Source organism: Coptis chinensis, chromosome 6 (genome assembly GCF_015680905.1).
Source record: "Coptis chinensis isolate HL-2020 chromosome 6, ASM1568090v1, whole genome shotgun sequence".
Taxonomy (NCBI): domain Eukaryota; kingdom Viridiplantae; phylum Streptophyta; class Magnoliopsida; order Ranunculales; family Ranunculaceae; genus Coptis; species Coptis chinensis.
This window is the reverse complement of record NC_141461.1, coordinates 92,841,464-92,985,642: the sequence shown is the minus strand read 5'-3', so window position 1 is coordinate 92,985,642 and position 144,179 is coordinate 92,841,464. Positions and strand designations below refer to the sequence as shown.

The 144,179-nt window shown below is 37.8% G+C and overlaps 6 protein-coding genes, 1 long non-coding RNA gene and 2 pseudogenes across 10 annotated transcripts in view; 5 read left to right on the top strand and 4 right to left on the bottom strand.

The window, feature by feature from the left end:
• LOC147495516 (uncharacterized) overlaps positions 1–813 on the bottom strand; it is a 1,214-nt gene extending 401 nt beyond the window's left edge. Inside the window, exons 1-2 of the long non-coding RNA XR_015197536.1 lie at positions 471–813; positions 1–125 (exon numbers count right to left, since the gene is read on the bottom strand). The exon at positions 1–125 is cut by the window's left edge and continues 401 nt beyond it. This is a non-coding gene — a long non-coding RNA (uncharacterized LOC147495516). The remainder of the gene's footprint in view (positions 126–470) is intronic.
• Positions 814–2,299: 1,486 nt separating this feature from the next.
• Positions 2,300–3,561, top strand: LOC147495515 (uncharacterized). The gene is made up of 6 exons (XM_086568391.1): positions 2,300–2,380; positions 2,499–2,549; positions 2,671–2,805; positions 2,986–3,009; positions 3,157–3,268; positions 3,431–3,561. The coding sequence occupies exons 2-6, from the start codon at positions 2,526–2,528 to the stop codon at positions 3,559–3,561; spliced, it is 426 nt and encodes a 141-aa protein (XP_086424517.1). The 5' UTR covers positions 2,300–2,380; positions 2,499–2,525.
• Positions 3,562–37,351: 33,790 nt separating this feature from the next.
• LOC147495514 (uncharacterized) lies at positions 37,352–38,139 on the top strand. The gene is made up of 2 exons (XM_086568390.1): positions 37,352–37,656; positions 37,836–38,139. The coding sequence occupies exons 1-2, from the start codon at positions 37,352–37,354 to the stop codon at positions 38,137–38,139; spliced, it is 609 nt and encodes a 202-aa protein (XP_086424516.1).
• A 196-nt stretch (positions 38,140–38,335) lies between these two features.
• Positions 38,336–43,748, bottom strand: LOC147495513 (cellulose synthase-like protein G3). The gene is made up of 6 exons (XM_086564162.1): positions 43,084–43,748; positions 42,394–42,543; positions 42,148–42,273; positions 41,370–41,816; positions 40,898–41,245; positions 38,336–38,933 (listed from the first exon to the last, which is right to left on the bottom strand). The coding sequence occupies exons 1-6, from the start codon at positions 43,684–43,686 to the stop codon at positions 38,376–38,378; spliced, it is 2,232 nt and encodes a 743-aa protein (XP_086420288.1). The 5' UTR covers positions 43,687–43,748; the 3' UTR covers positions 38,336–38,375.
• Positions 43,749–47,884: 4,136 nt separating this feature from the next.
• On the top strand, positions 47,885–117,108 carry LOC147495511 (protein SEH1-like; annotated as a pseudogene). The gene is made up of 11 exons (XR_015197535.1): positions 47,885–48,045; positions 52,601–52,712; positions 65,731–65,852; positions 69,858–69,950; positions 84,508–84,595; positions 86,416–86,426; positions 94,777–94,784; positions 95,721–95,769; positions 96,620–96,732; positions 116,532–116,658; positions 116,874–117,108. The product of XR_015197535.1 is annotated as a protein SEH1-like (transcript).
• On the bottom strand, positions 86,804–88,296 carry LOC147495512 (UDP-rhamnose/UDP-galactose transporter 6 pseudogene; annotated as a pseudogene).
• A 3,470-nt stretch (positions 117,109–120,578) lies between the features above and the next one.
• On the top strand, positions 120,579–123,189 carry LOC147495510 (NADPH HC-toxin reductase 1-like). 2 transcript variants are annotated; one of them, XM_086564155.1, is made up of 5 exons: positions 120,579–120,751; positions 120,895–121,115; positions 121,468–121,680; positions 121,919–122,301; positions 122,818–123,189. In XM_086564155.1, exons 1-5 carry the CDS (start codon positions 120,598–120,600, stop codon positions 122,954–122,956), a joined length of 1,110 nt encoding a protein of 369 aa, XP_086420281.1. In that variant the 5' UTR covers positions 120,579–120,597; the 3' UTR covers positions 122,957–123,189. The 2 variants fall into 2 exon arrangements, with proteins under 2 accessions (XP_086420281.1, XP_086420282.1); XM_086564156.1 differs by having other exon boundaries at positions 120,583–120,751; positions 120,946–121,115.
• Positions 123,190–123,558: 369 nt separating this feature from the next.
• Positions 123,559–130,016, bottom strand: LOC147495509 (nucleolar complex-associated protein 2-like). 2 transcript variants are annotated; one of them, XR_015197534.1, is made up of 12 exons: positions 129,858–130,016; positions 129,657–129,763; positions 129,492–129,572; positions 128,914–129,420; positions 127,953–128,255; positions 125,551–125,880; positions 125,235–125,441; positions 125,063–125,149; positions 124,427–124,521; positions 124,221–124,352; positions 123,749–124,118; positions 123,559–123,650 (listed from the first exon to the last, which is right to left on the bottom strand). XR_015197534.1 is itself a non-coding variant. In XM_086564153.1 (11 exons), the coding sequence occupies exons 1-11, from the start codon at positions 129,889–129,891 to the stop codon at positions 123,857–123,859; spliced, it is 2,145 nt and encodes a 714-aa protein (XP_086420279.1). In that variant the 5' UTR covers positions 129,892–130,016; the 3' UTR covers positions 123,559–123,856. The 2 variants fall into 2 exon arrangements, 1 of the variants encoding a protein (XP_086420279.1); XM_086564153.1 differs by having other exon boundaries at positions 123,559–124,118.
• A 6,694-nt stretch (positions 130,017–136,710) lies between these two features.
• LOC147495508 (RNA polymerase sigma factor sigE, chloroplastic/mitochondrial-like) overlaps positions 136,711–144,179 on the top strand; it is a 9,414-nt gene continuing 1,945 nt past the window's right edge. The window contains exons 1-2 of the mRNA XM_086564154.1: positions 136,711–136,851; positions 143,333–144,073. Of these exons, the coding sequence (XP_086420280.1) occupies positions 143,387–144,073 (687 nt within the window). The 5' untranslated portion in view covers positions 136,711–136,851; positions 143,333–143,386. The remainder of the gene's footprint in view (positions 136,852–143,332; positions 144,074–144,179) is intronic.

Here is a 144,179-nt window from a genome sequence, read left to right as displayed (position 1 = left end):
GGCTCAACTTTCCTAAAAAGTCGGTCTTGTAGACATAGAGGAGAGCTACTGAGATCACCATAAACCACACCAAGACATTGGTAAGCCAATGACAGCACTGTTGAGCAGGAAAGCTTCTTGAAACTCTGGTTCAATGCACAAAATGTTTTAGTAAACAACACAAATATAGGATAGATTAACAATGTAGAGAAGCTTCCTTGATAAAACAGGGAAGTTCAACACTCAAAATCTAATAACTCAATTTAAGCAAACCAATGACTAATTATACATTGTAACCTTGAACCTCTAACTTAGGCACCACTATGTATATGTCTATAGAAATCCCTCTAAACATTACAAACATATGATTCAAAGCTCCAAAGCTCGATAAAATGTCAAATTGACGAAGAAAAAGTAACACTACTTAGTAGTCTATAAAAAGTCTTATTATGGACTAAGAGGTAAGAAAAGAGAAATTATAAAGAATGTACATGACCAGGTTCAATATCAACTTTTGCTTTACCCACCAAGCTTTGTATGTACGATGGTTGCCACAATAACACCATCCATTGCAATACAAACACACTCCCGCTGATGCAAAATTCCATACAGAATTTACATGGAATACTCGGACTACCCTAACAACTATGTATGACTAAGATTAGAAATCAAATTGCAAAGAGACTTGATCAACCAAATTATGAATGTGTTCAAATTTGTAAGGTATAAAAGAAAGATATTATTCTGACTAAATTATTTATTATCCACTGCAGAGTGTATACAGTTCAATGTAGTTGCTTCCAAATCATGGTATCTAGTTAGTAGCCTAGATTTGCTATATCTACATAGTGTATAGAGAATATCTAGTTAGTAGCCTAGGTTGCGAATAATTCGAGAATCGAATTTTTGAAGGGCAAAACGTATAATACTTCTGAATGTTTGAAAGATTCGCAATAATTCGCGATTTTTTGTCTTGAAACGAATAATACGGATTTTGCCGAATTTTTCAAATTCGGCTAAAAAAAAAATAATAATAATAATAATTTGATTGCGTTTTTATTAATTTTTTATATACTTTATGTTCTCACTTTTACTTTAAGTTCCCCATTCTTACATTTTTAGTGATAAATTAATCCAAAAGCTTAACTTTTATATTTTTTGGGCAATATTTAAATTGTCATGTTGTGTGTGTATTTTGAAATTTGAACGGTAATTTCAATCCAAAAACAAATAAATGAAGGTACCTATGTGGACCATTCAATTGGTTTCAATGTTTTTGTAGCTAAATTGTTTAGATATATTTGTTATGTTGTAAAGAATGACAACTATTATTAAGATTTACTAACATAATATCACGAATTTTTTACTTTTGAATTTTTGCAACCAAACGTTTAAAACGCGTATTAATTAAACACCGTATAATTGCCGTATTGCGAATTTTTGACCAAATATTTGACCATACCGTTTTTTTGAATCACCGAATAATTCTCAAATTATTTCCGTACTGAATTTTTGCCGTATCCCGAATTGCTAACAAGGGTTGCAACCAATTAAGTGTGACGTGTAAATATGTAAATAAGTGATAGGAAAGAAAATGAGTAAATAAAGAAAAATAAATTGGGTGAGTCCCACATGACATTATCGAGAGAGAGGGAATAGAATTGTTTTACCTATGTAATTGAGAACCATTAGATGATGTTAATATGTCGGTCAAAACATTGAGTAAATTTTGAGTCAAAGAAACTTGAGTCCCTAGAACCGGACCGTTCAAAAATGTCTAAAGGTTTGATTGTCTGCCATAGCCGAATTTTGATCTATGGTTATTTTTCGCAATAAGGAATCTCTACTACTAGTATATCTATAATGATCGCGGCCTCTTAAATTCATCCGACACTTTTTCTGACACATAATACCCTTGATGAATAATAAAATCAGATGCCTAGCTATTTATTAATGAGGATTACTTTGTCTTTTTATGTGTTTATAAATTTTCAGTACCGATATTGTCCTTAAATAAAACAATTGTTTAACACCTTCAAATAGGGCTAATCAGTCTTTTCATGTGAGAGTATATTAGAAAACCAAATCCACGCCATTCTGAATGGTACGCTTTACAATAAATTTCATTTAATTAGTAATAATTGGGTTATTTAATAAGAGGTTAAGAAAATGAAAAGTCTAATCAGAGAATACGAACCAATTCTTTTCCATTCTCTCCCATATCTATCTTTCTCTTCTTCATATGCGCCCCTCTCTCTCTCAAATAATGGCGATTTGATTATTGAAAAAGAGTCTCTCTGTTGCCATTTGATTTTTTCAAAAGGTAAAATCTTTTTCTCCTTTTGAGCATGTAACCATTGTTTAAGAATCTCTCCAGCCTCCTAGAGATGGTGAGGCAAAGGTGACCTTTCCTAATTACATAGTTTATGTTAATCAATGTTACCTAATCAATCTTTTATGTTCCTTTTCCTTTTTGTTATTCTTTCAAAATTTTCATTTACAAATGTTCATTCTCTCAGGTTAGAAATGAAGAGAAGGCGAAAAGAATGATAGGCCCGGATGTTGACATGGTAACTTATTTTCTCTCAACCAATGAATGTGAAGGATTTTAGGTTTTCCATTTTTTTTAAAAAAAACAACAACAAAATAATTATGTGCAAAAAATGATAATTTGGTATCCTATTCTTTTAGATTGTTGGAGACATTACCAAGGAGAGTACTCTAACTCCTGAGTACTTCAAAGGAGTGAAGAAAGTTATGAATGCAGTATCTGTCATTGTTGGCCCTAAGGAAGGAGACACTCCTGATAGGCAAAAATACAGCCAAGTAGGATCTAGATCCCTAATGGGTTGATTAAATTTGTTACTTCTTGATGTGGTGAAAGTGAGTGTAGCATATTGAACTTCATTGTTTATTATTTTCTTAATCTTAAAGCTTGAATGCACATTTAGAAGTGTGTAAACGTTTTTTTAGTATATTAACATTTGGATTTCCTTGTGTTTACAGGGAATCAAGTTTTTCGAACTAGAGGTGTGTATATGACTGTCTCTATTGTGTCAAGAGTCAGATTCATTCTCTTATACAATTTTGAATTCCGGATCTTATTTTTTTATATTGGGATATGTCTATACATGTGATTATTGACTAACCTTTAATATTCCTGTGATTGTTGTGTAGATAAAAGGTGATTCACCTGAAATGGTGGAGTATATCGGGATGCAGAATGTAATTAATGCTGTGAAGAAAAATGTTAGCCTTCAAAATGGGAAGTTGCTATTTGGATTTCAAGGTACAACTTTGGTTGGCGTCAGGAAAATGTAGTTAACTTCCAACAGTTGATTGAAGGTGTCTCATATTTATGTTGATCAGAACATTTGTCAGATGGAAATTCTGTTCCTAAGGACATTTTTATTCACCTTTATGTCAGTAACATAGTGAGTTTCCACTGCAGATAATTTATCTGCAGATTTACCTTGGGGTGCTTTAGATGATGTTGTCATGGGAAGAGTTAGTGAAAGTACTTTTCAAGTTGATCCAACAGGCAGTGAGAGTGGTGGACCCACTGGGCTCTTTAAAGGTTAATACCTTTCAATTACTTCCAAGAATATATGATTAATATGTATTATCGCTCTGAGGACCTTTACGTCGTATATTGGTTAATTTTGTTTCTTAAAAACTTTGTTTTCGATATCCTTCAAAGTGTTGTCTCCAATCGCAAACAATGGTGGTTTTTACTAGCATCGTAACCAAGGTATGCCCGGGAAGTGTTTGGATTTTTTGAATGTTTTCTTAGTTGGGTCATGAAATTGTAACTTGTTGAAATTGGCGATGGTGCTCGAGTCATTTTAATGAGAAACGATGTTCACATATAAAGTGTTTCCTATCCTACTTTCTTAAAACTTGAATCTTCCATTTCAATACCTATTAATGTTTTTCACTTGTATGATTTTTCAACTTGATACAATTTAGTTGTTAAAAACGACTGAACCAAGTGTCTGTGCTTAAATTTATTTGCTCCTGTTACGTATAAAGCCCAGGATGTCCTTGCAGATGTGTATCCAAGGTTTCTCTAGGAAACTACTACCATCTTCAACTGAATTACAATTTTACAACCTAGACATAGCCAGACTTCAACAACTGGAACCCATATTACTCCTGGCTAAAGTTTAGATGGTGTATATTTACTTGCCTAAGCCAAAACCCCAGTTAAATGTTGAGAACTAGGTACCCTTTGGCTTGAGCTACCAGCCCATCATATTTTGAGTCTTATAAGTTAGACCTGGTATCACTTGGAAAACATTTTAAAGAAAGATAATGATGAGTCAACCGTGTACTGGTGCAACACACAACCTCCATTACCCGATTAATTTGTCCCTGCTACATCCCGTATTTGTTTGGATGGGTTTCCTATCCAAAGGGTTTTTCTCATTCTCACTGTCTCCTGATGATCAAAAGGCTAGACAAAGATAGAAAAAGTCCTACTTGGGAAAGAAGCTGCAAGTGTAAGCCTTTTCACTTCAAATATATTCATGCCATATTGACATGTAATGAAAGATAATGATGCTTTATGTTGCAGACCTCAGTTGACAATAGCGACTGCAATGGTGTTATGCCATCGGTTTTACTTGCGCCAGTCTCATGCTAAAAGTGATTGGCGGGTATACATCTTGCACCTTCTAGACTTGCACTTTCTTTTTAACATTATCGCATTACTTTGGATTTGTTTCCTATTTGTGCGACTGTTCTATTGCGATCTGAAGCCAAGTTATATCCGTAAAGGTGTAAACATAGTTAACTCTTTGATTGTACTCATTGTCTTTTATAACATTTTACATTGTAAATTAGCTTCCTTCGAGATCCTTGCATGATGACGAAGAGAATATGGATTTTACTTATAAAACACATATTTTGAAATATTCATTTAAATTGAAATATTTGCCTCAGTGATTATGCATGAAAACTCTGTAGCTTCGGAAACATGGGCTTATTGGGGTTATGTAGAAAGACACATTAGCCTAAATGTTACTTTTGTTACTGAAATTTTCATGGTATCACACAGATGAGTGGAAGTTCGAAAAACTTATGGCAACATGAAACACATGGATAGTAATTGACATGTACGGGATGCGGCGTTCTCCATTATTGTATTTTGGGTGAACTTCAGGGAAAGTATTTGGACTTATGTTGACATACCATAACAATTCACAAGTTGAAATGTTGAATATTGCATCCTGTATATGTTTCTAAATGAAGGTACTCCACTTGGATTGGTTTCCTAATGCCAAAACTTGAAATTTCGCTACTTAAAATCAGCACTGTAGGTTAATTGGGTGCATCGTGCACAAACCATAGGTGCTCCTAAACTTTTTGTATGTGAACCTAAAAGAAAGGAAAGATTTAGGAATAAAGTGCCTTAGTTTATACTTCTTGCTACAATGTATATCAGTATAATGTTAGTCTGTTACTACACAGGAGGTGGATATGAACCAGAGATTGCCACAGAATTCCCTAAAGAGATGTTTAAGAAACCGAGACTGAAGAATTACTCCACTAGAATGAACGAAGTCCGGGGAAAGAAGTTGTATCTGATCCACTTTTGCAAAGAGAAAGACAGATAGCAAGCCAAGCAACTCTCAAGTGAAGAGTTACTCACTTTGAACCGAACACTTCAAGGAAACAAAGTCAGATAGTCCCACTTTTGCAAAAGAGAAAGAGTTTTAATAGTCCAACCATCACCCAAGATAATCAAGCTTGGTCACGGTTTTAATCTTCAGTCTTTTGTGCTTGCCATATGATATATTTTCTTGTAGAGTTATTTCCCTTCCCTTTTATGTGCTGAATAGCTATTTTTTCATGATTTCAAAGTGAAGTTTGAGTTGTGTATATTAGATTCAGTGTTTGATTGGTTTCTGGTTGTGCATTGGCTTAGACCATGGAGGTGGAATCCATCAAAACATAGTAACTAATTGTGTAGTTGTTTTACCCTTGTAGTGGTCCTTCTACCATTCTACCAAGACATGACAAAAACCATTTTGTTTCCAACACAAGTAACCAAGATTTGAATCTTTCTCAAGTCTTAACAAAGCAAGACCAAAATTTGAATTGAATTTGTCACTTGCACACTTTTTTTGCTTCAAGCTGAGCAATGTAATCGCATATTCTGACCATTGTAGCAAGTCTAAAGTCAGCATGGCCTACATAAAAGATTGGGATGGAATTTGATCTGTATAGTTTTACTAAAAAATCACTTGGTCAAATATAACAAGCTATGCAGGCACCTTTTTGTTTTTTGTTATTAAATTAAATTAAGTAAATTGCAGCATTTTACTCATGATGTAAGTTTGGAAATTTGCAGAGCAAAAGGGAACAAGGGAATCTCAGCCAACTATGGCACAAGGACCTTCCAAGTGGAGTGATTACTTGGCAGAAGATGAAGATTATTTGTTGTTTGGAACAACTGGAAGTTTGGATGATGCTCAGGGCTCGCTCAACCATAACACGTTCGAGACCAATTTCAATGATCAAAGAGTAGAAGATGAAGTCCACCCTGACTTTCATTGATAAGTTCCCATGTTGATATGTTAGTGTTCAGTGTTGTGATCCAGGTTTATGATTTTTGTCATTACAAGTGCTTGTGTTTGTAACTTTGACCAAATTACATTCTAGAACTCTCAAAAGAACCATGGGGTAAAAAGCAGGACCTCTGGATAAATAAAACTTTGCTTACCAATTTTATGATGTAGTTTCTTGAAATTTTAATCTCTATATGGAACTTTGGCTAGAAAAAATAAATAAATAGGCACTGTGAAAGTTATAATAGTTTTGAATTTTGAAAACTTTGATGGTGAAATGGTAGATACGCAATGCTCAAAAATCAAAATCATTATTTTGACATATGTAAATACTCAAAATTCATTCTACACTTTTATTTTTCATCCACGTGCGAGCACGTGCATTTTAGCTAGTATATATAACTAGTTGGGAATAACACATTGACATCGTATTATCGTAATAAAACTATTGCTCTTGTATTAGTAGAGCGGAAGATATATTGGATTAATTCTTATAATTTTTAAGAAACCAACACCCTCTCTTCACACAAAAAAAAGATAAAAAAATAAATGAACAAATGTGATATCGCCAATATATCAATCCATTTTATCTCTGTTTTACAAGAATTTGCCATGACCATGAATGTACTGTTTCATGAATGAATGATGGGGTGTTTAACGCAAACGAAAACTGAATTTGATATATATCAGAAATATGTCTAAATTTCAATAGTCAAATATATCGGATGATATTTATATTTGGCACTTTGAATTACAAGAAAATGGAGCATGCGTCTGTAGATTTAGGATTTCAGTACAAATATGATATGAAGATGACATTAGATGACAACGTGGATTACACCAGAAAGCTTGGTGCACTTCTATAGCATATCGTGTGCTCATAGACTATGCCACTTCAGAAACACTGCTGGATTTAAATTAGAAAAGGGCAACAAGTACTTGGCACTTACAGAAAATGATATATAAAGTGATTTGATCCACAGATGATGATGTGTGTTCCATTCCGGCGATTTGGACTTAAAGTCCTTTCCGCACGAATCAAAGAATTTGGCATATTACAAAGAACAATCCGGCATATTTGTCTGCCAACAAAGAAAAACGACTACAATCAAAACTGATAACCGTACACCAAGGCCCAAAATATCAATATCGATGAATATATCGGTGTACTCAAAAACCGATATATATCAGATATATCGGAAATATTGGATATATCCATTTTTTTTTGTGACTAGTCAAAATTTTGTTTTGTATGTCAATATATCGAAAATATCGTTGATTATATCAGAAATATCGTATATTATATCGGAAATATCGATAATATATCGGTCAAAGTCAACAATATTTGGTCAAAGTCAACAATATCGGTCAAAGTCAACAATTTATATCGGATATATCGTATATATCGGTCGATATATATATCGTTATATCGGAAATTCCGATATATATCGGGAAAAAGGGTTTTATATTCAATGGATATATATCAGAAATATTGATGTCGGTGTACCAAAATACCGATATATATCGACGATATTTTGGTCCATGTCGTACACTACTAAAAAAAAAGAGTTTATAAGCACAACTAAAAAGTGAGATATTAGAGTTTTTACCTCGGTTTTCTAGTACACAGAAAACTGAGATAACATCCACCGAAATAATAGAGTTCTCTAAAACCGAGATAATAAACTACTAAATTATCTCATAAGTTTGACATCTTAGCTAAATCTACTATCTCAGTTTTCTAAATGAAACCGAAATTATATAGAAGAAAACTGAGATGAATTGTGGTTAAAACCAATTAGTATCGAAAGAATCTGAGATGTTTTCATTGAAACCGAGATAATATACACAACCTTTTATTTCATCTCTTTATTTAGCCGACATAGTTTGTAATTTTTTTATTTTTTATTTTTCAATTGTGTTTGCATTGTTCATTTTATTATGAGAAGCTGACAACCTGCATATACAAACCACTCCCCAAACAACTACATTCCCTTTCATGTTTATAAACATTAACACCAATCAACAAAAGCAAGCCAACACAAGTAAATTTCTGTGAAGAATCTAATTCCATTAAGATAACAATTGAACGAACAATGTCAAACACTAACAGAACTAATTGTTACATCAAGTCATAAAATAGTTAAGCTAAAAAGTTATTCACATATTTTCCAAAAAAGCTAATAGAAGCTCCAACATCTTCTCTTTAAAATTGGCACGCATGGAACCTATCAAGCCAAGATGAAGATATTAAATGATTAGTTTGACAATTAACATATTTCAATAATCCAAATACCAAAATAAGTTTTATTTCTCTCACTCTTTAACAACATATAATAAAGTATAACAAATATTTACTCTTTGGTAATTAAAGTATAATGGATAAACCGATTTGTAAAAATGCTCACCATAAACCGAAAGTTTATCACGCCCAAACGCCTTCCACCACTTCAAATTTAAGTACGTTTTGTTCTTGATTTTTATGCATGATCATCATTGCAAAGTTCTTGACTTGGTTACTGTGCACAAGGAGAAATCTCAAGTCTAACCTCATGCATATATGCTCTTGCTCTCATTATCCATTTCGCTGAAAAGACAGCATAGACTAATTAAACTTTGATGGTTGTGTGTTAAATAAAACTTTTCGATTAACCAATGACTAGCAAGGGAAGCTAATATTATGTATATGTACGAAAATAGAAAGTTGACCTGTTTGCCTATTTTGATAGCATCCCTTCTAGTCTTCTTTGATGCAAAAAAATCATCCGTTTCCTCCTACAAGAATAAAAAGAAGTAAAAAAATAAAGAATTCGATAAATGCAAGTCAACATGAAATATCATTATTTTTCATCAAATACTTTACCATGCATATTGCTACGGTATGTATGTAGAGAAACCTAACTTGAGAAAAAAAGTTAACCCAATTGTTACAATTAGGCAAATTAAGTCGTGGCTTATAAAATACGGTGTTCATATGCCTTTACCTCGATAGTCGCTTTTAACTTGTGTGTGTGCCTTGAGAGCTAGTCCTTAACCCATCTGTACGTGTTTAATGCACTAGAAGCAAAAACCTGCATGTCAGATGTTGGTTAATATATCACCTGATGAAAATTTTGTTTATGTAACAATGGCAATAAACTAACTAGAAATGAAGTAAATACTAAAATCAGTGTCACACCGTACCCCAATTTTTCAGACAAATGTTCAGATAAAATAGCTCGATCCGTATATTCAACAATATAATAAACCAAGAAGTGAGCGGGTTTGACTCACACGAGTCCAAACTAGAACTAAAATATAAAGCAACCTCTGAACATCGCATTTTAAAAAAAATCGATAGAGTTTTCTCTGTATTTTCAACATTTCATAAATTTAAAATCAGTCAGAACCTGAAAATCAAATAATATACTTCCATTTAATATATTAAAACCTCAGCCATAAACCTAACTACTAAAAGATATTGATTCGTAGAATCGGCTACTTAACCATCTCGACAAATGCTAGTTAAATCAAGTAGCCAATCCTCGAATAAAAAGAAAACGATTTATATACGAACAACATCCCAGATACCCTAATATATGTCTTATACAATACAAATAGAATTATGAAAACAATAAACCATTATTCAAACATAATATAACTTTCTCCAATTTCATTCTCCATGAGCCGTTAGAGAAAGTGGAAATTGTAGGTGGTAGCTCGCCAAAAACCACTTTCATCGGCACCTTGTTGAGTTCTGAAGAGCGCCAAGCTCTAATACAGTTCCTCCGAAAGCACAGAGATGTGTTTGCTTGGTCATTCGAAGAAATGCCAGGAATTGACCCCCATGTGGCATGCCACCAGCTCAATGTCTGCAGTGATGCAGTAGTAGTCAAGCAGAAACCAAGAAGGATAGGTGCTGACAGATCCAAAGTAGTAAAAGCTGAAGTTGAAAAACTAAGGGCAGCTAATTTTGTTAGGGAAATCAATTTCCCCACCTGGATTTCTAATATTGTCCAAGTAAGAAAGAAGAATGGGTCATGGAGAATCTGTATTGACTTCACAGATCTGAACCGTGCATGTCCGAAAGACAGCTACCCTCTGCCACGAATTGACAAGTTGGTGGATGCGACGGTTGGACATGAACTGTTATCCTTCACAGATGGGTCGTCATGCTATAACTAGATCCCCTTACATGAGGAGGACCACAAGCATGCCAGTTTCACAACCGAGGATGGCCTTTACTGCTATCAGGTCATGCCATTCGGATTGAAAAATGCAGGAGCCACATACCAGCGTTTGGTAAACAAGATGTTCGAAAGATTAATAGGCGACATTGTGGAGGTGTATGTGGACGATCTCCTGATCAAGAGTCTGAAACGGGGAGATCACCTCTCCCACTTGAAACGTACATTTGACGTTCTTCGAGAATATCGCATGAAGCTCAATCCTATGAAATATGCTTTCCCTGTATCCACTAACCCTGCGACAAGTTGGTGGATGCGACAGCCGGACATGAACTGTTATCCTTCACAGATGGGTCATCAGGCTACAACCAAATCCCCTTACATGAGGAGGACCACAAGCATGCTAGTTTCACAATCGAGGATGGCATGTACTGCTATCAGGTCATACCATTCGGATTGAAAAATGCAGGAACCACATACCAGCGTTTGGTAAACAATATGTTCGAAAGATTAATAGGCAACATTGTGGAGGTGTATGTGGACAATCTCTTGATCAAGAGTCTGAAATTAGGAGATCACCTCTCCCACTTGAAACGTGCATTTGACATTCTTCGAGAATATCGCATGAAGCTCAACCTTGTGAAATGTGCTTTCGTTGTATCATCAGTTACTGCGAAAGAACACCTCCTTCACATGGACGGAAGAGTGCCAAAAGGTGTTTGATCAACTCAAAACATACCTGGGGGCACTGCCAATCCTTTCAAAGCCTATTGAGGGAGAAGTCCTGGGTCTTTATCTATGTTCATCTGACTATGGTATCAGTTCTGTACTGATACGCGTGGATGAAAAGAAGGTTGAAAACCTATCTATTTCTTGAGCCGGACGCTCCTACCAGCAAAAACAAGGTACCCTAAAATCGAAAGAGTCGCCTTAGCACTTGTTTTTGCCGCAGAGAAATTACGACCGTACTTCCAGTCCCATACCATCAGAGTGATCACAAAGTACCAATTGCGATTAGTTCTAGAACGACTGAACAGGTCAGGAAGGCTAGCTAAATGGTTTGTGCAACTGTCATAATATGATATTATTTATGTCCCCAAAATCTTAGAGAAGGGTCAGGCACTAGCAGAATTCTTGGGAGATTTCCCAATGACCTACACAGGGTACGATTCAACCACCCCCAGTTTCGATGATGGCATCCTGCCTGAATCTCCAAACTCCCGTCTAGACTCATGGGAGTCGAGCTCCGGATGGCAACTATTTGTGGATGGATTAGAGGTGCAGGAGTTGGAGCTGTGTTAGTTACTCCCAACAATATGAGGCTGGAGAAATCCATCTGATTAGGTTGGAACACCTCTAACAATGAGGCAGAGTATGAGGCGACACTTGCTGGCCTCATAATGGCCCTTAACCTGGGCCTAACACACCTCACAGTTTTTAGTGACTCACAGCTGGTTGTGTTCCAAGTTGATGGAGGGTATGAGGCCAGGGATGAACGAATGGCCAAATACCTGGAACTGGTAAGGGGTCTTCAAGGAAAGTTTGAGAACATTCAGTTCTATCAGCTGCCTCGATCCGAAAATCGACATGCAGATGCTTTGGCATATGTTGCCTCAATGCTGGGCAACAGTGAGTTACGTTCCATCCCTATAGATTTCCAGGAGAAATCTAGCATTCAGATCCCAGTTACAACAGTTTGTGTTGTTCCAGCCATTACTTCAAGTTGGATGGATCCATATAAGTCCTACCTCAAAGACGGAACACTCCCTGAGGATAAGAATATAGTAAGGCGTCTGCTTGCAAAAATACAAAGATTCACCCTCATTGGAGATGAACTGTACAAGAAGTCCTTTATGGGACCTCATCTCAGATGTCTCTCCCCACACCTCGCTGAATAGGTTATGCGAGAAGTTTATGAAGGAATTTGTGGCAACCATGCTAGGGGCAGAACACTAGCTCTTAAGATCCTATGGCAAGGATACTTTTGGCCTTATATGCAAAAGGATGCACATGTTTTTTCTTGCAAATGTGAAAAATGTCAACGATATACTCCGCTAATCCATGCTCCAACTACAGAACTGCACCCATTGGCCAGTCTATGGCCATTTGCATAGTGGGGAACTGACATCATGGGACCTCTACCACCTGCTCCTGGAAATGTCCGATTCCTACTAGTTGCGATGGATTACTTCACCAAGTGGATAGAAGCAGTTCCCCTTGTCTTCATTCGAGAACATGACGTCAGAAAGTTCATTTGGAACAACATTGTCTGCAGGTTTGGCATACCCAAAGTTATCATCTCAGATAATGGGCAACAGTTCGCTAGAGGATTGGTCGCTGAACTCTGTGAGGAGTTTCACATTACCCATCTGTTCTCAACTCCAAGGTACCCACAAGGCAATGGCCAGGTTGAAGCCTCTAACAGGGTCATCTTGGATAACATGAAGCATAAATTAGACGACACAAAAGGTTTATGGGTTGAAGAACTGCCTAAGGTCCTATGGGCATACCGAACTACACCCAGACGATTAACTGGTGAATCCCCATTTTCACTAACCTACAGAACTGAAGTTGTCATACCTCCAGAGCTGGCTCCCACTCAGAAGTCTAATGTTGTGCACACTCTGGACAATGAGGAGTTGTTATGTAGAGAAATGGATCTCCTAGATGAAAAATGAGAAGGTGTCGCACTTTGCTTAGCTGCTAACCAACAAATTCTGAAGAGATCATATGACAAGAGAGTCTGGATTCGATCTTTCAGATCAGGGGATCTAGTTTTGCGCGAGATCCCAGAGCCCAACGGCAAGCTTGGGCCTAACTGGGAATGACCATACATCATCGACAAGGTTGGTCGAACTTGTTTTTATTATCTACGCACTATTGATGGGGACGTTCTTGCCAAACCATGGAATGCACAGCACCTTCGCAAGTACTATCAGTAAATTGTTATTCTATGCTTTTTTATACATTGTTCACTCCTCTCCAAGTCATCAATAAAGTGCTTCATATTGCCATCGAATTTATTCCTTGCATTAGTTCTTTATTTATGATCCACAATGGACTAAGCCTTTAGGAAATTATCTTCTCACTATCTGTTCAAGAATATTGTATGCCAATTTGCTTTAGAACCAGTGATACTGAGTATGGGAAAGTTGAACTGTACGCCAGATCCTTTCCCATTCCCACGCAGTTGGAACTGTACGCCTCTTCTTCCAAACTGCGATTATCCTCGATGGGTTAAGCCTTCAGAGAATCCGAACACACTAATCGCTCAAGAAAGCGTATGCGGTTTGACTTAGAGCAAAGAGATAGTGTTCTTGAGAACCTGAATCGTATGCCGGTTTTACCACTCTCGAAACATCAACACAGGAGTTGCTGGAAAGATCTGGGTTGGATCCAGATCCTAGCACGCAAATCATGGGCCCGACAGGCGTATGTCGGGCATGATGGCGATGAGGAAGACTCCCCCACTGATGTTCTGGTGATAACCTATTTATTTTTTTAATAAATAGAACCTATCGTTATTAAACTGCTCATGGCACCAAGTTACTTTCGCAAAAACATATGATTATCTTGCAATCGAACTCCTAATTACAGTTAACTTGAATGGCTCTCATGATATCTTGATCAGATTCTGGTCATGCCTCATTTTAATCTGTTTAGCCTACTAAGGTCACCTATTGTTGTTCCAAATGAACTTTGGGAGCATCAGGGGTAGAGCTCAATAAGGTCACATAAACATAGTAACACATGTCATATAACATAAAGTGCTTCTAATGTATACATAAACTAGAAGAACTACAAAGCTCAGTAAGTAAATATTATGCATGCATAAAATAGAAGAGCTGCAGAGCTCAATAAGTAAATTATATATGAGCTACATAGCTCAATATTATAGATCCATAGAATAATTGTTTAAAAATAATTGTTTATGTGAATTATCAACTGAAAAGCTTATGAAGTAGGGGTAAAATCAAACTTCGGTTCACCATCAGTGCTTGCTGTTGCACCATCGTCAAGAACTCATGTTTCACTCTCAAGAACAGACTGTGTGGTTAGATTAGCTGGAATGGATGAAGGCTGAACAGAACACTCACCTAAAACTGGAACTGGCAGAAAAAGAAGTTGAACGGGAGGCATGTCATCATCGGTGTCTTCTTCAGAGGATGAGGAGGCTTCAGGCATAAGTTCTTCCTAGATAGCTGAGATACTGGTGTCTAGATCAGGTAACAAGATGAAAGGGTTGGTTGCTCGCCCCTGAGCATCCAATTGAGAGACATATCCAATAGCCTCAATAGCCTCCTCAAACTTAACTTGTCTAGCAGGATCGAAGGACTCTTGAGAAACATCAAGTACACTCAGAGCAAAGTGAATGACATTTTCAGCTGACCTTTTCTTCATCTCCTTCACCACTTGAGAATAGAACTCAGAGGTCTCCGCCAAGAGGTCATTTGCCTTCTTATCAGAGCGAAGAAGTTTCTCTTTTAGAGCCATCTCATAGCCTGACATGACCTCATTTGCATGGGCAATGGATTGCCCAAGGGTCCTTATCTTGGTGTTCCTATGGTTAAGTTCCCCTTGGACTTGGTCATGTTTTACTTGCAGGGTAGTGAAGTGGGCGCGCAGTTCCAAAAACTTCACTTTCCAAGTGGTAACATCAGCATCTCCTTTTTGGGCTTTCTCCAGAGAGCTCTGAAGGTTGGAGATAGTGTCTCTCATATTCTTGAAGCCGATGATCGATTTCTTCTCTTCGCCAAGAAAGCGGGTCACTCTTTGGATCTGCAGCTCCATGATTCTCTTCTCGGCTGACCTCTTTTCGCCCAGATCAGCTCACCGATAGCCATGACATCAGTGGATGAATAGGTGGAGTCCGTAAAGAAGGGTTCTTTCATAGCCAAAAAGTTATTCACTAACTAGCGGAGGAAGAAGTCCGGCATCCTGATCAACAGGAGGAGGAAGTGTTGTGCGTCCAGAATTCATAGTATTTATCCCAAAAAGGGAAAAGTCAGGGACAAGTTGCAGTAATTCTTCATTAGACATGTTGAAATATTCAAAAAGATGGGTGGGATCAGGAACTATCACCCAAGGCATCCTCTGTTCCTTGGGGATCTTCTTGATAATATCCACCGTAGCAGCATCAGTTGCAGTTAGTTGATTCCAAGGGGAAGAGTCATCTAAGGAATAATAGCAACGATATTAAGGTGAAAGACTCTTATATCAAATTATAAAGTACCTGAGTAAGAAGACTTATTGGTTGGAGCATTGGTGTGTTTTATGGGAACAGGAATTCATTGGCTCGCCATCAGCATCGGAGGGGCGAACGTCCCACGCATCACCCAACACACGAAGGTGGTGATCAGCCCAGCCTTTGTCACTCTGTTTCCCCTAAAAAATGACGATTGGAGAATTTTTATCTCTGGTCACGAGGTAATAGTACGATTGGCCTTGAATACACCGGACCTCATAAAAGTAACCGAACACCCAACGGTTTAGAACAAATCCATGTCTCTTGGCAAGAAGGGCAGAGTACATAATAGTTCTGTAAAACAGGAGTGCTGCCTAACCAAGAGCAAGATTGAAGTGAATCAGGACACTCTATTAGCAATGGGTGGAGGGAAGAGTGAGTCCGCCCTAAAGTCGACTAATAGTGATGGCGCTACCTCCTTGTAGGCCAACTCATTAGATAACCTCCCCCACTCCAGGCCGATATCTTCAGGGATGTGAAATTTCTCGCTGATCAGTTCCAGGGAGGAAAGATCTCCAAAGTTTACAAGTGACCACTTGGGATTCATGATCGAAGAAGAGGAAAAGTTTCAAGCTTTGGTTAAACCTTAACAGGAGATCAAAAGGTTCAGTATGCAGAAAAAAGTAGTAGAAGAGATAATGAAAGTTCTCTCACCTGATCCCTTATACACAAATAAGATGAACGGTTAGGATGAGCCCAAGCGGTGCGTCTTTCCGGGATGGAACTGCCATCATTACCTTTTTCAGGAAACGGCATGTCTATTCGAGCCGTCTTTTCATAGCCTTAATTAGTTGGGTACGTCAGTAGTTCTAATAACAATTTTGGAAAAGGATTTCGCCAAAAAAAGCAATAAACTGCCGCCAAAGCGCGCGTGCTAGATGGCATGAGAGGGGGCATCTGTAGTGGGGATTTCCCGTCACTGAACAGATGACACGTGTATGTGAAATAACCTAAGACTATAGGTGTCCAGAATGAGACAAGGACCATCAGATCACTTCTGTAAATAAGTGATCTCGTGCTTAGCACGAGTGTTTAGTGGACATGTGCCAGGCACATGATTGACCGCCTTCAAGCATAACAGTTACCCCAATCGTTAGGAACTAATATAGATAGTTCCTGAACAGAAGGAAACTGAAGATGGCGATCTTTGATGATAAGGAAGGAATCGTGATGACATATCTTAGGAGTTTCCTTTTAGATATAATCTTCCCATACACGATGGGACATTATGATCAACAAGGAAACTTACCTCTCATAAGATATGGTCTAGATTCAGACTTCCATAAGAAGAGGAATCCTAATAGGAAGGCATAGTCCAAAGATGGAAGGGAACTCACAAGCGGTGAGGACAGCCCTAACCCTATGACTCTCGTTGCGCTTCCTATATAAACTATAGGGATTCGCTCTTAGAAACTGTGTAAAATAGGGTTTGATTCTCCAATAGAACAAAGGAGATACGTAGGCAGCCGTCAGACGGTTCAACCCTGAACTCACCATCATCTTATCCCTTCTCTATTCAGCAAAGGATTCCATATCACAAGGCACAGAGGAAGATCAGGGGATACTCAGAATTTCCCCTACACTGACCTTTGCGAGATGTTCTGGAAACAAATTCTATGTGATGTTCTCCGAGTTCTTCATGCCATTTGGCCATGCAGGATGTTTTATTGTTAGAACTCAGAACCTGCATGATGGGTACATCTGTTATGACCTTGATGCTGTGAGCCTAAAAGTAAGGTCAAAACTTGCGAGCAGAGTATAACAAAGATAACATTGTTTTCTCAAGTGGAGAGTAATTCTTTTCTGAATATACCAATATCTTACTGGTGAAATAGAATGGTTTTTTGATTCCGTCGTTTTTGCGAAAAGGGACCAAGCTGATGGCAAAGTCGGTAGTCGCAAGGTAAAGCCCCAATGTTTCTCCTTCATTTGGTTTGGACAGGACGGGCAGAGTTGATAGATAAGCCAAGTTGTTGAAGGCTTTGTGACATTCGTCTATCTATGTGAATGTTGCACCCTTTTTAGTATTTGCAGGAACGGTCTGCATTTTTCAGATGCACGTGAGATGAATCTGTTGAGGGCTGAAACCATGCTAGATAGCTTGTGAATTTGATGTTTGGAAGCTGGTTCTGGCATTTTGATAAGAGCCCAAAACTGTAGTTTAAACCCTTTAATAGTATTTCTATTTAGCCAATTTTGTTATTAATAATATAGGTTTAACACTAATTACGTGTTTTTGAGTATTTCAGGCTTTGGAGTTGAATAAATATAAATTCATTACTAATTAGGCGCTAAAAGGAGCTAAAGTGATTGTTATAAAAGTTTTATGAAGAAAGCCCAAGTTTCATGGAGAAAAAGCCCTTAAAAAGCCCAAGTCAAAGCTGTTAAATGAAAGTCAAACCGGATTAGAAAGCTGAAGAAAAGTTAACAGAACTTCAAAAGGCCATATCTTTGGACTCAGACCTCGGATTTGGGACCATTTTATATCAAAATGACCAGATCAGAAAGCTCTTTCCAATGGTCTAGACCTTGACTCAATAAAAGCAGTATAAGTTAGTGAAAACTCACACTACAGTAACACAATCAGAATTGGAAGTCTTGGATTCAACAAATTGGGTTTTGGACTTGATTTATGGGTCCATAACCTAGCCTAAAAGCCCATGCACGAAATTGTAAACCTAACCCTCTCCTATATAAAGAGGGTTAAGGCAAAACAAAACTTGGCTACTCCCCTCTTAGTTTAATTAAATTAGCTCTCTCTCTCTCTCTTTAGTATAACCTAATTTATGTTTTCTTTAGCCTAGCCACCATTATTTCAATCCAATTCAAGTTATTATTATGTCTTCTTTTTCTTGCTTTAGTTTAATTAATCCAATGATATTGGGTTAATCCCTCCATTTAGAGGGAGTGATTATGCAGCCTAATGAGGAATAGATTGCTTAGTAGAATTATTTAATTATGTATGTATTTCAATAAGTTTAGTTTATTGTATAACTTCTAAAATAAGCATATAGTAAATTAAACTAGGGATTATTATAATGAAGTCGAGAGACTTGGTTGTAATAATCCTACATGCTAGTAATAATGACTATAGAGATGTAGGTTATTGCTAGGGATGATAAAGGTTGAGGCTTTAGGTTGAATCATTGTGTGAAAACCTAAATATGATTTCTTTTCAATGAATAATTCGATTCTTGCATGAAACTAGTTATTAGGTGGATTGATTACTCTTCTCTATAACTTTCTCGTCCATCAAAACCCTATTTTTATTAGTTTAGTTAATTTAGATTTATTTGAATCCATAATATAATCGTAGAATAGAAATGTCTCAACATAACATTACTCTCACCATTGTTCTTTGTGTTAGATTAATTTGATTCTATTTAGTCTTGATAGATTAAGAGTGGAACGAATCCTGACTCTCTATATTGTATAATGAATTGAGAGTAGGAATATTGATTTAAGCACTTATTTATGTGATTGATTATTTGTGTTTACACATTAGATAGTTAGTCTACATAAATTTGTAGTTATCAAATGGAGTCGCTGCCATCTTAAACTCTTTCAGGACAAGAATTCAATTGGTTGAATCCAAGGGGCAATCCCCCATTCTCAACCCACCCACCCTTTTAATTTTTCTTTCTTATTTTTCTTGCATTTTTGGTATCCTCCATTTTGCCTTGTTCACTGTTTTTTTAAGCATATGGTAAAGGTATTTGAAATATTGAAGATTTTTGGCTCAAGGTTTTGATTGGTTAACCATTCAAGTTTGTTTGTATTGTATCCAAAACTATTTCACAAACTTTGCAAGGAAAAATAGATGAGTAGAAGGACTTTTAAATTTTTTAGCTATCATAATTGTTTCAGGAAAATTTGATGAGTTTTATTTGATTTTTGACCATCTAGCAACTAGAATGATTGTTTCCAGTGTGTTTCTTTTTTGCAACACTTAATTTCTGGAACAATAGCCGATAAATTTTAAATTTTTAAAAAGTTTTACAGGAACACGCATGCCCATGCCCTAGATAGCCTATTTTGGCTCTCGCTTTTGATTGGTTAACCATTCGGTTGTTTGTAACCCAAAACTATTTTACAAACATTGTTAGAAGGTCAATTGTTCAAAATTTTACAGGCTATTTATTGGACGTCTTAGCAAACCTAAGTGCATAAATTTCAAATTTTTTGGACTGCCCATGTCAAGATAAATTTCCAAGCGTGCCCAAACGCCCTTTATAGGCCAATTCCAAGCATGCCATTTATTTATTTATAGGCCAATTGGAAAGCGATCTGAATAAGCCCGATTTCACGGGTTAGTTCAAACTTTCGTTTGTTCAAGTTATTCAGATGTTTCTATCTTCTTAAATACACTTTGAGATCGCGTATACAAGACGCTATTCAAACGCGTAGTAAGGAGGCATTCAGGTACTCCTTCTTTCACTCCTCGTTTCTTCTGTCAGAGGAGTTTAATTCTAATATAATCAGGCTTGTTTTTTGTAGACATAAATACCACACACCTATCTAGAATTTCACACACTACGCATCTATGGATAAAGAACAAGAGACTCCTCTCTCTCGATTTTTATAAAGTCCTAAGCGATGGCCTAAGTCGAGTGCATCATTCTTACCCGAGACCTAGTGGGGATTTTTGAATTCCCTCTAATATATTTAACTTGTTACCGGTTTTCATGGTTTAGACCACGAGAAGCCTTACCCAAAGATATCGTTAGGATAGAACAAGTTTCACTACATTCCATCATCCTAGCGTAAGTCCGGATCAAGTTAAACTTAGGGTGCTTCCTTTCACCCCTGGCCGACAAAGGCGGCATCTTGGTTAACTGCCCAAATGCCAAACTTCGGTGGACTCATGGGCCAATCTTGTTCAATTGTTCATGGAATAGTTTTACCACCGTAAAGACGGATAAAATGCTTTAAAAGATTCATTTCTTCTTCGCCCGAATCCTCATGAATCCTTTTCAGAGGCCTAGAATCGTTTCATCGATCTTCTCATTAAATGCCCGCATCATAATCTTGCGAAAGACACGCTTTGTTCGCTTGCTTCTTCAAGGGGCTTTACATCGTCATAAGGAGGTTCTAGATATCATGGTAGGGGTAGTTTTTCTTTGTAAAGGAGCCTTGGAGGCTTATAAATTCTTAGAAGATCAATCTAAGAGGAACAACAATTGGGGAGGTCCACGACTCTTCCCACTCCTCTCTTTCTTCTCTTGAGGTTAAAGATGATCGAGCTTAAAACTCTTATCGATGCCCTCACTAAAAAGGTAGATGTTCTCTCTGTTCAACAACAACCCACTCGGTCATGAACATTAAATCTAATTTCGTTGTAATGTTTGTTTTAGTCTTGAGCATTCCGACTTCTATTGTCCTCTTGTCTATGCACAAACCACCACCACAACCATCAAACTTCAACCGGTTAACTAAACCTCGAGGACAAAGGGAACTTAAGTGACAAGAATAAAGGTTTAGTGCCCATGACCTTAACTATCAACATCAAGACATGAATGCTCAACAAGTCTTCATTCTAGTTCAACCATCTACGGAACACAAAGTAGTAGTGACCTTGTTGGAAAAACAAAATCAAATTATACAACAAAACTCCAACTTGATGAAAGATCGGATGATCAAAACTCTAAAATGATGCAACAAACGATGCAAATGATGCAATCTTTGTGCCAAAAGGTTATTGACATGTCTCCTAACCAAAATAATAACCAAACAAAGCAGTGTTTCCGGTCAGGCGATTGCCTAATCCTAAGTCGACAAACACGCTTGTGAAATAAACAATATTCATTGTAATGGTAATATAAACCAAAGGGACCTACATGCGGTTACTACCCTTCGTTCGGGGAAAGTAGTTGATAACAAAGTGACTATGCTTAAAATGCATAAATAAGCGGTTAAAATGAAATTATACCAAATATTGTCATAGAAAGGCGAAGATCCTACACGTAGAGGTTCCAATATGGACACCTAGATGGAAAATGGCTAAAAATAACATAAAAGACTAATAATACTTTTGAACCTTATGCTAAATATAGAGATAAACCACCATATCCCCGAAGAGAGACTAGTTATGTCTCAAAAAGGGCGAGAATTTTGATGAGATTAGGGAAAGTGTTTAAAAATCGACTATAAACCTACCTTTTCTAGATGGTATAAAAAGTCTACCTGGACATGCTAAGTTTCTAAAAGAGTTGTGCACCAAGAAGAGAAAAACTAACATACCCAATGAAGTCTTCTTAACTGAACAATATCCCTATTTATCTGAATATAACAGAATTGTTAAGTACAAGGGCCCTGGTCATCCTACTGTACAATGCACCTTAGGTGATACCTTCATAACAACTGCTTTATTAGACCTGGGAGCGAGTGTTAACTTACTCCCTTTTTATTTATATAAACAACTAGGTCTAACAAAACTTCAACCAACCAAAATGATTTTGCAGTTAGCCGATCGTTCTATTAAGTATCCCAAGGGTGTAGTTGAAAACATTCTCGTTAAAGTTTAGGATTTTTACTATCCAGCCGACTTTGTTATTCTCGATACAGAAGTTACTCATGATTCCATTCCAATCATCTTAGGGCGTCCTTTCTTGGCAACCGCCAATACCCAAATCAATTGTCGGGATGGCTTAATGACTCTTTCTTTTGGAAATCTTTATGTGGAAGTTAACATGTTTAGACAAAAGCAGGGACAACTAAGTTTGCCTGTAGAAGGAGAAGTGAGGTCCATTGAGAGTTTTGTACCTCACATTAGTGCGGCTGACGCTTTAGTCCCCACACTAGTAGATACCCCTCTTATGGAAGAAGACAAGGATAACAATTTCTACTCCCTAGTCGTAGATAACATCGAGGAAGATTTCCTTCGACTCTTTTGTAACCCTTCTTTGCTACCTCGCGAGTCCCCTCCTATTGACATCCACTCATCTCTTGACGCCATGATGAAAGAAGAATTTTTCACCCTCTATCCCAATGATTCTTCTTACCCACCTATTGATGAATGTCTTGCATATCTCAAGGCCTCTACGATGATATAGAACTAAGAACACTAGTTGAGCACCATTCACCCACCTCATATCCTCATGTCACTCATTCACCTTCCATCGAATGTTCCTCGCCCTTTACCTTTTCAAAGAACTATTGAATTTGTACTTTAGCTTCTTGTTTCTCCTATGCTTCATAACTTTTTAAACCCATCCCGGTGAAGAAGTAACACCCAAAGACATGCCCGACACTTTTTCATCCACATTCCTTCCTTCTCCAAAATTATCCACATCCCATCTATCTTCTCATGTTCATTCACGTTCATTCACTTGGCATCCCTTTCGTAGGAGGAAAAAGAAGAAACTATCTACTCGATTAGGTTCTAGATCCATCAGAATTCACTCCCATTCCACTAAGCCACGTCATAGAAAATCTAGGTGCTTAATTATGTTTGATGATGCATTTCGTGTTAAATATTTATGGAAAGATCCCCAATTATTTAGATATGGTAAACTTCATGTTAATATATATATATATATATATATATATATATATATATATATATATATATATATATATATATATATATATATATATATATCACATTAAGTCTAGGGAATCGACTTTAAAATACCCATATAATTTTTGTAACATACCACCTTTCGAGTATAGGCCAAACAAAAATTTTCAAACTTAAAAAGAGTTTTCCAATTTTGTTTTGGGGTGGTATTTTGGTATTTTATTTCAAAACATTTTGCCACCCTTTATCTGTCATGTTTACTCTAATTTAGTTAAAATGCGTAACAATTTAATTGTGTTTCATATTATCATATCATCTTTACAATATTTCATTCACAGTGCGCCAATTTTGCCACGTTTCTATGGTAAATTCTTTTCCTTATCTCTTTATACTTTGAGGACAAAGCGTTGATTGTTTGGGAGTGGGATATAAACATTTTTGAAAATTAGACACTTTTAGGATGTAAATTACGACTTTTTTCTTTATAAAATATTTAAAAAATCATAAATATTGTGTATACTAGGCACTTAGTGATAATGTTATTGTTCCCTTTTTCCATGATAATATTAATCTAGAAATCTCACGTAGTACTTGAATTAGGATTTAATTTTTGAAACTTAGATTAATATATATGTAATAGTCATCTTTGCATAACATCTTTCATGAACATCTTTGATTGTACTTGATAGTATTTTTCTCGATACCTAGGTTAGAGTACTTAATACATATCATGTGAGCATCTAGCCTAAAAGCCTCATAAGAGTGAAATATCTGAGTGATGACACAAGGGAGAAGTAAATTCCGAGTAGAGAAATTCACACCTATATGAAATTTATTATCCGCTAGTCGCCCTACTAAGCCTTTCATTAGCCTTTTCACAAACCAAAAATCCTTTACCCAATAAAACAAAATAAAAAAAAAATAAAATCAGCCTATCTATCTGGATAAGTCTGACAAATAGGATGAATGAAGAAAAGCGAAGAGAAAAACCTGTGTAAACAAAAATTAGTTAGTTGTTTCAGAAAATAAAAAGAAAAGAAGTTTTCATCCAAAGAAAATAAAGAAAAATAAAAAATAAAAAAAAAAAAAAAAAATAAAAACTCCAAAAAATAGAATAAAATGAGTCAAAAAAACCAAAATAAAAGGCTAAGAATGGAAAGAAAGTGTAGAAGCAAAAATCACAGGTTTTCTCTAGTTACATAATATGAAGACCCTATTTTCTCAGACTTGTCTTTTTTGAATATCCATTTCCTTCCTTCTTTAACGAACGCCTACTCCCCGTGTCACCTAATAAAGACCTCTAGCTCAATTAGGAAAAGGCTGGTGTGATAGTAAGTGGTAGATATGTTTGTCGACCTCGGCTTCCTTGGATTGTCATTGAGATTGTGAGGAAACGTGTGCGCACTGCACACTGAAGTTAACAAACTTGAGTGGAAAAATCAGAGTGTTATGTGTTTTGACACATTCCTTGTGAGAACCTACTTAGGCACGCTACCCAAAAATTTCAAAAATGGACATGTCATTGCATTTCATATCATAGTTCATTGTATAGTTGTTTATCTTAAGAGGATTTGATTATTATGCATGTATTAGTTTAAGTTTTAGAATGATCATCCTTGTTTAAATACTAGTAAGATGTATAGATTCTGAGATAAAATTAGAGAACAATTACTATTATTTCTTAGTCGTTGTAGTATAAATGAAGTTTGTGAGTACTTTCTCTAGAAAACTCTCACGAGGCTATAACTCGTCCACTAGAGAATTCTTAGTGGTTTAAGGTCTTATTGCATATGGTCAATGCAGTCGCACTCAGCGAAACGAGACTAGTTAAAAATATATTTTTGGCCACTTATTTTAATTTCACATATTTGCTTGAGGACAAGCAAAATACTGTTTGGGGGTGGTTTGATAAGAGCCCAAAACTGTAGTTTAAATCCTTTAATAATATTTCTATTTAGTCAATTATGTTATTAATAATATAGGTTTAGCACTAATTACGTGCTTTTGAGTATTTCAGGCTTTAGAGTTGAATAAATGTAAATTTGTTACTAATTAGGTGCTAAAAAGAGCTAAAGTGATTGCTATGAAAGTTCTATGAAGAAAGCCGCAGTTTCATGGAGAAAAAGCCCTTAAAAAGCCCAAGTCAAAGCTGTTAAGTGAAAGTCAAACCTAATTAGAAAGCTGAAGAAAAGTCAACAAAACTTCAAAAGGCCATATCTTTGGACTCATACATCATATTTGGGCCCATTTTATATCAAAATAACCGACTCAGAAAGCTCTTTCCAATGGTTCATACCTTGACTCGATTAGAGTAGTATAAGTTAATGAAAAATCGCACTACAGTAATACGACCAGAATTAGAAGTCTTGGATTCAACAAATTGGGTTTTGGACTTGATTTATGGGTCCATAACCTAGCCTAAAAGCCCATGCACGAAATTATAAACCTAATCCTCTCATATATAAAGAGGGTTAAGGCAAAACAAAACTTGGCTACTCCCCTCTTAGTTTAATTAAATTAGCTCTCTCTCTCTCTCTTTAATATAACCTAATTTATGTTTTTTTTAGCCTAGCCACCATTACTTCAATCTAATTCAAGTTATTATTATCTCTTCTTTTTCTTACTTTAGTTTAATTAATCTAATGATATTAGGCTAATCCCCCCCCCATTACAGGGAGTGATTATGAAGCCTAATGAGGAATAGATTGCTTAGTATAATTATTTAATTATGTATGTATTTCAATGAGTTTAGTTTATTGTATGACTTCTAAAATAAGCATATAGTAAATTAAACGAGGAATTATTATAATTAAGTCGAGAGACTTGGCTGTAATAATCCTACATGCTAGTAATAATGACTATAGAGATGTAGGTTGTTGCTAGGGATGATAAAGTTTGAATAAGTTGAATCATTAGTGAAAACCTAAATATGATCTCTTTTCAATGAATAATTTGATTCTTGCATGAAACTAGTTATTAGGTGGATTGATTACTCTTCTCTATAACTTTCGGCCCATCAAAACCCTATTTTTATTAGTTTAGTTAATTTAGATTTATTTGAATCCATAGTATAATTGTATAATAGAAATCTCTCAACATAACATTACTCTCACCATTTTTTTTTTGTGTTAGATTAATTTGATTCTATTTAGTCTTGATAGATTAAGAGTGGAACAAATCCGACTCTATATGTTGTATAATGAATTGAGAGTAGGAATATTGATTTAAGTACTTTTTATGTAATTGATTATTTGTGTTTACGCGATTAGATAGTTAGTCTACATAAATTTGTAGTTATCACATTTCAAGGAGAGTTCAGATTTGTTTTGGGTTTGCTTCGTCTTTGTGAAACCAGGTATCCCAAGAATTTTCCTAAGGCTACCCCAAATACACACTTTGCTGGGTTGAGCTTCATCTTGTTTTGGCGCAATCGTTCGAAGGCTTCTTGCATGTGAGAAATGTGATCTCCAACCTTTGTGCTTTTAACTACCATGTCGTCTATGTAGACTTTCATGGTGTCGCCCTTTAGGTCTTTGAACATTTTGGTGACAAGTCTTTGGTAGTTCGCACCAGCGTTCTTCAAGTTAAATGGTAGGACATTGTAGCAGAACGTTCCTTGTTCGGTTATGAAGGATGTTTTTTCCTGGTCTTATTCTGCAAGTGGTATCTGATTGTATTCACTATATGCGTCCATAACTGATAGAAGTTCATGTCCGCAAGTTTGATATACTAGTATGTCTTGGGTAGGGGGGAAACTGTCCTTGGGGCAATGCTTGTTGATGTTGGTGAAGTCTATGTAGAGTCGTACTTGGCCATTTTTCTTAGAAATGGCTACAATGTTAACTAACTAGGTCGGATATTCAAGCTCTCTGATGAATCCAATATTTTTTAGCTTTTCTATCTCTTCATTGATGGCTTTTTGAAATTTGAGTGCTAGTTTCCTAGCTCGTTGTTTAATAGGCTTTATAGTCGGATCTATATTCAATTTGTGGCAAGCGACCTGAGGGTTGATTCCTGGCATATCAATATACGACCAAGCAAAAACATTTTTATTGAGAGATAGAAAATTGACAAGTTGCTCCTTGAGCTTGAGGTCTAAATCAACCCCAACATAAACATATTTTGGGTCATCATTTGTGCCCAAATTGACTTTTTCTCCAGTTTTAATTTGTGCTTGTTTTCCTTTCGAGTTTATGCATGGCGATGCTAGAGGGTTGGAATCTTGAGGATCTTGCGGCTTTGGGATGTCTTTGGTTTGGATGACCTGAGTTTTGGCTGTGGTTGTTGCGTTGACTTGATTGCACCAATGAGCTCCTAGTTGGTTGCTTCTGAGCTCCATGATTCCTCGGGGTCCGGGGAACCGCAGGACTTGGTGTAAGGTTGATGGAACTTCTTGGATCTTGTGAATCTATCTGCGTCCTAAGATGGCAGTGTATGACGACTTGACATCAATCGCACTGAAGCGTGTTGATATGATGTCTTGACCATGTCCTCTTTTTCTCCAATGGAGACTAGTAGGATGATGTCTCCAATGGCATTTGTGCGGTCTCCACTGAACCCGTAGAGTGGTGCATTTGACTCTATCATTACTGAATTTGGCAGGTGCATATCCTTGTATGTTTGGTAGAAAAGGATGTCGCAGGAGCTGCCTAGATCGATTAGGACCCATTTGACTGTCCATCCGTTGATCTTGACGTGCACTACCAGGGCATCATTATGGGGTAGGCACACATTGTCTAGATCATCATCGGTAAATGATATGGAGGTTGTAGATTGATAGCTGGTAGGAGTGATCACTTCAGCTTTGTGGGAGAGGTGGTAGATTTCTTGCAGTGCTCTACACGCCTGCGCTTTTCACAACTTGAGGTTTCGTTGTTGGAGGTGTGTGTAATTATGTGGATTACTTTTTACTCGTTGTGATTGGAGGAGTGCTGTCTCTTGTTGTGCCTCGACCGACCTAGAGATTTAGATCGTCGGGCTATTCTGCTTCTGCTCTTTCTGTGAGCAAGTCGTTCATGGCTACGACTCCTACTTCTGTGGCGGTTGGCATTCAGTTTAGCATGAGGTCGCTTTCTGGCAAGAACTCTTTTAGCTTTCCCTCCTCTACTAAGTCTTGGAGGTAGTGCTTGAGGCTTCAACATTCATCGATGTCATGGTGGTGGAGTTTGTGGAAGTGGCAGTATGGACGTCCTAATATTGCAATCACCTTGTTGATGTTTGGTTTGAAATAAGGTGTTGTATATATCTTCTTCAGGATATGGCTTGGTGTCCTGGAGAAGTGGGATAATTCTCTTTTGGTGTATGATGGCTTGTAGGTGGTGGTGCCCGGCCTTGTTGTTGTTGTTGTTGTTGTTGTTTTCTTTGGGTCCCGTTTGTCGCTGACTGCGAGGACTTCTTTGCCTTTGCGCTGGGCCATCCATTCTTCATATTTCATGTACTTGTCGACTCTATGGTACAAGTCGTCTAGGTGTTCTGGCTTGTTGCGCATGAGAGACCCTGCTAGATCGGAGTCGTCTAGGAGTTCGTTGGTGAACGCAGACGTTGTGCAGTTTAAGCGTTAATCAGCAGCAAATCGCTCCAAGAGCTTATAACGATTAATCATATTACACTACACCATAAATGGTGTTTAGCAACAATTATAATCGTTACTTATATTTTTACTAACGCTTATATCCGTTACTTCTGGGGTGTTACAGTCATTTAGGCAAATTTAGTAACGGATATATTCATTACGTATATTTATTTAGTAACAGTTATATTCGTTGGTAATTATTTTGTAACAGATAGTCAACTGTTGATTGTCCACAGAAATATTTCATTTCTAACGGATATAAGTGTTAGTGAAGCTTGGGGCCCTTTCATTACTAACATTTAGCGTAACAGATATAACCGTTACTAAAAAACAGTCCAGTGCAAAAAAAATTATTTTTTCTGGTGCCAAAAGATTTTCACCCTGTATGGAGCTACATCACATCTGATTATCCACAATCCATCTTACATACAAAAATATTACATTACATTACAACTCAAGTAACAAGTGAATAAAAGAAAACCCGACTTGGTTAACATTATAGAATTAAAGCCACCAATCCAAATCCAAATTTACAGAATAGACACTTGTAAAAATGAATTAACCTAATTGTATCCATCCAAAGTTACAACAACAATTGTAAGACAATATAATAGAAACCCGACAAACACTAACAAAGTGACTACCAACTCGACCATAGAGATATGCCAAGTAAGTACCGGTCGGAAGTAGCACCACCATCTTCACCCTTACATTGTTGGATGTGTATACTTGTTTTACTAAAAAATGTAAGCTTTAATCTCATACTTCCCACATAAAAGAATAGACCACAAAAAGTTGAAGCCTAAAATGTAGTTTAAACCACAAAATGACGTAACGGGCATATTATTACCTCATTGAAGGCACTAGGATGTGCATAGTTCCATTTCTCTGATAATCTCAAAGTGTATTATGCAGCAATGCCACAATATCAAATGTACTTCTCGTATTGCTTTGAGAACAGCTATGTCTGCATTCAAATTCCTACGTGCCAAAGAAGTGTTTATCCATCATAAAGTAATCCGTTGATTACTAACAAATAAGGATACAAGCAAGCAATTAAACTCATGCACCTAAGAAACAATTGAAATTCAGATGTCTAAACTTGTATTGTGAAAAATAAATATCCTTGTTCGATCACTTAGGAAGCTTAACCTACACATAACCAAATCTATTTTACTTGATTCACCCTCCCTAAAAGATCACATGGATTCAGCATGCATACCATGAGTCTACCATGGTAGAAAAGAAATTAGACAAAAAGGTTCTCTGACCAAGGTTTAAAACATAATCTAAAAAGCACTACCTCAACATTATCACACAATTCTTATAACACCTTAACAACACCTCGTCCTTACCACGATGATTTCCCACAACGTATTAGAAATGTAGAACAACTACCACTCAAACACCATAATGCTAATGAGTCATCCATTTTCCAAGTGAATTAAATGCAAAAAACAATATCTAAACACTACCAACAACCCATTTCCTTCATAAGAACAAATTTAGTTTGTAATAATTTCTTTCAGTAAGGCAAGTGATTTCTTTTTTCTAATGACAAAAAAAAGAGTACACAAAAACTAACCTTTAAGGGTATTAAAAGAACTTCGCTACACACCCAAGATTTGAGCAAGAACAATACCTGAAGGTGAACTTGGATTTTATTCTTCTAAATCTGATGACTCAAAACTAAAATTACCATGTCTAGACAAAATAGATTATATCAATGTTAGAAGTAAATGTACCATGTCTTTTGGATTTCATTCTTTTGAATCTGATGACTCGAAACTAAAATTTTGCCTTGCCGTCATCACAGAAATAATCATTGTTTCCCACACCCTTTAAAACATAAGGAAGTCAGTCAGTGTGCCAATTCTTCATCCTCTTCAGGAATGAAATAAGAGAAAGAAAAACAAATATTAGAGGCACACACACACACTAAATCATTCATAACAAGTTATTGTAGTGTAAGGAATTTCATGTGGTCATAATAAATGAATACCAAAAGGAACAGTACATAATGACGGAATATCAAGTACTCAAATTGCAAATAAAACTAACTACTGAAACTGACATTGATACAAACCCGTTACTTGCTAAATGAAATTGACTAGTCTACAGAAAGTTATATAACCCCGTTACTTGCTAAATTCATTGCAGAATACCAGACTAGCTAGTAACATACTAACATGGTCCATAGACATAGTTCACTGACAAACTAGTGGCATACGGTCAAGTCGCTCCTAAGTTGTCTGTGTACAAAAAATCAAAGCAGACACGACTGAGCCATTACTGCACACTACTCGAGCTGTGTTCACACTAATAAGGCACTCGATGTCTAAATTACTTGAAATTCAAATCTCAGTCTTGGCAATTGCTAGCAACTTGTTATTGAATCATTGCAATAAGCATTAAATTAAATAAATATGCTGGAAAATCGTAAACAATGATCTTAAAGCATGGTCCAATTTTGTATGGAATTGATTTCATGACCATACAGGCATAGGACTAATTAGTTACAACTTACAACTTACAACTTACAACTACATGTCGATGTGTAATCAAGTAAACTAGACAAAAATCAGCTGCAAAGGTATAAATACATATACATTGAAAATGAAATTAACATATAAATAAAAGAGGAACCAAGCAGTTACGTATATTGAAAGGAAGTTACCTGATCTTCGTACACTACTTCAGTCCCAAAAATCAAAATCAAAATAGGAAAGAATGAAGAAAGCAAAGCGAGTTGCATATGTGTCCTACAACAAAAATATAAAATTTTTAGTGAGTAAAACTTTTAGCCATTCAATGACATATGTGTCAAGTTCTACATGGCCAGAAGTGAACATGGATCCAATTTATTTGAATAGGCTACTTAGCTTAGTTCAATCAATAAAGCAACCCTCGCTATTAAGTATTAAACCAACATAGATTTAACCTTTTACCTCAGAGTTAAACTTAGAATACTCGGTGAAGATTCCCCTGATTAACCTAGAGATGGTATTACCATCTTCTTCTACCCGAATGTGCCACCACAAAAAAAGATCTCATGAGAAGAGGGTTTGGTGAGAATAAATGAGATGAGTGTTTGATGATTAAGAAAAACATAGGGGTTTTGAACGATTCTTCTTCAGTTCAGAAGTTATCCCTATGATAGCAAATGATAGTTATTCACCCAAATCTAGGGTTAATTGGGTGGCTTCAGCAACAGAAAGGGAAAAGTTGAGTTTTTTAGGTTGCTTTGTTGAAGTGAAGCAATGCATAGAAAGGGGGATTTTGGATGGCGATGAAAAATGGTAAAGATTACAAAAGCTTTGATTTGTGTGAAGATGGGAAACACAGGTTTGAAAGAGGATTGAAGAGATCGAGATAGACGAACCATAAAAAAAAAAAGAGATAGACGAGAATGTGGAATTTTGATCCGAGCATGTCACTTAAATTTATCTTATGTTTTTTGTCACAAAAAAACAACTGGGGTTGCTGCCCAGAATCGAACTGGGGACGTTGACCAAGTAAACTATTAGTGTGACCGGTGCACTACAGAATTCGTTGTACTTTCAGTGTTTTCTAACGGATATTAACGTTAGGTTATATAAGAAAAAGTTTATAAAATAATTTAAAGAGTAAAAAGAAATAAAGTAACGGATAACTTGATCACTAACACTTATATCTGTGACAACACTGCTTATGAATATATCCGTTAGTAATGAAAATTTTGGTCTGTTACAAATTTACTATTCTGGTGTAGTGTTAATTGGAATTAATCGGACATTAGTTTTAATTTTAGTTTAATTTATGTACCTCTTAACCATGTCAGTGTTTCACATCCTAAGATTTTCTCTAATAAAAAAATAAGGAAAAAGAAAAGGTAGTAAGGTATCCCTTGTTTCTCCACGTGTGGACTTGTGTTTGTAAAAGTGTTGCAACTCTTATACACACTTGAATTCCACTGGATCAAAACTCTGCTTTTCTTCTTTGGTATGTTAGATTTGGTTTTATAGAGAACTCTCTCTCTCTCTCTCTCTCTCTCTCTCTCTCTCTCTCTCTCTCTCTCTCTCTCTCTCTCTCTCTCTCTCCATTATTACTAATTTCTCTCTATCTCCATTAATTACTAAATTTGATATGGGAATAATAGATCAGACCATCGATTTTTGGCTAAAGAAAACTTTGATTTTGATTTTCAATTCTCAAAGTTGGGAAAGACAGATGCAAGGGCAAGAAGGGACCACACTTTGGCATCTATATTTTCAGCATTTAGTGACTAAGCGGCGCTTTTTTGAAATCGATTTATCGGAAATTGTCCGATTAATCAATCAAAATCGCCCATTTTTTCGCTCCCGCTCAGACCTCCCAATTTTTGTCAAATCGGATCTGTAAAGTAGCGCATAGCGCTTACTCGCTTATTAATCGCTGATTAATTGGCGCTTAAACTACACAGCGCAGAAGTTGCAAAGCCGTCCTGGAGGCCTGGCTCAATTTATAGGAGTTCTATCTTGAACCGTCCTAGGAAAGCGCGGATAGCTTTGCCATGTGCTTGCTTCAGCTGGAACAAGGAGTCTAGGTCGACTTGCTTCTTCGTTGTGGGGCGAACTTCTTTGTGAATGTCTCAGCCAACTTGTCGATGTTGTTGATTAAATTAGGAGTGAGCGTGTAGAACCAGTCTAATGCTCCGTCTTTCAAGCTGGCTGGAAAGAGTTTGCACTTTATGTAGTCATACTTTGGAGCACTGTAAAGCACCAGGATTTGGCTAAAACGGGCTATGTGCTGGCTTGGACACGAGCTACCGTCATATAATGGGAACTGTGGTTGGATAAAGTCAGTGGGAGGCTGCTTATCCCTGATTTATGTGGTGAATGGTGACGCCTTGTATGATTGTAGCATCTTTTGAACGATCTAGGCTGCGCTGGCTTTTTTGCCTATTTTGTCCAGTCGTTGGGTGAGATCGTCGAGGCGTTGATTAGTGGTTGTAGTGAGTGTTATGACCGCATTGTTGTCGATGGCGTCTGGAGTCACGTTGTTGGTGTTGGAAGTGGTTTGCTCGCGCATAGCTTGGTTCTCTTGCTGGAGTGTGGTGAATGATTCATGGAGGAACTTGAGTTGATCTACGAGAGCTTGTAGTTGTGCTTCCATGGTGGTTTTTTTTAACCAGCTTCGTGGGCTTGAGAAAATAGTGTGGGTGTTTTCTCAAAGAAATGAACTGGCAGACGGCGCCAATGTAGATGTGTTGTTTTATGCCTACGACTTGATATTGAGGTTGAAGGGGAATGGATGCACTCTTGTTTGGGATAAGAGTTGCCTACGTATCATATTTCTTGGGTAAACTTGAATCAAGCCTTACGTAATTCATCTCTCTCTACTTATAGATGTTTGAGCTAACTTTCCTTATTTGCTTCAAGCCTTTCTCAGGTGTAGATCCATATTTTGTGCTATCTTGATGATTCGTCATTACTTCTGATGTTACAAAGTCAATGTCTCCTTGATTGGTGCGTTGACTGAGCTTCAGGATCGCGGTAGGTCATTTGCTTCCATATATAGTTGTGTTTGATATTTGGGACGGCCAGAGTCTGGGTCGTTGTTACATCCTAGTGGCGTGGTACGAGCTATGAAGATACGACCTGGGGTGTGGACACGTGTGTTGTAGTGATATGTTTGAGAACGGAGGGACTTACACTGTACAAGTGCCATCTTAATGGTACATCTGTCAGCCATGATTTACTGCGTGCCACACTAACTACCAAGGGATTCCTATGTTAGCGGTCCTAAGTTTTTCTTGAGTTCATGCACATTCCTTTCACCACATTGTTGTTATTTTGGAGATCGGTTTCAACTTTTTGGGTGTTACTCATTATTGATTAATGTAGGTGTATTGTTGACTGAAGCTTGTTTTTTCTCTTTTGTCTTGTACGTGTAGGTTATAACCTACTTATGCTTGTTCATCTTAATTAATAGAAGCTTCCATTTTAAACGATCAAATTAAAGTCAACGATTAAATTACTTAAAATACAATGATTGTACCCATTGCTACAAATGTAGTTGGGGTGGGTGTAGGTGGTATGTGTGTGGTGATGTGTGAATTTCTAGAGCGATTATTTTTGCGTCTATGATAAACTAATAAGGCAGGTTTATGCGTACCAGATCTTAATCTCATGCAAGTTTTAAGTCTAATAGGCAATTCCTAATGAGCATGCAAAAATAGCCTGATTATTACTAGAAATATAATCATTTTATAGTAGATTCGAGGATGTAAAGAGGTACGGTGTTACCTAGAGCGTCCTTGCTACGCGTATAAATAGTGCCTTCAGCAGCCTTGAAGCACATCTACTAAAAACTTTTCAAACCAACGGCCAAACCACTTAAGAATTGAGGGAGGTTGTCCGTGCATGCACGTTCCTTAATTAGAGAACCCTAATTCTTTCAGTTTTCTAGACACCGTATAGTATGAAAAAAAATTTATACAATTATTAGAGTGGGTGGGCATACGAGTGATGTACTGTACCTATGACGTAATATTGCAGTTAATATTTTTTAAAAAAATAATAATAATTAAGCTAGGGCGCACGCGCGCGCTTTAGAATATGGTAAATTGGGCGCGGGCGCGATCTATACTTACTTCTTCTTCTTTTTTTTAAGTAAAATTAAATTGGTAGGGGAGCCTAGATAGATAAAAAAAAAATTTGGTAAGCTCTTTAAGTAAAAACAAGATATGGTGAATTTTTTTAGGGTTAGGTCTCGGGAATGCAGGGAGTTGGTTTCTCAACTCGTATGCACTTAGGCAGTAGTAGAAAAATTTTGAGAATTTGTGAACAGTGAAAATAGTAGAGAAACCGGAAAACAGTGAACACTTTTTTCTATTCTAAATTCACAATACGTGAGCAAACAAGATGGCCAGCAGCGCCATTTGATGTAAATAAAAGTAATGTTTCCAAAACAGTAATAAGAATATGAAGAAACAGTAATTTAATTGATGAGAAAAGATTAGAGATGGGTCAATCCACCACGCGATTCAAATGGCTATTAATTAGTCATTGAATCGATTTTATTGGTCCCTAGCAAACCTATGATTATCTCTAATCATAGTTTTGCTAGCTAGAGAGATTACACCCCCACAAATCTCTTTGATGGGGCTATAAATCTCTAGCCCATTGTTATGAGGTTTATCTCTAAACCACATCCCAATGGACTTGAAGCACTAATTTAAAACAACAACCATTCTAAATAGTTATCATCCTCACGCGGCTTCATAAACAACCTGTGTAAAGGCTCGTTTTGGTGTGAATCTTTACAGACCTTGATGGGATAGGGAAATGTGGATTGCATGTGATTTGACTGAGTTCGGTTAGATGCGAACTGCCTACGTATCAAGTTCTTTTGCTCCACTTGAATCAAGTCAGACGTAGTTCCTCTTCTCTTTATATAGGCAAGATGCCCGCGCTTCCTTCTCTCCCTTATCAGGTGAAGTTTAGGACTTGAGGTCATTTAATGAGCAATGATGGCGAGTTGTGGTGGAGTAATAGACCGTGCATATGGAGCTCGATCTGGTCTTGATGGTGATAGCTATGGCGTCCGTTACTATCCGTTGTTGCATGAGCAAGTGTGGACCTTCTGAAGGTCGTTGTAGTAGTCGAACTGGTCGGACGATCTCTCTGAAGAGATCGTGCTTTTGGTCCGAGTTGTTACGAAACAATCTGGATTCATGTGGTGCAATGAAGCGACTTTGAGGAAATCGGCTGGTGGTTTCACTTTTGCCAAACATGTGTATAATACTCATAGGATGTGGGTATTAGTCCCTCACAATCTCCATAGTTATTTTCTTCGTTTGAAATCTGTGGCATGTGTTCAGTTTGTACATGTTGTTAGGGTATTGTCCATCCCTTGTAAGGATGTTGTCCAAATAATATCTATAGTTTGGTTACTCTTGTATCAGTTGTATGGCAGAGGAATTTCAATGATATTCGTCTGGTGCCTCCCAGATGAAGAATATGGCATTTATGTATGCAACTTGCAACTTGTAGTTGCACATGTATTAAGCTTAGTTTCTTCCAAGCTAGATGTTTCAACCTTTTTTAGCTCAGAAGATTCAAGATGTGCTTATAAGACCTTTGGGCATTGGTAGGGATAGAATGGTGTGGAGTGCTGAAAAGACATGAGAGTATAGTGTGAAATCTACCTACAAGTTTATTTCTAAAATAAATGATGTAGGTCAGAGTTCTAGTTTTAATTCCCAAACTATAAAACACTTATGGAAATCCAAGCTCCCAGCCAATGTCCAAATGTTTTTATGGAAGATATATATACATGAATGTTTTACCCATGGGTGATAGGTTGGCTGCAAGGAAAATACTTGGTGACTTCTCTTGCCACTTTTGTTTTAGGACCCTGGAAACTGATCGTCACTTGTTCTTTGTTTGTGAATGGTCAAAAGCTATATGGTTCTCATCAGACTTGGGTCTCAGAATGGAGAGTCCAGGCAGTACTCAGGTGAAACATTGGGTTACAAGGTTTATGACATGGTGTCACAACAAAGACAAAGATACATCTCAGGCTGGTATCAAGGCATGCTACTTGTTATATAACATATGGATTACAAGGAATGAAACCAGGTTTGAGCATAGAATGCCTAATAGGAAAAGGACTATCAGGAGGAGTACTCTGGAAGTAGAGAAATGCTTAAAAGTTTTCTCAACAAGAAACCCTAAAACCCTAAACTCTATTACTCAATTGAGCATTCTAATTTTGATTCGATTTTTCATGTTATCCCTAATGATTGTATTACTATCAGGTTCGATGCCTCTTTCCAGTCAACATTAAGAGGGGCAACAACTGGATGCATAGCTTGGGACACTATGGGGAAGGTAGTAGGAGCAGCATTTAGAAGATTCAAAGCCAGATCTGCAGAGGAAGTAGAAATGGTGGCGGCTGAAGTTGCAATTTTCCTTGTTATCTCTTCTAGGTGGACTGAAGTACTTTTAGAAGGAGACTGTGCAAAAGTTATCAAAGCCTTTAATGGATCTACCTATTCATGGCTTTTAGAGAACTTGAGAGTTTTATGTAAGAAACCTTTTAACTTTCTTTACCTTTTGTAAGTTTAAGTGGACTAGTAGGACCTCTAATGGAGTTGCACACTTGATTGCTAGATGGACTAACCACTAGTTTCAAGTCTGTAATCTACCTAGTTGTATGTTGGAACAAAATATCATGCATGTAGTCCTTTAGATTTATTATTAATATACATGGTATTATCGAAAAAAATTAAAGGTTGCTACACGTCTACACAGCACATAACAACAAATACTTTCTTTATTAAGCACAAAAATATACACTAAACTTTCTGACTTTTAAGTGTGAAAAGAGCTACTGAGTACATAGCCATAGCTAAAAAGATGGATTGAAAAATAACCATTTTATGCATTCTTCCTCTATCAACCCTTAAGATTATGGCCTCATAAATTGGCCAGCAATTGACCGCTACAAACCCAGACATGATTAATTGAACAAAAACATTCTCCCAGTTTCCATATGTGAATATTTCACTGAGCCCTACAATAAATGCTACCAAATTGATTAGTGCAATCGTCGTTATTGGCACAAATAAGGGAGACGCAACTCCAAATTCGAATAGTCCCTGTTCATACCGCTTGCTTTCTTCGTCATCTACCACTTTACTAGTTACATTGAATCCAATAGCAGAAATGCCTAGTGATTTTAATACGTAATCTATAAATCCAAATAGGTAGCACGACACACTTCTGATCATCCACATCCTTTGATCACTATACCATTGACGAAATGTTCCTCCTCCTATAATGTAATCTAGAAAATCTTGTCCATATGCCCCAAGAAACAAGAACATGTGCACGTAAAACCAAGGGCTTGATACCTGCATTACATTTTTTACCAGCAAGGAGAAACATGTCAAAGATATATGGCTTCAAGCACCTTTTAATAATACTAGTTTTGAGCACGTAGCCACACATGCAAGTAGGGGTGCAAAAACCACGCCCCATTGATCCGGTGGTAGTGAGGTTGACTATTGGCTAGTTTGGTCATGAGATCAAGTGGTGGTGTATTAAAAAAAAACCAACAAAAAAGTAAGGGTTTAAAAAAGGCCCTCAAGCCCTTGGCCCGACAGACACATGGGCCGAAAAAGTCATCAAATTTATAGTAATAGCCTAGATATGAAAGCATGAGGGCGGCCCTCAGCCCGACCCTCTAAGGCCCCGCAGTTAAGGCCATCACAAGTCACAACTTCTTTATGTAATTTTATTTACATTTTGTTAAAAAGTAATTGTATAAATAGCAAAATGGAAAGTATATTTTACATGAGTTAGTGCCTTGTGTAAGCTCCTCCAATGTTACATGAAAAACCTAGTTCAAAAGAACAAATTGTTCCATTGCCGAGATATGAACCCGAGTTACTTCTCTATGTATAAGCTAGAATCAAATATAAATTAGAGCGATGTGATATGATCATTGGTATATGGTAATGAAGTTTTTAATCAACTTCAACTAATCAAACTCAAATTATTTTACAACTTACAACACCACATCATATTTGGTCTCATATACACTTTTTATTGATTCATGGAATACATCAGCACATATAGAACCTAATAACGAAACTTTTGAATTTTATTATTTTACAAATTTTAACTAAATTATTAATTAAGTACATTAACCCAAGTCAAGATTGAGAAAAGCTATTATTTAAACCTAATAAATTTAGCAAGATTATACTATAAATAAAGAGTTTAAGAGAGTAATCAAATCCGGCTCTCAATTCTCTAAAGAGAGGGCTGAGGTGAGGGTTATGGCTTCACAATTTTAGCATTGGTTGGGTCGGCCCGTTTTATACCCTACACGCGATTTAGTTAGATGTGTTGGGCCTTATGAGAAAATAATAATAATAATCAAGATTTGATTTTGGGTGGGGCCATGAGAGAAATTCGGAGAAAACAATAAGACGGGTTTTTTTTGGGGGTGGGACCAATAGGAGAAAGTTGAATAAAAAAAAAAGGGGGTGGTTATATGAACTCCACTTAAAATGACTCTAAAAAAACTCCACCACAAATACAATGGAATTAAAAAAGCTAATTTTTAGTGAAGATGTTTTCTACACAATAGAGATTATCTTCACAAGAAATTATAAATCAATTCATTTGAAGATATATAGTTTTGTCAAAAATCGTTTATAATGTTATGAAATGATCGATACAACGGCTCATATTTTTTTAATTTCGATATAACTTTTGACAATGTGAAACATATTCAATTGAGTTGATTTTTTGTATGAGTGTTCTCTATCATGTCATATATATATCTCCACAAAAATTTAGCTCTCAATTCATCTTGTAAGTCTATTGTTAAAATTGGAGTAACTTTGGAGTCACTACAAGGTGAAGTTCATATAACCATTCCCAATAAAAAGAGGTGGCGAACGATGTTTTTGGAATCACTATAAGGTGGAGTTCATATAGCCATTCCCAATAAAAAGAGGTGGCGAACGGTGTTTGGTGTATGTGATAGTTAATTGGTTGGCTCCCCATGCTGCCCATTACAAATAGAATATATTTTTTTTTTGTGAAAAAAGACTTTGTAATAGTTGGCAAACAAAAAGAGGGTTTTCACACGGAACATTTCGTTTATGCATCAAATACGCCATTTGTCTATTTCCTTCGCAGTGTGTTGTTGAGTTCCTAAAAATATCTATGACATATATAAGTTACTAGATATGGCGATACATATCGGAAACATATTTAATATTTGGATTCGTGGTGACTTCACTATCATTCCGCCAATCTCGTAGTTCGTATTTAATGATTAGTTAATGAGATATAAACGTACCTTGGGGAACATGGATACTCCGTTGATGAGAGCTAAGGGTGGGAGAATCCCATAGATAATGATGGGGACGGAGTAAATGGGCCAGAAAGATAAGTGAGCAAAGGCTAAGCCCATGAATAAGCCCATCGACCGTACTCCAAACGTTATCGGACAGTATTTGGAAAATGTAACCTCTGAAAAGCCCACACACCACCGCCGATTCTGGCTAAGTGAATCGTTAAGGGTGATTGGCACATCACCAAGGAATGCTGGTCTATCTGGATCACAGAACACTGATTTCCATCCTTCGCACAGTAGTCGATAACCTGAGAAATAGTCTTCAACCAAAGTCCCATATCTAAAGCCCGTCTGTGCAGCAATTCATAGTCCAAACCATAAGTACCATAACATGCCATCTTGTGCATTTAGTAAGCAGGGTCACAAACTTTCAATTGCAATTTTGCACATGCAAGAAATGTAAAATGCGCAATACCTTGGATCCCCAATTAGTCTGATCCTCAAACTTGCAACTTGCTACATTATGAGCTAGTGCCATAACTGCTTCAGATTGAATAGACCTATCTACCACATGATTTGGATTCAATTCTGGAATTTCAGGAGATAGTGCAGACAATGGACCTCCAAATAGAGCTCGACGAAGAAAGAAACACCCACTCCCGACATAATTAGGACCTGCTAACCCATCCATTCCTCTAGGGTTAATTTGAAACACTCTTTTTAGTTCGCTGGCGTAGATATCGTTTTTGTTAATCCCATGGAAGCGCTGTGGAAATTGAATGTAGGCCAGATCTGATGATGCCTTAGTAGGATCCAATATATAACAAAGTGCGCGGAGGGGTGTCTGTGGATCATTCGAGTACATATCGCAGTCTTGGGTTAGGACTATTGGTGCATTCGTCATGGTCGCAGAAACTCGAAGCTTGGGTACGTGCAACATTGAAATAGTTTAGGAAGTTAATTCTGTTTTGTGGAATTTAACTTTAACATGCATATATGATGCATTAATGATATACTAATAATAGGTAATTGACATGTACATTATATTAAAACTGACTCTGCATAATAATTGGGTGAGGTAACGATGTGAAGTCAAGGAACAGAAGTTAGCATGTGCGATATCAAACTTTAGAAAGACAACGACTGGAAATAAAGCAAACAGTCGTACTTGAGACTCTAATATCAGATTTAGAACATTCAAAGAACATTTTCGTAAAAGGAATTTTGCAGATTTTTTGGACTAAAAGGCGTACCAGAACGTTAAGTGCACCAGCCTTGAAGCGGTGTGGTGATGTCTTATTTTTTTCTCTGGAAATGTACACAAGATTTGGCATGCGATGTCCTGTGATGTCCTTCACTTTGGCACTCTCTAGCAAAACCTAATGAAGAGAAATAAGATTCTTGTTATAATTTGGAGGACTTTCAACTTTCAAGACTTCAATTCTTCAACTACTTAAATTGATTGAGAACATACAAACAAAACCTCATGAGAACGAAACCTGAATTATTGTAGGGTGATCATTCCGTGTAAACTCGGTCGTCCATTTCTTAAACGCCTCGGAGTCTTTTTCGCCTGTGATGAACTCATCCTCAATACTGCCTCTATCAACAACACTTTCCACCTTCATTTTCATGCTTTCGTACATCATCTGCAACACATAATTAACGAATTGGACCCAGGAAATAAAAAGCGGCCGGCTGGTAAATACCACTGTTCTAAAGTGTTTTTCTGCCAAATTCTTTTGGTGTAAACTCGATAGTACAAATGCAAATAGAAAATAGCACCCAGCGGATTAGCTGTTTTTCATTTCTTGTTTGTCTTTTCTGTGGTTTTACTTGATTTTGCTTTCTTACTAATCTGTTTGTTGCACTGTACGTCTGTACCTGTCGATAATCAGTTTTCTGCTGATTTGTTAAACTGGTCTAAAGAAATGTATCTTTTTTTTTTCTCTATTCGGTAACAAAAGAAATAAAAAGCTAGAATACTGCCAAATGGCCCCAACTTAATTAAAGATTGATTTGTCGCAGGGGGTACCCTTGTCGAAGCCTTACGTTTATTTATTTATTTTTTTAATTAATAATATGTCGAGGCTAAGTTGAATACTACTAGTCTACTACTGTACTGCTAAGGAAATTGGTGTATGTCCAATGTCCATATCTTCGTTTAGCTAACTTATTTGGCCGATTACCTTTATTTCCTCTGTTTTATAGCTGCGGATATGGGCATGAGTCGATTGAAAATACGCCGAAGGGCATCTGTCAACTATGTTGTTCGCTCTACAAAATGGCAACCAATGAGTTGCAAACTTCGCAGCCTCCATGAAAGCAAAGAGAGTCAACATTGAACCTCCATCGTCGGATACATAGACCGAAACCTTGTCACTTGGATAATCATAAGCCATAACTGATAAAGCAGTATTTATAACGTTTATAGGAGGTTCTTTGTATGGATCAGCTGTGCATATAAACACATCCAAGGATGGATAGTCCTTATAATCAACAATACTAGGAAGGTTTTCTATATACTCTTTACGTTTAATTGGACGCATACGAAAGGCTTGTGTTGTAGCCCACATGAATGTTAATATGGCATCAGAGACTAGTAAGGAAAGGTGAAGAAAGATGGAGAGCAAGGTGGTGGAATAGATGAGAGTGAGGATATGGTGATAGAAGAGTGCTAAAGTAGCACAAGTGTAAACTACTGCGAATGCACGGTTTAGAGTTGTGAGAGGGAGGGGTTGATATGTGTGCAGTGGAGAGATTGTATTTTTGCTCTCTCTTGAGGTTTTCATCTTTGTTGCTCGATCTAGCTACTAGCCTACTACTCTCCACTCTATAGCATGGATGAGTGAGGACTGAGGAGTATACATATTTATAGACCAAACGATTAACAAGTACTTATCGATGATACAATCATCACGTACATATACATAACACGGAGATTATTATACTGTATGTCATGGCACTTAATCTTAATAATTAGTAAGGGTGACTTGCAAGCAGGTTTTGTGATATCTATATATATATATACTAGGTTGTAAGCCCGTGCATAAGCACCGGCTCTTTTGAAAATATTTAGATTTTTTTAAGAAAATTGGGACTACCGTTTTAGTCACTCTAACCTATTTTAATTTTTTAACAAATTATTTTTAATAAAATTTTAATTAAGTTTTAAAAACCCGTTTTTTCAATTGGGAGAGAGATTCTGTTTTAATAGGAGAAGGATTCCCGCTTTAATTAAAAGTGCTAGAATTTGCTTTAATAGAATAGTAATTCCTGTTATAATAGGAGAGAAATTTTCGTTGTAAAAAAAGATTTCCGTTTTTCAAATAGGAGAGAAATTTATGTTTTAATAGAAGATGACGTTGAATTTTAATAGAGCTCGAAAAATACCCCTTGTGGGAGCTTTAATATTAAGACTAACTTGTAGGCCTGTGCATATGCACCTGTTCTTTTGAAAATATCTAGATTTTTTAAAAAAAATTGGGACTACCGTTTTAGTCGCTAACCCGTTTTAATTTTTTAACAAATTGTTTTAAATTAAGTTTTAAGTAAGTTTTAAAAACCCATTTTTTCAATTGGGAGAGAGATTCTGTTTTAATAAGAGAATGATTCTTGTTTTAATTAGATACGCTAGATTTTCTCTTAATTTTCAATAGAGGAGGAATTTCCATTTTAATAGGAGAAGGATTCCCGCTTTAATTAGAAGTGTTATAATTTGTTTTAATAGGAGAAGAATTCCCGTTATAATGGGAGAGAAATTTCCGTTGTAAAAAAGAATTTTCGTTTTTCAAATAGGAAAGAAATTCCTGTTTTAATAAGAGATGACGTGGAATTTTAATAGAGCTCAAAAAATACCCCTTGTAGGAGCTTTAATATTAAGACTAGAATGTAGGCCCGTGCATACGCACTGGCTCTTTTGAAAACATGTTCAACAATCATAACTATATGCATATAAAAAATTTCTAACAAATCGTGATTCCCGTTTTAGTCGCTAACCTATTGTAATTTCATAACAATTCGTTGTAATTAAATTTTAAAAACCCGTTTTAATTTTCTAACAAATTGTTTTAATTAAGTTTTATAAACCCATTTTTTAACCCCGTTTTAATAGTTGACTTAATTTAGAAATATGATTTCCGTTTTAATAGGAGAATGATTTTAGTTTTAATTAGATATGCTATATTTTTCCTTTTCAATAGGGAAGAAATTCCCGTTTTAATAGGAAAAAAATTCTCATTTTAATTAGAAGTGTTAGATTTTCTTTTTTCTAATAGAGGAGGAATTTATGTTTTAATAAGAAATTGATTCCCGTTTTAATTAGAAGTGTCTAATAAATAAGAAAGGAATTTCCGTTTTAATAGAAGATGATGATGTGGAATTTTAATAGAGCTCGAAAAATATCCTTTGAGGAGCTTTAATATTAAGATATAGATATAGATATGTATTATATGCAATCAATGTTGGCAAGAAAAAATCAAGACACCTAACGGCTAACACAACCAACCGAGATTGCCACGTGTTCCTATTTTTGGATAAAATATTGTCATGTGGTTAAGAAAAAAATAAACATTCAAAATTGACCCGACAGAACACACATGGTTTGATGGTCACAATAATTTCTAAAGAAATAGGACAACAACCACGTTTTACCATGTTAAGTCTAATAATCGAGAGATGGAAGTAAATCTGATTATATGAAGATCTTTTGGAGGGTTGAGTTTGTGCGAAAAATAAAATAAAAACACTTTGTTAGTTCATTTAACAAATTTTGCTCTCGAGAATTTGAGTTGATGTCAACATTTTGGTCCATGAATGTACTTCCCATTTCACACTGAATACACTCATTTCGATGATGGCATCGAGAGATGCTATAATTTTCCAAAAACCCAATTTTTCTGAGATCCGATCCGATATTTTTCTAAATTTGGTAAAGATATTTATGTTCCAATAATTGAAATTTTGATATCTAAATGTTTTGAAAAATAATTGGATCGGAATTAGATGCGTTTTCAAAATTATTTCAGATTATTTTTCAAAATTTTAACATATGTTAGCTGTCAATTTCATATACGTACAGTTACATACTAAATCATAACCACAAACAAGTTACAGGCCAAATAAAAACCATAAAAAAGTAAAACCGTGTCTCTCTCACACCTTCAAAAAAGTAAGACATTCATTTTTATACGTGTCTCTCTCATATTATTTACTAACTAAATGCATTAACATGTTGAAAATGTTTGGTATATGAATGGGTTAAAATGTCTAAGATGTTTACTAAATTAATATATTACATGTTCAAAGTGATTGCTAAATTAATGTATTAACTGGGTAAAAATGGTTGCCGTAAAAAATAATCCGATTATAAGATTGAAATTTCCATTTTTCTTCCAAATTTTGCCGACTCCGAATTTTACGATTTTTTTTTCCAATTTTTTGAAATTTCCAAATTTGGAAAAAAATTTGTATATCCGAAAAACAATTAGATCATAATTGGAAAGGATATTGGCATATGAATTAAAAGAATAAAAATTTTAAAAATATATATATAAATTAAAAAATTATAAATTTTGGAAAAGATATTGCCATTCGAAACAAATTGGAAATTTTTCGGAAAGACCTTGATCTGATCCAAAGCATAGCTAGTAATACTCCGTTTTATACCCGTTTTAATGTTTTATACACGTTTTATATGTTTTTCTGAATAATACGAATAATAAGGTGAACATTTCAAACCTAAGGATTAATACTCGAATTCTATGATCCAGACTTATAATTGCTGAATAATAAGGTCCGTATTTTTTAAATGAAAAAAACACACTACAATTTAGGCAAAATATTACCTTCTGAACTTATAATGCAACACAATATGACCGAATTTTTTCGTATTATACCCATATAAAACACGAATTATATGTTTGGCATTTTTTTCGTATTTTTGGGCCGAATTTTTAGACGAATTTTTAGACGAATTAAAATCCGAATTTTTGCCATCCACAAATTTACTAGCTATAGCTATGATCCAAAGTCACCCTAAGGGCCTCAGGGTTTGTTATATCCCTAGAATTCAATTCTCACTCATATATTTAAGGATATGGGACCGGACATATAATGACGGGCAGTTGGGCATATTGAAAGGATTTACGGGACCGGACAAATAATGACGGGCAGTTGGGCATATTGAAAGGATTTATGGGACCGGACATCTAATGAGTAATGACGGGCAAGTTGGCATATTTAAGCATATACGGGACCACATATATAATGACGGGCAATTGGGCATGTTACCCAACTGTCAAAAAATGAAAACCGACCTACTCAAAACATTTTTTAAAATTTTCTTACCCCAACCCCTATGAAAAGTTTGTCACCCTCCAGTAAAAATATTTTCCCACACAACTAACTAATCTGTAAATTGGGCAGTTTAAGCGCATATTAATCGCGGCTTAATCCGTGCATAAGCGCTATGCGCCCCTCGACCGATCCGATCAAGAAAAAATTTAGAAGTCTGAGCGGGTGCCATAAAACGGGCGATTTCTTCCACTTAATCGGCGATTAATCGGAAAATCGGTATAATCAGAAAACGCCGATTAATAGGTTTACAGTTAGGTTTTTTTTTTTTTTTTTTTTTTTTTAAATTTAAGTCCACAAAAAAACCCAAAAAAGAAAAACCCACAAATCTATATATTGATAACGTTTCACTTCACCGAAGAAAAATAATCAAAACCGCAAAAAGTGAAAAACCACCAAAGAAATCTTTTAGGCCAGCTAGCACTCCACCACTCAGGCTTGTAGTTTTTTTTACTTTATTTTGTTTTAGGTTAACTGTGACATATGTATTATAGGTTAACTAAGACGATTAATTCCGATTAATCGCTATAAGCTCTTGGAGCGACTTGCTCTCGATTAGCGCTTAAACTGCACAACCTGTAAAAAGAGGCAAGGGAAAAGGGTTTATGAAAAACCCTCACTTCCAAACCAAAAAAAATGGAGAAGTCTCTGATAAATTTAGATAAAGGAACAAAGCGCCAAAGATGGCACTATTCAAGGGCGAGAGACTAGCAACGGGTTCAACAGATGGGTCTCTCTCCATTTTCGATTCCATTGACCCTAACTCCTCTTCTTTCTCCTGCACTTCCAAATCCAAGGTTTGTCCAATTTGTTTGTTTTGATCGAACTCTCTGTATTGTTTTATTGATTGAAGAATGTTCTCTACTGCTTATCTATTGAAGCAACTCACGTTCTCTACTGCTTATCTATTGAAGCAACTCACTTCCTATATATATAGCCTTACAAAATAAACTACTTGCTGCCCACGTTTTACACTTCTACTAATGTGGTAACAACAAACTAACTAGCCCTGAACAATAGGGTTATTCAAACCACTAATCCAACTAAGCCCTAAAGACTCGATCAAACAAAGACTAAATCAACTAACTACTTCAACATCCTCCCTTAATCTGAATGCCACCTGCATTTAGGTTATACCGAGATCAGTGCGGACCCCAACGGACTTCCTAACTTCACGAATACATCAAGCTTCATTGGCTTGGTCATTATGTCCATAATCTGTTCTTGAGTGTAACAAAAGACCGACCGAACTCCATCTTTGGTAAGCTAGCGAAGAAAATGAAATCGACATCTATATGCTTGCTTTGACCATGTAATCTGAGGATTCCTCAAAAGCTTAATGGCTAAACTGTTATCACAAAAGACTGTTGTCCCATCATTTTGAACAAGATTAAACCCCTTTAGAATCCTTCTCATCCAAATTGCTTGACAAGCACATGAAGCCAGAACAACGTAATTCAAATTTTCCAAGTGGACAAAGTGACTATTGGCCGTTTCTTCGATTTGCCAAGAAACCGCTACCGAATATTGCATGAATACATAACACGAAGTACTCTTTCTATCGTCTAAGTCTCCAGCGTAGTCACTATTTGTATAAGCAATCGGGTTCCTCATCTCCTCCCTTTTTATAAAATATCCCAAAATCAAAAGGTCCCTTTCAAATACCTCAACACCCCTTTTGGTTGCACGAAGATGAATCTCGTGGGACGATCCATATACTCGTAAGAAGACTCACCACAAACATGATGTTCGGTCAAGTAGCGATCAAATACATTAGGCGCCCCACTACTTGCTTGTAATGATGCTATCCACCCTTACTCCATTTTCATCTCTGTATGAGTTTGAAACCCGGAAATCGGATTATGAACTGAATTGCATTTATCCATATCAAACCTTTCCAACACCTCCTCGTGTATACTTCTTTTTGACACATAAAAATACCCTACGATCGTTGCATCACTTCTATACCAAGGAAATACCTCATCTTTCCAAGGTCTGTCATGTCGAACTCATGCATCATAGATCTTTTAAATTCAAAGAACATATGCTCATCATTTCCCGTAAAGATCAAATCATCAACATAGAGACAGACAATTAGCATTTTACCTCCTTCCTTCGCTTTAATGAACAAAGTATGTTCATAAGGGCACCGCTCGAAACCTTCTTTAGCAAAATATGACTCTATACAACTATACCAAGCACGTGGAGCTTGTTTTAGTCCGTATAAAGCTTTCTTCAACCTGTATACTTTTTGCTCATCAGCTTTCTTCTCATAACTAGGAGGTTGCTCGACAAAAACCTCTTCACTAAGTTCTCCATGGAGGAAAGCTGATTTCACGTCTAATTGATAAATCGTCCACCTTTTCTGAGCTGCAAGAGAAACCACCAATCGAACAGTATCCAAATGAGCTATAGGTGCAAAAACTTCAGTGTAATCCGCCCCATGTACTTGGGCGTATCCCTTTGCAACCAAACGAGCCTTGTACTTCTCCACCTCACCATTTTCATTAAGTTTCATCTTATACACCCATTTCACACCAACCTTCTTTGCCCGAGCAGGCAAATCCGTCAAATCCCATGTATTATTTCTCTCAATAGCCTTTATTTCATCATCCATTGTTGTCCTCTACTTCAAACTCTTCACATCATCCCCAAAAAGAACTGGATCATTATTGGAAGCAAACATGGCTAAGTATGCCAAGTCTTCTTCTTTTTCGGAGAGACCCTCTCCACTCACATAGTCCTTCATCTAGACAGGTTCCCTTCTTTCGCTTTCTTCACAAGATGAATGACTCTCACTCGAGCTTGATGAACTCCCTTCAGTTCCACTCATATCTGAACCACCACTTTCTTTCCTTGTACTATCATGTTGATCAGCTTCAGTAATGTCACCTCCATGAGGCACAACTGATTCGGTCTCATTGTCTCCCCATTCCAAATCAGCAATAATAGCCTTCTCGTGACCCATGTCTCAATCCTAGCTTTTGTTTTCTTCAAAGACAACATCTCTACTCACCATTATCTTTTGAGAAGTAGGATCATATAATCGATAAGCTTTTGATTCTTCACTGACTCCAGCAAGACGCACCTTATACTCTTATCATCAAGCTTGGTTATTTTGCAATCAGGAACATGAACATGTGATATACATCCAAATACTCGGAAGTGATCAACTGAGGGTTTAACGCCGCTCCAAGCTTCTTCCAGAGTTTTGTTTTTCACCGCAAGTGTTGGGCTTCTATTCAGAACATGAATCGTCCAATTAACAGCTTCTGGCCAAAATGTTTTTGGGATATGCTTTTCTGATAACATGCTTCGAACCATATTCATAATAGTCCGATTCTTCCGCTCCGCAACCTTGTTTTGTTGCAGGGTGTAAGCAGCAGTCAGTTGTCATCGTATACCATTCTCGTTACAGAATTCAGTGAACTCTCGTGAAGTAAACTCACCTCCACGATCAGTATGAAAACCTTTGATGCATGAACCAACCTCCTTTTCGACACGACTCTTATAATGTTTGAAAGTAATGAATGCTTCAGACGTCTCCACAAGAAAGTAAACCCATGTTTTCCGGTTGAAATCATCAATGAACGTGATTATGTACCTCTTTTTGCTATTAGAAATAGGATTAATGGGTCCACATATGTCAGCATGCACGAGTTGAAGAACATGAGTAGCTCTCCATGTAGTCTCCTTAGGGAATGGATCTCTTTGATGCTTCCCAACCAAGCAATCTTCACACACCTTCAACTGAGCTTCAAAACTAGGCAATCCTCTCACCATCATTTTCTGCTGAAGAACTTTTAGACCCTTGTAGCTTAGGTGTCCATATCTGCAATGCCAAAGCCTAGCTGTATCTTCTGTGGGAGTATGAAAGCACACCTGCTTCTTCGAATGGATCTGAGCAAACAGCTTAAACATTCGATTTGAAGACATTGTAGTCTCCATAATTAAGCCTCTTTCAGGATGGTATATCTTGCACGTTCCCTGTTGTATGAGAGTTGCAAGACCCTTCTCAGCTAATTGTCCAATGCTCAACAAATTGTTCTTCAATCCTGGAATATAGAATACTCTGGTGATAATTTGCATGAACCCATTCACCAGCATCCTGATGTTTCCCTTGCCCATCACGTCCATGCTTGAGTCATCTCCCAATTTTACCTTCTCTCTAAAGCAGTCATCAAAGTCTGAAAATAGCTCTTGCTTACCACACATGTGGTTGCTACATCCAGAGTCGAGAAACCACAATTCCTCTTTAATCAACACCTTGTTATCGACATATGCCATTAATAGCATATCTCCTCCTGCCTCTGTATAATTTGCTTGTCTTTCACCATTTGGGCACTCATACTGAAAGTGCCCAAGCTTGTGACAATTGTAACATTCAATGATGGATTTATCAAAACTGCGTCTGCCACCTCCTCTTCCTCGTCCACGAGTATTGACACGACCACGTCCTTGTCCTCCCGATGACTCTCCATATGTAACCTTCAGAGCTTGCTCCTCCACAATGTGAGCATTCATACGTTGCTCATGTACCAACATGCTACTTTGCAATTCATCTATGGAAAGCGCATCAAGATCGTTTGATTCCTCAATAGAACACACCACGTAGTCAAATTTTGGAGTCATAGATCTCAAAATCTTCTCAATGACTGCTATATCAGTCATCTTTCCACCAGTTTGTTTCATCTTGTTGACCACAGTCAGAGTACGAGCAAAGTACTTGTTCACAGACTCCCCTGCCCTCATGTTGAGAACCTCAAACTCCTTCTGGAGAGCATGTCGCTGTGCACGTTGCACTCGTGTTGTTCCTTGATACTTTTGCTTCAAGGAATCCCAAATACTTTTGGCTGAGTCCTTGTTCAAAATAGTCTCCAAGATTGATCGATCAATGGCCTGAAAAAGATAATTTTTCGCTTTCAAATCATTCAACTTTGCATCAGCAATCGTCTTCTTTTGAGCTTCAGTAGGTTGGGCTCCCTCTTCTTCGGTTAGAATCCCATGCTCAATTAGACCCCAATATTCCTTCGATCGAAGGAAATTCTCCATAAGCATACACCAATTATCATAGTACCCGTCGAACTTAGGAATGGAAGGTTGCACAAAGCCAACTGCTGTTGCCATCTCTTTGCTCCTCTTACGCTTTAGAAAGCTACTGCTTATCTATTGAAGCAACTCACTTGGCTATATATATAGCCTTAGAAAAGAAACTACTTCAACAATTTGCTTTTCTTTTTATAACTTGATTCTAATTTTGTGAAATTACTATGTAGGCCATATAAAGATGTTTCATTTGCATATTGTGTTGGTTGCACTTTGTTCATGTTGAGTTACACTAATTTTGAACAGGTAAGTGAAGCAGGTATTTTGAAAGTTGTTTGGGTTCCTCCAGAGTATGGTGATGCTGTTGCATGCATTTGCGCAGACGGAACTTTATTACTGTGGGAAGAAGTTGGAGAAGGTATTGTAATTCAACTCAATTTCAGGACATGGTTAACACTGTATATTTTATATTGTTAATGTAAGGGAGTAATATTCTCATTGAGGAATATTAAGCACGCATTAAGCATAAGCAGAGATCGTAACGAACTCATATCATTGACCTCCAAGATCGATTCGTAAGCAGCTCGCTTCATGTAGGTGGTACACTTCAGCTCGCTCCAGAATACCTCAAGTTGAATAGACAACCTCAAGCAGAACGCTTCGAGTGATGACACCATCCCTTATCCAGATGTAATCATCACTAGAGCCATACCTGTACTTCCAATCATCGTGATATATGAACTACTGCACCCACTCCCAATCATCACACAATTCATACCAAAACCAACCTAACACTCATTCTCAATCTCCACCCTACATATGTACATGTCAGCTCACGTGTCTCGTGGATCTACACCTCCCTATGTCTATAAATACCACCTATATGAACTACGTGAGACCTGATTATTCTCTCCCCCCAGAATCAAGAGAAGATACGTAGGCAGTTCGCTCAACAACGAACTCGGTCTGAACCAATTCCTAAATCCTTTCCCCTCCATCTCCTTATTTGTAAGGAACAAATAAAACACACCTTTACATTGGCGCCGTCTGTGGTCTCGATTTCTTGATAAACCACTTAATAACCCCCGAAACCAAAAAGACAACTTCTCAAGCCCACGAAGCATGACAAGCCTCGAAGCTCAAATCCAGAGTCTAGCAGGTCAGATAGGTATAATGAATGAGCACATTACCCTGCTCATGCAGGAGAATGTTGCTTTACGTGCGCAAGTAGACATGCAAAATCCACCAGGTGCTTTAGCAGAGGACGGCATCAACGAGGTTAACCAACAGATTAACGAACTGTCACAACGGATCGACCAAAGTGTAGTTAAGAAAGATGCCACCCAGATCGTTCAGAAAATGCTGAAGACATACCGAGCGTCCCCGTTCACTGCTGAGGTACTTAGTAGAGCCTCTCCTCCAGACTTCGTCCAACCACGATTTCTGATGTATGATGGCAGCACGTGTCCTGGTCAGCACGTAGCTCGCTATATTCAAAGCCTTGCACTCTACAGTGCACCGGAGTTTGATCATCTTCATTGTCGTTTGTTTCCCGCCAGTCTCAAAGATGGCGCACTCGACTGGTTCTTTTCACTCTAGCTAGACTCGATCAAGACCTTCGAACAACTCACCGATCTCTTTGCTAGTCAGTACGTCCACAACAGACGTAAGAAAGCTGATCTCGATTCACTCTTCCAGCTATCATTTGGCAAAGATGAAACCATTCGCCAGTTCCTAGGTCAGTTCAAAGCTGAACTGTTATGCATGGAGAGTAGTCTTAAAGAATCCTTTGCCATACTAGCATTCTCTAATGCCTGTCGAGTGCGCAACACAGACCTCTTCAGATCGCTGATGAAAGAGCGTCCTGAAACGCTGTCCGAGCTATATGCTCGAGTAGACAAGTACATTAAGTTACAAGAAGGCCTGAAGCGTCATGGCCTAACAGAAGAACATGAAGTAGTAGCGATCTCCGCCGACGTCCCACCTACCAAAAAGCGGTCCCGACCGCAGGAACAGAAGCCGGGGAACAGAACAAACAACAACCAGAAGTTTGCTGTCCTCACACGATCTCCCAGTTACATACTGGACAAGATCAAGCGAGCTGCATACTACCAACCTGATGTACGGTAACCAGCAAATCGACCTAACAAACCTTACTGTGCTTTCCACTTAGAAAAATGTCACGAGATTGATGCATGCTGGGGGATAAAGCATTACCTTCAGGACCTCGTCGAAGCCGGACATATCAAGAACTACACCAACATCACCGACGGCGATCTTTTCCATAAACTTATGGCTCGTAGGATGCATAGTAGAACTCCACCCCGCCATGATCGCCACAATGTTCCAGCTCGCTCCCGCAGCAGAGGACGTCCCAGAGACCGTTCTCGCCATGAGCGACGTCAGCACTCGTCAGATCGTGACAATGATAGAACCATTCATATGATCACGTTTCCAAATGATTCAGTAACATCTTCCAGATAGAAAAGAAGGCGTGTTGGCGCCCTTCAAGAAGTTTACCATTTCTCTTCCTAGGCCGCACCTGCTCCACGCAGTTCTGGTCGCAGCTCAAGTGACATCACTTTTACAGAGGTCGACCTCAACAAGGTTTGCCTCCCGCACAATGACGCACTCATAGTCCATGTCAAAATTAGTGATTGGACAGTCAAGCGTGTTCTAATTGACCCTGGTAGTTCGTGCGACATTTTATTCTACCATACCATCCAGGAGATGAACTTGCCCAAGTCAGTCTTCATAGATCCGATCGCCCCTCTTTACGGGTTCAATGGCTCCAGAGCCGACCCAATTGGTGATATCATACTCCCAGTTTCTGTGGGATCATGAGAAGATAAAGTCGTCCTACAACGCCATCCTAGGACGGCGTTGGATTCATCAAATGCAAGCTATACCGTCAACATTGCATCAAGTTCTCCACTTTCCAGGCCCTAAGGGCATGATGGAGCTTCGCGGCAATCAACTCGAGGCTTATCATTGTAACCAAATCCTCTCAACAAATAAGACAGTCGATCCACCTATCAGCACAAGGAACGAGCCTACCAGCTACACAATGGCCAAAGACTTGATCATCGAGGTCAGAGCCAAAGCTCCAAAATAGAATGCTGGGGGCTCCATCAAGAAGGCCTATTCGTCTGTTCAGACCCCAGAAGTCACTCAAGCCGTTATGGCTCCACCAGTCAGGACACCAGAGGTCGCTCCGTCATTTGTTGCTCCACTCGTCAAGACTCCAGAGGTCGCCCCGTCATGTGTCACACAACCAACACTGATTCCAGAGATCACTCCAGCCCCTGTTGTCATGACCACAGAGGCCACATCAGCCCCTGTTGTCGTAACCACAGAGGTCGCTCCAACTCCTGCTGCTAACTCCACTCCCCCTCAGGTCGACAAAGCATCTCCAGAGATCAATCCACTTGAGGACGCATCATCGTCAAAATCAGCACCCCCACCTGCAGAAAAAGAGCTAGTGAACTTAGGAACAGAAGACGACCCCAAATTCGTTTATGTAGGGGCTAACCTTGACCCTACACTCAAGGCCCAACTTGTAAACTTTTTATCCATGAATAAAGATGTTTTCGCTTGGTCGTACGTCGATGTGCCCGGAATAGATCCTAATGTTGCATGTCACAGAATAAATGTAAACCCTAATGCTAGACCAATTCGGCAACGACCTCGATGACTATCATTGCGATTTCAGAAAGCCATCAATGATGAGGTCGACAAACTCAAGCAAGTCTGTTTCATCAGAAAAATAGACTATCCAGACTGGATCGCTAACATCGTAGCGGTTCCAAAGAAGAACAACACAGTTCGCCTCTGCGTCAACTTCACGAATGTCAATCAAGAAACACCAAAGGATAGCTTCCCTTTACCTCGCATTGACCGACTTGTGGATCAGACCTGTGGCCACGAGCTCCTCTCCTTCATGGATGCATATAGTGGGTACAACCAAATTCCACTCGCTAAAGAAGATCAAGAGAAAATATCATTCATCACCGAGCAAGGAATATATTGTTACAACGTTCTCCCGTTTGGCCTTAAGAACGCTGGAGCAACTTATTAGTGGCTCGTTACTGACATGTTCCAGGACATATTGGGTGACACCATGGAAGTCTACATAGACGACATGGTCGTCAAAAGTAAGAAAGCAGAAGACCACCTCACTCATCTCGAACAAGCGTTCTCCAGGTTAAGCCGAACTCGAATGAAGCTAAATCCATAAAAGTGCCTTTTTGGAGCGTCCTCCCGGAAGTTCCTTGGGTACCAAGTATCACAGCGTAGGATCGAGGCTAACCCAGACCAAATCCGAGCGTTCTTAGATATGCCCGACCCTCAGACAAAGAAGCAAATACAGAAGCTGTCAGGAATGGTGGCAGCACTCAACCGATTCATCTCAAGGGCGTCAGACAAATGCCGACCATTTCTATAACTTCTTAAAAAAGGTGAGCAGTTCTCGTGGAACGACCAGTGTCACCAAGCGTTCTCCATCCTCAAAGAATATCTAACAACACCTCCCGTCCTAGCGAAGCCAACTGATGGGGAAACGCTGGGGCTTTATCTCGTAATATCATACTTTGCTATCAGTTCGGTTCTCTTTAAAGAAGACAACAACTCGGAGAAACCGATCTACTTTACAAGTAAGACGCTAACACCAGCTGAAAAGAACTACTCTTACATTGAAAGAGCGGTACTTGCATTGTTATATTCTGCAAGGAAGTTCAGGCCATATACTTTCAAGCGCATCCAATCAAAGTACTCACCGACCTTCCATTGAAGAAAATCCTTCATAGGGAGAACAAGACAACTCACATGGCAGTATGGGCCGAAGAGCTCGGAGAACACCACATGGAGTTCGTCCTTCGAACCTCTCAGAAAGGTCAAGTCATTGCAGATTTCCTAGCAGATTTCCCTGTCGATGACCCAAATTGGGAACCAGAAACAGAGATCGCCTCCACAAAGGAAAGTATCAAGTCGATCTGGTCTCTCTTCATCGATGGTTCCAGTAACCCCAGAGGAAGTGGAATCGGAGTCATCTTAGTATCCCCAGATAGAGCTATGGTAGAGAAATCAGTTCACATTGACTTCGCGACCTCCAACAATGAAGATGAATACGAAGCATTAATCATGGGACTTAGAATGGCGCTCCAGCTCGGTGTACAAGAACTCCAGGTCTTTAGTGACTCGCAACTGGTTGTTCGCCAGATTGCAAAAGAGTACACTACCCACGAAGGTAACCTTTCTAAATACCTCCAAGTCGTTTATCAACTACTGCCTTCTTTTAAGAAAGCCACCATACACCACTTTTTGCGTGACAAGAACCATCACGCAGACAGTTTAGCTTACTTGGCTACTCAAACACCGAACTGCGCCCCTAGACAGTTACTCATTGAGGTTGTTGACCGACCTGCTTACCAAGTGGAGCACGTCTTAGAAATCAACGACCTGTGCCCACTCTCTGATAATCAGATGAGTCAAACATGGATGCATCCCATCATAGAATACATCCAACACGGCACACTCCCAGAAGAGCGTACCAAAGCCAAACAAATCCCATATCAGACATGCCGTTACTGCTTGATCAATAACAAGTTATTTAGAAAATCCGTTGGCGGACCTCACTTGAGGTGCATAAGCCCAGAACAAGGTAAATTGATTTTTGCTGAGATTCATGAGTGAGAGTGTGGAAGCCATGCTGGAGGTCGCTCTTTGGCCCATAAAGTGATCTCCCAAGGATACTTTTGGCCTCGCATGCAGATTGATGCCAAAGCATATGTCCTCAAGTGCATTAAATGCCAAACATTTGGCCACAACATCATCCAACCAGCTCGCGAATTGATCAACATTGCGAGCCCATGTCCATTTCACATGTGGGACATGGACATCATGGGACCGTTCATCTCACAGAAAAGCACCGGTTTCCGCTTCGTCTTAGCTGCAATCGATTATTTCACTAAGTGGGTCGAAGCAATTCCTTTAGCACATGTCAAAAACTTCATCTGGACTCACATCATCACCAGATTTGGTTTGCCACACACGCTGGTGATAGATAATGGCTCTCAGTTCAAGGGCAAAACAGTCAAAGAGTTTCTAGCCAAGTAGAAGATCATTCATGCATTTTCCACTCCCCAGTACGCCCAAAGCAATGGTCAAGCAGAGGCCAGCAACAAAGCAATCTTAGAAAATTTGAAGAAAAAGATTGAAAAGAACAAGAGCCAATGGCCAAATTAGTTAGAGAAAATTCTGTGGGCTCACCACACCACAGCTCGCTCCAGTACAGGCGAGTCACCATTCTTCTTATGATATGGCACGGAAGTCGTGATTCCCACCAAACTGACAGTCACTATGACTCGATCCGAACTTCGTCGAGTCAGGACACAGCGACTCCGTCCTAACTCGAGAGGTCGACTTGCTGGAAGAACGCCGCGACCTAGCAGCCATCAGAGTGGCATCTTATCAACAAACTCTGAAGAGGTCCTATAACAAGCGAGTACATCCTCGATCTTTTCAACCAGGTGATCTAGTTCTGAAAAAGACTCAAGATGACTCCAAGCTAGTACCAACATGGGAAGGACCGTACATAGTGGAGCGATTTGTAGGCAATGGAGCGTATTGGATCAAAACCCAGGAGGGGAAACCACTGCCACGCCCTTGGAATACTTATTTGTTAAAGAAATTCTTTCAATAAAAATACATTGTTACAATTCCATGTTTTTACTTACTGAAAATTCTGGTATACCTTACTTATGTGTGTTACTATAATCTACTCCGTTCAATTTCATCACCAAGTCACGCAACTCGCACTAAAAGCACCACCAGTATACGCGCACTGTCAACACTTTCTGAAGTTTCAATGCTCTCAGTGAGCAATACGCTTTCATAAGCTAACACGCTCTCCGCGAGCAACACGCTCTCTTGAGCTTACAGGCTCCATAGCATCTCCGAGTCTCACTAGTTAAGGACCTATATTTCTAGGATCAACTCAGTGAGAATGCTCTCAATGAGCAATACGCTTTCATAAGCTAAGACGCTCTCTTGAGCTTACAGGCTCCATAGCCTCTCCGAGTCTCACTAGTTGAGGACCTATATTTCTAGAATCAACTCAGTGAGAACGCTCTCAGTGAACAATACGCTTTCATAAGCTAACACGCTCTCCATGAGCAGAACATTCCCTGGAGCTCATAGGCTCCCTAGCCTCTCCAGTCTTCACAATTTGAAGACCTATCTCTATAGAATCAACTCCGCACAAACAGTCTCTATGAGCAAAACGCTTCCTTAAGCTAAACCTCAGACTTCTTAGCTATTATGCGCCATAAGCATTATCAAGAGAACATTAGCTACAAGCAATCAAGCATAAGCAATAACATGTATTCCATAAACATGCATTAATAGAACTGCTGGAATAAACTCAGGACACCAGTTCGCAAATCTACTGATCTGCTGGGACTACCCAGGAAATCCAGATCGGTACCAATACAATTTTCACAAACATCGAATTGCCACTCGCATGGACACCAGTTCGTTCTGTATCTATAACAAAAAGGCGAACTGCTCAGACAAAGCTGAGAAACCAGTTCTACTGTTTAACTCTCTTAAAGAGAGAAGAACTAACAAAACATCCACAAAAGTATTCAACACTTACAAGCATACAAATCTAGCAATCATATTCCAGGGTCCGCCACAACATGTTTATCCTTAGGAGCAGCACTGGTCGACGGAGTATGCCTTGCATCCCTGAGTACGACACGCATCCTCATATCCGAAGCTCCACGATCACACGTCTCACTCAGCTACAAATATTTCACGTTCAGCTCGGCACACGCCACGTCTTACGCATCTTGTGCCTTACGAGCAACCCCCTGATAACGCTTGGCGTACTCCGTCACTTTAGCCAGTTTAACTTGCAAGTGCTTCATCGAGGTAATCAACACCAATCTCTCCTCAGCAGCATCACGGTACCTTTTTGTCATCGCTTGCAGTTTCTTCTTCTCAGCTCCCAACTCAGCTCGCATGCAGCCCAGCTTGGCTCTAACTCTTTCATCGTTATTAGCATGTTTAACAGTATTTTTCAGCTTATCATACCCCGCAAGAAACAGAAGTCAAGTACCAGGATTAGATACGGCCATTCAATGAAAAGGAAACATAGCAGAAAAAGAGCTTACCAAACAACAAGCCAAATCCATGATCTCTAGCAACGACCCCATATCAGCGTCCTCCACCTCTGCTTTGTCACCATCCATAACTATCCCCCTCAGCAGACTGTTCGCTATAGGTGCCGAGTGAAAGCCACAATCCAAACGCTTGATGACGCGTTTTTTCCCTGTCTTCCCAACATAAAAGAACTCACTCCCCACGTCATCAACACATTGAGAAGAATGGTCACCAGTGGCATCTTGGCCTGTGTCGCCGTTCGCTGACCTCAGTCCGTCGGTCAGCCTCCTTGACGGGGAGACTGAACACAATGCCCCAATTGGCGAACGCGCTCCTTTAGGTTGTTTGGTGCTCTGGACCTCTAGCGCAACAGCCTTCCTTTTGCCATGGTCACCATGGTGATGGGGGTGGAACTCCATCTCTTCCATCAAAAGGGGGGAGATTTCCCTCAAACTCCCCTCACCCTTAGTATATCTATGACACCTGGCCATAATGAAGTCTACAAACGAGGCTAACATTAAGCGTGTTAGCAACCAAGACATAGTTTTTCTGTTCAAAAGGAATAACCAAATACTGAAGAAAACATACCTGAGTGCGTAGGAAACAAAATGGCGCACAACAGTTTGGAGAAGAATGGTTGCTTCAAGAAGAAGAGCAGATGCCTTTGGTCTTCTATGAACAGTTCTACTTATTCTCAAACAACATATCTTCCCTAAGCATGCCATAATTACATTGAGATGCTAAACGTCAGGCCACCTAGCAGCCATCATTTCACTTCTCCAACCGCTCATATTCCAACACGTTTCACGCACGTGCAGAAGTGCTTCAACTCTCCAAAATGAAGAGCACGACATACATCCTACTATCTACGCAGTTCGTACAGAGTCACTAGTTCTCGTTAAATGCGACCTACAACTCTAAGGATAAATAAAGGACAGGACGCTCACTCAGGACCATAAGTTACTTAACCTCACCCGCTCTTATAAAGAGTTGCCTACGCCACCAAACAAAGACAACAATATCAAGACTCACATTCAATCATGTGGGAGATAAATAGAACGGAGAAGCAAATAACAAACATGGCATATAAGCAAAAAGATGAGCTGGTCGGACAAAACCCACACCACAGCTCGCATCTTAGCCGAGCTGCTGAGTCTACTCAGGAAACCCAGCTCGGCTAACCACCATTCATCATCACATTGGCACCCTAGACCAATACGGGGCACCAGGTCATTTAGTGTGTTGACATATATAAACAAGAAAAGCGAACTGCCCAGGTTACCCTGGGAAACTAGCTCTATTGTATCACAACTTACACACATCAGAACCAAATAATACCCTCACAACTTTCCAATTCCAGGAATACCAGAAACATTTTCAGCAGCTAAGGGATCTACTTCAACCTCCGCATCACCACCTTCCACCACAATTGAGAGACCATCTGCACCCACGTTCACACACACGTCTGACGCAATATCTTCAGTTCGGGATTCAACAACCTCTTGAGCAGGTACCACCGAAGAAGGAGGAGCCTCACATGCATCTCTCAGTACAGTTACTGTTGATGTACTGGGAGCCCCGTGTTCATGCTCCTCTCTGTAAGCTTTATAATCTGCTTCTAGCTCGAGGAAGTCCGCGTGCATTTAACGCGTCATATTGCTTGGTAGCATCGAGTAACGCCCTAGCGATTGCTTTCAAAGATAGCGAGTCAGCCTCACAATTTCTGCATCTGATGCAGCAAGTCTCTCCTCCACAGCATGCAATTTTATCTTGGCATCCGCCGCCTCAGTATCCTTCAGCATCTTCGCCAAACTAAGAGCCTGATGCGCTTTCTTCAAATCCTCAAGCTCCTTGTGTTCCATGCCAGATGCGTCCTGAACATTCTTCAGCTCGTCTTTCAACTTCATCATAGTTTCTCTATCCGATTCAGCGAACTGGGCGATCTCCTTCAGCTTTTGGTACCCGCTCACAAGCTGCATTAACACACATGCAACAGCAAACAATTCACAACATTATCATAACAGAACAACCAAACCAAGTTTATCGAATCCCACTTACCAAACACTACGCTATGTCTATTCGCCTCAGGTTATCAGCAAGCCCCTTGGCATCAAGTTCCTTGCGGTTTCCATCCAAAGCAATGTGCTCAAGCAGACTCGCTGAAACCTTACTCGACCTGAAGTTGCAGTCAGTTCGCTTCACAGTCCGTTGTACCCCCTGATCATCCAAATACACCACTTGGGACTCCAACTCTTCACTAACCACAACAGATTTCCCACTCACCTTGCTAGGACCCTTCAACTTCGCTAGCGGGTTGGGAACTTGGGGCACTGCCGGCGGACTCTGAGCGACCCCAAAGTTCTCCAGGTCCATGAGTGCTGCAAGCCTTGACCTGGAACTGCGCGGGGCCTTACTACTAGCTCGTTCCCCACCAGACACGCTCCACGCACCGGAGCTATCCCCAAGCACATGCCTCGCAGCCTTGATAGCCTTGGCAGCGTCCTACTCAAGCGCATCAGCCTTCCTCTTCAACGAGCTGCTCCGATCGCGAGGCTTGAAGACTACCTCCACCAGCTCCATAGGCGAACCACTAGACTCACCTACCCCAGATGCACCAGCACCTCCAGAAGATCGCTTAGGACCAGTGCGACCTCGATTCCTATTCTCCCTCGTAATCAGATCGCTCTGTCGTTTCTCCATCACTTTTTCACTAGCTTGACCCCGAGCCCTTTTCTTTTGATCTCTCATTTTCTCCCTGATCACTGGACCTCCTTTTTCCACAAAGAAATGAGCTACTTCAGGAGTTTCGCTCGCTTCTGGGCCCTAGTCAACCTTGCGAACCTCTCTATCTCCTTCTGGTTAGTTCGTGTCTTTACAGTGAACTCTGCAAGTAGAACAAAAACACGAGTCAGTTAAAATAACAATAACTCAACCATCAAAACAACATGAGCAAGACACTCCCACCCACTGGAGATATTGCAAATCCTAGTTTGCAACCTACATCCTCTAGCACAGTAGTTTCCAACTAACAGCAATGACCTCTTTTTTCAAGCCTCGTTGCTTACACCATCCATCACGCTAGAACGCTTCGTCAAAGTTTGAAAGGCTAAAATTGAAATTACGAGATCGCTTTATAACGAAGTGCTCAGTAATATCAGATACCCCTATGTGGTATTCACCACTAGCATTCAGTAGATCGAACACTTTGAACAGCCGCCAAGTGTTACCAACAAACTAACAAAAGGATTTCCAACAGTGAGCTAAAAAGTCACAAACTAACTTCGAGAACGGTATTCGCATACCAGCTCTCAGCTGCCCCTCACAAATTATTATCCTACCGTTTGGAGGGTTGTATTCCTCACTCCACACATTTTCGCTCAGCCCAGGCTCGTATATCTCCAGGCTGTCTACCTCTATCCCATAAGCTGCCCTCAGTTCGGGGAATGTACTCACTGCAAGTCGATCCACTGTCCTAGGGGGCAACCCACTCGAGGACGATCCCTCATCACGACCCGAAGTGCTAACTACAGCACCCACAGAGCCAGATCGGGTCATACCTTCATCTTTCCTAACTTCACCCTCATCATACTCAGAACGACTTCCAAAACCCACCGACTCTTCATTATCTTCCTCATATTCACCACAACTTAAAGATATTTCTTGAACCTCTTCCGATCGCGTATCGTCAGAGTCAGACATTTTTGGGTTTTCTTCTTATCAAATACCCAAACCTAAACAACAAAACCTGGCACCGACCTACCTAGTAGACACACAACACTTGCCAAGCAGAAAGAAAATTGAAAATGGAAAAGCAGCGGCAACGAAAGCACTCACCTGAGAAACCCTAGCCTGCGGTTTTGCTGAAGAAGAAAACAGAAAATAGCTTTTCAGTTCTCCCAAATTTGATTTTGTGCAACTGCCCGTTCAGTTCCTAAGGCGTTATTATTACAACCTACTCCCTAGCCTGCATACGTGTCTCAAGGCCCTGTCTTTTCGAGATTCCGGAAAATGCGGCAACACGTTTCCTCACCAACGACTGTGATTCTGTCACGTGCCAACCACGTGCCCACTTTCACCTCACATCAAGTCGTCATACAACACGAATCAACCCTTATGGTACGACAGTCAGTTCCGTTCACACCAGCCCGCTCCTCCACTCATGCTCAACACGTACCACCGTTTTCTCTCAGCAGATCGCTTCAATGTACAACACAATATACTGAGAGGGGGCTGTGTAAGGGAGTAATATTCTCATTGAGGAATATTAAGCACACATTAAGCATAAGCAGAGATCGTAACGAACTCATATCATTGACCTCCAAGATCGATTCGTAAGCAGCTCGCTTCATGTAGGTAGTACACTTCAGCTCGCTCCATAATACCTCAAGTCGAATAGACGACCTCAAGCAGAATGCTTCGAGTGATGACACCATCCCTTATCCAGATGTAATCATCACCAGAGCATACATGTACTTCCAATCACCGTGATATATGAACTACTGCACCCACTCCCAATCATCACACAATTCCTACCAAAACCAACCTAACACTCATTCTCAATCTCCACCCTACATATGTACATGTCAGTGCACGTGTCTCGTGGATCTACACCTCCCTATGTCTATAAATACCACCTATATGAACTACGTGAGGCCTGATTCTTCTCTCCCCCCAGAATCAAGAGAAGATACATAGGCAGTTCGCTCAACAACGAACTCGGTCTGAACCAATTCCCAAATCCTTTCCCCTCCATCTCCTTATTTGTAAGGAACAAATAAAACACACCTTTACAGTTAAGATACAGTATTGTCATGAATCTGATAATACTCACAATTATAGTAATGATGCTGCTGTTGAGATTGTGAATACAACGTTAAGTATCCTGAACATTTGCTTAAAACTAGGAATCCACTCTAGAGTTGTTGATGCAAATTAAAGTCCGCTTTTGTGCATAAACTTCGTACTCTTTTTAATGTTTTAGGTCGCCCGGATAAAAACATCGGATTACTTTGTGTGCTCTATCGAACACAATGGGAAGGGTGCGAGGTGAGGTGAGCATATGAGTTATCAAGTAGCATAATATCACTGCAAAAGATCAGACAAAAAGGTAATGTTGGCTTTTTATTCTTGTTTTTCTCCTCTCTATAATCTGCTTACCCTGTAGAATTGTATAAGTGGAACCTAGTGTTCTATTTAATTACAGTAATAAGTTTACGCTGCTCGAATATGGGGAATTACTATAAAAAGGCACTCATGATGTTATTATTTTGTAGATTCTCAATCAATCAAATGGATTAAGTGCAAACACTTTGAGAACAACGAATTTAAGGCTTTGGATCTTCAATTTGGAGCTTATTTTACAAGTTTGAAATTGTCTTTTACAAGTTTGAAATTGGTGAGTACAAGCACTGAAAATTCTGTAGGTTCCTTCAATATTATTCACTAGGAACTGCTGAAAGACTTTGCTGCCAATTGGTAATGAGACAACATATTAAATGGGCCCCTTTTAGGCCAAAGACATTATCCTGCTTTGATACAATTCCTTAGATATATATTATAGTTATACCCTCTTGGCTCTATTTTTCAAGGCTTTACAGAGTTTCCAACTTTTTCTAAACTCTAATACTAATTACGGAAAAAAAAAATCCAAATCTTTAGATATATATTATAGTTATACTCTCACCAATCTATTTTTTGGAGCACTCTAGAGACTCTAATTTTTTCTAAACTCTATTACTAATTATAAAAAAGTATGATATAAACAAATAAACAATATCATCTAGAGTTTCCCAGAATGTCAAACTTTTTCTAAAACATATAGCTAATTACGGAAAAAAAAAACTAGATTGCAAAAAATAATATTTTCAACCAAAAACGATTTTCCTAAAATCCTTACGCTACAAAGAATAGTTTCCACACTAATCTCACACGAAGTTTAAGATAACAAAGTTTCTTTCTAGAAAATGATAATGAAACAATGAAAGAACAAAGGAAAAAAATGAATTGAGTTGCTTGAACATTTACTTTATGCATTTGTTAACCACACATGCAACTGAAAAAAAGGAAAAAAAAAATAAACTAATCATAAAATAAGTAATAGTGTACACCAAAAACAAATAAAATTGTATTGTATGCAATATATATATGGGCATAACAAATAAAGTTGAATCAATTTGAGGTGTAAAATTTAGTCATACTTAAGGATTTCAAAAACCACATGTCACAATAATTACGATATATTCTAATTAAATTTATGAATTTTATAATTTCCAATTTTAGTGGAATAACGAGATTCAGTTAAAACGGACGTTGGCTTAAATAAATTATATAACTATTGATTTAGTTAAAATAGACGTTGGGCTTAAATAAATTATATACCAAACCAAACCAAACCAAAACAAATTACATGTGGAAAATTAAATTATATAAAAAAATAACATCACAAAATATATAATAGCAATTGGGAAAAAAAACCCTCCAATAATAACAAATATTTTCAAATATATATAATACTGCATGAAACTAACGTCAAAGAACAATTATCGAGAAACAGAAAACTAGATGCAAATGCATTGAACTAACCTTAAATAATATTTAACAGGAAATCGGAAATTGGATGAACATGCAAATATTAAACTAATAAACTAATCTTAAAAATTAATTAATGGACAATCAGAATATTGATACAACTGCATTAAACTAACCTCAAAAAATAATTAACGGAAAATCAAAACTTGGATGCAAATACATCAAACTAACACCAACAAATAATTGTCGGGAAATCGGAAACTGGATGCAAATGCATTGAACTAACCCTCAGAGATTAAATTACCGGGAAATCGAAAATTGAATGCAACTGTATTGAACTAACCTATAAAAAAGAACTAAATTGGAAAAAACAATATTTTCAACCAAAAACGATTTTCCTAAAACCCGCATACAAAGAATAGTTTCCACACTAATCTCGGTGAAGTTTAACATAACAAAGTTTCTTTCTAGAAAATGATAATGAAACTTCTGAAAAGAACAAATAAAAAAAAATGAATTGAGTTGCTTGAACATTTACTTTATGCATTTGTTAACACACATGTATTTGGGAAAAAAGGAAAAAAAAAAGTAAACTAATCATAAAATAAGTAATAGTGTACATAAAAAACAAATAAAATTGTATTGTATGCACTATATATATGGGTCTAACAAATAAAGTTGAATCAATTTGAGGTGTAAAATTTAGTCATAGTTAAGGATTTCAAAAACCACAGGCCACAATAATTACGACATATTCTAATTAAATTTATGAATTTTATAATTTCTAATTTTAGCGGAATAACGAGATTCAGTTAAAACGGATGTTGGCTTAAATAATTTATATAACTATTGATTTAGTTAAAGTAGACGTTGGGATTAAATAAATTATATACCAAACCAAACCAAAACAAATTACATATGAAAAATTAAATTATACAAAAAATAACATCACAAAATATATAATAGCAACTGGAAAAAAAAAACCCCAATAATAACAAATATTTTCAAATATATATAATACTGCATGAAACTAACGTCAAAGAACAATTAATGAGAAACAGAAAACTAGATGCAAATACATCGAACTAACCTCAAATAATATTTAACGGGAAATCGGAAATTGGATGCACATGCAAGCATTAAACTAACCTCAAAGAATAAATAACGGGAAATCAAAACTTGAATGCACATACATCAAACTAACACCAACGAACAAATAATTATCGGGAAATCGGAAACTGGATGCAAATGCATTGAACTAACCCTCAGAGATTAAATTACCGGGAAATCGGAAACTGGATGCAACTGTATTGAACTAACCTAAAAAAAATAACTATAAATTGGAAACATGATGCAAATGCGTGAAACTAATTTTTACAAATAATTAACGGAAAATCGAAAACTGGATGCAACTACACTAAACTAATTTCAAAAAATAAATTTGATACAAATGCATTGAACTAACCTCAAGAAATAATTAACGGAAAATTAGAAATTGGATGCAAATTCATTGAACTAACCTCAAATAATAATTAACGGGAAATCGGAAATTAGATGCAAATACAACCTCATCGAATAATAAACGAGAAATCGGAAACTGGCCGGATGCAAATGTATTAAACTAATCTAAAAAAATGATTAACGGAAAATCAGAAACTAGATGCAAATGCATTTAACTGAGCTCGAAGAATAATTAGTAGTAAATTGGAAATTGGATGCAAATGCATTAAACTACAACAAAGAATAATTAACAAGAAATCGGAAACTGGATGCAACTGCATTGAACTAACCTCAAAAAATAAATAACAGAAAATCAGAAATTAGATGCAAATGCATTGAACTAACCTCAAAATATAGTTGTGTTATATGTTGTGGGAATGTCTCGATAAGTATAGTTTTGCATTTAAAACGGTGTTTATCTAATCTTTTTTCGTATAATTGGGAACACCTTGTTATTCAAGTAGCTTCAATATGAACTTTATCTTATTAGACAATTTCATAAAACTTCAATCAAACTTCTATTATTAAATAACAAATGAAGTTGAAGGGTTTTATCAATGGCGAGTTATTTTTTTTTTAATAGATAGTACGTGATGTTTTCATGTTATAAGAAATTTAGATGAGTGAGCAATATAATATCTGTATATAATAGTTATGCATATATAGTTGAATATATTTTTCAGAATAATTAATATGACAGGATCCGTTCATAGATAATCTTTGAAGATCCCACATAATGAGTCAGGTATATAATTTAAAGAATAATTAACGGAAAATCGGAAACTGGATAATGTTTGATGATCCAATATAGTAAATCAAGCATAATTTATTTTTATGTCATGTTTGCAAAGACACTACATATGGATAAGTAGAAAGTTGGTATTACACACCACATTGGATAATTAAAAGGAAATCGAAAACCTGGATTCAAAATACAATTGAGCTCAAAGAGTAATTAACGGAAATTAAAAACTTTATGCAAATGCAATAAACTAAACTCAAAAAGTAATTAATTAGAAATCGGAAACTGGATGCAACTGTATTAAACTAACGTCAGATAATAACTAATGAGAAATTAAAAATTGGATGCAAATACTTGAAAAATATTTAACAGTAAGACAACATATTAAATGGGCCCCTTTAACCCCAAAGACATTATCCTGCTTTGATACAATTGTAAACTATAAAACATCCAACTGAAAACCAATTAGTAATGTGTGGAGCGGCCCCAAAAGCTATACAATAAAGTGATGGCTTTAACTAACCCATGTGGGTCTATACTAGCATCTCAACAGTAGTATTTGTAGTCTATGTCTTAGAATAAGCATTATGTTGTATTTTTGCTTACTGATGTATAGCTCACTTTTTATAGGTTGCTGCATATTCAAACGGTTTTGTAAAGGTGTACGAGCTCCAAGATCCTTTGGATCTGAAAAAGTGGAAATTTCAGCTTATATCCAGATCTGTCTTATGATTTATATTTACTTTATTTGTTTGGCCCAATTATCTACCTTTGTTTTTCTTTTTGGCTTGATCTCATGTGCATTGCTCCTGTTTGTAGGTTTTATTCTTTTCTCTGACATAGTGACATGCATACTCCTTTTGTTCAAACTGTTCTTTTTCTTTGTCATCTTGTTGTCTTACAAAATCTTTGACGAAACTTGATGTGCGTTCTTAGTAGGGTGACTTCGGATCGGATTAACCTCCTTCGGAATTTTTCCAAATTTTTTTCGGAATCTAATATGCTAGCCAAATCCGATCCAATTTTTTTTCGGATTCAAAATATATTTCCAATTTCGGAATAACTCGGAAATTTCGGAATACTTGGTAAATTTTCAAAGATCTCTTTACTTTCAATTATTTTTGAAATATCATACCAATGTTCATTGTAGGGGAGAAAACCATGTCCACAACACCAATGTACCAACAACAATACGCGACTTGTTTCTTTGAAAAAATCCATTTTCATTCAAACAAGTGATCCAAGAAAAACGAAAAAAAGAACTCCGCAGCCACCAATAGCAAGCATTGCATTTTGTTTGAGGTCTAGGTATTTGTAATGTTTCAATCTTTTTTTAGGTGTGTGGAAATTGAAGCGTGTCCGTGATAAATAATGGATTATGGTCTTGGAGTCTAAGTAGCTTTACATAATATTCTATTTATTGGAATTTTGGTTGTTGGATTGGTGCGGAAGTCATTGTATGACTCAATGACATTTTTTTTCATATCATTGTTGTTATGGGGGACGGTGTAATGACAAGAGAGTGGTCCAATTCAAGTGGGGAAGTAGCGCTAGGTTATGTTTTTGTTTTGTTTTTGGAAGTAAAAACTAGAAAATGAATGAACGGTCGAAATCTAATCAAGTGGATAGTGAGAGAAGTATATATTTTCGGAATAAACTAGCAATAATATCGGAAATTTCGGAATTTTCGGATCGGATCGGATTTTAGAATTATATCCAAATCCGATCCAATTTTTTTTCCGAATTTTCGGAAATCGGAAAATCGGCCCATGAAAACTACACCCAGAGCCAGACCAATTTCGGGTCGGATTTCGGAAAAATCGGAAATTCGGCAAAAAGAGACACCCCTAGTTCTTAGTTTCATTGCATTTAGTGGTTTCTCCCAACATCATACAATTTGTTTTCTGTTTTTATTTATTTATTTTTTTCTTCCTTTTGAATGTTCTTTTCTTCAAAAAAAGAAACAGAAAAAAAAAAAAAAAAAACTTTGTTTAGGAGACTGAAATCTGCTCCAATGTTTTTCACTTTCTCCCATACCCCTTGATTCATCATTTGCTATTAATCAATATAACATTGAGCAAATGTTGAAGTACATTTCAAGATAGTATAATGCCTAACTATTTTTCAATCTTCAGTATGAATGTTTCTTTTATCACTAAAGATGTATTATATTACCTTAGCCATGGAGGAAGTAGTAGGATGAAATGTCCTAAATTTCTGAAAGTCAGAAACAGCAGAACACAAGCACAGAAAACAGTCTTTTGTATAATTTTGATGACTGGATATTACTTAACAAGTTTGAATGATATATTTCATCGATTAATATCAAGTATTACAACAGTTTACAAAAGGGTGTCTTGTAGCAAGATGCCACTTGACCATTCAAACGTGCATATTCCCCTCATTACATTGAAACTGTTATCCTTCGCTCTTTTATTATCATGATTATATTATTATTGTTTTTAATTTCTTCTATATTGATTATTTTGATTTAATTTTCTTTTCTACATGGTAGAATATTGTAAATGAGACTGACCTGCCACCTTCAAATTGATACCTTACTCAGTTGAGTTGGATCTGATTCTTAGAATTTCTGTTTTTTAAGTCACCGCACCTTTACTTTAGAGTTATGGGATGGGAGGGATGTTCATATATAAGCATGACATTCTGGCTTTCAGACATCAATGCTGCATTTAGGGTAATTGCTTGAATCTGCCATGATAAATCCACATTGTTCTCTAACCGGCCATGCTTTTCAATTTTGACCAATTCAACGGGTTTTTTATCATTTTGCCCTTCCGTACAACATTATCTCTCCTCCTACCACACTCTCTCTCCTCTGCAACACACTCTCTCTCTCCTCTTGTACTTCTGATGTTGACATACACAGTGATAATTATCCGTTAGATTCTCTTAGCGATACGTACCAGTGATTAATGACCGTTGGATTTCAACCCAGCAAAAATGAAAACGGACATTAGCTATTGTCGGAACCAAGAACCAACAACTTATGGACCTACTATCAGCAATTTCTGGCTTGTTTTTGTTGTACGGACATGAAACAACGTTCACCTCGATTTTTGTGTCAAACTATAAAAGTGTTTACAAACCTCCAAAGCTTCCAGGTTTTTTACTTCATCTTCTTGGTTATCCCTCTCCTTCATTGATTTTGGTAAAGGTTTTCATGGAGGACAAGAACACAAATCTTGATAATGGATTTTTCTAAGATTCATCTTCTTGATTATCCCTCCCCCTACGGTTCTCATTGTTTATTGATATGTTTTGAACTTTGGTTTGTTGTCTTGGTGTTGGTTTCTTTCTAGGTCGCCTTGGGTTTGTTTTACGTAGTAGTGTATAGAGTTTTTTATGGTTTCCATAGTTGTGTTTACTATTTCCATGTTGATTTTGTTCTTGTTGCATGGAGTGAAGAAGTATGTAACAGGTGAGGTGAAATTGAGAGTGTTTGATGTGTATATTTTCTTAGAAGGATTCATGTGTCTTGTGGAAGGTTTTTCCAAGTGCATGAAATTGAGTTTTTGTATGATGTACTTGATGAACAAGTCCCTTTCTAGATCGATGAAAAAATTGACTACTTGAATATGATTCAAGGCATGATTCAAAAGCAGAAGAAGACAACTGAGCAGTCATTGTGGTGAGCTTGGATTGCCTTTTCAGTCGCATTCCGCCAGGTTTTAGCAATGAAGACTCTGTGGATGTCACCATAAGCGACTTGGGTTTCTTTTGAAATCCCACTTCCACTTCACAGATCACCTTATGGAGTTTTGGAAGTATGTTTCACTGTATAGGTTTGGGTTTGAATCGATGTAATGGTATTTTGTGGTTTGTGAAACAGCCGGTTCAGTGTGCTTGAGTGTCAGCACAGTAATTGTTAATGTTCATATGTTTTGTTTGTGATTATATCAGGGGTACCCTTATATCACTGTTGTTGCTTATAAAGAGATAATGAGACCCTAATAGAAAGAAATCTGGGTAGAAATCTGTATGGAAACTCAATAAGAAGAAAAAAGAAAAATGCATTTAGCATTCACAAAACTGGGATGGACGTGTTATTCGAAACGGAGGTAATTGGCAGCGTTTAGTGTATGATATATCAGCAATTGAAGCCATAAACAAGAACACAATTAAGACTATCAGGTTGACTTTAATATACACCTATAACTTATGTACAAAATAGTATTATCCAATAACAAGTTAAACAAAAGTTAACTTTGATAAGTTTATTCAACCCTTTATTCAATATCAAGTAAAGCAAAAGTGTAGCATTTAATAACACATACTGAAGTTGAGAAGTAGTAACTAGCATCTCAGTGCCATATTTCACCATTGTTCCCACCCAACTCAGTTACAAGCTTGTCCGTAGTTCAATATTTTAAAAAAAAATCTTATACAAATAGCCAAAATGTTAGGAAGTCCCACCCTTTGTAAAATGACCAGACTCAGAAGTTGCGTATAGTTAGTACATTAGAATATGTCTGTACTAAGATAAACTGGTGAGATGAAGAATCTAGTTTGGGCGGAAAAAATCTTTGCTACGTGTTAGGAACGATACGATAGCATTAATTATTTGCCGAACTGTTGAAGAAATTATGGTTTTTTAACCTTTAACTGGCACGTGTCGGTAGTAATATGTTTGAGGTATAAGGATGGTTCAGTGTTCATTTTCGGACCAAAAAAACCGCCCAAATTGAATACCTTGAATCCCTAATTTTCCGATCATTTCCAATCTTTCAAAAATGAGAAAGCTTAATTTGACTGTTCGTATGTCACTCGATAAAATGCATAAATTGTTCAAGACATTCACTACTGAAGAGAGGAAAGATTTTGAGAAGTCTTGCTTCGGAAAGTTTTTAAGCATTAACGAGAGAATGCACACCACTACTACGCTAGTGTATACTGTTTTAGGACACCAAGTAGATAAACTTTACTACCGAATCGGTAAGAAGGATTTGGTGTTTAAAAAAAGTGATGTTGCTCTTATAATGGGTCTTAGTGTGAAGCCAGTTTCTAATTCATTCTACACGGCAGACATCAAGATCCCATCCCAATTTCGTGCAAGGTTTTTTAAAGGAACCATGGTTTCTGAAACAGAAATATTGGAAGCTAGAAACTTGGCAAAATCAAGTGTTGGTGAAGAAAGTCAGAATGATGTGTTTAGGCTGAATAGGTTGTATATAATATTTGTGTGGTTGTGCTTCCAAGATCTGCTAGGACAGTTGATGGGAGGTATATTGATCTGGCCGAGAATTTAAATGCATTTGACAGCTTTCCTTGGGGCACACCTCTATTTGAAATGTTGGAAGAGTCTTTGGAAGACATGTCTAACCTGGTGAGTGTTGGAAAGGATTCTTTCGCAGTTTATGGTTGTTTAATTTGTTTTGTTATTTGGGTATATCTTCACATCCCATCTCTTGGGGATCGGAGACAAGTTGATGGTAGGTTCCCCAGAATACTAGATTGGGTAGACTTGCCTTCCATAAACATATATCTACATACTTATAAGAAAAAACTTCAACCTCTTAAGGGGAAGGTAGTGGTGTTGGAAAGTCTAGATCTTTCTGAAGGAGAACTGAATGAAGAAGTGCTAAAGGATGCTTTGGGGCAACAGCCCATGCAAAGTGGTGCAGCAGTTTCAGGGACATACAATAATGAGGAACTTTTTCAAAGACAGGCAAAAGTAATTAAAGGCCTTGTAAGTAACTTGTTTTCTTTACTGTGTTCAACAATGTTGCATGTTGTATCCTAGAATGACAATAGGGTACCCATGATAATATATGGGTAACCAGTTTTTGACATTTGAAGTACTCATAGAATCTTATAATATTATAATATTATAGAAGTTGTAATATGATAATGGAATTGCAAATATTTTTAGGACCCATGTTGTTATATGAAGCACTGATAATGTGTTGTTATGGAATTGCATGTTGTAGCATTGTTTCATATATGAGGCAGTAATATGTTATAGTACCTTGAGTGAGATATTGTTAAACAAGATATGTCAGCAACTACAATGTATAAATAGTGAAGTGGGATCTTGCATGTTGAACCCAGAATGATAATAGGGTACCCATGATAATATATGGGTAACCAGTTTTTGACATTTGAAGTACTCATATAATCTTAAAATGTTATAGAAAGTTGTAATATGATATGGGTACCCTATTATATAGTCTTGAATTGGAATTGCAAATATTGTGTGGACCCATGTTGTTATATGAAGCACTGATAATGTGTTATTATTATGGAACTGCATGTTGCAGCATTGTTTCATATATGAGGTAGTAATATGTTAATGTACCATGAGTGAGCTATTGTTAGACATGATATGTCAACCACTACAATGTATCTGTAGTGGTTTACAAATAGTGTAGTGGGATCTTGCATGTTTATCCCAGAATAATAATAGGGTACCCATGATAATATATGGGTAACCAATTTTTGACATTTGAAGTACTCATATAATCTTAAAATATTATAGAAAGTTGTAATATGATATGGCTACCCTATTATACAGTCTTGAATTGAAATTACAAATGTTGTTAGGACCCATGTTGTTATACGAAGCACTGATAATGTGTTGTTATTGAACTGCATGTTGCAGCATTGTTTCATATATGAGGCAGTAATATATGTTAATATACCATGAATGAGCTATTGTTAGACATGATATGTCAGCCACTACAATGTATCTGTAGTGGTTTACAAATAGTGAAGTGGGATCTTACTTATATTCTTTGTTATGTGCTCTGATTAATCTAAAACAGGTCAGTAAGGAGGTTAGGGTTGTTAGGGATATACTCCAGAGTGAAATAAGGACTGGCATGGAAACAATAATTCAAGAGATTGCTCATGGTGGGTTGAAAGGTGGTATGGAAAGTTCAAAGGTTGAGGTTGTGAAAGGGCCTGGAACAAGGGGTAGAACAAGGAGTAGGAGTAGAACAAGGAGCAGAAGTTTAGAGGTTAAGGTTATGAAAGGAGCTACAACTATAAGCCCAAGCCCAAAGAAGCCAAGCAATGTAGGTGTTGATGCTAAACTGAAAACACCAACAAGGTCTTCCCAGAAGAAGTCTACCCCGAAGAAGTCTTCCCAGAAGAAGGTTCACTCAGAACCTAAGAAAGGGAGTTCATCTGCTTCTAAGAAAGTTACCTTTGAGGTTTCTCCTAGTTCCTCATATAAAAGAAAAAGAGCATTGGACAAGGATCAAAGCCTTGAAGTTGTGGGAGATACTTCAATACTTGCTCAGATTGAAAGAAAGAAAAGGAAAGTGGTCAAAGTTTGTGGTACTCGATTTCAGCCATCTAGGGCAAGCAAAAATGTGGCAATAAAGGCTAGTGAGAGGCAAAACTTCAAGAAAAAAATATCAAATCAGTGAGAGAACAAGGGAAAGGGAGCTGAAGCTTAAGGAAGCTGAGACACCCAAACAAAGAAGGAAGTTGATTCAGGCTGAGTCAGATAAAGATGAAGATGTTGCACAACAACAAAGAGGGCAAAATGATTTGGAGTCAGTTGTTGCAAGTGTTTTGCAAGAGATTAGTGAGGTCATACCCAAGGGGACATACCAAGAACATAGTGTGGAGCTGGAGGAGGACCTGGTGGGGGTACAGACTGTTATAGTACCTTATGCTGAATCTTCAATGCTTGATCATGTTCCCTTTTACTCATTGTCTTCTGCTTTTGTCCCTCCTCCTAGGGATCTTGATGGGGAATCATATCCTTCGACTTCTGTTTTAGTCCTTCCTCCTAGTGATCTTGATGGGGAAGCAATCCTAAATAGAGAAATGGAAAAATTCAGTTTTGTTTCTCTATTGGCTGGAAGTGCAGAGCTCCCTAACATAACTGTATTGCCAGCCCTATCACCATTAGAAAGAGTAAGCACTGAACATAATGTGGCAGCTATAGATAATGATCAGAACATTGTGGGTCAGCATGATGTTGGTGATGTGGAGGACCCTGATGTGGTACTCATTCACACTCAGATGGATAAGGAAATGGATAAGAAAAGTGCAGAGAGTGGCCGTAGAAGAAGGAGGAGGGAGAAAAAACTGGGAAAATAAAGTACTAGTTTATGGGAAGAGAAGATGGGAAAGGACTGTGACTCATTAATCAAGGTAGCTCTATCATCAACCTTTTACAAGAAAACAACTACCACAGGCGAGGTAAATGCTGTCAATTATTACTGGAGAAAGTTCAGTATGAAGAAAGATCAACATAGCTCTCCAGATATGAGAGTTTTTGGGTATGATCAAGTTATTTTAGTGCATAATTTTCATTCGTTACATGGAAGACAATGGGTGGATGGTGAGGTAATGAATCTACCATTAGTAATTTGCTCTAAAACTATCAGCAACTTGGTATTAATGTGCAAAGTAAACTACTACAGAAAGTTAATTGTTACTAATTCCTATTTGATTATTTTATAGGTTCTCAGCTTATATGTCAAGCTATTGATAAGGTGGTATAAGCAGCACTATAAGGAACATGCCATTCCGGAAGATGAAGTGTATACTGTTGTGGAGGATGTTTATTTTGCTCTGAGTTCTCTATACTTTAATAGTAAGTTTCTGTTGAAGCTTACTCACTAATCTTACTTAAATTTGATAAGCTTAATCATCACTTTGTGGATGTAGAAATTCATGATAAGAGAGTATGGGATATTCAAGAATAAGCTACAAGACCCAAGTTTTCGAGCTGCAAGCCCAGAGGAAAGAGTGGTTAATGGTTTGATCCATACAGATAAAATTGTGAAAGAGTATTTGGACCCCTTTGAAGGAAGGATTAGAAATCAACCGCACCCAGTACAGGGTAAGGGAGTAATTGTACCTCTTCAAGTTCATGGTAGTCATTGGATTGTTGATGTCTTTAACTTTAAAGAGATGAAAGTGTGCACCTATGATTCTCTTAGTGGAAACCAAATTTCTGATGAACAACTAGCTTTGGAGAGAATTATTCCTTAGGTGCTCAGGTGTGTTGATCCAAGCTTCACTGTTGATTTGAACACACCATGGGCTCGTGAATTTGTTAGTGTCACACAACAACCAAATTCCAACAGTTGTGGTTTATATTGCCTTGCCTTGCCTTTATTGATAGTCTTCTTAGAGGTGTTCCTGAGAGGGTAAACAATATTGACATGCAACCATTTAGAATGTGGCTGAGGATTGGAATGGACATTATATCCTGTGGATTAAATCTAGGTAAAGTGGCTAAGAAGAGAAAAGAATTTGAAGAGAGGTTGACATAAGGAAGTCTGCAAGTAGAGAACCAAGTGTCCAAGGATGTAGCAACTACTGGGACAGAGGTACTGAAGCAAGTGTCCAAGGATGTAGCAACTACTGGGACAGAGGTACTGAAGCAAGTTGACATTGGCATAGAGCTAGAGAGTGAAGCAGATTCAGCTGGAATTGACAAAGAGCCCAAGGATGCTGAAGCAGCTACTGAGATAAAGGATGTTGAAGCTGGAAGTGAGCAAGTGGACAAAGATGTTGAACTTGCTACTCTGAACCAAGTGGAGACGGAGCAATGCCAACAAAGTGAAGCAGATGCAGCTGCAAGTGAGGAAGTCTGCTGGGAGGATGTTGAACCTCAGCATTGAGTGGGTCCAAGTGGGGACGGAGCAATCCACAAAGTGAAGCAGATGCAGCTGTAAGTGAGAAGGAGGATGTTGAACCTGCTGCTGAGGAGGATGTTGAACCTGCTACTAAGGAGGATGTTGAACCTGCTGCTGAGTTGGTCCAAGTGGAGGCTAACTAATGCCAACAAAGTGAAGCAGATGCAACAGCTGTAAGTGAGCAAGTGAAGGAGGATGTTGAACCTGCTACTGTGGAGGATGTTGAACCTACTACTAAGGAGGATGTTGAACCTGGTACTGAGTTGGTCCAAGTGGAGGCTAACCAATGTCAACAGAGTGAAGCAGATGTAACAACTGGAATTGAGCAAGTGAAGGAGGATGCATAAGCTGCTACTGAGGACCAACTCAACATTGACCCAGATGAAGAGAATCATGATGAAACAGCTGGAAGCCAGGTACAGCTGAAGGATGCAGAAAACAACAAAGGTAAGGATGATGAAGATGGGTCTACTGACCAGCAGGAGAACATAGTTAAAGATAAAAACTAGGGGACATCGAAATGCTCTCATTTTCAGATGTTTGTTATTATTCCGTTATTATTTTGGAACTTATGTGTCTAATTTTGCAGTGCTCCGTTTTGATAAACATAATATTTTGAAGTCAGTGGTTTGTTTAGATAACGTATCTAATTTTCAAGTTACAATCCTAAGTGTTTCAATTGCGGCGTTAATTTTATAGTATTTTTTATAGTATTTGTTTTTTTGCTACCTTACATATTGATAACTTTAATAGACAAAACACCTGCAAGTATAAACAACAAAATACCATTACATTGATTCCCAAATAACTTACATAGTCATTGAAAGGCAAAAGAAAATCCAAATAACATTACAAGCTTAGTTGCTGACAGTACTTATATTCGTCACTGATGGTTGACTCAAATGTTGTCTTCGTTGGTAAAATCAGCCGGAACCCCAACTAAAAAGTCAATCCAAGTAGCATCATCTATCGCATTAGGGCAGGTTGCTCTGTTGTGTCTAAGGGCACCACAACGGCTGCACCTTCTCCTTTGCACTGGCACACCCTCCCCTTTAGAACGTTTCATCTTCTTTTGGGGCCTACCAGGCATTACCTCATCTGTGGGAGGACGAACCATGATGTTGTAACTTCCCCAATGCCACTGTTCTTTGCCCTTCATCGGTGTCCAATTCTCTTGATAGGTATCCATCATCGTTTCCTTTGAGTAGCACGGCAAGCAAAAGTCATATACACAGAACCGACCATCGTCAATGGCCTTCATTGCATGGCTGCAAGGAATACCAACTTGTTGAAAAAAACCACATGTACAACATTTTTTTAGTAGGTCAACTATATCCGTATATACCCCTCTACCGGTAACCGAAGTAGTATCGTACTCACTAGCCCTTATTGTAGTGAACGGCCGACTAACATAACGAGAGGAAATGACTACATCCTCAGCTAATTTCGTCAGCTTTGTCTTCAGCTTCGAAGCCATGACCCGATAGTCATAAAAGTGCCTCATAATGTTCATTCAAATACCATTTAGCAGAGATATAATTGGCATAGCTCGCTCAGGCATAATCATCTTATTCCAACTCTCGATATGATTTGTATAACAAATTCCATACCTTCTCATTTTAGCATAGGCAAATGACCACTGTTCCTTTGGAATCTTTATTATTTTTGCGTAACCTTTACTATCACTACACCAAATACGACACATGATTCTCACAAAGTCAGCTTTATCATAAGTTTCTGCTGCGGCCTTAACTCTCCCTTTGGTGTCTTCTTTGCTAACATTGTTGGAGATATGTTGTGCACAAAAGCAATGGTACGCATTTGGAAGGATTTTTGGCACTGCCTGGAGAATGCTTGTATGCCTATCTGATAATAGAACAAACTTATCTGTAGGACCAACTACAACATCTCTGAGTTTTTGAAGAAACCAATCCCAATGTTCATTATTCTCTTTTGGGACTACACCAACTGCAATTGGAAAGCAATGACTATCTCCATCAACAGAAAGAGCAGTTAGGATGATAGACTTGTATCTACCATTCATGAAAGTTCCATCGATCATAATCAACGGACGAAGGCACTTAGGCAGGCACGAACGGTTTAAGCCAAAGCTCAAAACAAACGCCAAACTTAGGCTCGCTTTGGCGCGTTATTATATCGATTGTGGCAATCTGGATCAATTTTCTTCAGTTCTTTAAAATAAACTGGCAGCATCTGGTATGATTGACTGAAGCTACCCCTTATCTACATCGAAACAAAATACACCAGCTCAGGTTACATATGCCTACCAGTTACATGCCATGACAGATACAAGTTAATCTAAAAGATGATACACGTTCTTCATAACATAATATAAAGAATAATTATGTGTACAACTAGATGTTCTTCATAGTATACCCTAAACATAGAATTGTACTAAGACTTTACATATTGCTACTAGTTATCCTCATAGTTGTTGACAGTTACAATAGTACTCTGACCTTTTCTAACGCAATTTCTCTGGCCCTCCACGCAACTTTATATGTCACATCAGTTAGTTGTGACTGTTTCACCTCCAACTGAAGGTTCTTTGCAGTCAGTTCTTCATTGTCCTTAAGCTTGGACATAACAATTTCTGAAACCCACTTTGCGTCCGCTTGTGAATTTTTTGAAACATCCTTATCTTGTGCACAAGTGTGTGCATCTCTAAAAGTTATAACCACCCACATATCGGACCAGTTTGCGGGTTTTGCATACAAATGAAATGGGATGATTAGTTGCTTTACACTTGATTACCAACTTTTGGGAGGTAGTATTGCAATGACGTAAATCAAACATATGTGCAATTGCATAAGATTTCATGTCCTTCACAAGATCATCTCGAGTGGCGTAATGCTGACCTACTTTAGGGGGTACAAACTTCAACCCCTCATTACAAGGATTTACAACCTCACTTTGGTTCGTAGTAGTTTTTGGACTATGAGAACCACACAAAGGATCATATCCTTGATGTAGGTCTTCAGAATTCAGATCTTTAGCACCAATAACCCTAGCATCAACCATTCCCTCCAATTCAAAATCAATGTCACCTTCCTCATCGCCATCATTCACAACTGTCATAAGTGTGTCCCCACAAATACTCTTTACTTCGATTCGGAGTCGATCATATATCGCCATCATCACAATCGTATTCTTCAACTTGATCATCTTCATCATCTTCAACTACCACAACTTCACCCGCAGTAGCATCTTCATATTCATTTTGAAATTCAACATCCTTATTACTTCGAGAACTGCCGATTATGTTTTCTTGAGGTATGTCAGCTGTATCAACTAAATCATTTAGTATTTGAACTTCATCTTCATATTCATTTTGAAATTCAACCTCCTCATTACTTCGAGAACTGCCGATTATGTTTTCTTTAGGAATGTCAGCTGTATCAACTAAATCATTTAGTATTTGAACTTCATCTTCATTTTGAAATTCAACCTCCTCATTACTTCGAGGACTGGCAATTATGTATTCTTCAGGAATATCAGCTGTATCTCCATATGGATTTTGAGAATCAAACTCTTCATAGTCTGGTTGATCAACATCTTCAATACCAGTGGGATCATCCTCTGCATTATAATAGGTCAACCATTAGTGCACGGACTATGATGACTAAAACTATAATTATCCCCCTGTAATGTTTATATCGCTTTCACCTTTAATGACAATTGCAAGAGGTATCCTTTCTTCTATTGATTTGCAACTACCAAACTGCAGACTTGAGCTTCCCTTTGGGAACAAATCTAAAACGGTTACTAAATGTGAGTAATTGAACAGACATTTATGCGTAACTAACATATTTCTGGGTGTACTACTTGTTCCCCATCCCTCACTGCCATGACCTTTTCGAACGTCTCCAAGCTGTGTGGGACATTTTCAATGACATTTTCATTTTCCACATCTTGCAATTGACGAGTTGCAGTTGAAGGTTGTTCTAGCAGACTGTCTGGGGAACACAACGTTTATAACCGTTAGCAACCAAACCATTTACTGGAACTAAGAATAACTAAAATAAAATTAGTGATTTACCTATTGGTTCGTCCACAAGTTTAAATTGATTGAAATAATATTTCTGTCGAGCTAGCACTTTTTCTTTCAAAAAAGATTGTTTCGTTGGAGAATCAGTAATTAGAATTTCTTCATTGAGTTTCTTCTTAATACAATGTTCTCCACCACTTGATCCAAGATAAGCACTCTTTGGCAGAGAAGGTTTAAACGACTCGCTACAAACTTGTTTCTTCTGCGTACTAGGAATTCCATAACTTGATCCAGGACTTGCATTTCTAACCATTTCTTGTTTAAATAGCTCACTACTAACCGGTTTATTCTGCACTCTAGGTCATCCACCACCATTTCCAGGAGTAACATTATCTGTTTTAAATAGCTCAGTACGAACTTTTTTGTTCTTCATAGTAGGGTGTCCATGACTTGATCTTCTAATTTGTCCAACTCCCATACCACATGGTGTGATGACGATTGCTTCATTGATAACCCAAACTTTCATTACTTTCATTGGAGTCTTCTTCTGCTTCTTAATCATGTTCAAGTAGTCGATTTCTTCATCGATTCTACAAGGGGACTTGTTCATCAAATATCTAACAGAAAAACCCAATCTTATGCGCGATGACACAGCTTCAACAAGACACATGAATCCTTCAAAGGGAGTATCCACATCAAACACTCTCAATTTCACCTCACCCCCTAGATACTTCATCACACCATGCTTGTCAGATTTCATCTCGCCATCATAATAAATAAGCATATCGAATGAACCTAAAAAAAAATACAAAGTTAGCACAATAAAAAGTAGGAGTTTTTAATAAAACGGCAGTAAAGTTCTTTCATTTATTGTTCTACATTTATGACATTGTATAGCCCTTGTATAAATACCATAACTATGACAACAAAATCAACTTGGAAATGGTAAACCACCATAGAAACCTTATAAAAAAACACTCACACTTCTACGTAAAACTACAAAGAAGCAAACCGAAAACATAAACCTACATATAAACAAACCAACACTAAAGACAACTAAACAAACATCAAAACTGACCATTATCAAGGTTTGAGTTCTTTTCATCCATCACAATCTTTAGAAAAATCAAAAAGGAGAAGACAGAGTAGAGGATCAAAAAAGAAGAACCCAGAGAAAAAAGTGTAGCTTTGGAGCTTTGTAAAAAAAATTGAGGTTAGCACAAAAAACGAGGTAAATATTGTCTTATCTTTGAATTGTAAAAACAACGTAAAAGTTACTGATAGTAGATCTATAAGTTGCTAGTTCCTAATCCCACAATAGCTAAAGTCGGTTTTCATTTTTACTGGGTTGAAATCTAACGGTCATTAATCGCTAGTACATATCGCTAAGAGAATCTAACAGATAATTATCACTGTGCATGTCAACATCAGAAGTACAAGAGGAGAGAGAGTGTGGCAGAGGAAAGAGAGTGTTGTAAGGAAGGGCAAAAAGGTCAAAAACCCATTGAAAAAGTCAAAATTGAAAGGCATGGCCGGTTGGAGAACAAGGTGTGTTTATCATGGCCGATTCAGGCAATTACCCCTGCATGTATTCCATTGGTTGAGACAAAATATTGTTCATTGACAGTGTTGTCCTTGTTGTCAGGCAGAATTTCAAAATGTTATTGATTCAGTACCAATGATGGGGAAGCCTTCATGCCTATCTACATCAATTTCTTGGAACCCACAAAGAGGTGAATGTTTCAGCAAGATTTGCCAAAACACACCAGTTGAGGGTTGGAAGTAATGTTTTTTTGGAGATGGTGGTTGGGGAAAGATGAGACTGGACTTCGGTTTTGAAGTTGCCTACATACCCAAAGATATTGCTTGGGATCAAGTCTCGATTGCGTAGTTCTGGAAAAATGATGAAGGTTGGATTTTATAGGTAGGATTGGTGATAGTTACTTCTTCGTTCTCTAATATTCCAATCGTAGGATGAAGTTGGAGAAATGGCGGGAGAACTGTCTAATCATGGGATGAAGTTGGAGAGTTAGGCGGAACCGTCATTTCGATGGGATGAAGTTCGAGAACCTGGCGGAGAGTTGTCACTCGTGGGATGAAGTCGAGAATGGCGGGAGAGTTGTCCACTCGTGGGATGAAGTCGAGCTGGGAGGGACAACAACCACATTTCGTGGGATGAAGTCGAGAACTGGCGAGGAGAGTTGTCATTTCGTGGGATGAAGTTGAGAAGCTGGCGGGACAACCGTTAGCTCGTGGGATGAAGTCGAGCTGGGGCGGGACGGCCTATCATTTCGTGGGATGAAGTAGGCTTTGAGCATGGGCTTTATGGTAGATAAGCTCAGAGCATGGGCTCTGAGCGTGGGCTTTTTGTAGATAAGCTCTGAGCGTGGGCTTTTTTATAGATAAGTTCTGAGCGTGGGTTTTTTTGTAGATAAGCTCTGAGCGTGAGCTTTTTTATAGATGGGCTCTGAGCATGGGCTTTTTATTGAATTGGGCTTTTATTGGGCCACATTTGTGGGGGACGGAACATCGCCATCTCTTTGTTACATGGGCAAAGCCTGTGTGGCAAAGAAGTAATAATGATTGTATTGATTAGAAAAATAGAAGTGGTCGTAAAATTTCTTGAAGAGTTTGACATGAAATCGGTATAAAAAATCAAATTTGTTCGATAAAAGATGGTATTTTGGTAAATATGGGAGGAATTGGAATTGGAATTGGGCTTTGATAATGGGTTCTACAATATTTAAAGAAATACGAGGAGCAAGTGGCTAAAAGAGCTTGTAGGATCGGTCTAATTCGAAAGTTGGAATAGCAAAATGAGAAGAAGTTATCACCAGCGGCTACTCAATTGTGACAAAGGTTTTTAGGTAGGTGTTACTCAAATTGGGTGGGATATTGATCGGGAAGTTTTGAATTTGGTTTATTTCGATAGAGAAGGATCGGCCAAATTGGATTGGCAATGCGAGCGGCATTTATGGGATCTGCGATGCGAGCGGCATTTATGCGATCCGAAGCTGATAATTCAAGCAGTGGAAAATTTGAATTGCTCTGAAAACACACATCCAGCACATTTCAATACAGCGACATTTCAATTCGAAAACACACATCAGCGGCAACATATCCAGCGGCAGTTTAATCAAGCGGCAACATATCCAGCCATCTGACCATATCTTGGTCCCATTAGCAGTATCTTTGGTGCACAAGCTTTGAAACCAGCTGCACAAGTTCTGTGTAGATTTTTTTTTTTTTTTTTTTTTTTTTTGAAACCAGTGGCAATTTGAAAAAAATAGCAGCGGCATTGAGCGGCATATCTAACACTTTGGGTCGGCAATTTTCAGCGGCATACAGCGTAGATTGAACTTATACAACTAGTTTTGAAGCAGATTGTTCGAACTTATTCAGCGGCAATTCAAAGGGATCGCAGTAGCAGCGAAAATTAAATTCGAAGGGATCGGCAATAACTTGATAGGCCTTGTCCATCTTGAGTCATTTCGATCGGGAAGAAATGTTGGTTGGAAAGCAATATTAGAATGATCGGTATAGGATCTAATAGGAGAAGGATTGGTAACTGTGGTGGGTTTGAGAGAGATAGCAAATCGTTTCTAAGATTGATCGCGACAAGTCGATCGGTTTAAATGATCGTCAAGTTCAATAACGATTTCAATTGCCAATTCAACAAATGGGTAACTTGATTGTTTAATTCAATAGGCAATTGAATAGAATTTGGAGGTCTGTTGGGTACTCAATTCAAAGTTAGATACCCAATTCAGTATTGATAAAAAATATCCGACAGATATATGATGGGTCGGGTAACTGTTATGAACAAAAGTTTTAAAATTGTTTAACATAGACTTGATATACAAAAGGTTTGGCAGTTAAAGGTGAGAGCTGGTTGTATCAATATGGGAAACTAAAAGTTCAAATTGAAGAAGGACTTGTCATATCATCAGGAGCGGCATGATTGTATTGATAAGCCAGCATGTATTGGCATTCTACTTAATGGAAGAGAATGACTCCTACATTCCATTCCCCCTGGTTTTGCTGATGCATTACCATACCAGCAGATCATTCCCAACACTGCTATGATCATTCCAAAAACTACATGTACATTAAGACCCTCTTTTCCAAAGAAAATGAATCCTAGTACCAAGATAAAGAATAGTCTTCATGTGGCCAAGGACTTAGAAGGACACAGCTGTGAATCTACCAATGTTGATAAATTGGAAAAGATTGGTTCCTATAGCAATGATGCACGACGAGGTGATGAACAAAACAAATGTAACCGTATAGTCGTAGTTGTCAACTCGTTTGTTTGTCAATCAGAAATCCAAGAAAGCCCCCAGTAGGAGTAGTGATGCAGCCTTCGCAGGGGCAGTGTGGCCCAGTAGGGTGAATGACCCAAGCGAATACTTCCTCTGAAGGTAATGAACATAATACTGTTGAAATGAAGTGCTCCAAACTGCAATAAAAACTGAAAGGAATCCTTTTCCATTGACACTGACATCGGTAACAGTGCATACGCCAACACCCAGGAGAACCAGTGCTATACTAAGTTTTGTGTCTCTTGAGTATCATACCTTATCCAAGACAACCTCCAGAGAGCAGAACACCGGGATCACACTTAGCTTTGCTATCTGATGAAATCCAACAGAATTCCACATCAAACTCACATTCATTCCAACCACTTTCTTTTCTCAACTTATCCAACAATGGCTTTCACTCTGTTCTTCCTCCAGATTTCAGGAACCTCTCACTCTATGACCAACCTTTCTTTTCTCAACTTATCCAACAATGCAACCGATGCGAGTGGGTACTATGGGATGGGCAAAGCGAGCGTTGAAGTTATGGGCTCGGCAATGCGACGATGCGAGCGCCATTATGGGATCGGCAATGCAAGCGGCATTTATGGGATTGCGATCGGCAACTCGAGCGGCAATTCAAATGATCGGCAACTCGAGCGACAATTCTTTCCAGCGGTAATTCAAAGTATCGAGCGGCATCGGCAGTTCAAAGATTCGGCATCGGTGGTTCTACGGGATCGGCAAAAGTGATCGAAGCAATTGCTCAAAGAGATCGAGTGGCATGTCTAACACTTTGGGTCGGCAATCATATACATCCGCAACTTTCTTTTCCAACATATTGATCGGGCAAGTTGATCGGCATGTTACGAGCGGCCATATTCAAACTTTTAATTTTGATCGGCAAATCAAGAAAATTAATAGGTCTGCAGTTGTTATATAATTGTTGGTTTGTTAATCAATTGGGTTAGACACATTAGAATACTAAGAGGATTAGGAGCGGATAGAATAAGGATCATATGGACAAGTTTTGAGAAGCCGATTTTCACTAAAAAGATGCGAACTAGGAAACCAAGTGTTGGATATATTGGGCTTCAGCATAGAGAAGAGAGTCCTATTGGTTTAGTATTCTTTATTTAGAATCTTATAAATAAAAGGAACTTTGCGGGCTGGAATACTTACAGACTTAAAAGATAGAGATAGTTAGGTTTGAGAAGAGAAGAAATAAAAGCTTCTATCTTCTGGTTCATGCTCTTGTTTTACTTTTGTTGTAAGGTATGTTTCTATTAACCGTTCACACTTTCTTTCTTTTTTTCACATTATTTTTGTTCTCTTAGGCGTCGAAGCTTGGGGATTGTGCTAAAGAAATCTTAGAAGCAAAAGAAAATTATAAGATTAAAACTAGTGAATATGCGAGATTGAAAAATATTTGGAAGGAGAGAGAGCTCATCTTTCAGGAGAATGAACGAATGAGAGGAGTACTTATGAGAAATGAAATAGTTTTGCACGACTATGAGATGAAAATGAATATCATGAAAGCTGAATTGTCGAAATAGAATCAAGAAATTGTTGTTCTCAGGGAGCAGAAGGTTTTGAGTGATGAAGTTCAGATTTTAAAATGTGAGAAATTGGAATTGGCAAAACGAAGTTTCATGGTGGGGGATTAGAGGAGACTACAAGGTACTATTGGAAGAGAATGCATTTTTGAAGAAGGAGTTAGAAGAATATCATGAGAGGGTGGAAAATTTTAGGGTTGGGTGTGAAGAGAAGGATGATATGATTGAGAAGCATGCAGTTGAAACTAAGAAATCTGAGGCGTTATTGCGTGAAGCATCGGCAAGTGTTGGACTTTGGAAATCGAGAGATTCAGAGAAATGTGAAAAATTGCAGCAACTGTCAGATTATTATACTATGTGTTATAGGAGGTTGGAAGATGTATCACCGTCAGATCTAAAAGGTGTTCCAGTTCCAGTGGAGGATAGCATTATGCCGCAACTTCTTGAGTGAAGTTTTTGTTTATTATTGTTAGAATGATGCGAGGTTAGGTTACGGTTTTTTCTTTCTCGATTATTTTTTTTTTTTTTTTGCACGGTATTCATGATATTTGGATTTTATATATTTTTATTAGATTGGTAAACGAGAATAGGTCGGTCAAAATATATAAGAGTTGGAATATCGGCCTTGAGGTAGGTCGGCAAAATAGATATAAGTATTAAGGATAACGTAATTGAGGTGTCGCCGCCCCCATAATATAATAATAACGTAATGAAATTTGGGGTGTCGCCGCCCCCAAAGTGTAATGATAACATAATGAAATTTGGGGTCTCGCCTCCCCCATAGTGTAATGATAACGTAAAGAAATTTGGGGGGTCGCCGCCCCCATAATGTAATGATAACGTAATGAAATTTGGGTCGCCCCCATATAGTGTAATGATAACGTAATGAAATTTGGGGGGTCGCCGCCCCCATAGTGTAATGATAACGTAATGAAATCTGGGGTGTCGCCGATAGTATAATGATAATGTAATTAAATTTGGGGTGTCGCCGCCCCCATAGTGTAATGATAACGTAATGAAATCTGGGGGGTCGCCGCCCCCATAGTGTAATGTAACATAATGAAATTTGGGGGGTCGCCGCCCCCATAGTGTAATGATAATAAAATTTGGGATATTTGATCCCTAGTTAAAACGAAAGATAGATCGAATTTTATTGAATTATGAAATGATTACAATGAATGAAAAACAAACATTCATCGATAAAACTTTTTCAAATGAAAAGCATTCCATGGCTTGGCAAATTTTTCTCCGATTGATTCGAATGAAGGAAATAAGACCCTTTGGATCTGAGTCTATCAATAATGAGCGGTCCTTCCCAATTTCTCGTGACTTCCCCGCATTCAATGAGCTTACGTTTTGCGGCTAAGCACCCAATCTTCCGGTTTAAAACTCTTGAGGCAAAGCTTTCTATCATATTTGTGTTTCATGGTGCCGATATTTTATTAGACATTGTAAAGCTTCTTCTCGAAGTTTTATCAATCGAAGTCTGCCACCAAAGTTAAAAGCAAACATCATTGTTTCCAATTTGTAATTATACGTCCTTGTAGTTGGTGCAATTAATTCTATCGGAGGACAAACATCCATGCCATAAGCTAGATTGAAAGGGAAAGATTGGTAGAATGCTTTGGAGTGGTGCGATAAGCCCAAAGCACCGCTGGCAACTCTTTAACCCAATTTCCTTTTGCTTCATTAAGCTTCTTCTTCAAAGTCGAGAGAATCGCCTTATTGGTTTATACCTTTGTCCATTTGTTTGTGGATAATATGGAGCGGAAAAATTATGCTGAATTTTTAGTGGAGGTAAAATTTTGTATTTTTTCCGCATCAAATTGTTTACCGTTGTCAGAGACAATGTTAGATGGAATTCCAAAGCGACAAACGATGTTTTTCCATAAGAAACGTCGTACATCTGTTGCTGAGATGTTGACAAGCGGTTGAGCTTCTACCTATTTAGTGAAATAATCAGTCGCAACCAATAAGAATCGTACACTTCCAGGAGCCTTTGGTAGGGGTCCCACAATATCCAAGCCCCATTTTGCAAAAGGCCAAGGGCTTAGAATTGGGTGGAGTTCCGTTGCTGGAAGTTTGCCCATATTTGCATGTTTTTGTCATGGTATGCATTTTTGGGCAAATTCCGCTGAGTGTCTTTGCATGCTAGGCCACCAGTATCCTTGAGTCATGGCTTTATGTGCAAGACTACGTCCCCCAGAATGGTTTCCACAAAGTCCGGAGTGTATCTCTTCAAGAACTAGATCACCTTGATCTTTGGAAAGACATCTGAGAAGAGGACTGAAATTGTTTGCCTTCCTATAAAGTAGGAGCTTGCCTTTAGAATTTAGAATTATGACAAATTTCCAGGCATCTCTCTTAATTTTATAGGAAAGTGACGAATCCTCAGGTAGAGTTCCATGTTACAGAAATTCTAAATAAGTAGGTCTCCAATCATCTGGTGAAGAATCACCGTCGATAGATTGGAGATCCAAATGTGGTACTTCTGGAGAATTATCTGCTTCGTGGGACTCATCTTCCATATCAACATTGCTTTGGTCGGCATCGTGTGTGAGTGGAGATTCACTCTCAACACGATGATCGGCCAAATCTTGATGGTCGGTTAAATCTTCTTGAGCTGTTTCCTCTGAGTGAGATTCTAAACTTGTGCCGGCCGATTGAGCTAGCTCTTCTCTCTTTCTTTTCCTTGTTGTTACGGCATTTACTTGCTCAAATTCGCAATTCCGAGATGCCGTCGGCTAATGCAATTTGATAAAATCCCATTGAGGCATCCATAAAAGAAATTCGTTTAAACCCTGAAGTTGCATCAACCATTTCAGAAATACGAGGCAAGGGATACGGGTGAACAGGACATTTTTTATTGACATCAGTAAAATCAACACAGATTCTAAGTTTCCCATTTTTCTTAGGGACTGCTACTACATTTGATATCCATTTCGGATATAGTACAGGCCTAATAAAATTAACACTTAGAAGTTTGTCGATCTCTTCTTTCACTTTGAGCTTTCGATCGAGAGCCATTCGTGAGGGCTTACGACGACTTGGCTTTTTGTATTTTTGTCGATATCCGACTGTGACATGCAAGTGAAGGATCAATCGGGCATTTGTTCGACCGTCCACACAAACACTCTGCAATTTTTCTTCAAAAGCTCAATGAGATCATCCCTGTTCCTTCTTGGAAATTTCCTTGAGAAATAAAAGTGGTTTCTTCTTCCTTGTTGCCGATCGTACTGGCGAGAGTCGTCAATGGTCGGGGGGCCACCTAAACGCCGCTCCATAGCATTTACCCACCAATGGAATTTGTAATTGCTATTTTTCCCATCGACATTTAGGATGGTGTTACCCTTGACTTCGAATCTTTATAATCTTCGATACGGACTCATGGCACTTCAAAGTCTGCTATCTTATCACTTCGAACTTTGCATACCATACCATCACACCAGAACTTGATAGCCTGATGGAAAGTAGAAATGACAGCTCCCATTGAGTGAATCCAATCTCTTCCCAGAATGACATTGTAGGAGGAGTTACAATCTAAGAGAAGAAAATCAATTGTAACTTCCTTGTTCATTAATGTCACCGGAAGAGAGCATCTACCAACTGATGTTGCTGCTGTCCCATCGAAACCAATGTTAGGATTTGGATCGGGAACTATCATTTTCTCGGGGAGGTTGAGTCCTTTGTAACAACGCTTGTAGATCACACTTGCCGAACTACCTATATCGATCATGATTTTCTGCACACGATGAATTCCAACAAAAGCTTGTATTACAACGGCATCATAATGAGGATGGTGCACTCCTATCAGGTCATTGTCAGTCCAACAGAGAGGTCCTTCCTCATAAGTTTCAGTACCCATTCCGTGGAGAAATCATATCCACTATAAACATAGTGGTGGCTAAGTTCAGTGATCTTGGAGTGATTGAAATTCTTACGCTGGGTGTTAGACATTGAATCAACTCTGGCATGACCGACTTTGATTACATTATGTGCGGTAACGACTAAAGCTTGTTTCGTTTTACCCAGCACGTAATCCTGGAGCATACCCTTCTCGATCAAACCTTGGATTCTACCCCTTAGAGATCGGCATTGTTCAGTTTCATGACCAAAATCATCGTGAAATTTGCACCACAGGGATTTGTCACGTGTAGCCTTGGTATCTTCGAAGAGAGGAAAAGGTGGAGATAAGATATTCTTTCCCTTAATCTTCTCATAGATAACAGCATACTTCTCGTTGAGGGCGGTAAGCTTTAACTCTGGAAGTTTCTTTCGTTCTTTGCCGTTCCATTGTTGTGGCCTACCATCACTCTTGGACTTTTGATCGGTTATTTGTTGAAACTTCTATTTTTGACTCTGTTCCTGCGGCTTGCTTATTCGATCCCTATCTCTGTGAACTCGTGTCGATGCATCATCTTCAACTCGAATAAATTGTTGAGTTCGAGAAAAAAGTTCATAACGAGTTGTTGGGACGTCTTTTACAATAGAGTTGTAAATGTCGTCCCTATCATAATTAATGGCTTCCTTGAAGGCATAAATGACAAGAATATCAGATGCATCTGGGATTTCAACAGCTGTTTTCCGAAATCTCGCAACAAACTTACTGAGCTTTTCATCCTTTTGTTGTTTAATATTGAATAGATAATCAATATTTTTCAGTTCTTTCCAATTGTGATGAAAATGCTCGGCAAACTTATATGCAAGATCAGTAAAATTGTGGATGGATCTTTCTGGAAGCATGTTAAACCATCTCATCGACTCAATTCAATGAGTGTGGGCCGGGAATAACTTGTAAAAGAAGAGCATCGTCGAAAGTCCATAAGATCATCTTGTTTACGTAATTAACAAGATGCATCAAAGGATCTCCATCAATCTCATCATACTTTTCGAATTCTGGCTGCTTGAAGTCCTTGTGATGAACAATTGTTTGGATTCGGAGAGAGAAGGAAGAATCGATACCACTCTCGATAGCGAGATTCCGTATTTTATTTTCTCGTGACTCCTTATCATTAACAACCTTCGATTATCATTTCGTGTAGGCGTCGTTCGGAAAATGGAACATTCTCTTGGCGATGGTCGACCGAACTAATGGGACGTTTTGGCCAAGATTTCTTGAAGGAGGTGGAGTGAGTTCTCATCGACCGCCCATGCAGGTGAAGGTGACCGAGCGATGAGGAGTTCGGTTCCTTCGTCTCTCTATGGTGAACATTGAGAGAATCTGGACGGAGTCTTTGGGTGTCACAACCATTTTCTTGACCTAATGCAAGTGAGTCTCCATCTCCATGGCTACCATTGTCAACATACTTTGGTACGACAATGAGCTCTTGGATTGGGACTACAACTTGAGCGACTAGGTTGTGAACTGAACTGCTTGGTGAATAGTCTTCTTTGTCGAGATCGGCAAGCGATATCGCTATTGCGTGACGCGAGGACTTGCGGTGGCGCCTACCCCTTCTAGAGCTTGGGGTAGGAACTTCATTGGTTTTTCGTTGGTTGGGTAGTTTATCTTGCCGACCTATATGGATATTTTGTCGATCTCCCTTAGTATGCGGTTCGAATCGATAAAACCGGTTTTAAATCATGAGATCTTTTTGTGAGTTGGTGATCCACGCGAGTGGCATCGGCATCAAGGTCGGTGAGAGGAGTTTGTGGATTAAACTACGATTACACTAGAAAGTGTAGGCTTTTCGTTGCACACATTTTGTTTGCGTGAAGCCTTTAAGTAGCGACTTCGCCGCGGTTTCTCTTGGTGAGGAGTTTGTACTCGGAGTCTTTTGCCGAGAGATGCTTGATGTTCAAACGATCCCAAACACTTTTGCCGTGGACCACTGAATCATCTTCGAGAAATTGACCAATTTGTTTCTTCAGATTGTTATTCTTGCTCTCAATTGCCGGAGACTACGGTCTACCGAGTTGATGGATCGGATACATGAATACCCGCTCTCTCGATCGCAGATGGCGAGGACTATCGGACTTGGAAAGTGAATTCAATGAAAGGTAATGCCGAACAATGCGGTAAAAGGGATACTTTCACCGTTGTTTGTTTTTTTCGAGAAGCCATTGACGTAACTTTTTGTTTTGTGGTTGAGGGTAGAACACGACGGGCGCCAAATATGTTTCAAAAGAAGATTTGCCAAAACACACTGATTGAGGGTTGGAAGTAATGTTTTTGGAGATGGTGAAGGAGATGGTGGTTGGGGAAAGATGAGATTTGGACTTCAGTTTTGAAGTTGCCTACGTACCCAAAGATATTGCTTGGGATCAAGTCTCGATTGCGTAGTTCTGGAAAAATGATGAAGGTTGGATTTTATAGGTAGGATTGATGATAGTTACTTCCTCGTTCTCCAATATTTCAATCGTGGGATGAAGTTGGAGAACTGGCGGAAGAATTGTCCAATCATGGGATGAAGTTGGAGAGCTGGAATGGACAACCGTCATTTCGATGGGATGAAGTTGAGAACCGGGGACAACCGGTCATTTCGTGGGATGAAGTCGAGCTGGCGGGGAGAGCTGTCGGCTCGTGGGATGAAGTTCGAGAATGGCGGGAGAGCTGCCGAGAACTCGTGGGATGAAGTCGAGAACCGGGACAACCTGTCACTCGTGGGATGGCCGGGAGACTGGCGGAGAGCTGTCAGCTCGTGGGATAAAGTTGGAGAACTGGTAGGACAACTGTCAGCTCGTGGGATGAAGTTGGAGAACTGGCGGGACAGCTGTCAGCTCGTGGGATAAAGTAGGCTTTGAGCATAGGCTTTATGGTAGATAAGCTCAGAGCATGGGCTCTGAGCGTGGGCTTTTTGTAGATAAGCTCTGAGCATGAGCTCTGAGCGTGGGCTTTTTTATAGATAAGTTCTGAGCGTGGGTTTTTTCGTAGATAAGCTCTGAGCATGGGCTCTGAGCGTGAGCTTTTTTATAGATGGGCTCTGAGCATGGGTTTTTTATTGAATTGGGCTTTTATTGGGCCACATTTGTGGGGGCCGGAACAGTGAAAACAATCAATCAAGTTTTGCCCTAGGATTTAATTCCGAACTTCCTCAGTTTAATTCCTCCAAGGTACAGGAAGCTTAACATATTTATTTATTGTTCTAGCATACCTTTCCTTGCTTGACTAGCATATGAGAAACTGATTTTTTTGGAGAAATTTTGGTACCCGTATTTACGGAAATATCAACAGAGTCGCTGGAAATTGGATAGTGAAGTTTTGTTAAATTTCCTGCATCGATTTTCTATATGCCAGCATGTATTGCTACAATGGAAAATTTTGTGTTATTTGTTCTGTGTGCTGGATGGCAACACCTTCAAATAAGCATATTATAGCTAAGTTACATTGACATGGATAGGTGTGTCTGTTTTCGACACGGATACAAAGTCTCTGATATGGCGAAATATAAAAAAATTGAAGAATATCACTTGCAATATGTGTCCGATATGTGTTTGACATAGATTATTTTCAGAATATGGTGTGTCTATGTAACATAGTATTATAGGGGTCAATCATCTTAGGTGTTCATTTTTTTAACCATTGTAATTCCACCTTATAAGTGTTCACATAATTCATCTTTTTAGTTGTTATGTTGAAAAGGATCTCGGCGTAATGGTTGGAAGAACCTTTCATCCATGCCTAAACTATTCCTAACGGGACCTGTTGTCGAGTGTGTCTAATTAATTGCTCGTGCTGTCTAGCCATGATAATAGAATAGACACCTCTATTTTCGGCACTGGCTGTATACCTGCACTTTTATGTCAACAACTTAAAGTATATCATCTTTAATATGTTAAAGTGGGTTACTCGTTAAGACTTGGGACGTTGGACCCAAGGTCTTAGGTTGAAATAAAAAAGATCATTTTTATCAAATCCAACTCCCTTTTATTTGCTTTACGAATTATATATTTGAGTTTACAGGTTTGGGAATTTGATGAGGCCCACCAGCGGTGGCTACCAGTTGCAGAGCTAGCTCTACCTGGAGACAAAGGTGACCAGGTTTATGTTGTTGCATGGGCACCGAATATTGGCAGGTATCGACCTACTTAATGGTGATCTTTTTATACGGCTAGCAGCTATAATCAATATCCAAAACCACTTAATAGCTAATACCGGTAATTTGACTTTCGGTTTTCGGACCTTGATTTCTGAACCAGATAGCAATATCGGCTGAACTTACCTGAACTTGAGTTTTTTTTTTTTTTGGAATAACTAGGGGGTTTTGGACTCCCCAACCTTTATATATGGGACTAAGAAACTCGCAGATACATCTACCTTATCCGCCATGATCAAATCATTAAGTTTGTGATCCAGCGGTAGTATAAAGTACACACACTCATTACAAAAGTTCCTACTTAGCTTAGATAGATAATCTGCGACTTGGTTACCCTCGCGAAAAAAATGCTTAAAAGTGACCATCTCGAACTTCAAAATCTCAGCTTGTATATGAGCAGCTATGTTCCGGCAGTGCCATGGCACCTCTTCCTTCTTCGCCAAAATCCGCATCGCCCTCAGAGAATCCGACTACACTTGAATTCTGCTAATCCTCATATTTGCCGCACCTTCTAGCCCTTTCTGAACTCCCAATAACTCGGTACAGGCCCGACATTCTCGTTGAGCTGCCATTATCGCCATTAGAGCATCTCCATTCCAATCCCTTACCGCTCCACCATAGCTGGCCCTTTCCTTTTGTACCGATCCATCTGAGTTCAGTACTACTAACCCATCAGGTGGTTTACTCCATTTTACCCATACCTCATCTCTTTGCTTTAGAGTAACTCCTATTCGGTTTAAGCTACTTAGCGTACTTTTGCAGCCTCCTCCTCCTTTACCTGCTCCAGTGTTTTACCCATATAGATCTTCATGCTGCTCAAGACTTTCTAGCTCACTACATCTGCTGACCGAAATCTGTCTTTCTTGACCTCGGTTTAAGCTCATTCCAAATGGTTTGATGCCGCACAAGTAAAGGCTCTTATCATCTTCGAAGCTAAGGTGTTAAGCTCCGCAAAGTCTCATCAAGTAATACCATTCGATATCGCGATATGCGCACCATCTCAGAGACCCATGGCTATCTTGAAATTCTCGCCGGACCGGTTTGAGAACGGACAATCAAAGAAGAGGTGTCTTTGAACTCTCTTCGCGGACACCCCACAAGCAAAGACTTTGATTGCACTATCACCCTCTTGGCCATCAACCTATTTCGAAGTTGGGAGAGTAAAAAAAAAAGCGCCAAATGGTAAAGGAGTGCTTCGGTCTTGAATATTTCACCCACACAATCTTAAACCATTTTACCTTACTTCTTTTTTTTCGGTACATAGTAGGTCGAGGAAGTAGAGAAATTTCATCTTGCTTGGGGTCCATGTCACCGATCCTCATCGATGTAGGAGTTTATCTCCGGTTCGAATCCACTCTTTACCTCACCCTCCGGCATATCAATGATCTGGCTTGACCATCTCCCTCTCTTAAACTGCTGAAACCTTCGCGATCCTCTCGGGGACGATGTTGCCTAACAAGCTTCCGGCTTGGTTATTTCAGTAGAGGCCCGAACAACACCATGGATCATGCGGAAACTAGTACCATTGCCATTCGCTATACAATATTGGACAAACTTCCATGCGACTTCTCGATGTTTCAAAATCCCTCTCCACACCCAGGAGCAATCTTAAATTTTTTCTTTAGTTATCTTAAAATTTCCTTCAATATACAACAATCTTCCTTCATGCAAATAAATGAACGAGGAAATTAGGATAATTTTAAAGTAGTTTGAGCCATAGTATAAAATATCCCGATATATCGCGATATTTGGAGATATCTATCCAGATTTCAGAGAAAGATATATAAATATCACGATATGTTCAGAGATATATACGACTGCAAATATCGGTGATATTTTGACGATATTTGCAATATTTAGTGATATTTGAGATATTTAGTGATATTTTGTGTATATAACAATTTTATTTAATATTTACTATTATATTTTAAATAAATATAAATAATGTATCATGATATATCAAGAAATATCCATGGTATTTGTCGATATTTTGGATATATCCACGATATTTGCATGTGAAACAATGTCAAATATCTCTAAAGAGAGGGATATATCCACGATACATATCCAGAAATTGAGTATCGATAAATACCCATATCCTGATATTTTGTACTATGGTTTGAGCTATTCAACTGGCAGTAGTGCTTTACCTGTTGTGACTTCTCGTAATGTAGTGGGTGAAAAAAAGGACAATTCATGTACCCGCTGTGAATTTTAGAAGGCAGATTTCCACCAGTCAATGCTTTAAGAGATAGTCTTCCCTTATGGTATAGGTTTACAAAGTAATCGGGATTTCAGCAGTTCATATTGCAGCCTTCAGTATTGTTGGATCTGGCAACCTAGTCCACTGAAAGTTCTTTTTGTTAGGGTTTATATCAATACCAACGATTCCCCCACTACACAGATAACTTGTATTTGAACATAATTCAACTCCAGACAAATTCTAAATATCAACTACAACCTATGCTAACATGCTCAACTCGCTAAACAACTATTAACAACAGATAATAATATAAAGCAGAATTAAACACATACCACAACACAAAGATATATCGTGGTTCGGCAAATGGTACCTACTTCCACAAGAGCTAGTTCTTTATAAAGTGGGAAAGAAGATTACAATCTCTCCTTTCAGTCTCTCACCTTACTAGATCACTCCTCTCTCTTTACAGGGTTGTCTCTCTGTAAAGGTTGTCTCTCAATCTTGATTGCTTTCAAGATTGGGTTTCTCTCTTTGTTCTTGTGTATTTTCGTGTCTCTTCTGGGTGTTAGGTTTTGCCAAAAACTCTAACTCTTATTGCAAACTCGCGGTCCACAAAAATAGATTTCTTCTAAAAATAGACTTAGGCACAGGGCGCGCCTCGAGCAAGAACAAACCTGGCTGGTCGGTACCGACAATACTAGAGGTCAATTAAGGAATGGCTGGTCGCGACCAGGCAGGCCTATTCTCGGATCCGATCACGGGCTTATGCACGCAAGCATAAATGCTTTTCTCCTCATGTGAGGGATAACTCTAACAATCTCCCCCTCCCGAACAGTGAGGGGGGATACCTCCATGTAATTTCTAAATCAACAGGAGGAGTCTGCTACCATTCCGGCGGTAGGACAGCAAATATCAAACTTACCTTTTGGTAAGACTTTGGTCATCATATCTGACCCGTTCTTGTCAGTATGGATTTTCTCGATACACAAATGCTTGTCTTCGAGTACTTCTCTAATCCAATGATAACGCACATGTATGTGCTTGGATCTAGAATAGAAACTCGGATTCTTACTCAAATGGATGGCGCTCTGACTGTCACATAGAACTACAAATTGTTTATGCTTTAGCCCTAGTTCGTCGAAGAACCTCTTCATCCATAGCAACTATTTGCAACACTCAGTGGCTGCAATATACCCGGCTTCTGTAGTGGAGAGGGCAACACACTGTTGCAACTTTGATTGCCAAGAAACCGCTCCCCGCAAAAGTAACGGATAACCGGAGGTGGACTTCATCGAAGTCAACATCACCGCCATGTCTGCATCGATTGTAGCCTTCAAGTAAGGGGATTACTTCCACCAAAGCACAAACACGATTTGGAAGTGCCCTTGAGATATCTCAATATCCACTTAACACCTTTCCAATGCTCCTTCCCCAGATTTGACAAAAATTGACTTACAACACCAACAACGAAAGCAATATCCGGTCTTGTACACACCATTGCGTACATCAAGATGCCCACTGCGGATGCATAAGGAATCGTCTCCATCTGACTCTGCTCATGCTCACCCTTTGGACACATCTCTTTGGTCATGCGAGCGGCCACCAAGCGGATTAACCCGGCGGGGCGGCTTGATCCATGTTGAATCTCTTCAACACTTTCTCAATGTAGCTTTCTTGAGAAAGCCACAACTTCCTACTCTTTCTGTCATGAGTAATCCGCATCCCAAGTATCTGCTTTGCTTAACCCAAATCCTTTATCTCAAAGGACTTACTCAAGTCTTTCTTCAGCTTGGATATTTTGTTGATGTTTGGGCCAACAATCAACATATCATCCACATACAGCAATAGCACTATGAAATCCCCATCTGGAAATCTCTGAACAAACACACAATGATCGGAAGCAGACTTTTTGTATCCTTGTTTCGCCATAAAGGAATCAAACTTTATGTACCACTGCCTCTGTGCCTGCTTCAACCCATACAAGCTCTTTATCAGCTTGCATACTAGGTACTCCTTGCCTTTGACCTCAAACCCCTCTGGCTGGTCCATGTAGACATCTTCTTCAAGGTCTCCATGAAGAAAAATTATCTTAACATCTAGCTGCTCAACCTCTAGGTTCATACTTGCGGTCATACCCAATCCCACCCGGATAAAAGTCATCTTCACTACAGGAGAGAAAATCTTATCAAAGTCAATCCATTTCCTTTGACCGAATCCCTTCACAACAAGGCGAGCTTTGTGCCTAAGGTGAGGATTGTTCTCCTCATGCTTGACTTTGTATATCCACTTATTCTTGAGAATTTTTCGTCCTTGCGGTTTCTCAACTAACTCATAAATGTGATTCTTATGCAAATAATACATCTCGTCATGCATGGCCTTCAACCACTTCTCTTTGTCTGTACCTTCAAGTGCCTCTTGATAGTACATAGGTTCTCCACCATCAGATAGTAAAGCATACGTATGTGGTGGGATACCTGGTTGAAGCTTACCTCTCTCTGTCAGACCTCCTTGCCCCATCTGCTGGTGCCTCAGGAGGATGCACTTTTTCTTGCTCAGGTGGTGGTTCATGCACTTCATCTGCATCTTCTATACCAATAGGTTATATCCCATCATAAGCAATAGGATTCTCATCATGAGCTTCAAACTCATGGTTCTCTTCATTCTCAATGCCTTCTGCACATTCCACGGTAGGAATTTCTGGTTCTGAATCAACAAGATCATTGGTGAAAGCCTGTAGCTTATTACCCTCTTCAAAGTCTGCAATAGTTTGGTCTTCCAGGAACACAACATCTCGACTTCGGATTACTTTCTTGTTAATCAGATCATAGAGTTTGTAACCAAACTTTTCATTTCCATAACCCAGAAAAATGCACTGTTCGGCTTTGTCATCAAGCTTGGATCTCTCATCATTCGGAATATGCACAAATGCCCTACACCCAAATACCCGCAAGTATCCATAATCAACATCTCTGCCTGACCATACTCTCTCTGGATAATCACTATTTAGAGGCTTTGACGGCAATAGGTTGATCACATGCACGGCTGTACGCATTACTTCTACCCAGTAGGTTCTAGGTAGCTTAGAGTGAGACAGCATGTATCTCATCCTCTCTATAATGGTACGGTTCATTCTCTCTGCTATTCCATTCTGTTGCGGTGTCTTAGGAATGGTCTGCTCATGACGAATCCTATGACTCTGGCAATACTCTTCAAACGGCCCAATGTACTCACCCCTATTATCTGAGCAAATACACTTCAACAACTTCCCAGTCTCTCTTTCCACCATGCTGTGGAATTTTTCGAACACGTCAAGTACTTCATCCTTGGTCTTCAGACTATAGACCCATATCTTTCTTGACACATCATCAATGAAGGTCACAAAGTATGAAGCTCCCCCATGGGACTTCACTTTTATAGGACCACATAAGTCTGTGTGCACTAGTTCAAGGATATTGTCCTTTCTGTGAGATGGGAATCTTTGGAAAGACACCCTGTGTTGCTTTCCTACCAAACAGTGAGTACATGTATTTAAATGTGTACTTTTGATGTATGGCAAGGCCTTTTGCTTAGCAAGAACTTCCATCCCTTTTATGCCCATATGACACACAGTCTTTTGTGCCACGCAGTGGAGGAGGAAGCTTCTTCTTGGCCACAAGATTCACTTTCGCTTTACACAAACTAGCATGTGTTTTGTAAAAAGAGCAAGTTTTCTTCCCTCTGGCTGCTACAATAGAACCTCTGCTCAATTTCTATACCCCGTTACCAAACGAGTTTACAAAGCCATCATCATCTAATTTCCCAGCCGAAATTAGGCTTAACCGAATGTCAGAGACATGTTTTACATCCTTGAGTATCAAGGTGTAGCTAACATTGGTTTCTACATGAACATCTCCAATGCCTATAATCTTCGAGACGCCATTGTTACCCATCTTCACTTCACCATATTCACCACAGCTGTAGGTAGTGAAGAATTCCCTGTGCGGTGTGACATGATATGATGCTCCTGTATCTATCACCCACTATGTATCCTAACATGAGGTACTAAGACAGCACACACCATAATCTGACACAATTCCCACTAGGTCGTCGACTAGTGCGGTAGTATCTCTGCCTGTGTTTCCATTCCTCTGCACCATTTCTTCATGTGTACGCTTATTCTTCTCATCCCTCTTCAATGTTTCCAGACTCATATCTGAAGTGGCCCTTGGTGGCACAATAGTAACATTGCCTCTCTACCTTAGGAGTTCTAGCTTCACCCATAGATTTACTTCTGTCATCACCTCTAAAACGAGATGGTTTTCTGTATCTACCTCTCCCCGTTTTCGCGGACAAGGATCTCTCGAGCAGAGGAGCTGCCTTTTGAACTCCTTCTAGTCTCCTCATTCAACAAAGACGCGGTAGCCATCTCCATGGTAACAATTCCATCCTTGGCTGCTCCGTGTAGAGAGACTGCTAATGTCTCCTAACTTTTGGGTAGAGAACCTAATAGAAATAAAGCCTCAACTTCGTCTCCCAAATTAATCTTCATCAAATGCATCTTATTGATGATATTCTGTACTTCGCTAAGATGCTCAGACATTAAAGAACCTTCTTGGTACTTCGTGTCGGCAAACTTCTTAACGACCAGCATTTTGTTTCCGCCCGACTTCCTTTCATAAAGGTCTTCGAGTTTCTTTCACAAGCCAAAAGCTGTAGTCTTTTAGAATACATGGTGAAAAACATTGTTGTCAATCCACTGTTGAATGTACCCAATTGCTTTTCTATCAAGCTTGTTCCACTTAGTTGCAGCCACCGCTTCCAGTTTTTCTCCTCCATTCTCAATGGGTTGTGCCAAGTCCTTGCAATAAAGCAAGTCTTCCATCTTGGCTTTCCAAATAGTGTAGTTCTTCCTATTCAGACTCGTCATGCGAGTGTTCATGGAATGGTCCATTTCTACAAGTTATTTAAACTCAAATCTTCTCTCAGGAGTTTTGTCAAACACCTTCTGACCAAGATTTGGATAACCCTTAGCTTAATCTAACCAAGGCTCCGATACCACTTGTTGGGGTTTATACCAATACCAATCGATTCTCCCACTACACAGATAACTTGTATTTGAACACAATTCAACTCCAGACAAATTCTAAATATCAACTATAACCTATGCTAACATGCCCAACTCGCTAAACAACTATTAACAACATATAATAATGTAAAGCAAAATTAAACGCATACCACAACACAAAGATATACCATGGTTCGGTCAATGGTGCCTACTTCCACAAGAGCTAGTTTTTTATAAAGTGGGAAGGAAGATTACAATCTCTCCTTTCAGTCTCTCACCTTACTAGATCACTCCTCTCTCTTTACAGGATTGTCTCTCTATAAAGGTTGTCTCTCAATCTTGATTGCTTTCAAGATTGGTTTTCTCTCTTTGTTCTTGTGTATTTTCATGTCTCTTATGGGTGTTAGGTTTTGCCAAAAACTCTAACTCTTATTGCAAACTCGCAGTCCACAAAAATAGATTTCTTCTGAAAATAGACTTGGCCCTCGAAAGCAAGAACAACCGAAAGCAGTCGTCGACAAGATCTTGGAGGTCGACCAAGGCATGAGCACGGGCCGCGCCTTGGGCAGGCCTATTATGAGCGTAGGTCGCGCTCAGGCTTATGCACGCAAGCATAAATGCTTTTCTCCTCATGTGAGGGATAACTGCAACACTTTTTCCCATTATTTTGGGCATGCAGTACCTGAATTGTTCCCTAGTCAACTTTAAGATGCAAAACCTATAAGAGAAGCCCTAAACTGTAGCTCCATGTTGTCAATTCTAGGATTCTTCGTTCTGGTACCATGAAGTTTTTAACGCTGAATCAGTTAAGTTCAGAAACATATTGCAGAGCGGAAAAGATACTGAAAAAGGAGAAGTTTGCTAACAACTGGGATCTATTTTGTTTTTAATGTAATTTATTGTTATTTCATAAAGCTAGTTACTGTACTTCAGGTCTTTGTTTAATATGTATCACTGGGAATTTTCAAAACTTCCCTGAGCTTATCATGCTACACCAAAAGACGATACAGAAGCATTATTCTAATGTCAGAGGAAAAGATTAATTATCATATATATAATGGGAAAACCTGGTTTCCTCAATTAGGCCCCGTATTACCGATTTTAGACCAAACTTTTAAATCAAAAGGGTACCCGAAAGTTTCACCCCCTAAATTTTCGGAAAGTTTTAAGTGAAAGGGTATGTTGGTCATTATAGGTACAACAGTTTGTTTTTTGCAACCGTTTATAATCCAAACAGTACGTGCGTCTCCAGTTATCAAAAAAACAAAACAGTGTGTCTCCTCTACCAAATACCAAAATAACAATTTCCGTCCAGTGTATTCAATTCTTCCCAATAAAACGTACGAAGAAGTCATTGAAGATTGAAATTTTCGATTGCCCTATTTTCCCAATTACATGCGCTTCTCTCCACTGAATTCTGCCGATTTCCTACAAAACCGTCGTTCTCATTGTGTCTCCTCCTCCAAAACTATCCAAATAAAACTTTGTAGAAGAAGGTAAGGTAAGTTAAACTTTATCTGTTTCCACTTTGTAGGAAACCACTTTCAATTATCTTGATTTCCTTTTGCAGGCAATCACAAAAAACAGGTTCTTCTTTTTTAAAAACAAGTTCGCTTTTTTTTTCCTCTCGTTTTTGTTGTCGTCTTCATCACTTTCATGTTCCACACGATTTTTTTTTTGTGTGCCTGACTGATAAGATATATCTAAATGGCACTTCTTTCTAACTATCTACGTATATGGGTTTTATTATTAGTACGTGACTGCCCCATAGTTTTTTATTTCACATTTTCATTCATTTATTTTTTTTTTCCATTATCATTTATTATTTTGTTTAGATCAGATTTGTATTTAGAGTGATTTTGTTGTACTTTCAGATTGCAATAGCACTATCAGGCTATCTACAATTAATCCAGGAGTGTGTGTTCTGCGACTCCCATTTTTCAGGTGTGTTCCATTCAATTTTCGTCCTTGGTGATTATCTCGAGAGTTTAGTGCATTCTTAATAAATAAGTGCTACTAATTTATTATTAGGACTGATTCCGTGTGAACCATAATGGATTTCCATAATGTTGTTGCTTCTGTTCTTCATTTTATAGTTGGTATCATTCATTATGTTACATGTTGCTATTTTGTTTCCCGAATGATTTCAGTGTGCTCTATATATAAAATTATGGTCTCTGGATTATTTGTTTAATATAAGATTAATCTTCACTAGGGTGTCTGCTACATACCATTCTTTTGTGGGTCTTTGTATAGCTTTTAAGTGTTGACTCACAATGTAATAAGACATCTCTTTGGTGGATGCATTACTTTTGACATCATTTCAGTTTACCAATCTTAAATGCAACGTAGCCAAAAAGTTCTCCCCTTATTTACCTTTTATAGTCCGTAGCCTATTTAACTTTTTCCTTCGTTTATGGCCATTCACTTTTACATTTATGTTTAGCGATGCTGTTGTTTAGACTAAATTGTTGTCTAAGTTAATCTATATAGTATTATGTCGTGCTTAGTTTCCCTACACAAGGTTGTAATTTTTTTTTTGAAAAATGGCAGCCAATGGGAACATTTTTAACGTTTCATCAATAATTTCAAACGGAATTCACATTTTGTCTATTTTCAACCATCTGCCATGCATTTTGTAGTTTGTTCAAATCGTTCAAACTGCATTTCACGGTAAACAATTGTAGTTCAGTTCAATTCCCAATGTACTGTGATTTTCCTCTCTTTGTTGGTGTCTTGGTGTATGTTCAAGGTTTATGAGGATGAGTCCAATCAAAAGGATCTTCTCCCTCTTAACTCCATCCACTCCTCCAATATTCTTTTTAATGTGTATTTCTTAATATTTTTCTAATGTCACGTATAACGTGTATTTATTATTGCGTGTCTTAAACTGCTATGGATGTGACTGAAAATGATCTCCACACACGTCCCCGCAGCATTTTGATCAATATTGGTCAGATAGTGGTGACACATGGTTTGGCTCAGAACATCCCATTTTAGCTCCAGGGGGAGCTTCTCATTGGAGATGTCGACTGATTTCAGCAGATGTTTAGCATTAGAGGTTTTCCCCTGGAATTATCCGTGAAATGGTTGAATGTTCCGGCGAACTCGATTCAACTGAAGGACACAAAAAGATAAACAGATAAAAAAAATATCCCTCAATAGATTTTGGGAAACTATTCGACTGTTTGGATCAGAATTCATCCCTATTCCCAGCAAAGGCTGGATGTGGTGGCCCCTCTGATTACTCTTCTTCTGGTTTCGGATCGACATCTCTTCTTCTCAGATGATTAGCTAGGTGATTATCTGACCCTTACCTGTTTGTGAAGAGTAGTTGAGTGTAACCCTGTCACATTTCAGCATGCACGCACAGTCACACGATGTCTCTGGCTCACTTTAACTCTCTTATTTCGATGACCATTTTTTGCAGAAAATTGGTGCACATTCTTGCACGTTATTATGCCCGTTTATCTGTCAATTGCTACGAAAGAAAATTGGAGTGCGAGAAATAAATTATCGCTTTTGTGTTGTTACAAGGATGAATTTTTAAAAATCTTTAGATGTGCATGTCATGAAGAACTTGAAGTTATCTTAAAACACTACATTTGCAAGGACAGCGGTAGATGATTGCTTTTACTTTTGAACTTATAATAAAATACCAATAGCTTCACTGTGTATCTTTGGACTCACCCATATTCCAGGCTTATTCTGTTTAGCTTAGCGTGAGAAGTTACTTGATGATCATATGTATTGTTGATTCAATAGTGTCTATTGTTGCTAAATTATACTTTGCGGCAGGGAGCCACGTGGCTTTGGTTTTGTTCCATATGTGGCTCCTAATGATGCTGCAGAAGTGAACTATCAAATGGATGGACAAGTTTTTCATGGCCGGGAGCAGACAGTTGTGTTTGCAGAGGAGACAAGAAAGAAACCTGCTGAGATGAGGGCAAGGGAACGATAGAGGTAAACTTGGGATTTATGCTTCTTTTTAAATCTTTGATACTGTATTTTCCTAGGTTTGTTGCTTTGGTTCATGATTTGTTTGATAAGTGTGTTGTGCAAGAGTTGTGATGTATGAGCAAATAAATGCAAGAAAGTTATATACCCAAATATTGTGATCATATACCAACTATTAGACTAGATTTACGTGTTGGAAGCAGAATTTGGATACTCGCACAGTTGCAAGTTCCAATGGTTGTTTCTTTTTTTCTTTGTATTAACAAGTGATGATTACCTTTTTTTTTTAGTCCGATCATGCTTACCTTCTATTTTACAATCAAGCGATTTCCCAACGAACTAAGCTTTGCCCTTACTGTACACCAAACACAAGGTCTTACCAAACTGCTAATTCATAGTATGTTGCTCCGTGTCTTTGCTGTCAGTCTATAAGATCAGGAGTCTACTATATAAGATGGACACTCATTCTTCTTCGAAACTGAAGTACCTCATAATATGCTGCTCCATGTCTTTGCTTTCAGTCTATAAGATCAGGACGTACTTAAAGTCTAGCCTTCTCGCACGTTGACTCATTTGAACTTAGTATAAATGCTGCAGACACTGTAGCAAAGGTATGGTAACAGGTAAAACCTGTTTTCTGCTGAGAGTCACAAGCTGCCATCCTTGAGTCATTTATCCATGGCTGCAAAATATGTTGCAGTCACTGTAGGAGGTAGAACCCAATTTTCGACAGAGCAGCAAGCTGCCATCCTTTGAGTCATTTATCCATGGCTGCATAATTCTTCTAAGACTTGGAACTCATTCTTTAAGTATCTTCTCATTTTTTTTTACCTATTTCACTCGCCTTTTGGACATGTGAATGTCTCCCAATCTTTTTTTTATTGGGATCAAACAAAAAAAATTAGTTTTGGGCTTGCCTTTAGTTTGGAGACATCTTGGTTTACTCATTCTTGGATGTCTCCATTTTCTCCTTTTGTATTTCTTTTAAATTGATTGTCTTACTTATTTATTACATTCGCGGTCCTTTTTACTTCTTAGGTCGTGTTTGATTAGTTATCTTTTTATTTATAGTCCTACATTATTTTCAGATTCTTTTGTAGATAAATTTTATCACGCTTTATTATCTACTGTTTTGGTTAGCACAAATGTGGCAGAGGTAAAGCTGAATAGGGAAGAAGTTGAGAGAATCAAGGTCTGCTATGAGAGAACTTGAGAGAATTAAGGTTGTGCGATAGGCAGAGGTGAACAAGAAAAACAAGTCCGAAAACTTCTAGATGGTGGATTTAGGTTATCTCAACATACAACATGATTATTTGGGTAATTTTCCTATTTGCCTACCCAAACACAATTAATGAAACAAGTGGGTCTGAATTTTCACATTTCATTTTGAAAATACAAACATTATTCATACATAATTGCTAGGAAAAACAAATACCAAAATATGTTTTGTACCAAGATCTTCAGATATGGCTGCACTAGGCCTTGAGACCTTTGGTGAGGCACTTTGATTATGGTGGCTTAATCTCAAGACTTCTTCAAAAGCCTAAAATGTTCCCCCACAAATATAATCGGACAATATCTATAGACATTTAAACAAATCAATAAAAACTAGAGAATTGCCATGGCCTTATTTGTTCTTGCTGCTCCTCGCCTACCATATGTGTGTGGAGTCTTTAAAGCCTCTCTTGCAGACTTGCCCTTACTGCGACGAGCCTGTGCATTTGGTGTTGACTGGTTGCCAACAAATATAACCCAGTCTTTGTGCCAAACACCTCCTGGACAGTTTCTTTCCAAGACTATATCATATTTATCAAAATGTTTAGACCGAAGCTTGCTCTTGAACTCTCTCCACTGTTTATTAATTCTTTGAAGGATTTAAGTTTTGTAGGTCGAAGAGACAGTATAATCATCCTGTCTTCAAAACACTAGATCAAAAAAAAATATGGTAATTGGAATGGTAAGAGGTCACACTGAAAGAAGCCTGAAACAGACCATAACAAGCTTCCATATCATAACCTTGATTTGGTCAGGGACATCGAAATTGGACAGTGTTTTCGCGTCACTGAACTTAGGTAGCAAACGAAGGATATTGAGCCTTCCCCAACAGGTTGTCCATCGCGTTGAAATGAACCATTTTCTATGGCTTGGAGAAACCTAAGATAACAATAAAAATCAGACAGTAGCCAGAACCTTTCTTTCCAAGCTCTAGAAATCCTCAAACCCCTTCGTATAATGACCTTAGATTACACTATCTATCAACATCACATCCAGCCACAAGAAGTTTTAAAATATATATAAATAGAATTAAGAAGCCTTCCAACATGAATAGGGTGTTGTTGAAAGAGGCCATCTACACCCTACGTTGATGCATTTTACATCTACTATCATTTGTTACTGGTTTACACATTTTATATTTATTTTGTTGTTTTCTTTCTCCTACTGTCTCTTTTTTCTATTGTTGTTAAGTTGGAAATTTTAGTTATGAATCCATTTATGGTATGTGCTCAAAATCAGGATCTTAACACACCTGTTGATGGTTTCAATCATCTCAATTACAAATGTAATCCAGGAGACTCATATAAGCGTTCTTTCAATACTGCGTCAGAGTCACTTAAGTTAAAGCCTCCTGTTGTAGATTTAAGTGATGATGCCATTGAAGTACAACAGAGTCGTTTTCTTCAAGATTCAGATAATAGCACGTCACCATGCTCTTTGCAACCTGGCTCTAAAGTGAGGACTGATGGAAATGAGGATCAACTTTGGAGGAAGGCCCGATGAATTTGTCTTCAAGACTTATTGATGTCAAATTTGGATAGCACAGAGAACTTGGATCCACATCTTCAAGATTTCTGTTTCTTAACAGCCATTTGAAGCTCTTCGGTTTCCAAGATGGTGACTACCAATATACCATCTGATGAAGATGCCGCCAAGATGACAAAAGCATTAAGCAATTCTGATAAAGTTGACATGATCAAATGTATGATTTCCATCTCTGGCGAACAGTTACTTTTTTTTCTTCGAACGAAGGATGGATTTGATCCATATAGTGAAACCACGTGCCCGTTTAAAACTGTTATAGTTATTAATAAAATATTTCAGCTTGATATATATGTAGTGTTTGCAGTTTCTAAAATGGATGTAAGATCATCCATCAATAAACTTCAATCATTATCTAATTTGAATATATATACTTCTGTATATGCTTTAATGTGAATGCAAACACTATGATTGATAGTCTGATGCTAGCTAGAATTGCATTACATCATATCATATATTCTTCAACAAGTTAATGAAACTTCGGTTAGATGACTTGATTCACTAAGAATGTACCCCTACAATTTCTCTCTTGCTTATTTCTTTTTTGTTGTTCATTTAACTGTCTAACAGAACCTTTGTTTGGCATTTGTAGTAGCTATTATAGATGCACTAGCCCGAAGAGCACTATGAAGAAACATGTAGAGAGATCATTTTAGAATCCATCAATTGTGAGAACCACATATGAAGGCCAACATAACCGCCATATCCCGGCGACACTGCGAGAAAATGCTTCTAGACTGCTGGCTAATCCGATGTTCACTTCACCGCCAGGGGTACCAAGTTTTCATCAAGAGCTACTAATGCAGGTTCCTCGCACTAGCTGGGCGAGGATGCTCACTCACAAAGGCGTTCAACACAATATTAGATTTATTTTGTTGTTGCAACTTTTACTGAAATTGGCGAGACCTTTGATTAGAAGCTATTTTTACTTTTGTAAACCATTTTATTACTCGAATTATATTTTTTCACGTTTATTTGTATTTAATCAGTTATAATACATTTTGAAATCAAATTTAAAGAGGTTATTCACTTCAATTATTTAGTAATATTTTCCTAACAACAAAAAATCTTTTCGAAAGCAAATGGTGGATACTTTTTCGTTTTTATCTGGAAAAATTGGGCTGGGCTGGATACAGGGCCCACCAAACTTCTTTGCTACTAGAGTATCTAAGTTATCCTAGCATCTAAGTTATCCTAATTTTATAAGGCAGTTGCTTAACTACATCCCCTTAAAGCCAAGAATCGAGGTTTCAGTTTTCTACATTTGAAGAAATATACATCCTTGGAACCGTTCAGAACACAAATTCAATTACTTTATACGTTAACCGTCCTAACTATCCCTGTAAGAGGTATGATGATCACTATAAATACTGAGAGTCTTGCACTTTCAAATCCCTCTCTTCTTCTGCTGCCTTTCCATTTTCAATTGCATCCTTGCGAAGAACAAAGAACCATATCATTGAAAAAAGGTTTCCTCCTAAATCTTTTCTATTTTATATTACAAGTTTTTCACTTGCTAATTCATTATTATTCCTCTATGCTAATTCGCTTCACTGTACTGTAGGTGCAATTAGATATGGCCATAGAAGAATATGTTCGAGTCTCTGAATTAACTGACAAAACTCTAAAGTGTCAAGTTAAAGTTCGTGTCACGAGAAGATGGACTGTAGGCAGTAAAGACTCGCAAGATAAGCAGAAGAGATTTGATGTTGTCCTAATTAATGAACGAGTAAGTCGTCTGAGTCGTTTGCATTTCCGCACATTAAGTTTTCCATGATATGAAATTGCCTTAATGCTCTGATTTTTTCCCAGGGAGATCAGATTCAAGCAATTGTTCCTAAAAATCATCCAAACACATTCTTAAATGTTCTTCACGAAGGACATGTATATCATATTGAAAACTTCAGTGTGCAAACTAGAAGAGATTCATATCGCCCGAGTCAACATGAATTTATTATACTTATCATATGGGACACTATTGTCAGGAGATCTTCCGAAGCTCACCTGGAAATTCCGCTATACAAATTTGATTTCGTTGAGTTTGACAATGTTAGGCTGCTTTCGAAAGCAAATACGAATCTAAAAGGTAATCAATTGCAACAATATAACTATTTCAATTACTTCAGCAAATTCCATTATAAATAACTATTTCATAAATATTTTGTGGCAGATGCGTTTGGCGCACTTTATGATGCTTCAGAGTTGATGTTTCGAAAAGGACTCATACAGAAATTGTTACATTGCCAATGCCTAACTTCTTATCTTGCTTCCCAATTTCTCATGTGGCATCTTTGGCATCTGGGAATAGCATCACCCTGCAAAAAAGGTTTGCTCATTACTATCTTAGTCTCTTCTGCAACACTTTGCATATATCAAATTAAAATGGTCACAATTTTATCCTTACTACATTGTTTCATCATCGTCTCATTTGTTTTTCATAGTAATCTTGTACTTTTTTTATAATGAAATAGCAATTTGACAACTACACTTTCCAGAGTGATTTATTACTTTTTTGTTATTCCTCCCCTGCTCTGTATTCCTCTGACTTTCAAATTTTATAGGTTTCCTTCGAAATGGCAACGCCGACATATCTTCCTTTATCTGACATTGCAAAAGAATTGCAAGGAAAAACAATCAGATTTGACATGGTCTTGATAGACGATAAACTTAGCCAATTTTATTTGAATTGAACAAATTCCCTTTCTATTATTTTTATTGCAAACAATTACCAACTAATTTTGTATGTTTTGGTTTCAGGGAAATCAAATGCATGCAATTGTTCCAAATAATTTTTATCAAGACCTATACGACTCTTACATTCTTATCTTACAAACAATTTTGTATTAAATAATAATTTCTTGCAAAAAAAAATCGGAGAACAATTGTGGGGGTGGAGAGCCCTATCTACGACCTCTTGCAAAAGTTTGTCAACTACACCAATTAAAGCATTTCGCAACCTAAGAGAATCAGCTTATTCATTTAGCATCACAGGATTCTGGAGAGACATCTTGATGATGAGGAAGCACCAAATCAGGTACCTCCTCTATATCCTCCAAAGGCTGATGGAAAACCACGCAGGAAGATAACCAAGAAAGAGTGAAAAGAAAAATTTTCGGTGGCACAAAAGAGAACAATGAAGATCGAAGGCGTGGCTTGAATCCTTACTACTTTGCAAAGTTTTTTCTCGGTTACTGATTTGAGCTAGAACGGTCGATTCAAGGACTTGGTAAGTGGTTCCACCACCAGAATCCCTCCCAAAGAATATTCAGTCGCAAATGTTTCTCCTAAAGGTAGTGTGTATGAAGCCCTTTGTTGGTGTCTTTATTTGACGTTATGATCTCATTTACAGCAAGTCACCTTACCATTACTCCAAGAGTTACAGATTTACTATGTGGATGATGCACATATTTTTGGATAAGAAATTGGAACCACCTTTGTTGATGAATTGCTAAGTCTAACACACTTGGAAAATCTTCCCATCAGTTTCTGTTACTTGGCTTAATTCCTTAGATATGTCAAATCTGTCAAGTTTAAAGGCTTGAACAATTTCTTTTTTGGTTTAGAAAATGTCAACAAAGATTTCCAACCATTTAAGAAGAGAGGTGTATTTATGTGCAACTACTCCTGCCGCATGCCTTCCCATGCTCTTTCCTCAAGCGGTTGGGTAATATGCTACTCCCTTTGCTGATACTAAAAAAATTGACCCGATAAATTATGCACACTTTTGCAGCTCCACCAAACAAAACATTTAAAAAACCTATATACCACAAGAAACAAACTATTAATAATTTTTCCTAGCCAATATATTTTCTTTTTTCATCTTAACCATCTTTAATTAATCACAATTTTTTTTCTCCCAAACTCTCAAACATCTTGCAATGCTTCTGCTGGTTAGGTGAGATTCGATTGACATTCTTAATCGTGAAACCAATAGATTCGATTGATCGTTTCAAATACAATAAGGTAAAAGTGGTTCTTCTGATTCATCATATACATCTTTTACAATGTACATCCAAAAAATATGAATTTATTACAAACTAACAACTATGAACATTTTTTCAGGACTTTGATTCACTAGAATCTAATGAATTTCCTGAGTTCAATGCACAACTTCAAGAACCAAGTTATAATAGCAGCAGCATCAAGGTAAATTCGAGTTATTTATTCTCATCCCCCCCTCCCTTATTTTATATATTAAGTTTTTTTTTAATTAAATAGTACCTTTCACAAGTACTAAAAAAATTGCTAATTAAAAACAGGCAGCTAGATTCCTCTCCAAATATATTTTTTTAGCACATGAAAAGGCAAAAATGCAAGTGCCTAAAGATGAAGCTGCAGTTGAGAAAACAATTAGCGTCTCCAAATTCATATCCAAAACAATAATGATGTGAATTATTGTACTTACAATTATCATATTATTTGCTCATATTAAATTCTATATCAATAAATCAACTATATGACTTACACATGCAACACAAGTGCCCATTTACTAAGAGTTCCCTCAACACAATTAAACATTTCAAGCCGTAAAGAAAGCGTCATCTCTCTCACTATCGTTCCAATCTCTGTAACTCCCATCAAAAACTTGGTTTACTATTACGAGTTAAAGTTCGTATAAACTGGTTTACCAGCTAGATTGTTTATCTTTATTTGTTCTGTATGATGGTTGTTTTGTTTTCAACATCTTCAAGTTGCATATAAAAGCCACATATTGGTTTAATATTGTTTGATTATTTATTTTTTGCTTTTGAGATAGCTATGTAGGAAATCATAATATGGAACATAAACAATAGAAAATATCTATCGTTTACTTCTTTGTTTAAGCCTGAAACCTACAAAAAAAAAATGCATTTGGAATTAAGTGCTAATAACATTTTCAGAATGGGGACCAATAACCAATGCAAGAATTGATCAAAGGATTGTGCGACTAACAACAGGGTTAAACAGATGAAATTCAGCGATGCGACTGGCATCCATAATTTCTTTCTTTTGACGCCACCTCCAAACAGATAGTTTGAAAAAAAAATCATCACACCATCATTTGAATCATTGAATCTCCATTCACATGAAATAAGATCCACATTCTATTGAAACTTTTTAAATGTTAGTCTTCCCACATAGATATCTTCCAAAAAACTTTAATTTACACATTTAATTCAATCCACATATTATAGCACAAATATAACAGTGTCCAATGTATTTTTCTAATTGTTTCTCAATGTGATCTATCTAAATATTAAAAAAAAAAAAAAAAAAAAATCATTTGTTAGCTACCAACAATTCCTTTCTCTGTCCAAACTACCTGATTATTTAATCACATTAAAAAAAGAACTTATGGATTCTCTAGATATTTTTTGAAGACAATAATAAAAAAATGTTATTCTTCTTGTATTTTTTTTGAGAAATTTTATTCTCCAATGTTAGCAATTATGTTGCACACCATAATATAATATTCTTATATCTTACAGTTAGTACCCTCATATGAATCCAACAATATTCCTCAATCGCATATAAATGCTCGACAAGATCTATTTGCAACATGACACAGCGTATTGAACTTTTTTTCCCTTATTAATCTAAAACATGTTACATATTGATTTTCTCCACCCCAATTTTCTCACCTAGCACGTGCAACGTGCCCGTTTACTAGTTTACATAATGCTCTTGATATATTGTCCATGAACTTGGTCCACCCAGTAACTGATACTCGATTAAATTGATATAACTATACATTCTAAACTTGTTAACTTTCTATCAGACCATATGAGGTAATAGCGGTTGCAACGAGCAAAGGGATTGCAATATGGCATATTGGGCTGATGCCTGACACAGATGGAAAGCTCTCGGTGGAGAAGGTTGCTTTACTCTCTGGTCATGAAGGCGAGGTGATTTTTTTTGAAATAGCATGTTTATGTTCCTCTTACATTCGAAAGATTAATATGGGGCTATGGACGCCACTACTTGTCGTAATTGCCACCTCCCTGATTGTTGGCATTCTTTTGGGCACACAATTGCATTCATTCTACTTCAAAACCTCTATCTTGGAAACAATTTTCAATAATGTTGAAAATTAATTAAGACATTAACCTCTGTTTTTAAGGTATGGCAAATGGAGTGGGACATGGGAGGAATGACACTGGCAACAACTGGAAGTGATGGGGTGGTAAGATTGTGGCAGTCTAATCTAAATGGGGTGTGGCATGAACAAGCTACCCTTGAAACTGCATCCTCTTAGACATAAGAATTGAGTGGGGTATCTGCTGTATCTGTAGTTTGATTGGGGTATCTACTGTATTTGTAATTGATGAATGATGAAATGCCTCATTTTCTGCTTTTGTTGAGTATCACACTATCACAGATCAACAGATGGATCCAAGTATCAAAATATCACTCCTAATTTTCTTTTTAAATAGTAGATTAGTAGTCTGTGTTATGTAGGGATTTTCTAATTTTTTGGCACAATTGCAGTAAATCACTGTTAACGTAAATTTGATAAGAATGTACTTATCATTATTCGTTGTTCTAATTTTCTAGATCCTTTGAATTAGTTCTTCAAAAGATGATTAACAAAGGTTAGGCCTGCTAGACCGTGCACGTCAGGGTGTATTGTGGTCCTTTTACATCAAGTTAGGCAACTTTAACGTGCGCTGTCAGGCAGTATGTTATCTGACATTCTGACCCGGCATTTTATAAAATTTAATTGCAAATGAAAATTGGATTGGCATAATCAATTTTCAGTTAATCATGAACAAAATTACTACAGATTTTTTACTGCAAAATGGATTTGCATTGTAGGATTTGACAGTTAAATTGATAAACAAGCACTTTTACAATTTTACTACAAAAGCATTGAAAATAAAGTCCCTGCTAAAATGATGTGGCCACATCACGAACAGTGGAAACGATCATCCTCGATAGGGAAGGTAGGTTCAAAAAAATTCCTGAAAGAGTGTGCTAAGAGTCTCAGAGCCACATATAAAACCAAACTGTTTTGCCGTAATGCCGTGTGCATGCTGCATAGTTGGAAGTGCTGTGATATTGTGGAAATTTCTACAATAGATGCTAAGAAATTCGGCATCAACTTTCCCTGTGTTGAATGTGCAATCTGCTTACGCTCTCTTTGATGCACAAGTGATATGATTTCTAGGGTTGGCAGAAAGATTCTCAACTATGCCAGTGTGTTCGAAAATGTCTAAAGATTTGATTGTCTGCCATAGCCGAATTTTGATCTATGGTTCTTTTTCGCAATAAGGAATATATATAGCTAGTTCGGAATAACACATTGACGTCGTATTATCGTAATAAAACTATTGCTCTTGTATTAGTAGAGCGGAAGATATATTGGATTAATTTTTATAATTTTTAAGAAACCAACACCCAGCCTCTCCTCAGCACACACACAAAAAGAAAAAAATAAATGAACAAATGTGATATCCCCGATATATCAATCCATTTTATTTCTGTTTTACAAGAATTTGCCTACTGTTTCATGAATGAATGATGGGGTGTTTAACGCAAACAAAAACTGAATTTGATATATATCAGAAATATATATGTCTAAATTTCAGTAGTTAAATATATCAGAAGATATTTATATTTGGCACTTTGAATTACAAGAACATGGAGCATGCCGTTAATTTGATTATTTGGCATTATGTATGATCGAGCGCCGTAAGCATGAGTCAATGCGTCCAATACTCATGGAGTGTTGAAGTCCAAGTCTCCAAGATATGGGACTCATAAACTTTTTGAAACTAAATAAACAAATATACCACCGTCTCCGCAAGAACAACCCGGGTTGTTCAAAGAAGATTCGTCTGTATTAAGTTTGAAAAAGCTTAGAGGCTTATTCCAAGTGACCATCGTAGGCAACTTTACAGAAATCAATATGTCTTTCAAACCCAATGCCTGCAAATCCAACATATTTATTCCTAACCTGACCAGGCCAAAGCAGTGAAAGCATTACACAACCTAGTAAAATATACACGACCCAACAAGATAGCCCACTGGTGAGGAAGGGTCTTGGTGTGTACCTACCCCATGAGGTGGAGATCATGAGGCCATGAGGGGTTTGTCCTCGATCGACAGGCCTGGCTGCCTCGGTGGTGGCCCAAAATTGAAGGTGGAGCCGCACTACCTGTTTCCTCCTCAACTTGAACGTTTGGATTTATGGTTCGATGTAGGTGTTGTCTCAAAATCGTTAATGTCCCTCACCCACAACAACAACAACCTCAAGACTCTTCAATTTATAGCTTTTCCACATTCCTCTCTCCCCCAAAGATTAAACCAACTCACGTCACTTCAAGAATTGATTTTTAATTCCTGCAAATTCCTTGATTTCAAAGCAGAGGAGTTGAAACCACTTACCATGCTTCGCAAATTGCAAATCAGGGTCTGCCCGATTATTACGAGAGAACATAGCAGAGAGGACGACTGGAGCATCTTAGCCCACATTCCCAACATTGAAATTGATGGCAAAGATATTAAAAACAAAAACTGACTTGGGGGGTGTTTATTTTTTTTGGTTTTTGTAATTGCTTACTACTTATTCACATTGTAAGTGGTGGACCACATGATTTTTATTTATTTATTTATTTATTATTATTTTTTATGGTATATTTTTGCTAATTATAAGTGTAAAAAAAATGTAAGTAGCAAAACTTGAGTTATATAAACTTTTAAACTTATAAATAACAAGGCTTATAGTAACAAAACAAAACAAACACCACCTTAGTTGTTGCACGAAAAACAGGTGACTTTTAAACTCTTCAAGTTTGTATTTCGTGCATTGTACTGGCACTGAGAAATTGTAGAAACTCATCTGTGTATAATCACTGAATGGTTCAGACCATCTCCTTGAATGCTCAAGTGCTTAGCCATTGTCACGAGATTAATGTAAGTATTCTAGTGTTTTGCAGAATTTCGTTTTCGGCTCCCTCTCTCTTGCTGAAATGGTAAGCTACTCATTCTCTTCGTTGTTTCATTCCTGCTCATTTCTTACACTGTAGAGTGTATATCACGTTTCCATATGTTACAAATCATGCTGTGTTAGATGATAATTCGGTACAAAATATCAAATGCACTTCATTTCGAGCTAGTCACTTAAATGTGCTGTTGACAAAAAAAGTCGTTTATTATTGTGAAACTTTATTGGTTTGGGTTCTTTTTTATTGTTAGTATTGCCTTTGTTATTACTTATTAGTATTGCCTTTGCGACTGTATTGAGTATTTGGGTATGTTTTGTTTTAGCAACTCTAGCACAATCTTTTACCAAAAAAACTCTAGCACAATATTATAGAAATGTAAGAAATTTGTTAGATGCAAAATGTACTTAAATGAGTTGCAGTTTTAGTATTGGTATTCGAGCTAATGACAATATAACACTCTGTGTTTTATTATTATTTTTTTTTTAATAATAATAATAATGGATAATAGATAAAATAAAATAGGATAAATGTTAGTGGAAATAGGAGACGTGGGTTTACGGGATAAATCTTTTTCCCTATTTCGAAACAAAATAGAGAGTTTTATAGAAAAGAGAGTTTCGAAAATCGCAATTTGTTGGTATCATTGGGTAGGGGTTTTCAGCAGGAACCAAACCGCTGGAGTCAAAGTGGCGGATTAGTGGAGGTTGGTGGTGGTTGATTGGTGGTGGATAGAGGGAGAGAGGGAGATGAACAATGCCGGTTTTTTTGTTGGGCTTGGGCCGAACTAAAAAATGTGGGCTTGGGTCTGATAGCTAATAAGTCGGACGACTGAAGATTACGTTTCATTATAAGTGGTTCTCATTATTCAATATATATATACAGTATAAAACCATTTCAATGGACAGGAACAGCAGCAACTTCAGAATGGAGATAGAAAAGAACACCAAAGTGAAGGTCTGTGTTACAGGTGGTGCCGGATTTATAGCTTCCTGGCTTGTTATGAAGCTCTTGGCCAAAGGGTACATCGTCCATGCTACCCTCAGAAATCTAGGTACTAGCTACGTAATTATAAGTTGTTTATCTCGAACGTACAGTTCATTTTTCCAACTAACAAGATTTCCTAACCTTGACATAAAAGCATAGTGATTCAAGTAAATGTCTCATGTGGTGTCACTTTTCCCTAGCAACGAACAGAGTTTAATTCGCTGTCAGATAGGATCAAAGCACTATGTTTCTTTGTTACAGATGATTTATCAAAGGTTGGCCTTCTTAAAGGACTTCCAAATGCAGAAGAAAGATTAAAGTTGTTTAAGGCTGACATATATGAACCTGATTCATTTCAATCGGCAATTGAGGGCTGTGAATATGTGTTTCATGCTGCTACACCCATGCAACATAACAGCGAAAGCACTGTGGTAGGTTTTTTTAATCCTTGTGTTTAACTGACAGTGTACAGGATACACTGAATACATTCAACCAAAATCACAATAGCCTGAACCGTTTGATATGATCTAGTTGTTGGCACAACACCTGCATAACTAAGCTTCAATTTCGTAGCGGAGATTCTTGTATGATTTTTAAAAACTCTCGTGTTTGATATGTTTAATGTTCAATGATGAATTTCTTAATTTTGCTCGTCGTATACAACACGAACATGAAAATTTTCTCATGCATGCAACTTCTCCACGTAGTCTACAAAAATTTTCCTTTTCTATCAAGTACCAGATAATTCTTTAGTCGCCTATTAAAAGTATTCATTGTAAACAGTTCAAAGACACTACTGAAGCAGCCATAGCTGGGGTCAAGAGTATATTAGGATCCTGTATAAAATCAGGAACAATTAAACGACTCGTCTACACTGCCAGTGTGGTGTCCGTATCACCAATGAAAGAGGATGGAACTGGTTATAATGGCTTCATTGACGAATTCTGCTGGACACCTGTAGATCACTCAATTGTCTACGGCGACAAATTCTTTTCAGTAAGTACTTCTTAACGTACTGGACATATTCAGCTATACCTTGTCCGAGGCCTGTTATTAAGTTTGGTTGAAGTAGAAACTTCAAAATGATTTCACAACATACATGATCATTCTCCTGAGAAATACAAAAGTCGTATTTTTTTTTCTGTTAGTTTTTGAAAATTACAATTTGCATGTGTTATAGAATAGTAGGAAGCCTGTTTTAAGCATTCTGTACTTGTGGCGTTGATGTTTGCAGGATTATACAACTTCAAAAACACTAGCAGAGAAGGAGGTGTTGAGGTTTAACGACAAGGAGAAGTTTGGTTTGGATGTGGTAACTCTTGCCTGTGGTTTAGTAGTAGGAGATACAGTTCTTCCGCACCTTGGACAATCCCAAGAAGCGATTCTATCACCGGTTCTAAACAATACCGCGCATTTCAACCACTTGAAACTTTTACAAGAAATGTTAGGTTCAATACCTTTACTTCATATAGATGATGTCTGTGATGCTCATATCTTCTGCATCGAGAAACCATTAATGAACGGCAGATTCATATGTGCAAATGATTACCCAACTTTGGGGCAGGTCACAGATTACTATCGACAAAATTACCCGGATCTTACGGTTACAACAGAAGGGTAAGAAATTGTCTCGGATTAATGAAAAGTTTTATTTCGGTATATGGTGTGAATTACAAGAATGAACTTTTAAGCTCAGTAGTGTAACCTGTGAAGTACATGCACTGGTTAGCACTTAATCGTTGCTGCCACAACGAATTGAGCATTTTCAAAAAACAAAATTGGGTACTTTGTTCGCTCTATATATTCCTAATTGGCTTACTGAGTCTACATACATTCAAGTCTAGTCAAGTTAAGCACCAGTTCATACTGTTTCTGTGCTCTAAATCAACCCACAAGTTCTCTAGTCTGTCAGTCTGAAAGATTTATGGGAAGATTTATTGTGTGCTAACAAAAGTATCAGTCTTTTTAAGTTGCATACATGGTGAAGTCACTTCATTCAACTTTCTGTTAGACTATTTCCTTTAGAGGACTACTCTATGGACTATTTCCTTTATAGACTATTTTATCCATTTAACAGCAGTTTTATTCCTGATGCAATCTACTCTGTTTCTCTGGTTTGAAATTTTATTTCAGAGTGAGAGAAGAACAGGACATGAGAGTAAGAGGTGGATCTACAAAGCTAACAGATCTAGGTTTTCAGTATAAATATGATATACAGAAAATGTTAGATGACAATGTCAAATGTGCGAGAAAGCTGGGTGCACTTCATTAGTCTTCTCTCAAACTACACGACGCTCATGCATATCGAGATGTTACTTTATTGTTCTTTGTGGGTAAAATAAGGTGAAGGTTGGCTTGGATGTTGTAACTCTTGATTGTGGCCTAGTGGTTAAAGATATACACTTTCCTACCTCGCATTGAGCAATTATTACTACTCTTGAGCAACTCTCCCTTGCAGTTTATGCCAGAACTCTTGAGCAATTATTAGAACTCTGATTTTTCTTTTTTTGCTGGGCTACTAGAACTCTGAATTACTCTTACTATGAGTCAAAGAAAGCACTTATTCCTAATTCTATGTAATCTGTCGCTGACTCCAGAATTGTCGAAGAATAAGACGGGAGTCAAAAGGTGGCTCTACAAAGCTGTAGATTTAGGATATCAGTACAAATATGATATGAAGATGACATTAGATGACAACGTGAATTACACCAGAAAGCTTGGTGCACTTCTATAGCATATCGTGTGCTCACAGACTGCCATTTCAGAGAGACTGTGCCATTTCAGAGACACTGCTGGATTTAAATTAGAAAAGGGCAACAAGTACTTGGCACTTGCAGAAAATGATATATAAAGTTATTTGATCCACAGATTATGTGTGTTCCATTCCAGTGATTTGGATTTAAAGTCCTTTCCGCACGAATCAAAGAATTTGGCATATTACAAAGAACAATCCCTGTCATCTTTGTCTGCCAACAAAGAAAAACAACTACAGTCAAAACTGATAACCGTACAACAGTAAATTACAAACTTGGAAGTTTAAATACACCTCACACTGAGCTCTTACATGCAGCACACTAGCCTCCTGTACAACTACCTCAGCACAAGAACAAAACAATTCTCTTGTATGAATGCGCAACCTAGTACCATTAGCTACTCATTTGGCTCGTTGACATCAGGTTTTCTTCCTCTTTGGCTTCCTGGTATGGAATTTTCCTTTCTTCGAAGTTTCTCTAGATGGTTTCCGTTTCTTGCTCACCTGCTTTGGAGGAGCTGATTTTGCTTTATCCTCCATATCCAAAGAGGAGGTGTCACTCACTGATTCCTCTTCATCCGAACTTAGGATCAGTTCCTCCACAATATCCTCATTGTGAGCTACCACATCCTGCTGTTCCTTTTGCTTCTTCTTAACCTTCTTCTCTTTTGGTTTTTCAGTCCTAGGACACAAAACATTTAGATAGTTCAGTCCTAACTATGGTAGACATACAGCTTAATATCTAATACGACACATAAGCACTATGCTAATACCAACATCTCACCTGGAATCTTTTCCTGGTAACCAGGATGAATTAAAGACAGTGGCACCTTCTTCCATAGCTCTGCTATCATCTTCTTCATCATTATCTGATATTTTACTTCCAAACACAGATGATCGAGCTCCAACAACAACACTGAATACAAGAAGAGTGTCAGCATTCTAAACAAAATATAAATGTTAAATCCACCAAACGACAATGATACAGACCTGGACTCCACCATTGAATCATTTCTTTGTTGGGCCCTTTGGTGAAGACTAACAAGATATTGAGAAATTGGGCTACTCCTCGACTTCTTCTCATCCTATAATGACAGATTAGGTTGGTAAGTTCAATAGGAAAAACAAAAGAAAACAAATTGGATTGCAATCTTTAATCAATTAGATGGCATTTTTATTCCTATCCAAGGATGCTTTGCAGATGACATATATCAGACAACATTCCAGCTGTTTTAAATTTTTTAAGGAAATTAGCACTCACCTTGAGACTCGAGAGTAACCCACGTGAAGGCCCAAAGATACAGTCCTTTTGTTAATCAAATTTAATAATGCCACTATTTGTTTCTAAGGCTTTTATATTCATTTGGTAGAACTGCGTTCTCTCTGCCAGGATCTTCCCCCTATGTTCAATTTGTAGAAGTAACTCAAGTGACCTCCCACATCACAATTTAGCCAAATCTTACGACATAGAATGAAGGTTGGGAACACATATTTCTGCCCCATGAAAAATATGTCCGCATAGTGTAAAGGACGCAGAGTGAATTGCAGAAGACATGATTGTATTGCATTAAACCATTGAGTACACTATTATCAAGAAAAGGGATAGAATTTCCAGTATAAACAAACCTCTAGAAACGATGAAGCTGCAGTATCATTAGGCAAAAATGTAACAGTTGCACGTTTCGCGTTTGTAAACTCGGCATTGACCTCAATCTGTACCAGGAACCTTTTTATCACTAAAAAAATATATAAACCAACAAAATCTCACTATATTGAAAGACATCGGGCTAGAAATCACCTGGTGAATGAGTTGCTTTATTTCACGCAGGAACCTTTCAACCTTGGTAGATTTGTAGAAGCATCGCAGTCGTACTAAAGGAATAAAAGCCATCTCAAAGAATGCTACGGAATAGCTCCATTGAACTAAATGTTCAGCAAGCTCCTCAACCACGGAAAACACGCATGCCTCTTGAAATGCTCTAGTCTTCAAAGTTGGTTTGCTTACCTGGAAAAGCATAGCCGAAAGCCCATGAAAAACAATGGATTAAACAAGCCATGAATAATAAATTTCGACCCATTTAGCTCGAACAAACAGCAACAAGGGAGAACTATACTTTCAATGTTGTACGTAAATCTACGGCTTTGCCCACACCACCAGTTGGTTTTTTATTTAGTTCTTTCATCTCCAGCATATCAAGCAGCAACAATGAGACGGGGATAAAAGTATCCGTGGCAGCAGCAATGCGGTTAAGCATTCTAACACATCTCAACCTGAGTGGGAAGTACTTTGCAGTTGGAACCAAACGGGCCGCCCCAGAAATTATTTGAGTCAATGGATATGCCAAGGGGCGGAAATCAGCTACAGAACTATAGGCACAGATAGCTGCAGTCCAGAGCTCGAGGCAATTCATGAACTTCCATTCATAAACCTTTCTAAATGCTTCCTGAAAACAAGTATGCAGTGCAACAAAAAATAGATTAATCATGGATCTGGGATTTCTAAAGAAGTTACAAATTGAAGATGATGGATAAAAAACATGGATAGATACATACAGCACTGTCATTACGATGTAACAAAAATCTTGATATAAGATGCAGAGTAAAGGAACACAATATCACCAAGACCCCAGAGCCCCAGTAGAAAGGTTCCATAATGGTAGAAATTATCTTGCCCTAGTTATGGGTGATACAAATGCTCTAGTCCCTCAGTGTATGCTTTATAAGAATGACAGTTCTGATGAAACTAAAGAAGAGGTATCTTTTTGCTTGAAGAGAAGCACTGAGAGTTAAGAATTTGATCAGCAAATCATCCTTTTACTTTTGCTTTACTCATCTATACTTATCTTTTCTGTCATGGTTACAGTGTTCAACCAAGATGACACTGTCGAAAACTGAATATATTTCTTCCAAAACAAAACAAGAAAGCCCCTGAAAAGCTAATAATGAAACATGGCCTTTCAGCATACTGCAGGACTTGTAAAACTTTAACTGATTCATTATATTCCTGTCATTGTCCAATTGAATAAACCAGGGATTCCATCGCTTCAATCAAGCCCAACTCTTACATCACTAGATTTGTAATCAACCTACGGCTTTCAATTAAACAATTAGAGTCATGTCATTGCCACTTAAACGTTATAACCACGTGTTAACTGAAAAGTCTGAAATATTTATTCTTCCTCTTATTTCAAGAAGAGGAAAAATCCAGGAATCCCAGGACCCAGGATGTGTCTGCTAATTTACTTTGGTAGATGATAAGCATTGGAAGATCTAACGGATAAATAAATTAATAGTATGGAATTGTAGTAAAGAAAGAGAGAAATATCCGGATATTTCTCACAAGTCAAAGCAACTTCGCGCATAGGAATCAGTACACATTTCACACCAATTGACTCCCTATTACATATCCGTGGGTATGTTCAATTCTTAGTCATTACTTAAAAGTATTTTCTGACTAATTATTCTTGGTTATTAAAAAGAAGGTTAAGAACGAAAACGGTCCATCTGAAGAGTAGTAACATGACATAAGACCCCTAGTTAAAGACCGTAGGATATCGTAATTAAGCTAGGTTACATGGACACGCCATATTTTGAAAAAAATCTGTGTCGGATACGTATCCACGTGTCCGTGTCCGTATCCGTGTTGGACACACACGGACACATATTGTATTTAATTTACCTCGAATTTCTGATTTACCATCTAATCTAATAAATTTATAATTATTAAAAAATTAATTAATTATTCCTATCCGTGTCCCCGTATCGATCTTCAACTGCTCGCCGTATCCGTGTCGGACACCGACACGCGTGCCCGTGTCAATGTAACCTAGTAATTAAGGCATCATGTAATTGCTATTCTTTAGCATTAATTTTATATTGTAATGTCTAAGGCTAAGTGGAGCAATAGTAGGCTTGATCAGAACTAGCATCAGTTGAGAGTAGTCACGTACTTCTAAAAAGACCTTGGTCTAGGTTCTGCATTCATTTCGGGCAGAACAAAAAAATGAGCATTTCATATTTTTCTTTCCGATCTTAATACTATTTGTATGCATCATAAAGATATTTATAGTTTCCTTTAGCAGAAGGCAAAAAGGATTACCCACGAAAAAAGTACAACTGTACAAGTGCCATCTTAATGGTACATCTGTCAGCCATGATTTACTGCGTGCCACACTAACTACCAAGGGATTCCTATGCTAGCGGTCCTAAGTTTTTCTTGAGTTCATGCACATTCCTTTCACCACATTGTTGCTAGTTTGGAGATCAGTTTCAACTTTTTGGGTGTTACTCATTATTGAAGAATGTAGGTGTATTGTTGACTGAAGCTTGTTTTTTCTCTTTTTATCTTGTACGTGTAGGTTATCTCAACCTACTTATGCTTGTTCATCTTAATTAATAGAAGCTTCCATCTTAAACGATCAAATTAAAGTCAACGATTACATTACTTAAAATACAATGATTAAGTACAAGGTTTAAGCAAGTCAGACCAGAACAAAAAAGAACCATGGTGAATTACCTTAGTCTTATTATTAAGTGCCTCCCGCAGAATCATTGCCAACTGTCTAATGAAAACAAAGGCATGTTGGTAAGCAGTTGGTAGGTCCACCCCATAAAGTTCCACGACACAGTTTCCAAGAAATTGGATGTGCTGAAGTTTTGAAGCATTTACAAAAGGACAATTCATAACATATGCCTTATAAATACCCTTAAAGCACTCATCCACACAATCAGATCCAATCCGAATGCACAAATCCCTTAGAAATAGAAAGGAGGCAACTGGAAGAGCACCGCCTCCTGTGCCCCAAAAGTGAAGAGAGACCTGCAAAATTAAATAAAACATTTTACCTCTGAAATGCAGTTACAAGTTAAGGCCATATTTGAAACTACTAGATTCACAGTATTTCTTTATTTTGACTCGATTTTTATCAATAAAAGTATCATTGAATCGAAATACTATGGTAAAGCTGCCTCATAGTGAGATCCTGAAGGGGGATATAGTCAAATGTTTTAAAAGATGCTGCATTGAACCTTCACACAATAACCTCTAACACTCATAAATCAACATAATTTGGTACTTAGAAAAGGCTTCTAGCAACAAAAGGGAAAAAAAACAAAAAATTGACCAACAAATAAAAGCATCAATCATCTCAATATCAAATTCATAACGACTTTTCTGCTGGACGATGAGAAAGAAAAACAACCACTGCCAGATTTCAAATACAATATGAACAGATTATGATTACAATAGATGAATCCTCAATAGCATTCGTCAATTAAATGAAAAAGATAAATAATAATAATTATGAAGAAGAAGATGAAGAAGAAGCTGCATATATTTTTAATTATTTCGAATTAACAAATTAGAGTTAAATTTGTTAGATCCACAGTCATCAAGCTCAACCCACATAAAATCCAGTAACCACTAAGGCAAGTAGGCACAAAGCTGAAATAGAACTGAAATGTATTTTCTGGCATACCTTAACATACTTCCTCAAGAGGCTTGGAAATGCAGCCAAAAATAAGGCCGAGAATCTGAGGCGCCTTAAAGTGAATGAGATCATCTGTGTGTCGGTCATTTGGTTTAGGACGTGGAGAGCATTTCCAAGATACGATTTCACTAGATGGTTATAATTCTTCCACAGTTTTGTGCTCATAAGTTTTATTATAGTTTCTTTCTTTCCTCCAGCTGTGGGTAATTTTAGCAACTCTCGAAGAATACTGTCCATTTCAGTAAGGACAACCAACATTACTTTATTAAAGACACTGCTAGACATGGTACTAAACTTCAATGAAGACTCATCTTCACGGTCATCACCATAGTGGCAAGCAGTACGGAAAGCCCGCAAAAGAGAACGGACCGCACTCAACTTGGCACTTTCTAGAATTTCTTTACGCCAAGAATCAACCATTGCAGCTGTAATAACATTCTTTGATGGCTTTTGTGTCTCCTCTTGAACAGTTTCATTATCTTTCGTGTCATTATCCTACACATATATGCAATATTAGACTAGGCATCATAACTAATATATACATTAGTGTATACAGCAGCACTCACATCAATGTCGTCGTCATCATCTTCATCGAATTCTAGAAGGTCCTTGTCATGCTCTTTCAAAAACTCATAAAACTCAGGGTCCTGTCCATGTCAAAACATGAAGAAAAAAAAATTAAAAACTCATAATTTTTATGTTAATAAAAAGGGGTGGGGGGAAATTATTACTTTTTCTTGAAGCCTTTGCAATTGCTGTACGTGTCCTTTGGCATTAACGATTTGTTGTTTTCCATTTTCTTCTTCTTCTTTAAGTAGTCCTTCATCACTGTTATTATCTGAAACCATAAAACAGCCCAATCAATCACAGTAAAAAAAAAAAGGTAAAAAATGTAACAAGAATAGATTTGTTAATGAAGAGGGGCATAGTACTAGTTCGTTTGTTTCTTTTTTTGTGAGATTCCATTGGTAAAAATGATCAAGGGAAAAGTGATAAACCCTAGAAGAGAAGAGAACGAAACTCAATAGGGTTTTGACTTTTCAACGTTTTGTGTGCTGGTCAAATGAATTTTGACTCTCTTGGGCCGGGCTGCAGTTTTGCTACTTTCTGGATGATCGTATATGGAGGACCATTAGACCTTTGATTTCACCGGGGTCCAAAGTGAAAACAAAACCCGACTGTACAAAATAAGTTAGGCGTTCCGATTCTATTTATTTATTGTCAATATATAAACATATATTACAGAAAAATTGTTTTTGAAATTATTTTGATAATCTATTTCATGATAAATTATCTATTATGAGTCCCATAATCAATTTTGGATATATAAAAAAATATTGTTTAGTAATTTTTTTAAAAAACTATTATCTCAAAATGAAATAATCCATGAGAACTTAAACAAAAAAAAAATGAGTTTAAAGAATGAGAAACAAAAATTGTGGAGTTTTCCCCATTCTTTTTAGTTTTTGGTAATTTTCATTTTCATTTTTTGTCTGGTCACTAGATCAAAAATTGATTTGTGTTTGGTTGTTTGGTATCAATTATTTGTGTTAGATTTGGTTTTAAACACATAATTATTTGGCCCTTTTGGTTTTAATAAACATGTTTAACTGTTTTTTAGAAAAAAATATTCTTTTTCTAAAAAATAATTCTTATGTTATAATTAAACTGATTTAGAGAGAACACCATACTAACTTAACATATATTGAATCATTGAGAGAATGAGATAGAGATAATTCTTATTCATTGAGGTAAATATGAATGGGAGGATACCTTTATATACAACTAGGTAACCTCCTTTCTAAGATAAAAGATTAACATGATAAAACAGTAAGATAGATGATGATCAGGATAAACATCAAGATAGAAGATTATCAGGATAAATACCAAGATAGAGGATTATCAGGATAACACATATCAATGGTGAGCATCCATATAAGCCCACAGATTTCATAACACTCCCCCTTGGATGTCCACCATTCTTGTGGAAATTATGGTGGATGCATCTTTTGTAGCGTTCTTCTAGATGCTCTATAACTATCCAATGACAGTTGTCTCATTAAAACCTTACTAAAAAAACCCATTGGGAAAAAACCAAAGCGAAGGAAAAATAGTACAACATTACTCAGAATCATTGTGACTTGCTTAATACTGCCTCATTAAAACCTTTACTAGGAAAACCCTGTGGGATAAAACCTAGATAAAGGAAAATAGTACAGTGCATATGTCCTGGGACACATACTTCAGGATGCTCCCCCTGTTCTATTACTCTCCATGATAAAGACAAGTCTTTATATGTCTTGGTGGTGCTTGGTGGTGAACTCTGCGCATGCCGATCCCATATACAAGCTTTTGAAATGTATGCTTCGGTAGTGATTTAGTGAAGAGATCAGTAAGGTTATCACTAGAACGAACTTGCTCGACCTTAATCTGCTTCTTCTTCTGAAGCTGATGAGTGCAAAAAAATTTTGGCGCAATGTGTTTTGTCTTGTCTTCTTTTCTAAATCTTTATTGAATCTGGGCTATACAAGCTACATTATCCTCATAAATAATGTTGAGAACACCTGTTATAGAAGGTAATTGACAAGAACTACGAATATGCCTAATTAATAACCTTAACCATACACATTCACGACTAGCTTCATGAAGAGCTAAAATTTCAGAGTGGTTAGAGGAAGTTGCCACTAAAGTTTGTTTAGTGCAATGCCAACAAATGGCAGCATTACCACTAAGAAATGCATACTTGTTTGGGAGTGACCCTTCTGATGGTCAGATAGATAACCAAAGACTGCATAGCCAACTAGATCATAGTCATTAGTGGAACCATAAGAATAAAATAGTTTCATACAAGTTATTCCATACAAATATCTCGACATAATTCTAGTGTCTAAGTGTATGTGCACAATTATATCTTGATAAGAAACTAATAATAGAAAATGCAATGTATGATCTTGTGCACGTATTGTGCTAGATATATAAATGCACCAATTACACAAGTATGGTACTTTAGGACCCAATACTTTTTTTCATTTTCTTCTTTGGGGCTTATATGGGTCTTTTCTCAGATTCAAAGGACTGGGCGACCATTGGGGTATTTAATGGATGTGCCTTGTCCATATAAAAATGTTTCAAAACATTATTGGTGTAATTAGTCTGGTGGACTAATACACCACTAGAACTTCTCTTGATCTGCAAGCCGAGACAAAGTCTTGTTTCCCCAAGGTCTTTCATCTCAAATTCCTTCTTTAGGTATTGAGCAGTTATCTCGAGCTCTTCCGGAGTTCCAATCAAATTTATGTCATCCACATAAACGGCTAGTATTGCAAATCCATTTAATGATTTCTTTAGGAAGACACATGGGCCAATTTCATTATTTGCATACCATTCCTTAGACAAATATTCACTAAGACGATTATACCACAATCTTCCGGATTGTTTCAAACCATACAATGAACGTCTTAGTTTAATTGAGTCACGCACTCCTTGATTTTGCTTCAGGCAAACCAAATCCTCCGGGATTTTCATGTAAATATATTTGTCTATGTCCCTATACAAGTAGGCAAATACTACATCCATGAGTCTCATATCTAAGCTTTTGGAAATAGCTAAACTTATTAGATATCCGAAAAAGTTGTGTGTCCATAAGAGAGAGTATGTTTCTTCATAATCAATCCCAGGTTTCTGCAGAAAACCTTGTGCCACAAAGCGTGCCTTATATCAAGGAATTTCATTTTTCTCATTTCGTTTCCAAACAAACACTCATTTGTAACCTACAGGGTTAACACCTTATGGGGTTTGTACTATAGGTCCAAATACACCACGTTTATTGAGAGACTCTAATTCTACTTTGATAGCAACTTCCCATTTTGGTCAATCAGATCTTTGTCGACATTTTTTTATACTACGTGGTTCAGTATTGCCCTTGGATATTTTAGTAGCTACTGTATATGTAAATACGTCATCGATGGTCATATCCTTTCTGGCCCACACTTCTCCCGAATACGCATAGAATATTGAGATCTCATCATTTTCTGGTACCAGTTTCTCTTCAGGGGTTTCCATAGTTAATTCGTTCATAACCTCTTCCGGGGTTTTAGAGGAAATGGGTGTTTCATGCATAACCTCTTCTGGAGTGTTGTGCACAACTTCTTCTAGAGTATTTTTGGGGCATAATTTTTCAGTGGACCTCCTCTTCCGGGGAACCGAGTCTTTGGAGCATATAGGTCTGCCACGCTTCTGGCATGCAACAGATTCATTTGCAGCTATATTCAAATTTTGTCCAACGGGGACATTAATTTTAGCAGGTGTATTTATAGCTGGAACATGTGACCTAGTCACTTTTTCTGCATCATTGAATGCATCAGGCAATTTATTTGCAATTTCTTGTAGATGTAATATTCTCCTAACCTCATATTCACACTGAGGAGTTTTGGGATTTAGATGAGACAGAGTGGGAATATTCCACTTCAATTCCCGTCGTTCTTCTGGAACGGGTTGTCCTACTAGGACAAGGCGTTCTTCAAGAACTTTATTATCTCCCCCTAACAGCGGGAATAATGTCTCATCAAAATTGACAATTATGTAATATAGACTGTCTAAGTGAGTTTCTTGCTCCCAACGTTAGATATGATACAATATGTCTTTCTCATTTATGGGTATAGTCTACCGGACATATATCCATAATACTTTTCTCAATTTATATATCCATACATTTTAACATAAAGCAAAATAAATTTGTAAAGATTGATACTAGCACAAGTATATTAAGAAAAATAAAACTTTAGATTCATAATAAAGAAATTCAAAATATTAACGACAATCCTGGCCTATACTATCCATGAAGAAAACACAATATTAACGGTAAACGTTCTATGAACTGGTAATAAAAATATAATTAACTAAATAAATCATTCCAAGGATGAAAGTTTGCTCATCAAACTTTCCCATTGCATTTGGTAGTATGACCATCTTCGGTGATCATACCTATCCTTCGAGGGGATTTCCAAAGACCTCTTTGGGTCTTCCTCTCTGTTAGGTACTCATTCTTTAAGTCGTCATGAATATGATGACGTAGGAATATGAGAGTTGTGGCCTTTAACATACATGATTTTAGAACTTCAAGTTCTTGAAAACAAAATAGCTATAAAAACGAATTGTGCCTACATAAATGGGTAATGGGCCAAAACCGGACCAGTCCTTATGGGTTGGATCGACCTGACCAAGTCGATATAGTCAACCAGACAATCTTGGAACTTCAAGTTCCTAAAAATTGAATCTTTGGAACTTTAGGTTCTTTAAAAAAATAGATCTTGGAACTTCAGGTTCCTAAAAATTTGACTTTAAAACTTCTGGTTCCTAAAAATTAGATCTTGAAACGTCAGGTTTCTAAAAATAATAGATCTTAGAACTTCAAGTTCCTAAAAAATATATATATTTTGGAACTTCGGGTTCCTAACAATTTAATTCTTGGAACTTCAGGTTCCTAAAAAAAATCGATCGTGGAACTTCGGGTTCTAAATTTATCGTAGAACTTTAGGGTCTACATCATTGTTCAATAGTATACATAAAAAAAAAAAAAAAAAAAAAAAAAAAAAAATGAAAAGAAAAAAATTTCCTTAAATTAAAAACCCTAACATGTAACTCTATGTTTTAATTCATCTCACAATATAAAATAAAGAATTGCATAGATTTGGTAAGGAATACAATACCTATCCGATTGAAAAATCAGATTACCACGTTTCGCTATTCGACGAGAAATTAGTCCATAAAGAACTGTAAAATTGAATCAGCTCTGGATGAATTAGGCTCCAAGCCATACACCGTTGGAAACATCTCTGAGTTAGCTTTCTAATGCAATAAACGGATTGCAAAACCGATCACCGAGTAGAAAGTTACAACTGTTTTCGTCAGAAGTGTCTTTCTATTCCGAATTTTAAACTTTTTTTTTTTTGAACCTCGAGCTCAGACGTTGCTCACATGCAGGTGAAACCAATTGAGAGAGTTATAAAATAAATAATCATGTCATCAAATAAAATATATAGATTCTAACATGAGACTCGCAAATGCAATTAGGAAGGAGCCAGGTCAAACCGCTATAACACTTAGGCAAAATAACAAAAAAATATAGCAACAAAATAACACCAAAGAAGAGGTTAATAATGCACCTCGGTGATTTTAGACAATGACGCTGCTTCTCAAAGTAGGATTGGGAGGTCACATTTTTCCAGGCTTAAAAAATTAAAGTTTTCACTTAAGGCCTTAAGGGTGACTGGGCAAGTAAGCGGTGATGGTGAAGATAAATCGAGAACTACTAACCTAGCACCCTTCCATATACAAAAAAAAAAATAAGAAGCCTTGTTTGTCTGTTTCTACTTACGCAATTATTATTCACAGCTTACGACTAGCGATACCGCTAATTGCCAGCACACCTCTACTGAAGTTTAAAGCTCTCATAAAAGAGACAATCTAAATGGCTAAACAGTAGAGGATGAAATGGGTCACCATGAATTTAAGGAGGTTTATTTCTTCGTGTCAAGGTATGAGATATGTTGAAACTTAGACCACTTCCAAGTGCAGCACAATGTTCCACCTAAAGAAAACAAACATCTTTAGATTATGGCAACACATAACATCCACCACTTTAGTTTAGTGCTCCAGTAAGCGATTATCAAATGGCTTCATAGTAGCGGATGACATGGGCCACATCTTGAACCAAGGCGTTGATTTCTTTAACTAAAAGCATGTCCGCTAAGAGCAACCAATATCCAAAAAGTCCGGTTGTAGAATCTAGCGGAGGGTCTCAACTTCATGTTGGAGATGTAACCAGAATTACTGTGGGAAGGCCCAGTCAGAAGAGACATACCATTAATCCATTAATCGTAAGTAAATCACATACCTTTAATCCAAAGTTAGAGACTATCGTACTGATAGTGTGTTAGAATTAAACCGATTTGGAGAGAACACTATACTAACTTAACATGTATTATCATTGAGAGAATGAGATAGAGATAATTTTTATTCATTGAGGTAAATCTGAATGGGAGGAGGTTATCTTTATATACAACTAGCTAACCTACTTTCTACGATAAAAGATTAACATGATAAACAGTAAGATAGATGATGATCAGGATAAACACCAAGATAGAAGATTATTAGGATAAATACCAAGATAGAGAATTATCAGGATAATGGTGGACATCCATATAAGATTTCATAACATCTTAAGATTTTTTTTTTTTTTTTTTAAACAATGAGATCCAAACACCCTTTTATTCCATGCTTATTCCTATTTATTGATGATAGTTGATTTGTATAATGTATGTGCCCGTGTGTATATCAAGATCAACGTAAGTAGGAACTAGGAAATTATTCTCGAACAAAAAACGTAGGGAACTAGTAATTTAGAAAACTAGAAATAGTAGGGTCGGAAAAATAGATAGTTTTGAAGTGTGGAAAGAGTCAAAAAAAAAAAAAAAAAAAAAACTAGTGACAGTGTATTTTAAGCGGCTAAAATGCTTCAACGTAGGTGTCAACAAAACAAAGCCCTGAAGGCTCCAGAAGCCAAATTCCCAACAAGAACCACCCACGTGTCACCAACACCATTCACTCAAAATCTCTAAACCGTTCTCAAGCCTCCACGTAAGGTAAAGCAAGCAAACATTCTCTACTCCTGTTCTAAGCCACCACATCCCAACTCGTCAGTCACACATAAAGACAACGTGTGAAATTCCTCACCTTTGATATTTCAGATCAAGTTCTCTCATCCGTCCGATTATTATAGAAAGCTTGTGGACAACGAAATTTGCACACTCCTTACTTAAAACTTCCTCCTCTTTCTTTTCGAATCTCTCTTCAGATTCTTAACTACCTTAAGAACAGTGTTTTTTCACTCAGCTTCAATTCTGTCAACTCATTTCGTTATAACAGGTATGTAATCTGAGCTAAGCTGGTATTCATTTGTTTACTGTTCCATAAAGTTTCGTTGGTTGTGTGTTTTTTACTATGATCAGTTCCCATGTTATCAAATGCTACCCAAGTATTTTTGAAAATTTTGACTGATCAAATTATTTAGCAGAATAATGAACTATTGAGGTGAAATATTGTAAGTGTCACTAAAACCTTGATAAATGAGTAGCCAAACACGGTTTCTTGCTTACTCGAGGTGTTGTAAGGTTCGTGTGCTACTCGTCAGTGGTTTATTCAAATAACATGGATCATTTTGGATTTGAAACATAGAGAGAATTTTCCAAGAAATGAAATGTTTTATTTATCGATGCAAGTATATGGAAATGTTAGACTTGAGCAATGCATCCTAATAAATAAATAGTTGCATGCTATAATTGATATCCACCATCTTCATTATCATTCACGAAGGCGTTACCTAATAGTTCTGCCTCCTTCTAATTGCTTGAGCTTTAAGAGGAAGTGTAGGATTTTATCGATATCTCATGCATGATTCCTATGATATATACAATTACGTTATACCGTCATAAAATAAATTGTGAATGGAAACGTAAGATCGTACTTGGTCACAAACTTTCAATTTGAAGTTCCAAGCTTTGATCTACGAGGAGAAGATGTTCTCGACACACTCAAGATCTTCTTCTTCTTAACTTTCAGTCGAGTCAGTTCCAACCATTTAGCGGAAGCAACCTTTTTTTCACCTAACCAAGAACCAAAACTGACAATGGCTAGGGAGGATACCACCTATGGAATCTCCACAAATTACTTGGGCTTCTACTTTTAAAATGTTGGAGGTCGCCATTAAAAGGAGAGAGCTTTTCTTGTTGTTCGGGATGATTAATATGTGAGGGTGGGGGTTCATTTATGAGGTTCCCACCTCCTCAATATTGGATAGGATAGAGTCCTATCTTTCATCTAATATCGATAGGATAGAGTTATATACTCATCTAATATCCGATGGGATGGGGATTATCTTCATCTAATATCGGATAGGATAGAGTTATATACTCATCTAATATCCGATAGGATAGAGTCCTATACTTCATCTAATATCGGATAGGATAGAGTCATATACTCATCTAATATCGATAGGATAAACTCTATACTCATCTAATATCGATGGGATGAGTCCTATACTCATCTAATATAAGATAGGATGAGTCCTATACTCGATGGTTTATCCTTATCTTGGTGGCGCGTCTATCCAACCTTATTTCCAACATCTCCCCTCAACAACGGGCGAAGAAGGTTTCTAAGAGAAGCATTTAAGTAGAATGCTTAGCCATTTGTGTGTCTCACACGCAACAAATGGTTCGTGTGACCACAAGACATCATCATGATATCGTGGAAGTAGCAAGTCGCAATGAAAAGCACCACACGTTGATCTACCATGAAAGTGATCTTAAAGAAGATGAATCAAAACCTAATATCCCGGAGAGTGTGTGTATACCCCAAGATCTGTTTGTTTCATCACTTTGACAAATAGCACTCATCCCTATGAGTCCACACCATAAAGTCAAAAACGTATCACATGATTCACAATTATCATCAATTGTCCGGCCGGTAGAATCCGGTGATTGTGTGATAAACCTTCGGTTCTTTTACCCGCAGACGCTAGTCGTTGTTGTCGTCGAGTTCTACCAACTTCCCAAAGATGCATCCAGGTCGACCTTTTTAGTAAAGAGCTTGTGGGGAGCAAAACCAAAGTTACGAGTAGTCCTCTTTATTTTCTTGACAAGGTCAAAGTTGAGGAGGGTACCATTCGATATGTTTTAAACAAAAATATATCAATAGAGCTCACATAGCAAGAATTTTAGGGATATTTCTTTTCTTGCTCTCGGGTGGTCAACTATACACATGTTGTGTGAAAACATGTCATGGCAAGAGTATCTAATTTGTTTACTCAACAATAGATATCGTATGTCCACTCATACCATGCAAGTGTTGTCATCCCTAATGACAATTTCAAGGATACTATGCTCCCACTGGGCAACAACAACCGTTTGTAGGTTTAGACGAATCTTCCCTATGAAGCACTGTTTCTTCTTATCCGATTATAAGAAGGGGCATGACTCAAACTAGGTCCACCCTTCCTATAAGGTTTAGTGACTTGTCAAGCTAAACTCCATTTGTTTAAAATGGAAGTGACTGTTCATGTGAGGTGAACCAAATAACCCTACCGACATACATATGAGATGATAAAGCGATTATAATGAGAATGCAATCGATCCGAAAGAATGCACTTTTATTCATTAAACCATCAAAGTGTTCTTAACATAATCACATCCTCTTTAACCCAAGCATTTTTACATGTGCAAGGAAGAGTTCCTTTGGAATAGGTTTGGTCGATGGATCCATGACCATATCGATCGGTGGATATATGTTGTAGAACCACTTTTTTTTTATCATTTGTCGACGCGTAGTGGTTTTAACTCTATATGCTTGGTTCTTCCATGGTACTTTGGATCTTTAGCATACGCAAGAGCGACCATCTTTGTCCCGTCGATGATGAACCGGTTCAAGCCACTCTTGAGAACAACGACAAGTGTTTGATGAATCGTCGAGCCCACGACTGTGTGGTGTGGCAAACATCTGATATATTAAACTTCCATAGTTGAAAGTCTTTATGGAAGTTTGCTTTCTTCTTTGCTCCGGGATATAGCACCTCCATTCATTATGTAGGTATATCCCGAAGTTGACTTCCCTCACCAAGGTCTCCGACCCAGTCGGCATCGAGTACCTAATCAACTTAAGATCTTTCCCTTGGTAGACAAGTGAGTAGTCCACGGTGCCTTTTAGATACCTCATTATCTTCTTGATGACCTTCGATTAATGCGACCCGAGGATTTGTTTGGAACCTTGATACTAACCCAATCAAGATAGCGGATGTCGGCCTTGTACCAACATTGCATACATAAGGCTTCCGATTTGCGCTGCAGTATGGTACATTTTTTTCATAGCCCGAGTTTGGTAGGATTCTTGGGAGACATTTTAGAACTCAAAGACTCTCCTAGACTTCTTTGGGAGATCCACTTGCTTACAATCGGTCATGTTGAATCTTTCCAAAACCTTCTTGATATATGTCTCCCCGAGACAAAGATAACAAGCGTTTGGGCCGATCCACGAAGTTATTTTAACTCCTAAGACATAACTTGCTTCACCCATGTCCTTCATTTGAAGTTTAATGACAACCACTCCTTAGTGGAATTTATCAATGCCTTATTGTTACCGCTAACAAAATGTCATCCACATATAGAGATAGAATCACAAAACCATTTTTAGATGTCTTGACATATACCAATGGTAGTCATTTACCATTTGAATTTGTCTTGAAGCATTGCTTCATGGAATCTCGATTCCTCCTGTCTAGAGGCTTTGTTTTAAACCATATATGGATGCGATTGGGTTTACACACTTTGTGTTCGACTTTGATTGAAAAACCCGATTGGGTTGATCCATATAGATTTCCTCTTGTAATTCTCCATCGAGAAAAGCGGTTTTGACATCCATCCGGTAAAGCTCTAAATCTAAATGGGCAACCATTGACAAGAGGGAGGCGTATGGAGGCAAATCTCACGCTCTTGGTGAGAAGGTGTCCCTCATAGTCTATTCCTTCTTTTGGGTGTAACCTTTTGCAACAAGCCTAGCTTTGAATTTGTCTATGTTCCCTTCCAGCATTTTTCTTGATCTTGAGAACCCACTTGTTCCCAATAGATCTCTGTTTGGAGGTAGATCAACTAAGTCCCATACTTTGTTTTTCTTCATCGACTCAATTCTTCCTTCATAGCTTCCATCCACTTTACTTGATTGGACCCGAAATAGCCTCCTTGAACGTTTTAGGTTCATCGATATTTCTCGTAAGTGCATTGGTCATATTTATCTCCCCTTCAATCTCAAACCGACGTTTGGGGATATGGCCTCTAACACTCTTACGAGGTTGGGATTGATCAATCATTTGACCAATGCCATTGTTACTAGAATCGCGGGGTTGATGAAAGTTTCATCTTCGCCTTGTTCATCGCCAGATTATAAGGTTATCAACTTCATAAAGTTGTATATCCTTATCAACCTCACCCCTCATTGGGTATTGATCCTCTAAGAATCGGACGTTACGTGCTTCTATTTTCGTGACATGCCCTCGAAAGTATCCTCCCCTAGGAAGACATACCCCCTTAGAAGTCTCAATCGTATCTTATAAAGATACACTTCTTTCCGGGGAGCACTCAACTTTCCAAATTTCGATTTTGAGAAGTTGACAAAAGGCCACACCCCCATGGTCTAAGGTAGTTCAAAAGCGGGTTGTCTACCAAATCCATAGTTCATAGGGTGTTTTGTCAACAGTTTTGAAGGAACTAGGTTAAGTATGTGCGCGGCCGTTAACAATGCATCACCCCAAAATGAGATAGGCAAGTTAGCCGAGCCATCATAGATCTAACCATGTCGGTAGGGGTTCTATTCCTTCTCGAGAGACACCATTCTGGCGGGGGTATAAGGAATAGTTAGTCATCTAGCTATACCCTTATTTTCACAGAGTTCCTTAAACTCATGAGGAAAGATATTCACGTCCGGTCGGGTTCTTAAGGCCTTTATTGTCTATCAAGTTGATTCTCAACTAAGTTCTTGTACTTTTAAAATAGTCCAAGGCGCCCCGATTTGTGAGACATCAAGTACCACGGTCCCATGCGTGTATAGTCATCTGTGAAGGTAATGAAATACAAAGCCCCATGCCTTGTTGTTACATTCATTGGTCCACGGATGTCCGAGTGAATAAGTTGTAAATGATAAGTTGCCGCTTTTGGGCTTTCCCAAAAGGTTTCTTGGTGGCTTTTCCAAAGAAGACAACTTTCCTGAGGTTTCCATTTTAACAGAGGTTAAGTTACCTAATAACCCTCCCCTTGCTAAGCGGTCTATCCTATTGTGTCCAATATGTCCTAGTCTAGCATGCCACAATTGGCAACCAACCATTTTTACATGTGCAAGGAAGAGTTCCTTTGGAATAGGTTTGGTCAGTGGATCCGCAACCATCTGATCAGTGGATATATGTTGTAGAACCACTTTCTTTTTCATTATCATTTGTCGATGCGTAGTGGTATTTTAACTCTATATGCTTGGTTCTTCCATGGTACTTTGGATCTTTAGCATATGCAAAAGCGCACCATCTTTGTCGATCGGATGTGAACGGTTCAAGACTCTTGAGAACACCGACAAGTGTTTGATGAATCGTCGAGCCACCACGACCTCACATTATTGGCGAGCAACATGCAATATATTCTAAGGTTCTAAGGTATGTACAGTTTGTCACAACCTTATTTCCAATGAGGAAGTGTTTGTCACAAACTCACTTTGAAGTATCTGAGTTCTAAGGTATGTACTAGACATGTTACAAGAGTTCAATTTCACCTTCTCCCCATCTTATAAATCTATAATCTTGATCGGAGAACAACTCCATACATTTCAAAATGTGTTTGGCACTTAACTTGCAAAGTTATAATCCCCTCCTGAACGATTAGAATCCAATGCCAAATGTTACAACAAAAGCTCAACATAGACCAGAATAGCTGGGGAAGAAAATAAAAACACTCTAGTAATAGAAGTTTTCCCATTCCTAAGCTAACATATGAATAAGTGAATAACTATATAAGATTGTAATGAAGTCGAATACCTTAATCCCCTGTCATGAGAGCAATATATATATATATATTTTTGGGTAAGCCTGTTTTAAATGAGATCAATAACTCTTTGATGTTGGCGGGGTTCGAGCCCGGCCCAGACCTTTGGTATCATCACCCAAAGGTTTTACTGACTTTGCTAGTCGGCACCTGCATGAGAGCAATACTTTACCCACATTATCTCAGTGTTTTTGGTTAATTCTACTGCTTTTCTAACAAATTAGTCTAGTTTATATAACATATATAGGCCGAAGTATGCTTGTCTTTCTCCTTTTATTTTGGGCGGGGTGGGTTGATCTGAATATTGTAGTCAATTACTTGAAGTGAGCATTAATGGACACTCAGTCATCCCTGTTTTGGGAGTTTATTTCTGTACTAGAAAAATACCTGGAAGGATCCCAAAATGTTGATTGAATTGGAGTTTGACACATGTATCATGATATGTATACTCCCCCCACATTTTGTAAACGGCGATTAAGACTGCGGAAAGAAAATGCTTGTGGGATGTGTATTAAGTAGACATTTTTTTATTGCACTAATATCTTATTCGATATGCTCAGACTGATCATTTTCATATTGATATCATCCTATTATGTTGTTTCAATTAGATAAGTTTGAAATGATTTAGGAAATTGGTTTGAGTCGTCTTTCTCATTGTAATGTTCTTTAAAATATATCTAGGCGTGTATAGATATGGCGGGAGATATAATAATGATACTAAATGTAAATAATGCCTTTCTCTTTCAACCTTAACTTAGAGTTACAAATGTCTGCAGGTCTTAGACTGTGGAAAGCTCGCAATTGATTACCTCTTTCACAGACAATTTGGCATGGGAGTTGTGACTGTTTCGAGTTCGACTTCACAGACTCCATTAGGTTTGAGTTCAAGATTCTCAATCAATCGCTCCCCATTCAAAAGCCCAGTGTTTTTGGCTTTCAAAACTGATAAAACAGATAATAGATCATTGGTTACGAGTCGCGAGACTACTCCATTATCTACAAAGAGTCATAGAGTGCAGAAGAGACTTAAAAAGGCCATCAAATCTTCAAAAATAGTTAAAGCTGTCTCGATTGATGAACCTTGCGCTTTAGATGTGGACTACAGTGAAGCTGCAGAAAAACTTGAAAATATATACAAGCTTAGTCCTGCAAAAGTTATTTCTGATGTGGAGGACACAGTTCGTGTGGTGCGGAGATGTCAAAGAACTAGGAAGGTGAAAGAAGGCAACGAGAAACCTGATAAGGAACTATCTGATATTGTAGTAAAAAATAACAAGAAGACAGCGAAACGATTGGGCCTCGATAAGAGAATTGAATTAAGAAGGAAGGAGGAGGTAGTTGATTTAACTAAGAGGAAGGTGAATGACACAGCGGATGTTGGATATGCTGATAGGCTTGTTAGGGAGTACTCAGCTTCAACAGATCTGGTCAGTTTGGATTGGAGGAAAATGAAGATACCACCAGTTCTTCCTTCTTCGGAGCATACTTTGTTGTTCAAGCTGATGCAGCCTATGAAGGTGAGCTCTTCCATTATCCAGATCGTATTGGAGGTCAACTTTACAGTGGTTTAGTAATAACTAATCAATAAGTAAATAGAAAAAATGAACGTTGCCTATCAGAAAC

Excerpts from the sequence above, each read along its gene's own strand:
- LOC147495515 (XM_086568391.1), top strand. The coding sequence starts at position 2,526 with ATGATAGGCCCGGATGTTGACATG. Across the intron at positions 2,806-2,985 it reads ATAGGCAAAAATACAGCCAA|GGAATCAAGTTTTTCGAACT; the intron begins GTAGGATCTAGA and ends TTGTGTTTACAG. Across the intron at positions 3,269-3,430 it reads GTTGCTATTTGGATTTCAAG|ATAATTTATCTGCAGATTTA; the intron begins GTACAACTTTGG and ends TTTCCACTGCAG.
- LOC147495514 (XM_086568390.1), top strand. The coding sequence starts at position 37,352 with ATGAATGTTTTACCCATGGGTGATAGGTTGGCTGCAAGGAAAATACTT. Across the intron at positions 37,657-37,835 it reads ATTACAAGGAATGAAACCAG|GTTCGATGCCTCTTTCCAGT; the intron begins GTTTGAGCATAG and ends TATTACTATCAG.
- LOC147495513 (XM_086564162.1), bottom strand. The coding sequence starts at position 43,686 with ATGAAAACCTCAAGAGAGAGCAAAAATACAATCTCTCCACTGCACACA. Across the intron at positions 42,274-42,393 it reads ATCACCCTACAATAATTCAG|GTTTTGCTAGAGAGTGCCAA; the intron begins GTTTCGTTCTCA and ends TCTCTTCATTAG. Across the intron at positions 41,817-42,147 it reads CTGGTGCACTTAACGTTCTG|CTTCGAGTTTCTGCGACCAT; the intron begins GTACGCCTTTTA and ends CACGTACCCAAG.
- LOC147495510 (XM_086564155.1), top strand. The coding sequence starts at position 120,598 with ATGGACAGGAACAGCAGCAACTTCAGAATGGAGATAGAAAAGAACACC. Across the intron at positions 120,752-120,894 it reads TGCTACCCTCAGAAATCTAG|AGTTTAATTCGCTGTCAGAT; the intron begins GTACTAGCTACG and ends AGCAACGAACAG. Across the intron at positions 121,681-121,918 it reads ACGGCGACAAATTCTTTTCA|GATTATACAACTTCAAAAAC; the intron begins GTAAGTACTTCT and ends TGATGTTTGCAG.
- LOC147495509 (XM_086564153.1), bottom strand. The coding sequence starts at position 129,891 with ATGGAATCTCACAAAAAAAGAAACAAACGAACTA. Across the intron at positions 129,573-129,656 it reads TGCAAAGGCTTCAAGAAAAA|GACCCTGAGTTTTATGAGTT; the intron begins GTAATAATTTCC and ends TGACATGGACAG. Across the intron at positions 124,522-125,062 it reads CAGCTTCATCGTTTCTAGAG|GATGAGAAGAAGTCGAGGAG; the intron begins GTTTGTTTATAC and ends CTGTCATTATAG.